Genomic DNA, 144,179 nt, shown 5'->3' on the forward strand with positions numbered 1-144,179 from the left:
GATGGAAAGGATTAATTTGGAAGTGAAGAAGAAGCGAAAATATTAGACTGATTATGAATCTATCTACCTGTTATACTTAAGTGAAGAGGAATAACGATTGTGTTGACTGAATCAGAAACTGGATCAGCTGTTTTCGAGAGACCGTATTTAACTGGGCAACCAAATCCGCTTCAGACATTAACATGTGTCACATGTAAATGTAGTGACTTATAACACATGAAATAAAAAAGATTATGCTACTCACACACCAATTGAAATTACATGCATGGACCCAATAGTATATGGGGACGAAAATATAGCAAATTAATAGAGAAAAACATATTGGGTATGGAGTCACAGGTTCTAAAATTAAGGCTACAGTAGATTCTATGTAAGAAGTGCTATTATTTGGTGGAGGAACTCATACAACATGATATAATTTGAGCAAGAGTTCCATGTCTGAACTACATCCCTTTGGTTCATTCTGAGACACCAGGACAATTCCCTTCCAGACACAAAGTAACAATGTGGACACGATCGAACTGCGTCACTGATCGTCTAGGCATGGTTGAACAACAAACAACATGAGCAGTGTACCTCCTTCCTGATGGAATGAATGGAACTGATCAGCTGTCGGATCCCGTCTGTCTAATAGGCGCTTCTCATGCATGGTTGTATAATCCACAGTCAACGTCTATCTTCAGGAGTTCTGGGAACTGGGGTGATGCAAAACTTTTTTGATATATATATATATATATATATATATATATATATATATATATATATATATATATATCTGTGTGTGTGTGTGTGTGTGTGCGTCTATGATTTTGAAGCCTAGTCACGTTGCTTCAAGTGTGACCTGACTAATATTTGTGCATGTACAAGGACAAAAACTATATATACAGTAAGAAAAAATATATGAAGAACAAATCTATTATAGCGTGACAGTGGCCGTGTGGTTCTGGCGCTGCAGTCCGGAACCGCGGGACTGCTACGGTCGCAGGTTCGAATCCTGCCTCGGGCATGGGTGTGTGTGATGTCCTTAGGTTAGTTAGGTTTAAGTAGTTCTAAGTTCTAGGGGACTTATGACCTAAGATGTTGAGTCCCATAGTGCTCAGAGCCATAGCGTGACAGGGGGAAAACAGATGGCGCTATAGACGGCCCACTAGATGGCACTGCCATAGGTCAAATTCATAGAAATCGCATTTTTGTTATATAAGTACCTCATTTTTATTACATATTTGTATAGTACAGGAATGTTTGATTTGGAACATTTGTTTCACTTTGTGATGGATGGCGCTGTAATATCCTCACAAACATAGCAACACACAAAATAGCACTGTGTGCAATTCATTAGTTAAATTAGGTATGATAATATGCTTGTCTAGTCATAATTATTACAATGAACACATAATCTTGTTAAAATGGAATGTTTAAAAGTCGAAGAAAAGGTAGATGTGGTGTTTATTTATGGCTTTTGTAAACAAAGTGCCCAACAAGCTTGTGCTATGTATGTTGATCGTTATCCTGACAGACAGCATTAAAGTGTCCGGACCTTTCGTCGGATAGTTAATGTATTTTAAGAAACCGGAGGTGTTGAGCAACAGACGAAGACGCAGCCAAGAACTGCAACGAATGAAGGTTTCCAAATAAGTGTTTTAGCTGCAGTTGAGATAATCTGCACATCAGTAGCAGACAAATGGAGCGGGAATCGAGAATTTCAAGATCGTCGGTTTCGAGAATTTACATCATCATACATTTCAATCTTATCATATTTCTGTGCACCAGGAATTGCATGGAGACGATTTTGAACGTCGTGTAAATTTTTGCAACTGGGCACAAAATAAATTACGAGATGATAACAGGTTGTTTCAAGATTTCTACTTAGTGACGAAGCGTCATTCACAAACAGAGGTAACGTAAACCAGCATTATATGCACTACTGGGCAATGGAAAATCCACGATCGTTGTGCCAAGTGGAATATCAGCGCCGCTGGTAGATTAATGTATAGTGTGGAATTATGGGAGGACATCTAATTGGCCCTTGTTTTATTGATGGCAATATAAATGGTGCATAGTATGCCGATTTCTTAATTAATGTTTCACTGATTCTACTACAAGATGTTTCACTTCATGACAGAATGGCGATGGACTTTCAACATGACGGATGTCCAGCACATAGCAAGCATTCAGTTGAAGCGGTATTAAATAGAATATTTAATGACAGGTAGTCCAATGCTCGTGTTCTTGTGATAGAGTTCTCGCTTCCCGAGCATGAGGTCCCAGGTTCGATTCCCTGCAGGGTCAGAGTTTTTCCCTGCCTCGAGATGACTGGATGTTGTGTCGTCTTCATCATCATCATTCATCACTGTTATGGTCAGAGGAAGGCAATGGTTAAAAAACTCCACTAGGACCTTGCCTAGTACGGCGGTGTGCGTCTCCTGCATCATTCTCCTATGCTCTGTCACGGAGTATGGGACTTCTTCATTATCATCTTCATCAATGACAGGTGGATTGGTTGTAGAAGCACCATACCATGACCTGCACATTCACCGGACCTCACGTCTCCAGACTTCTTTCTTTGGGAAAAATTGAAAGATATTTGTTATCGTGATCCACCGACAGCGACTGAAAACGTGTCAGCGTATTGTCAGTGCATGTGCGACAATTACTGAAGGCGATCTACTCAGTGTTGAGAGGAATTTCGTTACACGTATTGCCACATGCACTGAAGCTGAAGGACATAATTTTGAGCATTTATTACATTAATGAGGTTATTATGATTTCTCACGTAGTAACAGCATGTGTTCCCATAATTTATGATATGGTCACAAAAGTAAATGCATCACATTGGAACAAAAGAAATAAAGTTCAAACGTAACTACTTTTTGTGTTTTAATTTAAAAAACCACATTGTTACCAACTGTTCATCTAAATGGGTGAGCATATTAAAAGTGTCGGAATATTACAGTGCCATCCATCACAAAGTGAAACAAATGTTCCAAATCATTCATTCATGTTTGTATACGTACTATATGAATAAGTAATAAAAATGGGGGTACCTATTTTTAAAAAATGCAGTGACTAGCAATTTGGCCTATGGCAGCACCATGTAGTGGGCCATCCATAGCGCCATCTGTTTTCCCCCATCAGACTCGAACTGATTTGTTCTTACTTTTTTGTTTGATGCTAATATCATGAGATATTTGGTCTAGTCACTATCAGTGTGTATGTGTGTGTGTTGTGTGTGTGTGTGTGTGTGTGTGTGTGTGTGTGTGTGTGTGTGCGTGTGTGTGTGTGTGTAAAACAAGACTGTGTTATTATTAGGGTGCTGTTATTAACATCAGTTGTGCTATGTTTGTGGTGAAGTTTTAACACAATTTTGTATATGAATCAAATGGTTTAAGTGTGTATATTATGAGACTAACAAAAAGGGAGACTGGCAGTAATTATTAGCTTCTCATTTGTCACTTTTTGTACAGAGGATTAACGACTACTATTTTTAAGAATGAAGTGAAACAGTCATTACTAATTATCCAGTTAGTCAGAATATATAGTGGATGTACTATTTTTTCACAAAAAATAGGAGAGACTGTAAATCGGTAGCACTATTACTTGAATCGCAGTGATTAATGTAGAAAGTCGTCTGCAGTGATACCAGAATCAGAGGAAACAATTTTGGAATTCTTACTAATGTCTTCTGAGTATTTTACCATAACAATATTATCAGGAACATTCTTTAAGATATTTGCTTTTGGTATTAACAAACTTTGTCATTGCTAGTTCCTTAATTCTGATATGATATTCTTGCTTTTCATACTACTGACGATTTCTAGTAACCTTACGTACACTGTTCAGTAGACTCCACTGTGCTAAATTAAGCGACATTGAGTTGACATTCCTTCTGGTGGGGAATGTCTTGCGCAAGTAAAACGCCTGGCTGTGTTGACATTTCGGACCAGAAACTAGTGTCACGTGCCTGGCTTCTGTACATGATTGTATGCAATGGCAGATGAACAGCTGATGCAGAACTCTATGATCAAATGGAATATTATTGTATATTTGTAGCTATAAAATGCATGTATTTCTTGTCATTTTGATCCCTCTGTTATTCATATGCAACTGACAAATTACAGTGTATACTAAAATGGATGACTGCTATTAAGTGGAAAAATATTATGCTAATTACATTTCAGTTGTGCTTAAGAACTTTCACTTGACACAGAGAAAGCGTGTGATTGCTGTTCCTGCAACAGATGTGTGTGCCTTAGTTGTAGAAGTAGATTCAACAGTAGTCAACATTTGTTGCAATGTATGTGATCAAGTGAATTATTATTGTGTGTTAAATATTGAGAAATGTATTACAGTATTGAAACTTTTCTTACAAAATTAATACAAGACCATACCATACACTACTGACACATTGGGGAATAAATTAAATAAATTAAATAAACTTATACAGATATTTTAAATGTAATTATTACTCTATGCCCATATATTATTTTAATGGTTTTTCAATGTTTGTTGAAACCAAGTAAACAATTTTCTGATTTCATAATCACTTCTGTGTTAGCGCTTGGTGTATGACATGACACTCTCATATTTTTCTAGGCTAGTGTCACTACAAAGGTAGTTCATTGACATCTTCATCCCAGTGAATTGAAATCTGTTAAGTTTTTGTTCAGCACAAAATTGAAATATAAATTAGTGTCGTATGTAGGGTCATGTCTGTGAAAATCACATCTTTATGACAATCCCTCACCCAACTTTTGTTTTCTTATGGGACAAGTCATTTTTTAGCATATAATGGTAATACAATTAATGATGGAAATCACTGAGACGTTCGTTCTGTATGACTCACTCATATGTTAAATTTACCTTTGATAGCTGTCATCTGCCACAGGAATACTGTTAGTGCACGATATCATTTGCACAGAAACTAATACAGAGAAGAAAATTTTATCAGACCATAGTGTTGCATGTAAGTAATTGTTTTTCACTTATAGTGACAATGGTTCCTAATTTGTGGAAGATTTAACCAATTTTAACACTCTGCTGTATACCTGCTGAGTTGTGCCTACCATGTCGCTTTGAGATCTATGTGTATGACTAGCCGACTGACTGAGCATACTTACTGACACCTTCACTGAGTTCGTGATGGAAAATGTAATTAGTGTCAGCTTCAATGTATTTAAAATATAGGTGTCAGATGAAAAAAACCCTTAAGAGACCTATTATATGCACTTTCTGTCACACCTTAAATATTAAGTCATATTAACAGGTAATTTTGTAGCAGCTTAGCTAGTTTTCAGAAAACAAAAGGAAGCCATTAGAACTATAAAAGATGTAAACTTCTGTAAACCCCTGTTTAAGAGTTTACATATCCTATCTTTATTTTGTATTTACATTATGGAGATTCGTTTTTTTAACTAATATAATGGGCAAGGAATAGCAGACTGTTTCAAAAGTGACCATCATCAGCTTCTCAGTAATTTATTCCTTAATGAAATTTGTTGCAAGTAATATATTTCTGTTTCCAACCAATAACTGAATATACAGGATGGTCCATTGATAGTGACTGCGCCAAATATCTCACGGAGTAAGCGTCACACGAAAAAACTACAAAGAACAAAACTTGTCTAGCTTGAAGGGGGAAACCAGACGGGGCTATGGTTGGCCCACTAAATGGCGCTGCCATAGGTCAAACGGATATCAACTGCTTTTTTTAAAATAAGAACCCCCATTTTTTATTACATATTCATGTAGTACGTAAAGAAATATGGATGTTTTAGTTGGACCACTTTTTTTGCTTTGTGATAGATGGCGCTGTAATAGTCACAAACATATGGCTCACAATTCTAGAGGAACAGTCGGTAACAGGTAGGTTTTTTTAAATTAAAATACAGAACGTAGGTACATTTGAACATTTTATTTCGGTTGTTCCAACGTGATACATGTACCTTTGTGAACTAATCATTTCTGAGAACTCATGCTGTTACAGCATGATTATCTGTAAATACCACTTTAATGCAATAAATGCTCAAAATGATGTCCATCAACCTCAATGCATTTGGCAATACATATAACGACATTCCTCTCAACAGCGAGTAGTTCGCCTTCCGTAATGTTCGCACATGCATTGACAATGCGCTGATGCATGTTGTCAGGCGTTGTTGGTGGATCACGATAGCAAATATCCTTCAACTTTCCCCACAGAAAGAAATCCGGGGACGTCAGATCTGGTGAACGTGTGGGCCATGGTATGGTGCTTCGACGACCAATCCACCTGTCATGAAATGTGCTATTCAGTACCGCTTCAACCGCACGTGAGGTATGTGCCGGACATCCATCATGTTGGAAGTACATCGCCATTCTTTCATGCAGTGAAACATCTTGTAGTAACATCGGTAGAACATTACTTAGGAAATCAGCATACATTGCACCATTTAGATTGCCATCGATAAAATGGGGGCCAATTATCCTTCCTCCCATAATGTCGGACCATACATTAACCCGCCAAAGTAGCTGATGTTCCCCTTGTCGCAGCCAGTGTGGATTTTCCGTTGCCCAATAGTGCATTTTATGCCGGTTAACGTTACCGCTGATGGCGAATGACGCTTCGCCGCTAAATAGAACGCGTGGCAAAAATCTGTCATCGTCCCGTAATTTCTCTTGTGCCCAGTGGCAGAACTGTACACGATGTTCAAAGTCGTCGCCATGCAATTCCTGGTGCATAGAAATATGCAATAGATGTTGATGTAGCATTCTCAACACCGACGTTTTTGAGATTCCCGATTCTCGTACAATTTGTCTGCTCCTGATGTGCGGATTAGCCACGACAGCACCTAAAACACCTACTTGGGCATCATCATTTGTTGCAGGTTATTGGTTGACGTTTCACATGCGGCTGAATACTTCCTGTTTCCTTAAATAATGTAACTATCCGGCGAACGGTCCGGATACGTGGCTGATGTCGTTCAGGATATCGAGCAGCATACATAGCACACTTCCGTTGGGCATTTTGGTCACAATAACCATACATCAACACGATGTCGATCTTTTCCGCAGTTGGTAAACGGTCCATTTTAACACGGGTAACGTATCATGAAGCAAATGCCGTTCGCACTGGCGGAATGTTACGTGATACCACGTAAGTACGTTTGTGACTATTACAGCGCCATCTTACACAAAGCGGAAAAAGTGGTCCAACTAAAGCATTCGTATTTCTTTACGTGCTACACGAATATGTAATAAAAAATGGGGGTTCCTATTTAAGAAAACGCAGTTGATATCTGTTTGACCTATTACAGCGCCATCTAGCGGGCCAACCATAGCGCCATCTGGTTCCCCCCTTCAAGCTAGACGAGGTTCGTTATTTTTAGTTTTTTAGTGTGATGCTTATTTCGTGAGATATTTGGCACGGTCACTATCAATGGACCACCCTGTATAGTATCAATACTAGGAATAAGAGCAATCTACGTAAAGACCTAAAATCACTTACCTTAGTCCAAAAATGGGTTCAGTCTTCAGGGACACACATTTTCAGTAAGTGGCCAGCAAGCATTAAAAACATGGCTTCAGATAAAGCATGGTTTAAACATAGTTTGAAAGAATTTTTTGATAGGCAACACCTTCTACTCTGTGGATGAATATCTTAACAAGGACTGTTAGACAAGCCTAAGAAAAAAGGATGTTAGATTTCAGATTTGACAGCACTTGGTCAGAACAGTCAAGATTAGGTATTTTGTGTATGATAAATTTATTAAAAGTGCATAACAGTGTTTCATTCTGACTGTGTACTAATTCTGTAAATATTACCAGTTCCAGTTTACTGTAATGTATTCACCTATACTGGCAATCTTATGACAAATGATAAGGATAGCAAGTGTTATATTCAGATGTTTTGTGTTATAATTTCTGACATGTTGCATACCCACGAGAATCATCTAATTTTTGGGTCTATGGAACGAAAACTGAATGTAATATAATCTAACAATGTTGTTGTTGTTATCTTCAGTCCAAAGATAGATTTGATGCAGCTCTCCACACTACTCTATTCCGTGCAAGCCACTCTGTCTCCGAATATCTAGTGCAACCTACATCATTTTCTACCTGCTTACTGTCTTCATCTCTTTAATAGCATAAACTACATAAAAATTCTGTAAATTCCAGCAACATATATAAAACAACAAAGAAAGCAATTGAAATGAGAATAAGCAAGCGTTATGGGACTAGGAATGCAGAGCACATGTCTTAACAGCCACTTTCATAATGGTAGAATACACCAAGTATACGCACAGTGATGTTATCTGAAGCCGGGTGATCCACTTAATTTCATTGCTCCTCGAATCCACTCAAATGAAAACTCGTGTTTTTGCACACTGATTAGGAAGCATCATTACACTCTTACGGATGTTGGTTTCCATGTCACAGACATTAAGTTTTATTTGTAATGAATTTGACACCTGTAGATTTGTGGGGGGTAATTCTACGGCAAAGACTTTAGCTGTGTACACTTGGATTGAAACATATATCCGCGAAAGATCATAGATAATGTTGTTTGTTGACAATGTAGTAAGTTGTATGAGAATTATTTTGTTTTCGTTTGTGTAAGTGATTATTTGGAGCTCTTATGTTTTCTCACTTTAAACTAAATGACAACGTTTTCTTGAACTGATTAAAAAACATTGTGTATTTTTCATTTTTGTTGCCCATTATGTCCAGTCGAAGGCGGAGAGTGACGTTTTACCCGAAAGATTTAGTCGATGTATTCAAAATACTGAAACAGGTGAAAGAAAACTGTGTTACGGTGAAATGCTGTGGAGGAACGTATCCAGTTAGTGAAAACGGAGATGTGCTGATATCTCTAAACAATTTAAGACGTATCCTCTGGTACGACCCAGCGGAACAAATTTTGACTGTAGAAGCAGGAGTTACACTTAAGGAAATTTTGAAGTGCGTCGAATATTTCAACGCTACGCTAGAACTGTACGGAACATTGCCAGATATGGCTGTTATTGATGCTGTTTCTATAGGCCTAATAGGTGCCAATGGTACAATTGCACAATGTATTAAAGCGTGCAAAGTAGTGTCCTTACACGGCGATACCATTGATTGTATGTGGCCCTGTGCAGAACACGTTGTTGATCAGAGTGGAAAATGTGATGGAAACGGAACTGTGTGTCCAACATTGCAGCATGTTGTGTGTGGCCTTGGTTGTGTAGGTATTGTTGCATCTGTTACTTTGAAATGTGTACCAATACATCTAGCTCAACAGGTCACATATGTATGCACAGTGAAAGAAATACCAGGAATATCTGAGAGACTGTCAGCAGCTCTATACAGTGAGTTACTTTGGTACCCTCTTATAAACAGGATAGCTGTCACAAATCATTATCCAATACGTTTGCATCAAGGGTTTTACCAGCCATTGTGGAAGAAAGTTATAGAGACAGTATATATACTTATGCATCAGATAGTAACTCGTGTCAGCCCATACATGTCGTGGTATTTCCCTGATGCTTCAGCATACCTTTCACGTCAGCAGTTTGGACTGGTGATGAAAGCAGCATCGTGCAGAACTGGTTTTTGTTTTAAACCACAGAAATTTGTGTCTGTTGAGAGTTATTGCAAAGGGATAAAATGGTCAATTCCTAGAGAACATTTACCTACACTTATGCAGGAGATCAGGAGTTGGGCAGAAAAGCATAAACATTTCTGTTCAACCCCCATTGTGTTGTGTTTCCAGACAAACAAAGATCTAGATCTGCGCAAACCATTGCTTTGCCCATATACAGATGTTAGTACATGCACAATATGGACTGACTGGTTCTGCAACAAGAATTTGATGATATCTTATTCTGCAGAAATGGCAGAATTTGAATCATTGCTGCAGAAAAATTTTGGTCGTAGATGTTGGTCTGCTGGTCCAGTATTTATTTCACCACTTATTGGACAGATGTATCCAGGTTTCAAGCATTGGTGTTCTGCAAAGTCAGTGTTGGATCCTGATCTGATTTTTAGAAGTCCGTATGTAGAAGGCAATCTTATTATTGAAAATTGCTAGTGTATGTCCTCGATGTATGTTATTCTCTTCACTGCTTATGCAGGGTGTTATGTGCTTTGAGATGTATTATAGCATATCAAGAATCATCATTCTAATGACTTTGAAAACGCTTTGCATCACTATATCTGTGGAAGAGGCTTGGACACAGTGAAGTAATAATAAATAAATAAAATATAAAAAAGACCCACAAAGTGTGAATCAAATTCCAGACAATCTGAACAACTGTCTCCATTGTTGAGGTATTTGTAACTGGTTACATCTTAATGTTACTGTTTAGGAGTTGGGATTCATTGATAATCAGATGTGTTTTATGTTTGAACAGGACCATGGACTGATCACTACACAAATAATTAATTTCAGCTTTGATGCTGTTATAGCATGGAATAATTCCAAACAAGAAACTTATTGATGTCACGTTTATAAGCATTAACTGGCACAACAGTCATTAGATTCAGCAATATTTTTGTACAGTAAGTAAATGAAAATTGAGTTAGACATATTATGTTACTTGTGTCAGTCTTATTCATGGTAATGTATGGAAACCTAATAGAAACCTATTGGTGTCACAGATTTTCTCTGGTGTTGAAGTAGTATGGAAAGCTCAGAAGTGCTAGGAATGAGGTGCTTTTAGTTCAGCTGTCACGTGCAAATTTATTGCTTATGTAATATTGCTCTAGGGCATTAACCTGAGGAAAAACATGACTTGAATATCATCATGCTCAGTGACACATTTGTTAAGGCACTGGACATGCATTTGGGGGGACGGGGGGGGGGGGGGGTTGAAATTGGTGTCCAGTTATTAATATTTAGGTTATCTGTTATTTTCTGGAACATTTGGTGCTTTGCAGATTGGAAATGTGTAATTTATGTACATTTTATGTAAAGCACATCACCATTGATAGTATACAGTACCCTAAATTAATTTTGTAGAAAAATTCAGGTAGAACGTAAATACACAAAGGAATTAAAGACATTATCCGCCAGTCGGCATTGATTTAAATCAGTGCCCACTGGCATAATTCCTTTATATCTTGATTCATAGTGGCTGCAGGATCAAAAAGGTGTTTGTTCTTTATGACATGCCCAAAAGAACAGACACCAAATACACTGAATTTAGGTAAATACTTCATGAGTAAAGGAGACAGTTCGAGTTGTCAAATGAAATACAAATTAACAAGAAGGATTTGCACATGATCATACCAGATGTCATTCAGGTTTGGTGTGCAGGTTTACTAATCGACCAAAGGATCAGCTTCCAACTTTGTGAGCAGGGGCCTTTTATGTGAAAGTTACATGAGTGCTGTAGTGACATTTCAGAAATTTTTGCCAGTTTTGAAATCCTGTAATTTGGTGGATAATTGTGATAAAGCTACACAAACCCTGGAAAGATAGTTTAATAGTTTGAGTTGTGAACATTCTGTAAATTTTATATTGCATTTGTGTTCCAGGTAGCATTGAAAGTTGTTAATGCACCTTTATGCGGTTGGTTTAGAAATATATCTTTTTGTGAGATTATTGCTTACTAGCTTATTTCGAAACCTGTTAGTTTTATCTCTTCTGGGTTCATAGTTTTTAAGATATTCTATTGAAGATGTATGAAAACAAATTTGCTGGCAAAGTGATTTTTTAAACCTTGTGTCTCAGAAGGGACACTTGATCCAATCTTGTGTTAAAGAACATCTTTTCCTCTGTGACATTAAATTCCCATGAATGCTGTGTTTCTTTGAAGTTCTGCAATATCCAGTAAAGTTTTTTGTAAAAATGACTGTTGGTTTTTAAAGATGAAAAGTTAATTTTTATCAAACTTAGTCTTCTCTCACATCAAATATACTCTAAAAGTTTTACGTTTTATTTTTTAGATATTATTCTCTCGAAAACAAGAATTTTTAGGTAAAGTGCACTTGTGGTGCACTGAATCTAATGGTTGATTGTGAGGGAACATGCAGATGATTTGTTCCTCTTATAGATGTAAGGAAGAAAACGTGACTTGCTGGCAGGCTGACTTGTAGTGATTGCTAGCGGGCTGACTTGTACTGAGGCCCAAAGTCTAGATTAGTTTGGAATGTGAGTTTGACTGAAATTTGGCAAAGCCAGGGAAAATGAATGGTAGAAAACGAAATGTGCAGACAGATTGGCCTGTAAAGAAACCGAAGGCCAAGGTTAGCTTGCAATGTGACAATTTGGTTTTGAGTTTGCGAAGCCAGTGGATATCATCACGAAAATGGGATTGCCGTCATAGTTTGATGCATAACTTAGTCTGAGATGTAGGTATGTCATTGCAATGAGCTATTTCTATGTCTTATTTCCAATTTCACCAAAAATTCCAGCAGTGTAGTTAATTATAAATGAGCATTCTAATTAGCTACTGAATTACTATCCATCATGTTCACTTCTCATCATTCATCTGCTATCAGTTACCAAGAGCAACCAATGGAAAAGCCACGGTGCACCAGGAAGTCCACTTTTGCCATCGTTAGGTGTATTCTGTATGTTTTCAACTTTTTAGAATCATGTCACAAGAAAAAAGTAATCCACTTTAAAAATTAAATCGAAGTGTACTTTTGTAGGTTACTGATTTGTATACCTGATGGCTTCAGTAAGTGAAGATGTGCAGAACTATCATTTTTAAAAGAAGAGTTATCATCGGGAAATTTGAGGTTGGTTAATGCAACTCTGACAAGTCAGCTGAAAAATTTTGTCAAGTATTGTTCAATTGGGCGACAGTGGATCTCAAAAATAATTGCCCGCTGTTACAACTTTGACTTCCAGGGCTGCTTCAAGAATACTTTTCCACACTAGCAATGTATCATTTGGGTGCTGTTTCAACAAATCAAAGTGGATCTCAAAAATAATTGCCCGCTGTTACAACTTTGACTTCCAGGGCTGCTTCAAGAATACTTTTCCACACTAGCAATGTATCATTTGGGTGCTGTTTCAACAAATCAAAGTACAATATATCAAAAATGTGAGGCAAAATCTCAAGCCCAGTGAAGTAATTGCACTGCTTTATTTTGCAGAGAATTATGGCTTTGTTGTCCAGGATGCTGTAATATAATAGGCTGTGAGAGCTAGCCTACAGTCCCCAAAGGTCAACCAAATCCTCACACCTTTGGTTTTCACAGATTCTATGAGCAAAACTTGAATAAAACTTAATTTTTGTTGAGAAATCCCACATTGAATTTCAGAACTTGTCATGAAGAAAGGTTTTCTTTGGTTTGCTGGAACAAGAGAAAATCACCAGTGCATTCCAATTGATCTGAAAATACTGCCATGTGTTGCCGAAATAACAAACTGATGATGCCCCAGAATTTATGATTTCAACACTACAAACAGGGCAGTATATTGTATACATGTATGAAAACAGCTGGTGAGTTGGCAGTGTTTGTGAAATCTCATTACACACTTATCTATTTCTTGCATGCTTGTGGCCTGTTGAGATTGTTACGCTTGTCAGTTCAAAAAATACAAGCTGAATCAGCACATTATCAAAAGTCTACTGGAGCTATCTCCAACAACATTGGGTCAGCAGTACAGTTTCCGAGTACCAGTCATCACTATATTTGATGAAAAACATTCAAGAATGTAGTTATTTCTCCATGGCAGTCATAAAGATACCCAAACATCATGATTGGGAAATGCTGCGTACTTCCTCCAGAACCTTTACTATGCAGACCACTAGCAAGGTTGGAAACCTGGAAGAAGTCCCCCAACCATTGGGTCAACAGAAGCGTCCCATCCCACGTGTCGGCTTTGACCCGTGACGTAAGGGTGTTGTCGTGTGTGACATCATGACGGCGCGGAGTTTGGTTTGAGTGTGGCTGTCTCCAGTTCTGTTTTATCTTATTTTATTTACTTTTCTGATCTGTTCGTTCTATCTCGTGAGATTTTTTTAAATTTAAAAACACTTATTACTTATTTTAATTATCTGTTTCCTCGAATTTCTGTTTTAGTTTATTATATTTATCTTTCTGATCTGTTCGTTCTATCCCGTGAGATTTTTTTTTAAAAAAGACAAAAAACACTAATCAGCTACTGAAGCATCTTTATCTTCTATGGGTTGCAGGGGTTACGACCCCTGGGGAGGTGGGTGGGTATTCATGCATGGCTGTCTTCACTTACACGTTGTAGCTACGCAAGGCGTCTAAATTTGTTTATATTTAGTTTGCCCCCCACCCAAAACACCCCATTTCCCGCACTTGTCCCGTTAGTGTCATTAGGCTTCTTGTGGAAAGTGTGTGGGTTTGTTTTTGTTTCCGCTGTATTTGTGACATCATGGGTCAAAGCAGACGGGTGGGATCGGACGCTTCCGTATTTCCCAACCATTGGTGGCCTTGGATCTGGTTATTGGGTGTGATCCAGTGGCTATAGGGATGCTAATTTTTTATTAACTTATCATGGAAAAAGCCATAATGGATCAACACAAGCTTTTAATTATATTGTGACTTAACACTGCTTTAAAAAATCCTTAGTTTTTTGATACTCCAAAATATTGATTTGCATGTCAATTTAACAAGATAATTATAGACCTTCAAGGAAAAGAGCATTATTGGAAAGTAACACAAGTCTGGGACAGGTGCCTGTTCCGAGATATAAGGGTTCAAAATTCACTTACCTTGGCAGCAAATTTGGTTTTGGGTGACTTCAGCCACCTGTATCCTAAAAACCTATGAACCCAACCATGACAAAGCTTAAAAGATTTTCTAAACAAGCTGCTAGGCAGGTCACAAAAGGAGAGATTTCTAAATCAGCTGCATAACAAGATCAAGCCTCTTCAACTTGGGAGAAGTTTTGTTGCGACAAAATATACTAATTCACTGACAACTGTCAGTGACATTTGGGGCAAAATTAGTAAGTCTACTGTCAAAACTTACAGAATGTGCACAATCCAAACTGTTAAACTAACTTGCCAAGGTGTGCAGCTTTTTGTCAATTATCCACTGAATCATAGCACTTTGAACACTGCTGAAAGTTTTGAAATGTTGCCATGACGTTTCTTTACCCACCACTAAAGTGCCAACTACTTACAAAGTGTTAAAATTTGGAAGCTAGGAATTTGTAAATCATCCTTTGGTTGTTCAGCAAACTTGCTCACCAAATCTGAACAAAATCTGAGATGATCGAGTGAGAACTGTATCTAAAAATAGACCACTTGGTGTTGAATCACCCTAAAGCAATCTCTATTGGGCAGCTTATGTCTTTCTACATACTTTTGTTCACTGCCATACCAGTATTAAGTGAATATGCCTGTAATTAGTAGCATGTTGAACCTTCAGGAATATTGTAAAACACGTGAATCAACTGAAGCTTTCAATACCTATTCATCAACTCACAATCAGATTGTCACTTTTTAACCTGACCTACACATTGGGCTATGGAACAGGTCAGTTCATTCATAGTGTTTCATTGAGCCCATCAAGAAGGAGAACCTTTTTTTGCACATATACATCATCACGTGCCAAAAGAGCATTACATGTCATGTTAGTTAGAAATTCTCTGTTGGGTTCTACATGTACATATATACTCTGCAGTCTGCATTATGGTGTGTGGCGGAGGTTACATTGTGTACTAGGGTCGCTTCCCACTCTTCCTGTTCCAGTGGTGTACGGTTCATGGGAGAAACGATTGCCAATAGGCCTCCCGGGAGGCTCGAATCTCTCTTATTTTATGTTCGTGGTCTTTTCGTGATATATACATAGGAGGAAGCAATATGTTGGTTGACTCTTCTAGGAATGTGTGCCCTTGGAACTTTAATGGTGGACCATAATGTGATGCAGACTGCCTCTCTTGGAGCTTCTGCCACAGGAGTCGGCTGAGCATCTCTGTGACACGTTCGTTCTTACTAATTGAACCTGTAACAATGTGTACTGCTCTTATTTGAATCTTCTATATTTCCTCTATCAGTCCTATCTGGTACATATCCCATACTGACAAGCTGTGTGTGGATATTAGTTGAACAAGTGTTTTGTTTTTTGTGAGCTACATCCTTTGTTGATGGAGTACATTTACTGGAGATTCTTCCAATGAATCTCTGTCTGACATTTGCCTTTTATGTGGTGATTCCACTTCAAATCTGTTTGTATTTCTAGATATTTTGTGGAAGTAACTGCTTCCATTGATTGTTCTGCAATTTTATAATCATGTGGTAACTGTCTAGGTATTCACAACACAGTACATTTGTTTATGTTGAAGGTTAATTGCCACTCCCTACACCAAGTGTTGGTCCTCTATTGGCCTTCTTGCATTTTACTACAGTTCCCTATCACTGCAACTTCTCTGTATAAAACAGCACTATCTGTGAAAAGCCTCATGGAACTTATGATGTTACCTAATAGATCATTTATATGTACTGTGGAAAGTAATGGTCCTGCAACACTCCCCTGAGGTGTGTTCGAAGTTACATTTACATCTGAAGATTTCCCTCCATTCATAATGACATGCTGTGTTCTGTTAGCTAGAAACTCTTCAGTCTAGGCAGACAGTTGGTCTGATATTCCATACACATTTTATTCATCAGGTGGCAGCGTGGAACTGGAATGAAAGCCTTTCGGAAGTCAAGGAAAATGATATCTATATGGGTGTCTGTATCGACTGCACTCTGTGTCTAGTGTTCAAATAAAGTGAACTGGGTTACACACAAACATTGTTTTCAGAATCCATGTTTGTTCCTACAGAGGAGATTTTCTGTCTCTAGAAATGTCATAATACAAGAGCATAAAACATGATTCTAAAACAATCCACGTCAGAGATATAAGCCTATAATTTTGTGCATGTGTTGGACGACACTTCTTGAAAACGGAAATGATCTGTGCTTTTTTTCAATCATTAGTAATGCTTCGCTCCTCAAGAGACCTACTGTAAGTTGCTGCTAGAAGAGGGACAAGCTCTTTCGCATACTCTGTGTAGAATCTATTTGGTCTCCCATGAGGTCCAGTGGTCTTTCCTCTGTTGAGCAAATTCTGTTGCTTTTTATACCTTGGCACTTATTTCAATATCTGCTGTTTCGTTGTTTGTGCAACAAGCTAAAGGAGAAACTGTAGTGCAATCCTCTTCTGTGAAGCAGTTTTTGAGAAAGTTGTTTAGTATTTTGGCCCTTTCTGTGTCATTTCTGTTTCAGTGTCATTTTGGTCACGGAATGTCTGGACAGATTGCTTTGATGCATTTACTGATTTGACACAAGACTAGAACTTTTTAGGGTTTTATGTCAAGTTGGTAGCTTGTATTTGTTGTATTTGTTGAACATTTCACGCATAGCCCTCTTTATGCTAATTTAGGCTTCATTTAATTTTTGTTTATCTGTGAGACTTTGGTTACATTTAAATTTGCAGTAAAGATGTCTTTTGCTGTTGTAGCAGCTTCCTAACACGGTTGTCAAATCTTTGTGTTTTTTTTCCATCCCTCACAATTTTACTCAGGACATAATTGACTACAGTGTACCTATGTACTATTCTCGTAGACTTTTCCCATTTAAGCTCAACAGTGTCAGTGCTGGCGATGAAATTTCCATGATGACCTGTTAGGTAATGTGAAAGCTGTCTCTTGTTGCTCTCGCTAAACAGAAATATTTTCTTGCCCTTCTTTGTATTCCTATTGACAACCATATTCAGTGAAGCTGTAACAGCCTTATAATCACAGATTCCCCTGAGTTGAAAAGTTCGAGTCTCATTGTCATCAGTAGGTCTAAGATGTTATCTTCACGAATTGGTTCTCTGATAAACTGCTCAAGGTAATTTTTGAATAAGGTGCATGATTCTCTGTTCCTTGCACCAGGCGAACGGTCTACCCGACGGGAGGCCCTAGCCACACGACATTTCATTTCATTATCATAATCACTTGAGCTCCCAGGTCTATAGGTGGCAAGTTAAAATCTCCACCTGAAACTATAACATGACCAGGTAATTTACGTAAAATATTCTCTAAAATTCCACTCAATTGTTCTGCCACTACTATTGCTGAGGCAGGGGTTTGTAACCATGAAGGGTGACGTTTTAGAATTGAACGAGGAATTTGAAGCATAAACGTAGTTGTGATTATACAGTATTACACACTGCTGGTTTCTATCTGCTGTGTTGATATCATTCTTTTCTTCCGTCTGGACTCCTTTATAGCCATAACTGCTTCATTCTGTGCTTTGTCAATGCAAAGCTTGTCATCCATTGAAGTTCTCAGATGCAGTTTACTCTGGGATTAGTTCCCATATGCAGTAGCCCCTTCCATCTCACCAGTATTGTTGTAATTTAAAGCAATAACAGTAAAGCAAACAAACCCGCCTTACCTTTCCCTCGTCCCCCATACCCCCCGCCCCTCCCCCCCTCTCCTCAACCACGCTGCAATTTTAGTGTTTTCCTCCCAGCAAAGACATTGCTTTGGTGTGCAAGTCTATTTGAGATCATTGAAAGACTCATTTGGATTCTGAACCTCCCTATGTAGAAACATCAACAAGTCAGATGTAGTGTGCTGACTGTGGGGAAGAACACACTACGATTGAAGTGCCCAGGTAACAAAGAACAACTGTACATTCATTAAGTCTAAGCAACAGAATGCAATAACAGTTACCTTGGGATGTCAGTCTGTGCTAAAAGGCAGACACTGAATGTCAATCATTTCTGTTGCACTAGAATGTTCTTACACAAATGAAGTCCTTGAGGCCTTGATTGGTGGAGATTATTAGGCTGCTCGAGGATGGTTGAAAGGAGGTCCAGTGAGGTGGGAGCTTAAGGACAGTAGGAGCCCGTGGATACTGCAGTGAAATACACCTTATTAGACTGGTGATGTTAAGTCAATTTGGTGAGATGCTAGATGCAGCTGGCTTACGCCCAGACTGTGAACTGCCTGAAGAGTGGTCAGGTAGCTCCTTAAATATCTGGGCGCTGGAAGGCTACAAACTCGGCGCTCCAAGGGCATGTGACTCATGGAAGCGAGGTGATGCCATGGTGGCAGCATTGTTTAAGATGATGCTTACACCTCTGGTGACGAGGCTGGTGCCATGTGGTACTGTTGCAGCTTCTTCAGGTTCAGTTAAAAACAACACATTTTGTTTGTGTTGATGCTGGATTGTTTTCATTCAGTCTCCACAGATAGTGTCATTGGCAGGTCGGGACTTTGGCAGAGCTTGGCATATGACTGTGGTTGGTTGCTGTGTTACAGGTGTTAGCCTGAGAATCCATCATCAGGATTACCACATCTCTGTAAATGGGCTTTACGACTTCCATCACTGCTGCTAGGATGGATTGTTTATGACCAAATGAGGTATTTTGAGTATTGGACATTGTGATACTTGCACCACGAATCTAGTTCAGGAGGCCAAAGTTGACTGGTTTATCAGCTCTTACCAGTTTGTGGAAGAAGGTAGTCCATAATACTGCCTGGTTCATTCTGAACAAGTCACCAATGTTATTTTGTAATGGCTAGCCCAGGGCTTCCCAACCATATTAGCTGGCGGACCCCTTTTTCAGGAAAAAATTTGTGTCGGACCCCTTGTCAGTCAAGCATTCAGTAACTGGTGAAATTCAGCATGAAGCCCATGTGAATTGGAAACTTCTTAATGAAAGTGCCACTTTTCCACTATCCCCATAATAATCAAGATAATTTGGTTTAAAGATGAATGGAAACAACTTGAAACTAACAATGTTCCCATTCATCTGAATTCCCTCTGTATTCAGATACTTGCTGTTAGATTTACTCCCATTGTTCAATGCACTAGGCAGGCCATATTTCTAATTGAATGGGGGAGAATATATTGCCAAGAAAAGCAATGCTCATTGAATATCATTTTAATTTTCGGAACAGGTATATCAATACTAACAGAATTCAATTAAATATTAAGTAGTTGTGGAAAACATAAACAAAATACATACAAAAGTTATAGTCCGGGAATATTCACTGCTTGTTGATGAAGCAAAATGTGATTTTTTCCCTAGAGATGAGTCTGTAGGAATAATAATGGAATCTTAATGTGAAGGTTGGGGGTGCTTCGCCTGGACCCAAGTTTGAAAAGTCAGCTTCAGTACTTGACAAGTGGAGACGAACATCTGGTTCAGTGTGTAGACAGCTGCGGTACTTACTTTTATTGGTGGCTTAGATTTAGAATCCAGATATAGACTTGTATGTTGTGGCAATTGGAAATAGAATACTTTTGGTTTTTCAACAAAGGAATGCATTTTTTGTTTTCCAAATAGATCCAAAAGTGTGAGTGTCACTGTTGAAAATAGATGTTGAGGTTGAGTCTGTGGAAATTTCAATCAACAACTCATATTCATTCAATGATAGAGTGTTCGACTTTTTGACGACCCATTCGTATTCCCGCAGCGTCTCATCTTTAGCTGTTAGGAAATAATGCTACAGCTATGATGTCAAGCTTCAGAGAGATGTTTGAGGATTTCATGACATAAATTATTCCCAAGCTCCATTGTCTTGTCTTTCAAAAAATTGTTGATAAGAAGAAAACACTTGATCTCCCACTCCTCGACACTCTCTGCCCAAAAATTGATTTTCCTCTTGAACACTTGAACTTTGTTGTTGTTGGCAGTGACCGTTATAATGCTTTTTGCTTGCAGTGCAATATTCACTTCTTTCATTTTGGGGAAAATATCTGGCAAATAAGCATGTGTGTATTGCCAATTTTAGTCATTAATAAGAGCTGCTAATTTAGTAATATGGTCAAAAAGTAATGCTAGGACTCATAAACTAAATTCATGTAATCGAGGGAGTGTATTTCTGTGGGAGAGCCTCATCATTTCTGTACGGAGAAGTAGGGAATGATGAAGGTTTCCCATATTTTTAAGCACTATTGTGAAACTTCTTGAATTCAATGGCCATGATTTTATATAATTAATAATTTGGACAGGCTCATCTAAAACTTTTTTGAAGAAAGCAGGCATTTGTTTAGTAGCTAAAGCATGTCTCTGGCGAGCACAAAGACTATTGCCACAATCCTTTGAACTTTCTTTTATGTTATTTATCGTTCTGACTGTTGGACCTGCATTGGCTTTTGGACCATCTGTGTACACACCGATGCAATTAGACCATGAAATGTTGCTGGTCTTTAAAAAATTGTCCAACAATCAGAATATTTCAATACCTGTTGTATTGGCAGTAGTGGTTTGCATAATAAGAGGTCCTCCTTGAAACATCCCAAGAATTCTTAATGGACAAAAGCCAATAAAATTGCTAATCCCACTACAGACCTATGTCATTGACGTCGGTTTGCAGTACGGTTTTGAAGCATATACTGTATTCAAACATTATGAATCACCTCGAAGGGAACGCTCTATTGATGCATAATCAACATGGTTTCAGAAAACATCGTTCTTGTGCAACGCAGCTAGCTCTTTATTCGCATGAAGTAATGGCCGCTATCGACAGGGGATCTCAGGTTGATTCAGTATTTCTGGATTTCCGGAAGGCTTTTGACACCGTTCCTCACAAGCGACTTCTAATCAAGCTGCGACTGGATTCGTGATTTACTGTCAGGAAGCTCGTAGTTCGTAGTAATAGACGGCAAATCATCGAGTAAAACTGAAGTGATGTCAGGTGTTCCCCAGGGAAGCGTCCTGGGACCTCTGCTGTTCCTGATCTATATAAATGACCTGGGTGACAATCTGAGCAGTTCTCTTAGGTTGTTTGCAGATGATGCTGTAATTTACCGTCTAGTAAGGTCTTCCGAAGACCAGTATCAGTTGCAAAGCGATTTAGAAAAGATTGCTGTATGGTGTGGCAGGTGGCAGTTGACACTAAATAATGAAAAGTGTGAGGTGATCCACATGAGTTCCAAAAGAAATCCGTTGGAATTCGATTACTCGATAAATAGTACAATTCTCAAGGCTGTCAATTCATCTAAGTACCTGGGTGTAAAAATTACGAACAACTTCAATTGGAAAGACCACATAGATAATATTGTGGGGAAGGCGAGCCAAAGGTTGCGTTTCATTGGCAGGACACTTAGAAGATGCAACAAGTCCACTAAAGAGACAGCTTACACTACACTCGTTCGTCCTCTGTTAGAATATTGCTGCGCAGTGTGGGATCCTTACCAGGGGTGCAAAAAAGGGCAGCTCGTTTAGTATTATCACGTAATAGCGGAGAGAGTGTAGCAGATATGATACGCGAGTTGGGATGGAAGTCATTAAAGCAAAGACGTTTTTCGTCGCGGCGAGATCTATTTACGAAATTTCAGTCACCAACTTTCTCTTCCGAATGCGAAAATATTTTGTTGAGCCCAACCTACATAGGTAAGAATGATCATCAAAATAAAATAAGAGAAATCAGAGCTCGAACAGTAAGGTTTAGGTGCTCGTTTTTCCCGCGCTCTGTTCGGGAGTGGAATGGTAGGGAGATAGTATGATTGTGGTTCGATGAACCCTCTGCCAAGCTCTTAAATCTGAATTGCAGAGTAATCATGTAGATGTAGATGTACATCTGTAGATTCGTTTATTGGGAGAGAAAATGAATTGTGTTGGATGTAAGGAACCAGAGATTCTTTCACATTGTTTGATATGTCAACTATCCGTCTTGTTACAGTATTGTTTGGTATTGACTCTGAAGATACGAGTTTTACTGCTTTTTCATCTAGCATACAAGAAACAGTATCATGGGCACACTGTTTTATGAGGGTTTCCGCAATGGTGTGAGCTTTCCATGTCTTTGCCACTCGATAACTTACCAAGAAAGAGGCTTTTAAAGAGTTTTCATTAATTGTTTTTGCATGAATTTTCATGCACTGTTGAGAAGTAGGTAATTCAGTGTTCTTCAACTTGAAATAAATCAATCTCTTTAGTCTGGGTGAGCACCCTCAAAATGATGGTGCACTTTGACTGGAACTATCAACCGTTCAGAAGGACTTGCGCACAGGTACACGCTGAGCTTTACCCCCCTCTCTCTTGATAAAGTATACTTCTAAATAGCTTTCGTTATACTTTATGCTTTTTGTTATTCCACATCCACAGGGTATTGCAACTAATGGAGCACTTGCAGAATTTTTGCGTAATAAATCCGCTGTGGCACTTAGTATGATTGTTCTTCAGTAGGCTGTCCTCACTCCTCATTAATTTCAACAGGAAGCTTTTCTTGCTGTGAATGCGATGCAGAAACTGCTCACTTCTTCAGTGATCCCAACTTCAGCCATGAATCCATGTTGAAAGTAATAAACTGGTCAAAAAACGGATGATGAAACAGGTAGTGCACTCACAAAGGATGTTTAACATTGAATGATGTCTCAGACCACATACATTCCAGCGAGTGCTCTGATTGGTCGACTGAACTCAAGCCATTTCGGAATAACATGTGCAATATGTTTCTGCACTTCAAGTGCTGTGAGCCAGCCGACATGTGATCCCTGGAGTGTTTCAGAAACAATTGAGCAGAGAGGCCACATTCACCAGCACTAAACTACGAGTCCCCTATCGGGAAACACAGCCGCTGCATGGGAAGATGACCTAACATATTTATCAAATGAAAAAAATGTTATAATGATAAATTTGCTTTTTACCTTTTTTTAGTTAATAATTTTACTCATTTTTTTACAAGTTTTTGTCAAAGGTTGACCACTTACCCCTTAGAAAGAGCTGGTGGGCCCCAAAGGGGTCCATGGACTGCATGTAGGAAAGCTCTGGGCTATCCCATAGTATTGTTGTAGTTCATTATTAATTTTGTCCGTCAGCCTGTCCTTCTTGGACTTACATCAGAGAGTTTCTTGTTTCTCAAACTTTGTTTCAACTTTCTCAACCTGGTGCACATCCTCTTGTGGACGTGACCCACACACTCCATTTTTGTGCTAATCTTATCAATTGAAAATTTCAGTAGCTGCAGTGGCCTCCATACCATCACATGTTCCTCTGTAGTTCCTATCACAGATACGTTGTGCTTGGTTCCTTGATTTACAATTATAATAATGTTTTTTTTAGAATCTGTAAGTCGATTACCTTCGCAGTTTCCATACTTAGTTGGCACTTCTACATATAACATGTGTTTATATTATGAAAAGCTAGGATATTGCTTTTGACAATGCTGCCAGTAGAAACAATGTAATAGTGTAATCCACAGCCTTCTATATAAAAAGAAAAAAATACTTCCCATTTGAGTTTATATGTGATTTATATACCATTTTATGAAGAAAATGACAAATTTTACTCTAGGATAAAAATCCAAAATGTAGAAATTTTATTTCTGTTCTAATCCCCTTCTTAACTTCTAGTGGTGCATTACTTTGCATTCTTGTTTGATTATGTATTGTTATACTCATTCGCCATGTATTTCAGATCACTGTTCTTAGTTTTTGCTTCTTCCTCTGGATAGAATATCTTTAGCATCTTACATTTAACCTTTTTCGAGATTTCAAAATTATCCACCTCTTTGTATCTTGATTATACAGGGTGATTCAAAAAGAATACCACAACTTTAAAAATATGTATTTAATGAAAGAAACATAATATAACCTTCTGTTATACATCATTTCAAAGAGTATTTAAAAAGGTTTTTTTTCACTCAAAAACAAGTTCAGAGATGTTCAATATGGCCCCCTCGACACTCGAGCAATATCAACCCGATACTCCAACTCGTTCCACACTCTCTGTAGCATATCAGGCGTAACAGTTTGGATAGCTACTGTTATTTCTCGTTTCAAATCATCAATGGTGGCTGGGAGAGGTGGCCGAAACACCATATCCTTAACATACCCCCATAAGAAAAAATCGCAGGGGGTAAGATCAGGGCTTCTTGGAGGCCAGTGATGAAGTGCTCTGTCATGGGCTGCCTGGCGGCCGATCCATCGCCTCGGGTAGTTGACGTTCAGGTAGTTACGGACAGATAAGTGCCAATGTGGTGGCGCTCCATCCTGCTGAAATATGAATTGTTGTGCTTCTTGTTCGAGCTGAGGGAACAGCCAATTCTCTAACATCTCCAGATACTGTAGTCCAGTTACAGTAGCACCTTCAAAGAAAAAGGGACCAAAAACTTTATTGGCTGAAATGGCACAGAAAACGTTCACCTTAGGCGAGTCACGTTCATACTGAGTTGTTTCTCGCGGATTCTCAGTGGCCCATATACAGACATTGTGACGGTTGACTTTCCCGTTAGTGTGGAAAGTTGCTTCATCACTAAACACAATCTTTGAAACGAAAGATTCATCTGTTTCCATTTGAGCAAGGATAAAATCACAGAAATTGATTCTTTTAATCTTATCAGCTGCAGACAGTGCTTGAACCAATTTCAGACGATAAGGTTTCATAACTAATCTTTTTCGTAGGACTCTCCATACAGTTGATTGTGGAATTTGCAGCTCTCTGCTAGCTCTGCGAGTCGATTTTCCTGGGCTGCGAACAAATGCTTGCTGGATGCGTGCTAAATTTTCATCACTCGTTCTCGGCCATCCAGAACTTTTCCCTTTGCACAAACACCCATTCTCTGTAAACTGTTTATACCAACGTTTAATACGCCACCTATCAGGAGGTTTAACACCATACTTCGTTCGAAATGCACGCTGAACAACTGTCGTCAATTCACTTCTGCCGTACTCAATAACACAAAAAGCTTTCTGTTGAGCGATCGCCATCTTAGCATCAACTGACGCTGACGCCTAGTCAACAGCGCCTCAAGCGAACAGATGTACAACTAAATGAAACTTTATAGCTCCCTTAATTCGCCGACAGATAGTGCTTAGCTCTGCCTTTTGTCGTTGCAGAGTTTTAAATTCCTAAAGTTGTGGTATTCTTTTTGAATCACCCTGTATAAATTTTCAGAGCACCCAGTCTGAAGATAATCTTTCTGCTCTTTTGTTTCAGGGCTGTTTATATACTGTAATTCTCGTGGAGCTTTTTTTGGGTCTATAGTCTGATTCAGTGGTATTTTTTCTCTTAGTTTGCAGTTTTCCTCTTGCTGCATTTCTGAAAATTTGGGTATTTGCATCCTTTGTCTGTTTACACATCACCAAAATGTGATAGTCTGCAATTTCTCTTTCTTTCACAAACGTTTGTGAAACATTTGTGTTATTGGCAACTGCTTGAAGAAAATGTTTGGTTTCTTTTTCTGTTGTGTGTCTCCCAAGAGATATCACTCAGTAAGCATGAGTAGATTTACTTTCTAGATGACACATATTTAATTTCATTCCATTCATTTTCTCCTGTTCTGTCAGCAAAGCACTCTGACTGTATGTTGGTGTGGTTCTTCAAAAATACAACTTCCAACCAGTGTGAGCTTAAAATTATATCAGTAAATGTAGACATATTAGAATCGTATACACATTTACCTTTCACTAATATGCTCCATGTGTCAGTTATGAGGCCATGCACACACTAACAAAGTGGAACATTAATTTTCATTTTTGTAGTAGTATACTATTCATGCTTCGTCCTGTTTTAGTGTGTATGTGTCTTCTTTTTTGGGTGTATATGTTTAAAATTAGACTACCATATTTTTGCCCGTCCTTCTTGTGCCTCTTTGTCTGTCTGAAATGCATATAGCAAAATATTCCATGTTAGTTAATTAATAGTTTGAAGTTCTGTGGGTCACTTTACACATTATATTGTAATGACTTGGAATGAGTTAGCTCCAAAATATGTGAATATCACATTCTGTGTTTACTACTTTCTGTACTGCCAAGATATTTTCTAACCTGCATCTGTTAAATCAGTTTCTATTCTCTATATTATGGGTGGCTACAAACAGTGTCTGTTTCCCAGGTAAAAATTGCAGAAGGGAATAAGATACTGCTGCATTAACTTCCTACAAAAGCAGCTTTAATGAAGGAAAGTCGAGAAGGAGACACAGTTGCTGTTCATAGCCTTTGAAACTCAAGATTTAGCAGGAAAGGTAACACAGTAGCCATTAAGGTCTCTCAGATCACCAATTCATTATATCCTTGTTGCAGATGACTGAAGAATTTTATTGTTCAAAATTGCTACTTGGAATATACAGAATTGTTAAGAGTTGGTAAAAAAGAGGAGTTAAAAATGAAATGAAAGACAAATACAGTAATGTGTTAAAAGTTAATTAACTTGGGTGGAGGCAGTTGTGATTTCTCAGTGCATTTGAAGAAGTAGGAATGAATGGAGTTACTGTAGTAGTAAATTGCTAAATTAACTAGTGAAATGGTGAACACAATTTCAGTGGCAGATCATTAATCGCAAAGATGAGCAGTAAACAGAGAAACCTAGTTATTTTTCAAGCATATTTTCTAACTTAAGATCATCATAATGAAGAGGCTGAGGAAATGTATGAACTAATTGAAGATCACCTGATGATAAGAACAGCATAATGACAAATGTATGAACAAATTGAAGAATTCTTGATGCCAAGAATAACATAATGACAGATTTTAGTAGTAGGATAGATAGAGAAAGTGCATGCTGTGTACGAATGCAGGAGCTGGCAGCAGTTTGTGAACAGCTGAAGATGCCATTGGCTGTGCCAGCTGTTGCCTCATGGTTTGTAGGTGCAGAGAAACTGTTGGATTGCAAGGGGCTTTTCGGATGTCACTTGTTTTGCCCCTAGACACGGCTGCTAAGTCACCTTCCAGTCCAGCTTATCTGATTTGCAGAATAAGTGGAAAATTGTAATGTGTTTGGGTTGCTTGAGACCGGGGGGGGGGGGGGGGGGGGGGAATGTGGGGACTGGCTGTCTGACCTTATCCATTCACCTATTCACCTTACAAATGGACTAGTCACCACTCTTTCAGCAGAGTCCGAGCAGGTGCATGGTGTGTGTGTGGGGGGGGGGGGGGGGGGAGGGGGGGGGGGAAGGTTGCTAGTTAGTTGGAGCTTTGAGCTCCAATGTTAGGAGTGTTGTGGAACCTTTAAGGGAAACAAAGCACACTCAGTGTGTCTGTTGGGGAAGCCTCATCTGAGATGTGGAGAACAACCTGCCTGCAGCTATTGTGAGTGCGGTGCAGTCATCTGCAAGTTGCTGCTCATGTTGGCACGAGTGATGCCTGTCGCTAGGGATCGGAGTCTATCCTCAGTTTGTATCAGCAGCTAGTGGAAGTGGCGAAGACAGTGGCCTTGCTCGTGGGGTGCAAGCAATGCTTACAGTTTGCGTTGTTGTACACAGAAGTGATCGAGGTCTTTTGGTTCGGAGCCAGAGGCTCCAGTGATTCTGTATTTGTCTCAGCTGCAGATTTATGAACCTGCATTATAGGCGAAGAATTGTAGGATTTCCCTTGACAGATAAGTGTCACATGGCGTGGAGGAAGCAGAATACTTTCGGAGTGCATGTGCTTTTTTATTTTTTTTTAAGACTAAGTGTTAGATTGAGGTCCTCTGATAAACACCTGGCATTTGATTTGCAGAGACCAAGTTCATATAGTGTGCAAAGTAAAGACGCTTTGAAGTCAAAATTGTAACAACTATTTGTCGAAGCATTTGTAATGAAGTCCCTGAACTTACTGCCTTTCAGGAGACCCATTACGCTCAACGTATACTTAAAAAGGATAGCTGGATGAAAGCCAAAGTAGAAAACTGTGAAATATGTAGTGAGGCATGAAATGCATATCAAGAAGACAGATTAGATGCCATATGAGGGGAATTGACAAAAATGTTGTCTCTATCGAGGTTGAAATAGAGTGTGACTGCAAAGTAATCTGGACACAAGTAACCAGACTAGGTAACTTAAGTTAATCGTTTCATATTTTTATCGGCCACCCAGTTCTGATTAAACAGTTGTAGAATAATTCAAAGAAAGTCTGTGCTCAGTAATGCAGAATTACCACAATAAAGCAGTGTTAATTGGAGGTGATGTTAGCCCACTGAGTGTGAACTGCAATGCCTATGGATTCATTGCCTGTGGTGTGGGCAGACAATCTTGTGAAGTAGTGCAGAACACATTTTCTGTATACGGCCTCGAGCAGCTAGTTTGTCAACCCACATGCAATGGAAAGACTTTAAACCTTGTAGCTACAAACAGGCCTGACCTTACTGACAGTGTCTGTACAGAGGCAGGAACTAGTGATCATGTCATTATAGTTACAATTGTTACTAAGTTAATGAATCCATCCGAAGAGCTAATGCTGGAAAGAGCAGGTAAGCAGTTGGTAGCATCCTGCCTAGACTATGAATGGAAATCATTTACTTCTAATGTGATGGTCGCAGAGGAACTGTAGGCAAAGTTTGAACTGATTGTAAACTGCACTGTGGAGAAATATATGCCTAGTAAGGGATTAAAGGACAGAAGAGACGTGCTGGGGTTTAACGGAACTTGGAAAATGCTGAGGAAACAGAAATTGTTACACTCTATGGTCAAAAATGAATGCAAAAATTCATTCAACTATGAAAAGATTGCTGCACAAAGCATGCACCAACTTCCACTGTCATATGTTAGCAAAAGGTTTTGCAGAGGACTCAAGAAAATTTAAGTCCTATGTAGAATGACTAAGCCGGTCAAAGGCTTGTATTCAGTCACTTGTTGACCAGTCTGGTGCGACAATAGAAGACGGTGTAAGGAAAGCTAGAGTTTTAAATTTTATAATTAAAAAAGTCATTTGTTCTGTAGGATCATACAGACATGCCATCGTTTGACCATTGTATGATCTCCCATATGGAGGACATAGAGACAGATGTCCCTGTCATTGATAAACAACTGAAACAGTTGGAAACAGATAAATTTCCAGGTCAAGGCAGAAACACAGTAAGGTTTTTACAGAGAATACTATTCGGCATTGATCCCCTTACTTAGTTTTTATTTACTGCAAAGCTCTCACACAGCTTCAGGGCCTAAGCGAGTGGATAAAAATGCGTGTGACTGTCATGTATAATGAGAGTAAAAGAACAGACCCACAAAGCTAAAGACTCATATCCTTATCTTCGGTGCACTGGAGAGTTCTTGAGCGTACTTTAAGTTTGAATACAACAAATTTTATTAAGACAGAAAAGCTTCTGTCCACAGATCAGCTCAATTTTAGGAAGTATCACTCATGCAAAGCTCAGCTTGCCCTTTTCTTGCATAATGTCCTGTAAACCATGGATGAAGGGGAAACAGGTAGATTTCGTACTCCTAGATTTCTGGAAAGCATTGACATAGTGCCCCACTGCATGCCGTTAATGAAGGTCTGAACATATGGAATACATTCTCATATATGTGAATGGCTTGAAGACTTCTTAGAGAATAGAACCCAGTATGTTGAACTGGTCAGCAGGTGTTTATTGGAGACATGAATATTGTCAGGAGTGGCCCCGGGAAAGTGTGGTTGGGACCACTCTTTTTCTCTATGTACATAAACAATATGATGGGTAGAGTGAGCAGCAGACTGTGGCTGTTTACTGATGGTGCTGAAGTGTACGGAAAAGAGTCATCATTGAGTGACTGTAAGGGACCGCACCTACTTGTCTTCACCGATTTTGTCCAGATTTATGGTACATGCAAGGCTTGGCCAAAATGAAAGTGACAGAAGTGGGAGCTCCAGATGGAAAAGCATTCAGAAGAAATAGCATTTTTGGCATGGGCTCAGTGAGGCACAAGTCATTTATGTTAGTGTTGTTTCCAGATTGCAGTTTGTGCAGGGAAAAGTTTCAGAATGGTAACCTGACGGTAATGGAATTGACTCCCTATACACAAACATTTTTATTTTCTGTTTTTATGTTATTTATAATGTTGATAAACTGGAATAATGCTAATTACATTGTATATATTAATATTTTCATTAAAGGCATGAAAATCAATGATGAAGGAAAATTTGGAATTGCAAGTAAATTCCCGAGATGGGATTGTAGGGTGTACACCAGAACTTCATATATAAAATTAGTTTCTTTTATTATTTTGCACGTTGATGGTTAACATGTGTTGGGGTCATATTCATTGTAAAAACAGGGGAACATTTTGTTTACTTGCAGCTACAGAGGGCTGTTCGAAGGTCAAAATCTTTTTTGATGCAGTCCCCAACAACGTCTTTCCTTCTCATCCCATTCAATAGGTCTCCTCTGGCCCTGGGTTCTGAGAAACTTTTCCAAACTCTACTCCTTTACTGAAACCTTGCTAGTCCTTTTCTTTCACATCTCTTCTTTCCATTTCAACTCTTCTGTTAGAAGAAGGAGCCACTGGCTCCAAAAACTTGCAAATTTTGATCCTTTTATATGTGTATTCTCCTGCTACCACTTGGCAAGTAGTTTTTTTTATCTATCCAATTATATTTTCAAAATTTGATTATTTTTGCTAGTTAATGCAGATGAATAGGAAAACCAATCCTGTGATATTCAAATACGGTATTGATGGTGTGCTGTTTGACACAGTCACACTGATTAAATTTTTAGCTGTGATGTTGCAAAGTGATATGAAATGGAATGAGCATGTAAGGTTGCAGTGGGAGATGTGTCTATATGCCCTCAAATTCAGTTTGTTGGGGGATATCTCCTTTCTCTTCTTAATTGGACAAAAAGAACAGTGTGCTTTTTCTAACAGACAGCCATGGCAGGAATATATCAAGTATGTTTCGAGAAATAAATCGAGACATGGCAGTGACCAGTGTTGTTAAACCTGGAGCGGGAACTAAACACGTTTTAGACCCTTGCATTCAAACAGAATCCACGCAAGAAAATGACTTTGTCGTATGCATAACGGGATCAAATGATGTTGCGAAAAATGAAGCAGATCTCTGCATAAAAGTGCTTCAGAACTTTCTAGAAAAAAATAAATCAAGGAATACAGTTTTTGCTACAGTGCCTCATAGGCACGATCTAATCTATAGTTCGTGTGTTAATAAAGAAATTCGAAGAACGAATATTAAAATATAGAAACTGTCTTCTGCATACGCAAATTGTGCTGTGGTCGATATAAGTAAACTGCAGCGTAACCCTCACACCAGACATGGTGGGAAGGGAAAAGGTTTGTGTGCGAAAGTGTCAATGAAATAATTAAAGAAAGACTCATACGGAATAAAACAATCTACGAAAGTAGCGGTTTGAGTAATACCTGGATGTACGTCATTTTTTAGTATAAAAGTCTGTGAATCGGCGGGTAATAAACCTCCTGTACTTGAACTAGGTGCTAAAAGCGACATTCGAATGAGAGAGTGTTCACAGACAATAAACATAAATATGTTACTGTGATGCAAACGAACATTCGCTGCATTAGGAACAAAGTATTACAATTAGAACATTTTTGCAGTATTGAAAACGTTTATGTTGTTTGTATCTCAGAACATTGGCTGACAGAAGATCAAGTACAATATTTTGTTCCTCAAGGGTATGCTGTTGGAGACATTATGCATATAAGTGAAAGAAAGAATGGAGGTGTCCTAATATTTGTTAAAGATAGTATAATGTTTACCAAAATAGATGTTAGCTCTTACTGTGCAGAACTAGATGGAGAATTTAGCTGTATAAGACTAAACGCAGAGAATACTATAATTGTTAGCTTATATAGGTCACCAGGAGGAGATGTAAATACATTTTTCGAAAGATTTGAGCTGCTTATGAGAAAAATACTAAAATCTAACATAAAACTAATTTTCTGTGGCGATTTCAACATTGAAATGGCCAGCAGTGATGAACATGTTACCAGAACATTTTTTAATATCTTAAGATCACTAAATTTACAATGTACATATTACACACCAACACAGGATAATGCGTGCTTAGATAATATTATAGTAAATTTTTCTAGAGATATGTATGACGTCAGACTTGCCAATGGAGCCCTAGCTGATCATGAACCATTGATTTTAACATTCTGCTGTGATCAGTTGCCTAAATCAGACAAATCAGTCAGAATCAAGTCTAATGCCACCTGGCTAAGAGGGCAGAAAGATGAATATATTAATTTATTTATTGACAGAATATCTTATGTTAACCGGGACTTTGTATACAACACACAACCTGAGAAGGGTGCTGGTGAAATGATGTTTAACATCTTCCTGGAAATACTCACAGAGCTATGGTGCTCCTGCTCACCATTAATCGAAAGTAGCCCTAAGCATAAACAGAAAAACAAACGTCTAAAATGGTATACAGATGAGCTAACTCTCACTAGGGAGGAGATGCTCAGACTGTACAGAATATATAAAAATTCTTGTAAACAAGGACCTGAGCTAGATAATACTTCTTATAGAGCTTATCTAAAATATAAAAAAATCTACAAAGACAAACTGTCCTTGGCCAAAAAACAGGCCTGTAAACATTACATTGAAAGTGCTCCCATCAAATGTAAAGCAGCATGGGATATCATCAACCAATATAATTCACAAACCCATACACAAGATGCAATGCTGGTCCCAGAAGAAGTAAATAATTACTTCCTAACCTCAGTGAGTGAGCTGAAAAACAAAATCAAGCAAAATGGCACTTGTGCACGAGATCATCTTGGTGCCGTGCCCCATAGGAGGTATACTTTCCACTGGAATGTTGTCACCCCAGAGGATATTGTAAAAGCTGTGGCAATGTTCACCAACTCCAAAAGTATGGACTGTTATTGGTTTTTTAACTATATAATGAAAAAAAATAATACACCTCATCTGTCAACCTCTTTCTTTCATTTTTAATGTGTGTTTAGAATCTGGAGTTTTCCCAGATGCACTCAAAACTGCTAAAGTGATACCAGTCTTCAAAAAGGGAGATAAGCATCTGCCCCAAAACTATCGACCAGTTTCTATTGTCCCAATTTTCTCTAAAGTTTTTCAATATGTAATGTACAGTCAACTAAATAACTATTTTGATAAGCATGATATCCTCTCCAACAGACAGTTTGCATATCAATGTGGTAAAAATACCACTACTGCTGTCACTGAAGTTGTTAACCAGGTGTTAACTGCATTCGAAAATAAGGATCGAGTATCAGCCGTACTTTGTGATCTTAGCAAAGCCTTCGACTACATACCATCTAACACCCTACTTGCAAAACTGGAATTTTATGGCATACACAAACCATCTTTCGATGTAATCAAATCATACTTAAGTAACAGGAGACAGTTTGAATCAATTAAAAATAGATACTCCTCGCTGAAGGAAGTTCAGACTGGAGTGCCTCAGGGCTCGGTCCTAGGTCCTTTTCTGTTCATTATTGCAATTAATGACTTACCTTACCATATAGGAGCAAATTCAATTGGGTGTTATGCAAATGATACAACATTGCTCAATACACACCATGACACAACAGAACTGCATCAGGCAACACAGGAAAAACTAGAACTAGTAATGAATTGTTTTTATTCTAATGAACTCCTATGTAATCCTGATAAAACACAAGAACTAATTCTGGGTTTAACTACAGCTGTTGAAAGCAAATCAATAAAATTGTTAGGATTCCACATTGATTCAAAATTAAACTGGGAGGAACACATTAGCCATATCTGCAAGAGAATAGCAAGAATGTGTTATTTCATGTGGAGACTGACAGATGTAGTTACTGATGAGTATCTAAAGGTGGTATATTTTGGCCTCTTTCAGTCACACATTTCCTACAGCATATTGTTATGGGGACATTCTTGCTTTGTCAGTGAAATTCTGAAAATTAAAAAAAAAAAGTAATCAGAATAATGAGCAAAGTTAAGCCCAAGGAACACTGCTGCCCCCTCTTTATCGAGCACATGATATTAACTGTTGTGAATCTATACATCTACACAGCACTGCTTTATGTCAGAAGCAACTTAAATGAGTTCAAGACCAGAGAGAACATACATCCCCACAACACCAGAGGCTAACTGGACTTCGACATACCAAGACACAGACTCACAAAGACTGCAAACTCACACAAAATAATGAGTTTAAAACTCTTAAATAAACTTCCAGCATCTGCTTGGTCACTGACCAGTTATATTTTCAAACATAAGATTTATGACTGGTTACTCAAACACCCATTTTATAAGATAACAGAATATTTTGAAATAATCATTGACATTAGTATATAAGAATATTCCTAAAAGAAAAGGAATTAAATTTTAAAAACTTTACTGTAAAGTTATTGTTAATTGTATATTTAATGTTAAGACCTATTCTGCTGTAAGTGGTCAATGGTGAATAAACTGAATACTGAAGTGCAGTTTGCAAGCCTCATGAAGGGTGTAGCCATTTTCATGTTTGATCAGCTGTTTGCTTACACAAATCCTGAAAAATTCTGTAGTGACACTGCCCCAGAAGTTAAGTGTGTGTGTGTCAGGAATATAGTATGGTCATAATCCATCCTGTGTTATTCCGATAGGCAGTTTTCCTTGACTGCCAGATTGTTAGGTACTGCAATCTGTTGTGCCATTGGTGTTCACAGCAGTGATTCTCAACAGTACATACTGTATTACCTATGTATGTCATTCAACATTGGAACATTATCTAACAGACTCTGGAAATCTTTTGTCTGAGCTCATCCTTATATTAACAAGCAGTGCTTGTGTTTTAGCTTGTTGGTGGGAAACAGTCCTCACTTGTTATTTGTGGATAAGTTGTCCTACTTATAAGGATAATGCACCTCCAAATAGAATAAATGCAGTGTCCACATCATCCTGAGTTTCCTCTATTTTTCCTGCTAGTTGTACAGTTGGTATAGGACTTCCGGACTTTGCTCTCCAAGTTTGCTACCTTTTGTAGCCATTCTCCTGGAACCCCATCCTCAGATGTTCTAGTTCTTGGTTGAGATTGCTTGGTGGACAGGTTCAAAACCTATGTACCAATGTTTTGAGCAGCCTGTTCCTCTGCACCAGATGTTAGCAGCGGGTTATGGTATGGAACAAGGCAAAATTTCTGTCTGTAGCATTCCTGGGAGGCAAATAAGGTCTTAGAAGCATGCGCCACAGGACTTTCTGGGCCATTTGGGTAGTCATGGGAGTGGATGACACCTATACCAGGGTCATACAATGTAGGCTTTCACAGCTGGTATTGTCTTCACTTAAAACTTCCAGATTGATGGGCGTGGTTGATGTATAAAACTCTCCCCTTTACATACATTGTCCATGGCCCATCAGCCTGGAAGTTTTAAGTGAAGCCTGTACCATGGGTTTATGCATTGGTCATTACTATTCAGAGACAGGCCAGGGGTGTATGTTGACTAACATGGTGCTTGCTTATGGAAGTATTTCAAAGTATGGAAAGCCTGAATGAGGCGACCATTCAGTACATGAAACTTGGAATCATAGCTGGTTCAGTGAGGAGAGATTTCAGCTATATTTGCAACAAAGCTGCCATAATAGTTGATCTTACGAGGAAACACTTGTAGGTCTTTGACAGTTGTAGGTGGCTATATGTTGTGGATCACTCGACGTAATCTTCCATTGGTTCAAGTCGATTAGCTCAAAGTTTGAACCCCGATATGTCAAGGATGACTGCATGAAAGAACACTTTTGCTGGTTGCGTTTTAGTCCTTTTGTTGCCAGCCTCTGGAGCAAGTGTTTGAGGTTGTGAAGGTGTGGTCCTCAGGAGTGAAACCTGTAATTAAGATTTCATTGAGGTACGCGGTACAGTTTGAAATTCTGTGCAGAAACTGATCCATAACACACTGGAATATCACAGGGGCTGATTGGGTTCTGAAAGGTAACCAGTTATAACAGTAGAGGCTGTATGGTGTATTGAGCACTAGGTAAACTCGTGACACTGCATTCAAGGGAATTTAAAAATATTTCTCTGTGAGGATGATTTTACTGGATAAAGTGCTGTGGCCTAATTTGGTAAGTAGTTCACCAGTGGTTGGTAGAGGTAAGTTTCCATTTCAACTCATTTGTGTTTAACATCACTTGAAGGAAACCACAAAGACTCAAAGTGCCGTTTAAGTGGAGTGACTCATTGACCGTGAGGAATACGCCTTAACACATCCTCATGAGTGAGTCTGCCCAGTCACTTTGAGGGCATCCTTCTGAGTCAGGGTCACCAGGTGAGCTTTGAAGAAGTATGGAGTAGCCATCACTTAAAAGTAATGTGAGCTTCAAAATCAGTCACCTTCCCTATCTCAGGTGAGAAGATTTGAGGATATCTGTCACAGAGAATCTTAAGGTTGGTGGAAAATCCTTCAGACTTCATAGTGTGTACTGTTTAAAGAATTGTAAACCCAAAAGCATGAAAAGGGTCCACTCCATAAACACTGTCCACCTTGGGAACCTCTACCACTGGAAAATTTACTGGGTGGTGGACTTAATTATACGTAAGTAAAATTGAAAGTTTTCCTAACAAGGACACATGATGGTGTCCATAAGCCCAAAAGTTCAGGCAGCAACCTCAAATTTAAGTAAGTGCCTTGGTTTAGCAAGGACACAGAAGCACCAGTGTGAAAGAATAACTTCACTGAGTGCTTGCTGCTTGTAGATGCATCTAAGTACTTTTGTTGGGGCTGCATACTGAGAAGTCTGCTCTTCCACAGATCTATTACTCATGTGGTTTACTTCCACAAGTAGGGGCATGTTTGTGGTAGAACTGCTGAAAGATACCTCTTGCAAGTATCCCTTTTTGCCACACCTGTGGCATGTTAACACCGAAGAGGGCAATCTTTGTGTATGTGGTTTACAGCCCGACAGTGATGCTGTTACTGGCATGGCCTGTCACCATTGTTGTGGTTGTTGATGGGATCATCTGAGTCATGGAGAAGGTGAGGGCGCTGCTAGAGGTAGCTTGACATCCCACATGACCAGTGCTGGAAAGCTGACTGCCGTGATGTCTTCTTCCATTGTAAACAAACTCTGGGCTGCAAAGGCAGTTTCATAGGCTTGAGCGGTTCACATTACCTCCATTAGAGAAGGATCTGATTTCACTTCTATTAGAGAAGGAGCTGATTTCCTCAGCGCATGATTCCAAACTTCTGAGTTGGGTGTAAGTTGCACTTAACATCAATGATTAGAGAATAGTTCTGTGCACAAACATTCAGAATTGCTATTCCTGCTTAGTCTTCATAGGTCGGCGGTCCAGTACGTATGAGATTGACGGGGGCCATTTTTGTGCTGCCAAAATTCAGTCCTGGCTGTAATAATGTGTTTCATTGTCTTGTAAGCACTGGATTTGTTAGTGGCTATAGTTTCTGTATTAGGTAATACAATTTAAGATTTCCTAACAAGAATGTCACCTTTCATCTTTCTGTGTCAGAAATTTGGCAGTCATAGAATGTAACTGCAATTATTGGCTCTAAGCATCCCACTCTTCACTTTGTTCATTACATTGTAGAGAAGCCATAAACATGGGTGGCACGAAGATGTACTTGTTACATTTCCTAACACTTAAGAGGGCTACAATGTTGCTGCTGTTAGCACTTGGTGATCAGGCGCGGTTTGCATTAGTAATTGCAGAAGTTGCTGCATGGTAAGAAACTTACACTTTCACCTAATCATGGAATGTTCAAAGACTGATTTGCAAGCGTCACAGGTCCCGAGTTCTCACTACTTTTGTAAAGGCTGTCTACACTCAAAACTAATGTAGTGTCACCCCAGCTTAAAAAAAGAAATTATTACAGAACACTCCCCAGAGCATTAGGCTATGTTTAAGCAAGAAATCCAACCAAATTCCAGTTTGCACATGTCAACCAAAGTCCAGCTCACACAGTGTCAAGATGTCAGCCAGTCACTAAGAGTCCAAAGAGTAAACACCTGTAAACCAAGTCCACAGCATGAACCAAACCAGTAGGTTTCCAGCAAACACTTCCACTGCATCAATACTGCAACAGAATTACACCTGGCTCAAACCAGCCCTAGAATGGCTTATATGAAGGATTCTGGTATGCGTGGCCTCGTTAGAGGGCACTCCTAATGACAAGTGCCATGGCAGTTGATAGTGATGCTGTGCCAGCTACTTGGTTTCCATAGTGACATTGGTGCCACCATAAAGGGCTTTGAAAGAGGATAGATTGAAGAATTAAGGACTAAAAAGTTGTATGGAGGGAAAAGACAAGTGAAATTACAGACTTGAATGAAAATGACTCAGAATAGAAAATGCATAAGAATGGAATTAAGAAAATTGTGGATAAGTTTATAGGCAATAAAAAATTATAGCTAAGAACACATTTAATTATAGAGCAGATATTGCATCTATGGAGTGCAGAGAATCATCTGAAAGATTACAGAAACCAAACTAAACTCTGCCTGAACAGGCCATGAAGACCAGCCGTTGTGTCATCCTCAACCCACAGGCATCACTGGATGTGGATATGGAGGGACAAGTAGTCAGGACACTGCCCTCCTGGCAGCATATGAGACTGGAGCTGCTACTTCTCAATCACGTAGCTCGTCAGTTTGCCTCACAAGGGCTGAGTGCAGCCCACTTGCCAACAATGCTCAGCAGACCGGATGAAAGTTTACAAGAGAACTAATAATCTTATTATTTGCAAGTACAAAGGAGCAAAAGAAAAAGCAAACAACTGATATTGAAAAAGATACTGAAAAGGACACAAAAATAGGAAGTGTGATGCAACATTCTTCAGTGCAACGGGAAAGAAAACTACAAATGTAAAAGTAGAAAATGTGAACAAAAAGATGGTGAAGATGTGTGAACACTGACAAGTACCACAGCCAGAATTGAACATGCTCTGAAGAATCTGAAGGATATAAAAGCAGTAGATTTCAATGATATATCAGCAGATTTTTGTGAAAAGGTGAAGAATTTCTTGTTTAAGATAATTATAGACAGCCACTAGAAAGAGGAAATTGGGGATCTGTAAAACAATTGCTTTGTTTTAAAAAAGGAAATGTTATTGCATAATGTGATAACTGGACAATGTCTGTGTATCATATATACATGTAATGAAGATACTAAAAAAGTGAGATGGAGCTTAGCTTAAAAGATCAGTTTAATTTTAATAGTGGAACCAATTTAGCAGTGCATATGATATCGGAAAGAAGACCTTTAAAAATCAAGAAAGGAAACAGACAAAGCATCCCCCTTTCACCATACTTGTTCAACAAATACTGCCTGAGAAGAAAAAGTGAACTACCCAGAAGGGGAGGAGAAAATGAAATGAAATTTCATGGGTTGAGGCGGTATCTGATGTTACTTCAGTTATCGCAAACTCAAGTGAAATTTATGAACTTGGCAGTATCTGTATGAAGCTGTACCCCCTCTGATGTGGGTGCATGCACTAATTCTGTCATTAAGCCATCATATTGTCTTCTGAGACAACCTGGCCCATGACTTGTAACAGGTCCACAATATCCAGGACACTGACACTGAGCCGGAGTTGGCACCTGAGCTGGTCTCACACATGTCCTGTCAGGGACAGATCTGGGGGTCTTTAATGGCCACAGGAGTAGCTCAACATCACACAGACAGTTCATAGAAACATTTGCCATGTATGGGCGGGCATTGTCATGCTTTAAAATGGCAGCACAATACTATCACATGAGAAGTGACATATGAGAACACAGGATGTCCGTGACATACCACTGTACGATCAAGAGTTCCCTGATCACTACCAGCAACTATGTGAAGTAATAGCTGATGGCTCCATGCACCATGATGCCAGTAATAACACCACTGTGCCATTCCAAAACTTTTGTAGAATGGAATGTCTCCTCAGCTCACCTTTGCATGCGCTGTCGATCGTCATCCAGGGTAGTGCAGAACCATAATTGTGCCTACACGTAGGACAGTAATTCCCTAGTCTGCTGCTAGTCTCCCACTCATGGTGTGGGATGACACAGAATGTTGCCGGGAGTCAATACTTGTTCCCAGGCAGCAGGTGCTGATGTCTAGGGAGTAACAGTGTTCTTTATGCACAATACGGCAGTCCTCCCTTGGGGTGGTCAGACATGGCTGACAAGAACCTTGATGGTGAATATGGCTGCTCTCATGGTCCTATGAAGTGCAGCATTACACCACTCTCATATCCAAATGCCCCACAAATCTGGATATGCAATTCGACCAGCAGTCTAAATGATGACACACAGTGAAAGTCCTTTTAAATTCTGTCAGGTGCTGTCTTACAGGAGTATGCAGAATCTGCATGTTCTTCACAGTGATCACTCAACATTTGATACTGTTCCCACCCCTTATATACCCTACCAGCCTGGTAACATTAGTAAACACAAACAACGGTAATACTTTGGTGGTCTGTCTACCTGTCACAGAGAATTGCAACTGTCTTCGTTTACATGCCATCCAGTGTTCCACGAGTTCAAAGTTACTTTGGCATCTGTCCATATCTTCTGGGTTCTTCACTTTTTTTGTCAGGCATTATACAGAGTGTACATAAAGTCCGGGAACACTTTCAGTTATTTATTACTCAAGAACCAAACACTTATGTCATTTTGAAGAGAAAGCCTGAAAGTTTTTTTTTGTGTATACCACCACAGCATAGTTTGGTAATTTGCCAATTGTCAGCACTAGTCGCAAACATGGCGAGTTCAGGAGCGAGAGCACTTCACCGAGAGCACTATCACTGGATATTCCTACAAGACCATGTTGCAGCAATGGCTGGTGCCTCAAATGCAGTCGGACTCTCCGCTCATCTTTCAGCAGGATGGGGCTCCACCCCATTTTCATCGTGAAGTTCGTGGGTACCTGAACACGGAGCTGCTGCATCAATGGATCAGCCGTGTTACAGGTGGGGACAGCTGTTTCATGAAATGGCCTCCCCGGTCACCAGATCTCACTCCGCGTGACTTTTTTCTGTGGGGACACATTAAAGATCTGGTGTATGTACCGCCTCTACCACGTGATGTAGCAGAGCTCAGGGAGAGAATACAGGAAGCGACTGCCACAGTCGACAATGCCATGTTTGGATTGGTATGGCAAGTATTTGTGGCAAGTATTTGATTACCATATTGACGTCTGCCGGGTCACTCATGGTTTGCTTACTGAATCTTTGTTAAAAAAAAAAAAAAAAAAAAAAACTTTTGGAATTTCTCTTCAAAATGCAATATGTATGACATCTGTACAATGTTTAGTTCTTGCGCAATAAATATTGAAAGTGTTCCCAGACTTTATGTATATCCTGTACTGATTGAAGATTAGATTAGCATCTTGAAAGAGAGAACAAAGAGAATTGTAATTCACAGACAAGAAGTCATGGCATACGATTTTCGTATAATGTGCTTTAGTGGAAGATTTAGTCAAGAATGTCAACAAAAATCTGAACAGACTGACAGTTCGTTTAAAGGAGTATAAACTGAAGATAAATATTGATAAGGCAAAGCTGTTGGTAGTAAGCAACAAATGTGACAATCAGGATGTCCAAAATTGAATAAGGAAAGCTATTTAGTTATTAAGGGAGGTTTTTTTTTTCTTTTTTTTTACAAGAGATAAATTAGAATGTGGGGTTACCTTCACTAAACATGCACCACAGGAAAAGAGACGTCTTTTAATGAGCAAATATATGGACATCAAATGTTGAAGGAATTCACTAAAAACTGGAGAGGAATAACACCTCATGCAAGACACATTTGCAGTTTTGTTTTCACACAGACATGATTCAACATGGGTATGACGTAGACACCAAGTCCCAATTGTGCCAATTGAAACAGTCTTGAAGAGCCAAGACCAAAAAAAAATCGATAAATTGGATCACATGTGAATGTTCTTCTCACTGTTTTCTTTGATTACAATGGATATTGGATCATGAATTCCAGCCTTGTGTAGCCAATACGAAATACTACTTTGAAGTTGTGTGCCATTTATGTGAAACAATCCAAAGGAAAAGACCAGAATTGTGGCAAAACCACTCTAGGGAAATTGCACCACGATAATGCTCCCACTCAAACCTCAGTACTCCTTCTTGATTTTGTGTCAAAAAGTAAAACTGTTCCCCCTGCATCTTCTTTCCATTTCTGAGGCTGAAGAGAACCATGGAATGACGTCATTTTGCCACCATTGATGAGATAAAACAGAATCGCTGAAGAACTTGACTTGATGATGAAAAGTGACTTTCAGAAGTGCTTCCAAGATTGGAAAAATCACTAGCACAAGTGTATTATATCTGAGAGGGTTGCTTTGAAGGGGGCAATGTTGATGTTGATGTATAAACCATGATTATTTAAGGAAAACAAAAATTTCCATTCCATTTTGATCACATCTCAAATTTGACAATAACTGCTCATTTTACAAATGTAAATATTTTGTACCTAAAGTTTCTTTGTAAGTTAACATGTAACAACAATTTTGCACAAGGAAAATAAACAAATCCACTAAAAAATAAATAAATAAAATAAAATAAAAGGATGGGAAGTGTCTGAGTGAAAATGAAGCTACAAAGGTGCCTTGCATAAGGTGGAATTCCACTCCAGTTTTCTTCTTAAGATAATCATTTGTTAAATCTCCTATGTGCAGTGTGCCTCTCTATAGGAGTGAGAGTTGGACAATGGTTTAAAGTAGAGAAACAGTAGGTGAAACAACAGACAAATGAAACCGAAATTGTCACCTGAATTAGCTAGGCCAAGAGATAAACACATCTTTTGTACCAGTAAAAATAAAAGAAGGCAACTACTCAAGGATATAGAAATCATAATGATAAATGTTTTTCACTATGTACTGAGACATAATAAATGAGTGACAAACATTTTTGAAAGCAAAATACTGCACTGAATAACAACTGTTTATTAACAATATAAGAACACAACGCAAATACAGTGTCATGGACGAATGTCCATGCAACTGAACTACAGACAGAAATGTCTGCCTGAGATGCATCTACATGATGAAGTCCAAGATTTGTTGTAGGCAGTGAACAGGGAGGAACTGAGGATTATCGATGGTAGGACCCAACCTGGAACTCAGAATGTATCCTAGAGGATGACGGTACTTCTGGGACATTGGGCATTGGCATGTGTTGGAGGCTGCTAATGTGATGATGTGTGGCGAGACATGGCACCTGGGAAGGCTTGATGGCAGTCCTGCATAGTGTCAGTGACAAGTTGTCATGACGAGTGCAATAACCCTGTTTAGTGAGCTGCTGTTGTGGTCTGCATGAATCGCAGAGACGTAACTCATTGTGCCACAGTCAGGTGGTGACCTAAGTAGTCTCTAGCAGAGCAAAATTAATGTGGTGCTGTATGGCTACGATATGCTTGTAAACAGCATGGTAACTTGTGTTTGCATTCTCCTGCAGAGGCGGCAGCCCACCATACTCACGTGAGACGTGGAACAATGAAGTTCCAAATGGATACCATATCCGACCCCCCCCAAAAGACATGACTCAGCCAGATCAAAGGCGAAGTGGCTGTTGTCGGGAGCAGGCAATCTGGGATTGGGAAGCCGATGATGGCAGGGCAGGTGTCGGCAGTCAATGGTCAATGAGAGTGTTGTTTGATCAATGGCAGCCAGTTATGAGGTGACAATGCTGGTGAGACATCTGATCCTGCGGACAAGAGGCCACCTCAAACAGGGACCTGACCTGTACAAACTAAAGATGAACAAGATTAGCGTAATGAGAGACTGCATGGTTGCCAGGCGGGGGGGGGGGGGGGGGTGACAGGACATAGGCCTGGCACTGCTCAAGATTTGTAGCAAAATTTCCATAATGCCAGAACCAGATCACAGGGACAGACAAGAGCTACCCGTGGTCAATGCATCCGAAGGAGGGAGCAACACGGAATGGAAGGAGAAAGCCCCTGGAGCGAGCACGCGCATTGGATCCAGGAGGCACAGAAAACCGGTTGTGAGAGGAAGCCTATGGCACCTGACTAATGAGTGATTTGACGGGTATGCTGAGACTGGTTGCAGGGTCAGCAGTGGCAGTGGTAAAGGCAGCAGGGCTGTCTGCTGCTGTGGTGGGGACTGTGGCAATGAAGTTGTGGTGGTGGCTATAAGGCCAGCTGTAATACAGCAAGTGGCAACCATGTTGACAGCGGAAGGGCTGGTGTCTGCGGAGATAGGGCTGGTCATAACAGGGCCAGCAATGAGAGGGCTGGTGACCTTGCAGGCGGTTGTCGCAGTGCTGAACAGCAAGAACAGGATCGGTCACATTGACGCCAGTGGGGATGACTCCGATGGCTTCAGGAGCAGCAGAGGCAGCTACTGGGCCAGCTGTGGCAGGGCCAGTGCTGACACACTGACAAGACAACTGGCATCAGCATTGCCAGGGCTGGTGATAGCAGGATGGCTGACTGGAACAGGGCCAGTGATGACAGGACTGACAAGAAGACTGGCACTGTTATCGACAGGACGAGGGACCAGAAGACCAATGACTAGGATGATGTTTTCGCTGACAGGCTTGGCAATCCTAGGAGTTATGCCAAGAGCAGGGCTGGCTGTGACTTGGCCGGCTGTTGCAGCGCCAGCAGAAGCAATGATGGTGTCATCAAAGAGAGGGCTGGCTGTGAGAGGAACGGCGTGGCAGCACAGATGGAGGCGCAGTGTTGTTGAGGAGAGGAGCAGTCATCAGAGGGACAACTGTGGCAGCATCGGGGGAGGCGTTATCACAGAGAGGGCCAGCCACAGAGAAGGCACCATTGACAGCGGTCATTGTGGTCTGGGTGTCAATGAAAGGTCCACAGAGGGAGAGGACACAACAAAAGAACCAGAGTCTGAAGGCACAGACAAATATGTGAAAGTTGCAGTATGACAACAACACGGAAGGGAATGCATATAGGAAGAACATAGAAATGAACCACCCAAGTTACTTGGAGGAGAGAACAGTGCCAAGAATGTGCAACACTGAGAGGAAATATGAAATATAAAGGAATGCCTATCAAAAAAGAAGTGAACACAGGTGCAAAAAGCAGTGTCGATGTGGTTGAAAAACACACAGACAGTTGAAAAAGAACGAAACTTTGTTCCAGCAAAACAAAGGAAGAGACATCCGGAAACATGGAAATGCATGTGAAGAGTGGCCTCGTTGTCCACATCCTGTTGGGCACCAACATCCTTGGTAAGAGGGTTGACCATGGTCAGAGCAGATGGCGGATGAACTGGCACTGCCAGAATAGGTGTTGCTGGAGCAGAAACCGGCAGGGTTCGAGATGCAGGAATCGGCGGGAACTGTGGCGCAGGAGCCAGTTGGGCACGTGATGCAGGAATGAGGAGAAATGTCTGGGCCAGAGACATGAGGGATGGCCACATGGGGGGCCAATAGAGGCAAGTCAGTGGCATATGGATGTGCAGGCCGGCCGGCAGTGTGCAAGCCAGCAATGCGCTGGCTGATAATGCATGTCCCAGTGGCTGGCTGGCCATTGGAGTAAAAGCCAGCATTGTGCTGGGCAGTGACGAGGGCACCAGCAGAGCAGGAGGAGCCTGAGCCAGAGGCACTGCAGTGGAAGGTGTTGCGGAACAAGGCCAGGTGGGGGGGGGGGGGGGGGGGCAGCGGAGGAAGAGGCTCTCCACAAGTGCCTCACTCGACACTAAAGTGGCATGAAAATCCACAGTCCACCTGCACAACATCTGTAGCAGCTCCTGCTGTGAGATGCACAGTTATTCCCAGTGTTGGAGAAAGCAGAATCCATGATGGTCATGGAGAACAGCAATGCACTGAGAACCCACACAATACATTTATCGTTGCTGTTAGCTGAGTGGAGTGACTGGCAGGAGTGTTTATTATAGATATAAGAACAGAACCTCAAATACAGTTTCCATGCTTGAATTTCCCACAGCCAAAGTACAAACAGAAATGTCCCTCTGAGACATTGCCTGAACAATAAAGTCCATGAGTTGTGGTAGGCGGTAGAGCAGGAGGAGCTGGGGTCGATTGACAGTAGGATTCAACCTGGAACACTGAGTGTATCCTTGAAGATGACCATACTTCTGGGACCTTGGGCATTGGCATGTGTCGGAGGCATAGCTTGATGACATTTGGCTGCATGTGGCATAACATGCGGCAAGACATGCCACCTGGGAGCGATGGACAGAAGTCTGGCTTAGTGTCGGCGACAGGACATGGCACCATGAACAGTGGACAGTGGTCTGGTTTAGAGTCAGTAACAGGTGCTGACGGTGAGGATGACGACTCCATTTAGCGAGCAGCTGTTGTGGCTGGCATGAAGCCCGGAGCTGTAACTGGTCACAGCATTGTCTGGTGGTGACGTAAGTAGTCTCCAGTAGAAGATTGTAAATGTGGTACTGAGTGGGCACGTGATGTGATGTAAGGAAGTAATAGCCTGAGTAAAGCATTGTCTGCCATGATTGGTACTGAGTGGGCACGTGATGTGATGTAAGGGAGTAATAGCCTGAGTAAAGCATTGTCTGCCATGATAGGCATGCTGCATATTGGTGATGTTGGTTCTGCTGGACACCATGGAGACTGTGCGAAGCTACCGAGGTAAACAACCTGAGCTCTGTGAGGTTTGATGAACCTATGCTAATTAACAACTCAGTGACTTGTGTTGATGTGAGCCATTTATTTGCATCCTCTTGGAGAGGCAGATACTAACTCCAGGAATGAATTTTTTGAAGATCTGAAGAGAACACTTAGATATTGGAACTGCCAATTAGGGAAGAAGGAAACAGAAAATCAAACAAACTGGTTTGGTGACAATGCTTAGGCTTCAGAATACAAAGATTAAAGTGTTAAGTTTTTCTACAAAAGGAACTTAAGAAGCAAAATGACCACACGTGTGTAGATTACACAAGTTATGTCTGACTGATCCCTTTTTTGACATTAAAAAGTGAAATTTTAGAACTAAACTCTTGAAATGTGGAGGCGAAAAGACAGTAGAATATTTGTGTATAGTTTCTAACAAAGTTGAACAAGAGGAGGATATACATAGAGAGTGGAACGGGTTTTATTAGTAACATCTATAAAAAATGGGGGACAAGAAGTCTTGCTCATATTACAGGGGAATTAATGGGAATTAGTGAAATAGCCTTAGCAAAACTGTACTCTAGTATCCATAAGGAAAAGACTGAACAGAATATAAGAAAGTTCTCAGAGGAACAAAGTGGCTTTAGGGCTGGTGGCTGATGTTTGGATACATTCACACACTTACATTAGTAGTTGAACAGAACAGAGCTAGTAACAGGGCAATGGATGTGAGTTTTGTAGATTTGTAAAAAGCATATGACTATCCCAAGAACTGAGATTACACCTGGCATGAAGAAACTGAAAGTACAGGGTAAATGGATAACTATAGTTATAAGAAGTACAAAGAGACAGAAGGAAAAGAGAAACAGAATAAGAAAACTTTAAAACCACCAAAGGCCTTAAGTAATGTTGCAGTCTATCCTAATTATTTTTTAACATACATACACCAATAGCTTCAGCCATGATATAAAAATTGTTCAGGGATGGATATGTGAATTGGACAGGAAAGAATGCATTCATTACTTTTTGCAGATTACCAAATAATTTTTGCAAACCGCAGATAAGAAATGGAACAGATACTGGATAAATTGCAGAAGGAGTACGCAAGGTGGAGTCTAAAAATTAACAACAATGTAGGAAAAGATAGATTGCTAATTATTGTAAAGATAACACGCCAAGTTGCAGACAGGTACTATTAAAAGAGACACATAAGCTTTCAGACACAGCCTTCATCAGAAAAAGAGCAACACACACCATTCATTCACACAAGCAAGCACAGCTGAGGCACACCTGACCACCTACTCAGGCAACTTGAGCCTGAGCAGCCGGAGTTTGGCGGTCGTGTGCGTGAGGTGTGCTTGCTTGTCTGAATGAATGGCATGTGTTTCTCTTTTTCCGATGAAGATTGTGGCCGAAAGCTAATGTGTGTCTATTACTTGTGCCTGTCTGCAACTTAGCATGTTATCTTTACAGTAAGTAGCAGTCTACAGTTTCCTAAATGGCAGTTATTCCTGCTTGCGGTCAAAAAATTAATTTTGATAAGACCAAGTACATATGTCTTTTGTGAACAAGGAATCAATTTAGTTCTTGAAGATGAAAGAATTATAAAATTGAAAAATTAAATATTTAGGTTTTGTTATATGCAACAACAGCACCTGTGACAAAGATATTGCAGACCAAAGTAGTGATGAGTAACTGAGTGATGAAGTCCCTACATGGACTCATTTGAACCATAGTATTACTCAACAGACTAAAAAAAGCATATTCTGTAGTATTATTGAGAATATAGTTACTTATAGCCAAAAATGTGGCCTTTTACGAATAAAAGGAGTGACAAGGTTGGAATAATGCAATTAGATTTTATGAGAGGTTGCTTGCAGGTTGCCCACATAAATGAGATCAAAACATCTAAAATATGGGAAAAAAATGTAAGTGACAGAGTCCATAACGAACAGACTGGAGAAGGGAAGTCTTCAGTTGTTTCAGAATTTGAAAGAATTAGCCATGACAGGTGGCCCAAGGTGGTAGTGATGTGGGCCCTGAGGAGAACTGCAAGGGTCAGACACATTTGTCATGAAAGTTATATAATGATCAAGCGATGGATGAGAAGGGGTTAACAGTTTATGACTGAAGTAACCAAGACTACTGGAAGAAGAAAATGACTAACCTCTAGTAGGAAAAGTCAAAGAAGAAGAAGAGGAAGAAAAGGGAAATTAAAACTGCGAAGTATAGTAATATTGTATCAACACAGCTAAAAGGGTAATTTAATCCTTTTTGTGTCATTATTCAATAATTTACTCTCATAGTTCTGAAAGAATGAAGGGTTATATTGTTGTTTGCTGTATATTTTAAGCCCTACTCTGTCTTCTAATCTGTAGTGAATAAAATTTTCATTTTTCGTAAAAAATTGTTGTTAGTTATACATTTCACTCATTTTATTCATCTCCTACATGAAAATAGTTTTTTGTACCTCACTTACTGTACCTCACTTACCCCTCGCATCTTCTTTATTGTAGGAACCATAAGAAAGTTACACTAGATCTATTTGAAAAGTGAAGAACTTTTCGAAAGCAAGGAGATTGAACCAGTAAGTAGAATTAATTTTGTAGATTAATTAGATTAGTAGGCATTTAAGGCACTGGAATTTGTGGGCCTGGCAACAGTATGGCTGGTTATTTCACTATTGAGGATAATGGTTCATTGTGGATTTAGTATAAGTATGGTATCTGCAAGTACTTGCATGTAATTAAAAATTGGAAATTAATGCCCTAAATTAAAAGATCAGACTACATTAAAGTTTAATTAAATGATTGTATTTAACAGATTAAGTAACATAACAGATTATGACAACAGAAAAGTAAAAAAATAGTCAGTCTTTTGCTGTCATTGGGCCGAGGAAGTACAAAGTTAACTTTGGTTTACAGTTTCTGCTTGACAAGCTGAAGATTGCTCCACCTTTCTAGTCTGTCACTAGTTTGATGACATCTTGTTTCCTGTGTATATACTTCTTTGTGTATTGAATGATATCTATGTTGTATACAGTTTCTACCACATAATTTACCAGGTGTAGAAGTATGAAACTGGAATTTCCGTATAGATGGTGCTAGCCATCAGTGTAGGCTCTGTGAGACCGTGCCTGTAGCACCATCTTATTCCTGTAATGGCTGATGACGAATGTCAGCACACAGTAACCCAAGTTCAGTACATTGGTATCTGTTTAAAACCCGTAAGCATGTTGAGTTTTATGTCTATGAACTATGATTTGCAGACAGCATTGGTTTTCTGTTATAATTTGAAGAAAACTGCTGAGGAATCACATTGAATGCTTGTCAAAGCTTTCGACGAACATGCTCTTGGGAAAACACAGTGTTTCAAAAAATTTAAAAGTGGCGATTTTGATCTGAGAAACGAAGAGTGCAGGAAACCACCGAAAAAGCTCGAAGACAATGAATTGTGGGCATTATTGGATGAAGATGATACTCAAACTCAACAGGAACTCATGGAACAATTGAATGTGATGCAGAAAGCCATTTCTCTTCAGTTGAAAGCTATGGGAAAGGTGCAGAAAGTGAGAAAATGTGTTCTGCATGAACTGAATAGTAAAAAGCAAGCAAATCAAAAGACCACTTGTGAAATGCTGCTCGCCAGATACAAAAGAAAGTCATTTCTCCTTTGAATAGTGACAGGTGATGAAAATTGGATATATTTTGAGAATCCTAAGCATTGTAAGTCATGGGTAAATACAGGCAAACCATCGATCTCCGCTGTGAGACCAAATCGCTTTGGAAGAAAGACAGTGCTCTGTGTTTGGTGGGATCAGAATGGTGTCCTCTATCATGAGCTGCTAAAAGCTGGTGAAACTGTTAACACTGATTGCTGCCAACAGCAAATGATCAATTTAAATTGGGCATTACGTGAAAAACTACTGGAATATGAAAAAAGCAACACAATGTCATATGCTCCATGATAACGCCCCATCACACACAGCAAAATGGGTCAGGGAAACGATCGAGGTGTTCAGTTGGGAAATACTAGGCATGCGACTTATTCTTCAGACTTGCTCCATCCTATTATCATCTGTTCACATCACAGGGACACACTCTCGCTGAACAATGCTTCAATTCATATGAAAATATATGAAAGTGAAAGTAGCTCTCTGTCTGGTTTTCTTCAAAAGAAGAAATGTTTTTTTGCAATGGGAGAAATGTATAAATAGCAATGGAGATTATTTTAAATAAAATATTGTTTATCAGTTTCAAACAACAGATGTGTAATTATTGCAACCAAATTCCGGTTGCATACTTCCATGAGGGCTGCTCAATAAAGAATGGTCATAATTTTTCACACTAAAATTTATTCTTATGATATTCATTTAGCTTAATATGCAACAAATGTGCCATAGTATTTCATTGTTGGGACTCCTGGTTCCCGCCTGGGAGAGGCAGGCAAGGTCAGACATGTTCAGTATCACCTACCGTTGCAATGAAGGTAACACGCGAGGAATAATATGCGGCTTTGAAATTCTGCTTTTGGCTCAACAAATCTTCAGCTGAGACCTATAAAATGTTACAGGAGGCCTGTGGAGAGTCTTTTCTTCCCTACAGCACAGCTTGAAGGTGGTTTAAAATATTTAAAGAGGGGAGACAATCGATTTCAAAGGAAGGTGGACCCAGTGCTCCAGTTACTGCTCTTACAGAAGAAAACATCAACACTGCTGCGGTCATTGTGAGAGAGATTTGACGAATTACCTTAAGATCATTTTCTGAAATACTGAACATTTCATTGGGTGCCACCCACATGTTGGTGACAGAAAAATTACACATGACACGTCTTTGTGTGCGATGGGTTCCAAGACTGTTGATTCCCGAACGAAAGGACATTTGTAAGCAGGTCTGCATGCAGTTAAAGTTGATGTTAGAGGAAGATTTGGAGTTTCTTTCAAATGTAATCACTGCTGATGAAACTTGGTTACATCATTTTGATCCTGAGAGCAAACAGCAAAGCTCAGTGTGGAGAACTCCTTATCACCAACCCCAAAAAAGCAAAAGTCGTTACTTCTGCTGGGGAAGTTATGGTCATCTCATTCTTTGATATTCAGGGAATTGTTTGTCAGCATGTTGTACCTGCACACACATCAGTAACTGGACAACACTACAGGGATGTCCTGAAAACATTTCAAGTCCATATCAGGCACAAAAGATCACATTTCTGTGAAGCAGGCTGGATGCTGCACCATGATAATGCATGGCAGCATATTGCCAATGTTGTTGCTGAATATAATGCAAAAATCAACGTGAAGTGCATCCCTCACCCTCCCCATAGTCCTGATTTAGCGCCATGTGACTTTTTTCTATTTCCTAACACGAAGAAATGCCTTCATGGACGGCATTATCAATCATCAGAAGCAGCAGTGAAGGCTGTGGAGGCAATTTTGAAGGACCTATCAAAAAATGGTTTCCAGCATTTATTTGAAGACTCTTGTACACCTAGTATAAGAGGAAAGACTAGTTTGAGGAAATGGAAGGTGTGTCCAACCACAGCAACCATATGTTAGAGCATGCACCATCATAAACTTCCAAGCATAATGACAATTATAGTCTCATGCTCATATGCAAAGCTGAAGTGTAATGTCACTGCCTGAACATTGTATTAGTATTAAAGCAGGAGTTCAGTGAACCTGGAAATCATGAAAACCTGCCAGAAGATGGGAATTTTCAAAATTATTTTATTTAAAAACTTTGATTTGTTAAAAAAATTTTATGGTACCATACCCAAATGGATATGTTATCAGTTTAAACCATCTGTGATAATTCAAATAGCAATCTATGTGTTATACACATAATACCCATTGGTGATCCAGGGTTTACACAATGATTTGTAACTGATTTATAATCATCGATCTGTTGCATGGAATGGGGATCTGAGGAAGCTGAGTGGTGCTACCGTGTGAGAGGTGGGGAGAGACGGGTGAATTCATTGCTTTGAAGTCTGGAATAAAGTATAGATGAGCTACTATGGTAGAAAAACACAGAAGTAATAAGTTTTGTTAAAGCGTTTTATAGAGACGTTCATATTCAGTTTAGTGCAATATCTGAAATTACGTTAAGCCTTTTGTAACAACTGTTGTATTAACTGTTAAATTGTAGTAGTTGGCAGCAGTCAAAAACAAGATGTCATAATCACGGAGAGTAATGACTTCTACCGATATGTATCAAACAGATCTATGGGGCTGGAAGAGTGCTTGACGCTGACAGAATGGCATAATATTATGAATGAACAAGTTAAAGCTAGCCATCAGTTTTACCGTGGGGTAATCTGCAGTATTCCATTGATAAATCTGTAGCTTGTGAATGCTTGCTTGGCCATTTCTTTGAGCAGAGTGGCAATAACATTGAGTAGTTATTAAATTAAATTATGGCTGTTGTAACACAATTATTCAAATAGGAGAAGGTGAATGGCATTTTAGACATTTGTAATTGTGTCTTGCTTTGCAGCATTTATACAATTATTATTACTGTTTGGCCACAATAAGTTGACGATTTTGCTAGTGTTGCCAGAAGCATAGAAAATCAGTACTAGCTGAGAGATATTCATTTGTCTCCAAGTGCTGCCAACGTCAATCTGCCCACAGATAGACATGAAATATTACTGAACGCGTTGGAAGACTTGTGTCCACTAGCAAGTAACTTTTGCAAGCACTTGCTAAGGTGTTTTCATTAGAACAAAACTTACTCAAGTTTACTTCTTCAAGTCGCTGGGGCAAGTTAATTTCAGAAACTTGCTTCAAGAACTTGCAGGAATGCTATCATGCTTAAAAACAAGAACTGTAGCCACTCTTGTTGCATTATTATTATTATTATTATTATTATTATTATTATTATTAATGAATAAAAATTTTGACAAAATGCAAAAATAAAGAAAGAGGAAGAAAGAAATGTTCAAACTTCTCTTGTCTATTGTATAATGAAATACTCGATAGAAGGAAACAAAAATGTGGTGAGCTGTCCCACCAAAAGACTGCCTTTTAATTACTGTTCGATTTTTGCAAGCAATATTGATTACTTTTATTACAAACATAATGCATTTATGTTGATAGTATTGGTAGTAACATTAAAAACAGCAAAAAATTAAATACACCTATATTGTCAGTGTACTTTCCCTTCTGGTGAGCCAAATTCACTGGTAAACTCATTTCACACTTGCTTGGCTGATGGTGCCAGTTATATGTTTTTAAGGGTCCCAAAAGCACATTTGTTTTGGTCCATCTGGCTTTGTGCTATTCTCCTTGTGGACACTAGTATATTCGCACTAGTACTGAACACACACAACCTCTACAAGTTTGACAAAAAAACTTACAAGAACTGAAAATTTGTCAAGTACTTGCAGCAAGATGCAAAAAAACTAGAATGAATTTTCATCCTGCAGGAGAATGGGCACTGATTTCAAACTTCCTGGCAGGTTAATATTGTGTGCTGGACAGGTGACTCAGAACCTCGAACCTGGTCTGGCATATAGTTTTAATCTACCAGGATGTTTCATGCAAGAAACTGTTTTCACTAACTTGCGGCGACGATGATGATGGCCTCGAATTAGATATATGATTTTGACAATTGTTTTGGCAGAGTCATTTGTACTTTGTTAACATTACTGCTGGAATGTGTTTCATTAATGCCATCTGCAGAACAGATTCCAAAAATCAGTTTTTGACTGACAGTTCAAAGTGTTGTAAGTTTTACGTTCATCAACTTTCATTTTTCATAATTTTTGATAAATAAATAATACATAAGTTGTGGGTAAAACTCCCGTGCATGGATATGTCAGCATAGTGAGTGATTTACAATCCATTTCAGGTCTCATTTAAGGGGAAATATTTTCGCGAGTGCCACCGCTGATTTAGTGTTAAGCACAAAATACGAGTAATGGTATCAGCACTGCCGCAAGCAGTCGACGCTGCCTTCCCCTCACCACTCCTCTATCCCCGGCAGTCCTAATGCGGGGTCAAGGCTGTTCCCAACAGCCACCACGCCAGCCGTCAACTTAAAGCGGCCAAACAGTATAAAGTAATTATTCACCTTTCTTTTAATATACTCTCCTGTTTGCATTTTCTTCCGTTCGCAACACTGTGCAGCATTTATAATAATTTTTCTCGCTTCACCCTGTGTTGATGTCTTAATAGAAATGGATGGGTCAGAAGTAGCTTCTTCATTCATCATTTCTCAGCTCACGCACCTGCACGGATCAGGTTGAAACAAGTGACTGTTAACTCAGTAATGGCTATTTACTACAATGCCATACACTGTTGGAGCACGTTGGTGTGCAGTAGTTCCGAGCGGAATGAAGTACAGGGGCTAAAATAAAATAAAATAAAATAAACACTTTCCTTCAAATGCCTTTGTGTGCTTGGTAGTACTTTCACTTTTAAGCAATTGAATGGAGGTAGAGAGCTCCTTCGCAACATAATTAAAGAAAGTCTGTAAAGCCCATATTACATGACACACCTAACAAATACAAGTCTGCACCAGCACCCCAAGCAAACACATTCGGAACCACAGGCTTGTTTATATCAGTTGCGTCATTGAGTGTGAAAGCTGATATTTTTGTAACGTTGCTATTTACTCATGTTGAAACTTTTCAGAGATCTAACTTTGTATTTATTAAGCAGTTACTCTTATCTTGTGCAGCTATAATGAAATTACATTATGATTATGCAGAATTACGTACACTGTGTTCACTTTATGTCATATTGATATAAGTGAATGATTATCACAGCATTTAAGACACGGAGAATGTAGTTATCTATGCAGCATTTACTATCATAGTGGTTGCTGTACTCGTTGCGTGAATTACAGAACAACAACATAATGCCAGGTGCAGGAATTGGGTTCGACACGCGCTGGAAAGAATGGGTGAAGGTAGGGCATATACCCTCCAGTTGACAGAGGAGTTAAAGTTCAAAGATCAACAGGAGTGTAGGAACTTCATCAGAATGGATGTGGCTTGTCAATGGTACATGACGGGATGTGCACAAGTGACAGAGTAATGAGGGACACTGTTTCATAACAGTGCGACTGCGAAGATGCAAAACGACGTTTACAGCCCTCTCTGGTCGTAGCTGGCACAGCTGCTCTGACTTGTGGCTATTCTCACAACACTGCCCTTCTTGGCATGCTGAAGTAATACAAAAGATGCAATCAAATCAAATAAATGTGGTCCTTTCACCAATTAAGGCGATACATACACATCTAAAGTAAAATTAGATGCACGTTTATGTAAAACATAAACTCAGAATTAATCATGTGTAGACTTTCTGTATTATGGTACAGCATATCTAGTGGACCACATAGACACCTTTCCTTGCTGTATGCCTCTGTAAACAAGCTTATAATTCTTTGTTTCGTTCCGTTTTTACAATAAAGAGCTATCATTATATGAACAGCTTTTGTCAACAACAACAAAAAAAGAGAATACTCATTTGTTTTATTACTGTATTAATAAAAAATTGCTCAATGAAGAATGTGTAGAATATTTTGCGCAATAGCCAAAGAGTCCTCAAGAGCTCATCTATTTCTCATCTACCAAACACACATGAAAGCAATAACAAGCAGAAAGCCTGCTCGAAATGCTGTGTTTTGCATATGTGTGCATACTCTTCTTCCACTATACATGTGCAGATTCGTGGCAGAATAGAAATGTTCCTATTTTTCCCCAGTGGATAAACCATCTGCTCAAATCGTAGCTTCACCCAATTTGCTGCTATGTGGCAGGCCGTCTACACCTGACTTGTACACATTAGGTGTGTTGTGTAATATCGCTTAACTGTGCAGACCATCAAGTAAAACAATGCAAGCTTGATAACCACAGTTGATAGCATTGTATACCCAACAGTAATTGAAAAGAGAATGAATGGGGCAAAACAGTAGTATGGCTTTGAACAAACTCGCACCAGCAATTTTTTTTAAATAATGTTTTGCTTTGGGGATGTTGAAATCTCAAAAATGTCAAAATCACATACAAGTGCAACACAGTATCAAAAGTCTTATGAGCTGCTTCTGTTTCCATGGGTTACTCCTGATCCCAAAAACAGAACGTTGTGTTCAAAGGCAGTCCTTGTCAGACTTGAATTTGTGGAGATAGGGAGAGAAAAAAGAATTGAATAAAGGATGAAATGTTACAAGAGAAGTGAAAATTGTCTTGATAAATTCTTGATTAATATAATCAAATTATCTTGAAAGCCATGACAAAATTTCAGTGGTGTGGGCCCATGGTGTGGACAAAGATAGTACTTATTTGCTAGGGACTGAGGTGAGAAATCTTTTTGGCTGTGATATTGTGTGTTACTGAGAGTTAGTGGTCCAGACATTGGCTGACTGGGGTTCATAGGCAGCAGTGATGGTAGTCTACCATGATTACTTATGCTCTGCCATGGTGATTATTCTACATCTGAGCTCTGTAACTGATTTAGTACATCTGAAATTACTTCCTTCATGGAAACTGGCATTGGGCTATCTGGAAAAACTAAAAAAACTAGAATTTCCATTGTTTAAAAAATTACATTAAGCTTCATAGAAATGCAATCTCTAATTAAATTCAGATTAATCAGCTTATCAGTGTGATGCCTCCACTTTAGTGAATCCAAGTCACTAAATGGAATACTGTAGAAAGTAACATGAATTGAAATATAGTTTCTGTAAAACAAGTGCAGTAAAAGTGTCCAACACATAAATGTTAGATGCTACTAGCGAAAGAACTACGAAAAATGTTGTTGGTCTCCCTTCGTCTTTGTAGCTTTCTTAAACTATGGTTTTGTTTTTACAGCAAGTACAGTTATTTTACAGTTCTGCAAATCATTTGGTGGTCTCTTAAGATGAGTTGATATATGAATATGTAGATTGTGGACCGGGATGCTCTATTATCCACTTAGAAATCCATTTCAGCCAGTAGGTTCCAGTTGTCTTGTTTTGTTTGCAGCCGTTTGTGCTTGTCTAATGCTGTGAAGTATGTTGGCCGCACCGAGGTGATGGACGAACTAGCAGCTATATGACCAGGCCTATTACAAGCGTAGCATGTGACACTGTGGTATGGGTAGCTGTTGTGGCTGTGACTGCAGAACTAATCTTGTATTTGATTTTAAAATTTTCACTTCGCTTTGCACGCCACACAAATTTATGTGTGCATATCTTGTGGAGGCACAGCTTTTTTATGCTGCATAGTTTGATGACACATGAGTTTGCACTTTAGTTTTAGTCAGTGGTGAAGAGGAATTACTAATGCATTCCTAATTAAGCTACACACACCTCTACATGATGGTGGTGGTGGTGATGATGATGATGTTGAAGCACTCTGGGAGAAATGATTTAGGTACATGTAGAAATTAAGAGATGGATACTGGCAGAAGTGAAGTGATGAAGGTGGGTTATGAGCTTTGGCTGCATAGCCATCCAGTAAGAGCAGTTCCTGTGAAATACAAGTTTCTGTCTTGAGTCTTGGTCTGGCACACATTTTAATCTGCTAGGATGTTTCAAAAAAGCACACATTTCTTTACAGAGTTAAAGATTCATTTTGGAAACACCTGCTAGGTTGTGGCTAATCCAAATGCCTGCAATAACATTTCTTCTAGGAGGGTTAGTCCTGCAATATATGCAGAAGACCTTTTGTGGAGTGTGAAAAGTACGAGAGGGGTAGTAGCTGAACTGAAGCTGGCTATAGGGGGGAGGGAGTGGGGTTGGGGGAATGTTATTGGAATAGGCAGCATCAGTGTTTTCTTGTGCATATTTTAGCCCTAAAAGAAGTAAATCCATGCATATTGCTTATTTTGATTTGTTATACTTAATATGAGATATTTTACGTTTTAATCCTGTGAATTAATCACTTTTCTCTGCCTTTAGTGCACAATATTACACTATTGTGCATGATATAGTGGATTTTCTCACTTTTGCTCCATAAAATATGGAATTTCCATAAAGAACGATAAACCATTTTGTTTGACAATGATCTCGGACGATTCACCAAGCAGATACAATTATAATCTTGTGGTTTAGGAATGCTGTATTTTGGCAAACCACTAAGAAGAAGTCATGCACTAATCTCCTTTGAAGGTCGTTTTACGCCTCTTTCAAACGGGATTTGAGCTGAGGAAGTGTTTAGGAATGAACAAATGAGAATTTGTGGGACACTGATTATTAAACGACAGGGTTGTTGGAACAAACAGATGTGACATTGTTTTCAACAGAGAAGCTAGAACAATTTTTAGTGGAGAAAATGCAAAGGATCTGGAATTCTTCAACTTTACACTTCCCCAAATTTCCTCATTTCTTGAAATGTAGAAAGATAGTTTTCTGCATTAAAGAATGTCCCGACAGATAAATGAATCGGCATAAATGAGGAGAATTTGGAGTATTATTTATTTATGGTGTGACTTTTAGTGCTGGGAGTCTCTGAAGAGCTAGTATGCTTGCCTTTGATGCAGCTCTTTTCATTTAAGTAGAGGGGCTGTATCTTTAAGGGAATTGGAATCTGTCATGAAAGAAAGGAATTCGGAAGGAATTGTCTGTGGGCTATAGTAAGGGACCAACCTTGGCTTCTGCTGTATTAAAAATGGGAAACCACAGAGACCCAATTTCAAGGTTGCTGCCAGATAGATTCAAACACCTGCCCCCCCCCCCCCCCCCAAATCCAGATATTGCTAGCTAAGTGGCTCAAAACACAGAGCTACCCCAGTGGTGGAGAATTTGGAAAAACTGGTTGCACACTGTTATAAAATAAAATAAAATGCATCACTACAAAAGAAGGAATCCTCATATTGTATGTTTTTCCTTTAGTTGTGCATGTCTGCTCATTCAATAGTGTTGAATGCATGCATGTTTTTACATTTACTTACACATGGCATTCGTGGCTTCAGGTATTATAGCATTACAAGAGTGTAAATAGATTCTGGACAAAAAGGGGGAGGGGATGTATGGCGCATTTGCCTTGGATGAATTGAAGCAGCCCGCTGATAAAATCATTTAGAAATGAACTAGCTATAGAAGATGCTATCATCACATATCCCTTCCGCTCTCCACAACTTCCTCCGCCGTCGTTTGTACCTGAACAGGTGTTTATAACTGAGTACCATCCAGGTCACCAGGGGCAATATGTTGGCATTTAGACCACTAATCGTAGAATTTTGAGTAAATTTTTCGAAGAAATGCAACCATCAATGTTTGAGTGACATTTTTGTTGATCAGTGTGATTTTTCGGTGATGCAGGCAAATGCTGTTTAATGTTTATGCACTGATTTTAATATAATGTTATTTGTCATATTGTTTACCAATCTGCAGCATTATGAAATACTAAAAAATGGCAACCCCAAAGTTCTTCCATCCAAATAACTCCAGTGCTAACAATTAACAGCTGTAGATAGATAATTACACTTTTATAGTAGTGTGCACATATTTTTAACTTATCATAATGCGAATGGATGATTCAAACTCAGTTTTCCTTTTTTTCATGTTACAAACATACCCAAAATTAGAAACTAACGTAGCACAAAAACAACAAATAGCAGCACTTACATTAAATTCAATTGCAAGTGAGAACTGAACTCATTAACAAAACAGCAACTGAGCTCAAATAACGCTAACAGTATACAGTAGTTTATCTTGGCTAAAGTAGGGATGCGCAATAGCCAATAGTGCTATTAATATTTCAATAACTGAAATCTGTTGATGGCCTTGTTGACTATCAATAGTGCATATCCCATTTTTCGTCATATGATTGAAAATCAATATATCTTTCAGTTTCACTATACAGCAACTATGTCATGTTCTATTTTATTTAGATGATTTAGAGGGGGGGGGGGGGGGGGAGTCTCTGGACCCTTCCCTCAGCTGTGACTCAGACAGTTATGCAGTATCATTTTCTCCAGGAATTCAGTGGAATATGACAGGCAGGAAAGCTTCAAAGTACGAGAGACATATTGACAGAAGTTAAGGTTTGAGGACTTTCTGTGAGTTGTGGCGTGGATAGAATAACTGGGTAAAGCACTGCCCATGAGAAAGCAAGGTTCCCAGTTCAAGTCTCAGTCCGGCACACAGTTTAACTTACAAGGATGTCCTAATGTGCATCCTGTGCTATAGAGTGAAAGATATGTTTTGGAGTGAATACTATGCTAATTCTCACAACCTGAGATGTAATGGTCGTGCAATGTGTCTGATATGAGTTTAACAACTTCTTATTTTTATATAGGAGACTCAGTTTAAAGAACTTAGAGATGGTATCTTTTGCACTATATAAAGAACATAACATTACTTGAATCACCTGTACAGTTTATAACTTGTTTCAGCTCCATGTTGAAGTCACCCACTATAATGTTAATTGCAGCTCTATAAGTCCAAGCAATAGACATAAGTACAAACATCTGTGCTCCATGTGTTTATGCAAATGTCCATGGTATCTTTGCTATTGTCCCTCAGCTGAGATGTTTGATTGCAAATGCTACTTCTGCTCTGATGCCTCAGATAACATCTCTGGATCTGAAGGTTCTCAGCAGTGGGTACAATCCTGCATCAGAGACCCCTTTTTGTGCTCCACAAACAATGTAGGAAAAAACAGCAACATAAGTAACTTACCCACAGTAACCAAACATAAATGAAAAGTGTGTTCCGAAGATGGTGAACCATGTAAAGAACTGTAAAAGTGCTCATTTTAAGCAACTGGTCTACTAGATTACTGTTTCTTCTTCATTTTCTCATTTCAAAAGAAGAAAAGGTAACGAAAAATCCATAAGTGACTTACTTATTTGTAGAGTATTAATGTCTTTTGGATTAATGTGAATGAATTAAAGTGCCAGCACAAGTGAAACTTTTGGGGTAGATATCATGCAAAACATCTTACACTGTTTGATCAAAAATAGTTTCAGTAGAAATTATTTCCTGATTGGTGACAGGGAAATGTAATGTTAATTATAACACACACTGTTCTTCCTCTGTGACTGCTTCAACTATTTGCAATTATTGAACATGTACACAGAAAACAAGAAGAGTGATCAATTTGATTCCCATAAAAGGCCACTGTTTTGACTCTCTACCTATCGTAAAAGGGCTACGCTAAGAGTGAGGTACTCAAACACCTTCTAATGCTTCTTCCTTAAAGGGGGAGAGAGAGGGGGGCGGGGGGGGGGGGGGGTGATATTGATATCAGCTGCAGACACTAGTGATAGTAATATGCCAGGTTGCAGTGCTGCAAAAAGCAGGCACATGACATCACACTCATAGACCATTCTCTATCTCCTCTTTTCTTTTTAAGAGATTGTAGGAGAGAAAGAACAAGAGTAAATACATATAATTTAATGTTTTTTCAATTTGTAAATTTGTATGTCAAGTTGACCATGTTTTTGTTGAAATGTTTTATGAAAATGCATATAAATTTTTAGCTAATAAATTGTTTTTGTGTAGATGAACAAATAGAGAATACATTTTAAAGAAGAAGGTGGGCAGAAGCTACAGTTGCTTCAGATGGACACATACAGTTTGAAGTTGATCTAAAAGACACTTAGCCACAATCAAGTGTCTTATTGAATGTCAAATCAAGTTTGTGTACTAAATCATTCTTGTACAATGTGTAAATATCATTTCTATTCTATGCAAGAGCAAATGTAACGGTTTGCTTACTGTGTGGTTGCAAAGTTCTCAACATTTGTGTTTTATTCAGCTGTAACCAAAAGTGACCATTTATTCATTTTTGTTTATTACATTCAAAGCTGCATTGTTACTAATAAAGCATCTTTTACACAAGCCTTATTGAAATTTGGCATTTTTTGTAACATAGCTTTTTAAAGTATCCTCCTACCTTCAACCTGTTAAACGTCCATAACATGTACAGAATAAGAGAGAAATGCAGATTGAGTTGCAGTGAATGCAGAAGCTATAGCAACACTCCGAACTGGCTGAGTCCTCAAACAAGCAAATGCTAGAAATGACATCATGGCGACAGAAGATGCTCTTATACTGGTGACTGCACAAGGTGTGTCACAAGAAATCCAGATCTATCATAAGATTAACTATTCAGTTACAGAGAGATTAGAAAAAGAGCATCTGAAAGCCAAAGCTGACAAATCCTGAAGTGTCCAAGAGATCTGTCCAAATGAGTAAACCAGGACACATGATGTCATTGCTGCCTCACCGTATCGGAGCACACAAGTGCACCCATCATAAATACTACCTTCTGTTCTGATGGATTTCTACTCAGTTGCAGCAGCCCTGTCATGAGGCTTATGTTGGTTGACCCTCTTCTTGTCTAGTTGCCTTCGAACTTCCGTGGTGCACCTAGTCCTGTTGGAGGGCCATAGCTGCTGTGAGCTGCAGCGCCTACAACCCAGCCAAGACTGATTTGGTGCTGTGACTGTCTCCATCCAGCCGGCATTCTGGAAGCCTAATTAACAGGCCCTACGAGCATATCGTCATCCGACATTGTGGAGGTGAGCCACTGCTGCCATTCGTTGGACCCTGATGCTGCCAGCCTCTCTCTCCTAAAGGGAGGCTGCAACGTTCCTCTGCATAGATACATGCACTCTAAGTGGCTCTGGAGGATGCCTCTCCTCGGCGTTGAGCTTTGATGTTAACAAGAGTGATCTGGCGACTGTTAGCAGAGCTGCAGACTACTGGGCCATGCTGGCTGTGTTGGCGGTGCAGGGTCATCGTCCACCCATGACATAGCAGTCTGCTATGTGAGCCACTGCTGCTGCTCCGATACTGTGAGGCATGCATGCTTCTGCATCCTCTCTCCTGACATGCACTCCAGCAGCACACCAAAGCTACTGGTGTCCTGGGGAAGACTACTGTGTTCTTGTAATTAATAAATATACAACTGGCAGTAATGTTTTCTTAACCTTTTCAAACATCTGACAGATCCGCAACACCGCATCTCACAGAGCACAGTCCTGATTGTTGTGATTATTCATTATTTGTTTTGCAGCGAATATCCTGGATTTTCTTTTTGGCAATTTTATATGTGATCAGTCTGATTGATCGTATATACAATCAATCAGATTGATCATATGCTTATAGATGAGAGGTAGAAGACGCAGGTGTTAGGTCTGTCAGGGGGCTATATGGACACAGACCATTATCTAGTAACCGACACACTACAACTACATTTGTGTTACAAAAGAAAGAGGAATGACATGGTCAAGAGACAGTTTGATGTTCAGAAGCTTAAGGATCTAGAGTTGTGCCATCAATCACAGTGCCAAAAAAATGTGCTAACAATCAGTGGGAAGATATAAAGAAACTTTAATAGAAGTGCCAAGGAAATTCCAGGAGAAGCAAAGCCAGTAATCAAGAATAAATGTAAACAAGCTCTGAAGGCCAGGAAGAGAGTTAGGGAAACATTCATGGTGGATAGAAATTGTGCAGCAAAGTAAGAAGAATTCAATAACATGAAAAGAGAAATAAACAGGTTTCTGAGGGCAGAGAAAAGAAAATTCATGATTAACATGATTAATGCAATGGGGAAGGCAAATACAATATTTGACAGCAGAAAGATGTTTCAGTTATTATTGATAAGGATGGAAATATGCTAACGAACAAGCAAAGAATTCTGGATGGATGGAGGGAATGTTTTGAGCAGTTACTGACTGTAGAAGATACTAAAAATATCCAGAAGCAATAATTGGAGAAGCTGTAGAGGAAGATGTGATCAAACAGGATGTATATAGAGCAATTTAGAAACTGAAGAATAAATAATAAGGTCCCACCACATGAAAAGAATAGTAAAAGGAATTGTTGTAATTATAAAGATATTTCTCTTCTAAGTGTATCATAAAAGTGCTATCATTAATAATTCAAAAGCTGAAACCTTTTGCTGAAAATATTGTTGGAGAGTTTCAGGCAGGAAGATCAACCATGGATCAAATTTTCACCATGAGACAAATCTGGGAGAGTGCTAGAAATTCAGCCATTGGTTCCTGGTGACATTTGTAGATTTCTCAAAGGTGTATTATAGTATACACAGATTAAGTATGTACAATATTCTGAGGGACCTTGGCATACCAAGGAAGGTAATTAACTTGGTGAAGGTTTGTAGAGCAGAGACAAAAGTGAAGATGAAATACCAGGGGGAGCTATCAAAGAAATTCATCACAATGGGTGTGTGAGACAAGTTATGCCATTTTACAATTGCTTTTTAATTTGGTCCTGCAGAAAGTAATTCAGGAAATGAAAAGAGAAGGTAAAAGGGTGAATCTAAGTGGAAGAATACAGGTATTGGGATATGCTGACAACACTGCAGTCAGAGGAAAAGAGGACTTAGAAGAGAATGCCAGTAAGGTCAGACTGAGAATTGGTATGGAAAAGACTGAAATGAGAGAAGTACCCAGAGAAGCCATTGCAGGATGAAATTTGGAATATAACCAGAGTGGAAAATTTTAACAGGCAACAGGCATAACAACCTAAATCAAGAAATTAATCAGTGTGTTGTCAGTGGGTCTAAAATGTATTTCGGTCTGAAGCACATATTGTCATCAAAAAATCTGTCAGTTAAGGCTAAACTTAAAGCCTATAATGCAGTATTGTCATGTGGGACAGAAATGCTAAAACACCACAAAAAAGATGAAGAGAACCTGCTGATCCTTGAGCAGAAAATCATGGGTTCTTGGACAGAAAATCATGGGAAAGACCTTCGGACCAGCGTGCAAAGAGAACAAATGAAGGAATAGAAAGAACTCGCAACTGTATGACCTCATGAAACAATCAAACTTTGTGCAGAAAATGAAAGAATAAGCCTGACAGCGTGTATTGCTAGAAGCCCAGAAATGTGCTGGGCTAAAACTGTGCTTACGGGAAACCTGATGGAACTCATCCAATTGGAAGAACAAAGAAGTGATGGGAGGATGAACCGCTAAAGGATCTTCAGCAGTTGGGTGTCCATGAGAACTGAACTGAAAGTGCACATCATCACCATCTCTGCAGGAACATTGTAACGGTACATTCTTCTTCAGTGCCCTCGATCACTGTATGTTTGAAAGTAATTTTATACACATGAAGTTGAACATGTTTTATATTTTTTAAATAAATTTTGAGATCCAAGTTTTGTAATTTCCCCGAGATCGAAGCTTTGTAATTTCCTTGGTTATTACCTGTTTTCACTTCTATCATTCCCACTATTTTGCAACAACTGCATAACAACAGCTAAACTACTGTTGCATAACACCAGCCCTTGTGTAAGATTCTGACAATATCTCATACTTTTAGCATTATTACAATTAATGTTTTATTTGAATTACAGTGAAAAAAATAATATAATGAAAAGATTGATTGCTACTAACTGTAAAGGTGACACGTTAAGGTGCAGACAAGCACAGCAAAAAGAAAATTACACATTTAACTTTCGACCAAAGCTTTATTCTGAAAAGGAAATGCACACACACTTCACTCACACAAGCAAGCACATTTCACGCATAAATGACCAGCAGCTCAGAAAGTCGGAGCTGCCAGAGAAGGGTGTCATGCATGCGTGAGGTGTGCTTGCTTCTGTGAATGAATGTGTGTGTGGTTTCTTTTCTGAAGAAGGCTTTGGCTGAAAGCTAAATGTGTAACAGTGTTTTCATTGTGCCTGTCTGTGACACAGTGTGCATCTCTACAGTGAGTGGAAATTTATCTTTCCCTTATATTGTAATATTCCAACCTGGAGTTCCCACTATTTGATTTTACAGTCATGAAAGGTTAATATAAATAATTTCACATGTGATACCTAGGTCAAGAAGAAATGGAAATATGTATGTTTTTCTGTGCTAAATTTCATAAGATAAACCGCTTTAACAATTAATAATACACTATGCAGGTTTCATCAGAAACAAGTTATTATCTAATTGCATACAATAATGTTAACTATAATGTAAAATCTTTATTCTTCTACTAGCCCCCACATGTGTGTGTCACTTCTCTTCTCCCCTCCCCCCCCCCCCCTCCCCCATTGCCCCTTTGTCCTTTTCTTCCTAAGATGCATAAGACTATATCACACTTAAAACTTAAATTACACAGAAGAAATACAGTACACACTAACCAACAGGGCGTACTGTAATGATGCCTTGTGCCAAATAATGCACTAACTTACTACCTTCTTCCATGCGTGCGGACATGTCATCCAATCTTATAAATAGCATCAGATGGTAAGCTTATAACAAGTCCTTAGCACAGTCAAATATCAATCTGGAAGGGTACTGCAATACCGAACTCAAAAATAAGACAACTTAAGAAATAATGTTTTGAGAGTACAATTGTGAAGCTACCCCAAGGCATTCACATAGCAAGTTGCAATGAGATAACAAGGTAAGTAGGATCACTGTGTGACAACTACAGTGCATCTTCAATCGCCTGTCAGTAGATAATGGGCAATGTTTGCAGAGGCGCACAACTAAATAAGGCCATCAAGGTACCTCACTGAATCCGGAACAAGTTCAAAGCTGTCTATTGCACCTTACTTGGGTAGTGCAGTGTACGTGACACACAGTACTAGTCATAGTGGCATCCCTGCACTCCAGACACAAGTTTTCCTGGAAACCACCAAAACACCATTTTGCTACTATTCTCTCTGTGTGTGGCACCTCTCACTCGGTGTTTGTGGGTGCCATCTGACACTGAGCTCTGCGGGTATACATTTCCAGATTTGGCCGTGTTGCAGCCTTGCAACCGAACATCAAATGGCTCATCCACTATATGTTTGCTGTAAGCCAGCAACCAGCCATGGCCTTGGCTCCAAGCTCTGGCTATTCCACTGCTCACAGTATGCCTCCAGGAACAGACCTTCTGTGATCCAAGACAGTACTGGGTGGTGCATTAATTGCTGCTGTCGTGTTGTGAGTCAGCAGCCATTCATCCTTTTTCCAGGTGTTGTCTTCAAGTTCCATCTGCCTCCTGCATGATACAAGATCTGGAACCAGCCACGCTGGAATGAAGACTACACTTGATGGTACTTCCCAGATGCACTCACCACCACGTACGATGTATCAATCGGTTGCTGCCCATGGCCGCAGAGCAGGCTTCAAGATGCAGCTGGTCCACTGTCGCAAATGAGACTCTGTAACAATGTCATATTTGCTCTCTCATCAACTCCAGTGGTGCTGTGCTTTGATACTCTGTGCGCCCTCTACAGTGACGGGACAAGACCTGCAGCCTTGGTACCAACTGCTGACCGGGGCGGGACTGTAATTGTGCCGCATAATCGTAGGACACAAACAGATCTTTTCCCAAAACAAAGCCCAAAGAATGAACAAACTCAGCAACAGGTACAATAAATCCAAATGGTACCTGATACTCTGTTGTAACACGTATCCCCATACAAGGAAGTAATATATTTTCTAAAATCAAGCTGAAGTGGAATTTGGTGAAGCCCAGAATAAGATCTAAACTAGTCATGGATTTAATATGCTTAAATTAGTGTAATAATTCATCAGTATTCATAGGGTGATCAGTTTCTCTCTATAAAAATTTATTAAGAGTCTAGAACAAGTCTTATGGCCCCGTCATTTTTAGAGGCAGCAATAAGTGGGTTGTTTTACTCTCTACTCCTACACACTATTATCCTCCAGCTTTACATTTTTTGCAATTCTCTTTCTACTACTTCTGTTTTTGAAAGAGGAATACAATATGTTTTTATAAAGAATAGGTGATGAGGCCTTAGCTTTAACATGCACTCATAGTTTCTAACTTTTTCCGGTTTTTCATCAAATACATCATAATACTCCCAACGCAATTCTCTCAGTTCTGTATTCTGCCCCAAATGTAAACTTTCTGATCCTTCTAATTTGACTTCTACAGTACATGATAGAACCAAAATCATCAAAATGTCTGCTTTCATTAGCATGTGACTCCCTGATCTGACTATTCCTTTTTGAACAATTGTTTTTGTCTTTGAAGAAATTCTGTTCATAGGGTGTTCAAAAACTGTTTGTTAGAGCAATTGAAATCTACATCAGCCTTCAAAATCTAATCCATTCCCAAAATAATGTCTTCAAGTAGATAATTTATTATTTACTTGTCCCCTGAATAATTCTTGTAAGACATACCAAGGTGATGCACAAAGCATGCAGGGGTTGGATAAAAATACGGAAACATCGTGAGAAATGCATGTTTGAACATAAATGCAGATGCTAGCCAAGCCTCCACTGCTGCATTTTTCTATACTTACCCTTTACGTGTTGTGCATGGTCTCCTTCAAAATACTCTCCTCCACAATTGATACACTGCTCCCAATGCCGTTTCCACTTCCAGAGGCAGTTTTGGTAATCCTTTTGCTGGATCGCATGAAGCCCCATCTGCAAATTTTCTTTTATCTCGCCTATCATTGCAAATCTTCATCCCTTCAACATGGTTTTCCACTTTGGAAATAAAAAAAGTCCCCAGTGGCCAGGTTTGGAGAGTACGGAGGATGAAGAAGCACAGTGATTTAGTTTTTTGTGCAGTTGTCATGTACCAACAGGGGTGAATGTGCAGGTGTGTTATCATGATGCAAGAACCATGATTTGTCTCACCACATTTCAGGCTGTTTCCTTCTCACATCGTCCAGCAGGAATCGCGACACATCCCGATAGTAGCATCGATCAACACTTTGCCCCTGTGGCGTGAATTCATGATGAACTAATCCTTCAAAGTCAGAGAAAACTATCAACATGGCTGTGACATCTGATCTGACTGACGAGCTTTTTTTGTCTCGGAGAACCTTTTCTAACTCATTGTGAAGGTTGAACCCTGGTCACATCATCTCACAACATGTCTCATCACCAGTTATGATTCTCTTAATGAACACCTCATTCTCATTTGCATGATCCAAAAGCTCTTCCTGTGAGGCAAAGGTCTTTCTGGTCTTGACTCATAATCTGTGGGATGAACTTGGTGGCAACATGATGCTTCCAAGCTGCTGTGTCGGGATTTCATGACATGATCCAACTGAACAGTTCCATTTTTCTGCAGTTAGCATGCCCAATTTCATTTATATTCCTGACGTGAGCTTCATTGGTAGACATCGAAGGGCATCCTGAACAAAGGCCATCTTTAACTTCCATCCGCCATTTTAAAACTGTGTGAACCATTCGTAACACCAAGTACGGCTTAAGCACTCATCACCGTAGGCTTCCTGCTTTATTTGGTGTGTCCCTGTAAAAGTTTTTGTGAGTTTCAAACAAAATTTAACAGACGCATTGCTTCTCTAACTCTGCGATCTCGAAATTCGCAAACCGTGTGACACAATGCTTTACTCAATATACCACTGAAAATAACTAACAGACATACAAGAATAAAACTTTGGGCAGTTACACATTAAACACAGGTGCGTGCAGTGATGCCAACCACATTTCGCTTCAACACACCATTGACGCAGAATTACGAATGTTCTGGAATGTTTTGAACAGGCCTCATGCATTGCAAGTGTCGATCGTGGTCAGTGTACTTGTGAGGTCATTACGTTGGAGCTAAGAGAACTCAAACATGGGCAAATTGTTGGTGCTCTTATGGTGGGTGCTTGCATAACAAAGCAATCCAAAATGTTTGGTGTTTCAAAAGGCATCATAGTGAATATTTATACTGCATATTAGGAAAGTGGTAAAACTTCACCTGCTAAGTCGCAGTGTGGACAAAAGTGTGTGTTGAGTGATAATGATAAATGGCCGCTGAAGAGGAATGTGATGACTGACAGCTGAAAAAGTCATTGCAGAATTGAATGTCACATTTGCAAATCCTGTCAGCACCAAAACGATATGAGAGGATCTCCATAAGAAGGAACTGGAGGGTGAGTTGGAATTCCAAAACCTCTCACCAGTGATGCAGTTGCCCCAAACACGAAAACGTGGTGCCAAAGGCATAAGAACTGGACTATGGAGCAATGGAAGAAAGTCATTTCGTCACGTAAGTCTTGTTTCACATGGCTTCAAACTTCTGACCGAGTTCACATCCCAAGAATGAAACATGGCAGAGGTTCAGTGATGATTTGACCAGCCATAGTGTAGTACTCCTTGGGTCCCATGATTACTCTGAAAAGACACATACTGGCAAGGATTATGTGACCATTTTGGATGATCAGGTTCATCCCATTGTACAGTGTTTGTTCTCCAGTAGTGATACTGTGTTCCAAGACGACAGGGCTCCAGTTCACACAACCCGCATCATCCAGGATTGGTTTTGTGAGCATTAGGATGAATTGTCACATCTGCCCGTGTCATCATAGTAACCTGATATCAATATTATGGATCCTTTGTGGTCTGCTTTGGAGACAAGGGTGCATAATTACTATCCACCTCCACCTTCGGTACCTGAACTTCCAACTAACTTTCAGGAAGAATGGTAAAAGGTTCCCTTCGAAAACCGTACAGGGCCTGTATTTATCCATTCTGAGATGACTTAGAAGCTGTTTTGGATGCCAACGGTTTTCCTCCACCATATTACACATGATAATGTGATATTTTTTGGTGTTTCCATATTTTTGTTTATCACCTGTACATTATGATGTTGGACAAGTCATGATCAATGACATGAGGTGATGTGGTGAGAAATTACAAAACATGATCTTACATTATTTATTACAACATTATTTTATTTCATGTCCCACTCATATAAAACAACTACCTATTAGGCATAGCTGTAGATTACAACGTCTTAGAAGAATATTACAGTTTCACACACACATATCTAAAAAGAAAGATGATGAAACTTACCAAACAAAAGCGCTGGCAGGTCGATAGACACACAAACAAACACAAACATACACACAAAATTCTAGCTTTCGCAACCAATGGTTGCCTCGTCAGGAAAGAGGGAAGGAGAAGGAAAGACAAAAGGATATGGGTTTTAAGGGAGAGGGTAAGGAGTCATTCCAATCCCGGGAGCGGAAAGACTTACCTTAGGGGGAAAAAGGACAGGTATACACTCGCGCACACACACACATATCCATCCACACATACACAGACACAAGCAGACATATATATATATATATATATATATATCCCCCCTTCCTTGATCACTTTCCTCCCTCACTCCCTTTGTAGTAAGGCACATAATTGGAGCAGTTTGGAATGTGCCTACCTATGATTTCTAGTGTGCCCTCTGTATCTCATTGATGGAAGTTCATTCAATTGCTGTAAATAATTTATTCCACATTTTTGTTGCTCCTGCCAATACAATGACCAGTTTGAGCCTGTATGCAAAATGTTGTTCACAAGTAGACACTTACAACATCCAATTATTCAGCATGACAGTGTCAAACTATTCAAAGAGCACATTCATAAACATGTTCTGACAGTAACATACTCAACATTGGTTTCAGTTTACACTGGCAATCAACAAGTCAATTTCTCAATATAATACACAAATATGCAAAAATTTGTGTTGTTAATAAAATCTTCTCAGACCTACAGCCATGTCAGGTCATTAAAATCCCACGAGCTTTCAACCAAGCTCTCCTCGGCCATTGTCAAGTGATAAATGACTGCCGTGTCCTTGCTGTTATTTAACTGCACTGCTGACTGTGATGTCACTGATGCTCTCTTCCTCACCATGGTTCTGTCGCACATCCATTGCACCCACTTCAACCTCGCAATGGCTGGGTCTCAGGATGTGCTTAGCTGCAAACCATCATCATTGTTAATGGTATTTTTAGCTATTTTTATTTCTACCACTTCTTTTATGTGCTATCCCAAATCTCTTCGTCCTTGTAATGACAAATGTTTCATTGAATAAAATTCAGTGTTGATTTTTTAAAGCATGTTGTGTGACAGCTGATTCTTCACGATTGTATAGGTGTAAGTACCCCTAATATTCTATCCAGTGTTCCTCCACAGTGCGTACTGTTTGGCCAACATAATAGCAGCCGCACTGACATGGTATTTTGTATACTACAGGCATTCTAAGCCCTGGATCGTCCTCTACAGGCCTCACGAGCTATTGTATTTTTGCTGGGTGCCTGAACACTGATGATATATTGCCTCTCTTCAGGAGCTGGCTAATCTTTCCCTACACTATGTCACATTAAGGCAAAAATGCAAGTTTCTTGTTCTCTTCTTCAGTTGAGTTCACCCTGTGTGCCTCACCAGTGTCTGTGATACCCGGCGGTGATTGTAGCTGTTTTCTGGATGACTTTACGGAGGTGGCGTAGCTCTAATGACAGATTTTCAGCGTCTGAGATGGCTAGCACGATGGGCAAGAGTGTTCAGAGTGCCACATTTTTGTGCCAGATGGCTGGGGCTAAGAGTGTGCAGATACCGATCTGTGTGTATAGGTTTCCTGCACATGCTGTGGCTGAGTTGTCCATTGTTTTTCCAGTGAATGAGGACGTAAAGGTAGGGGGCAATGCATCATCTATCTGTACTGTCATCGATAGTACAGTTATGGGGTTGTTTAAGCACACATTGACATCATCGTATTTCCCATGTGGCGACCAGTTTTTCGACCAAATTAAATGATGTGGCAATGGAAAGTCCATTAGCTTCATTGATAGCCAACTTTTTTTATAGAGAAATCTGGAGACATCACTTTGGACACAGTTTCAGATAAGCCAAGTTGCTTTTATCTTTATGCTGATGACACTTTCTAACGCCGTGCGACGATAAGAAGCGGTGTGACTGTGGATTGCAAGCAAAATCCACACCTCTCTCACAGCAGTTGACTTACTTGATACGCACAGCTAATCTTCTCTGGATAGCCGGCTGCGTCAATCTCCAAAATCTCCTTCTCCAAAGAATAATGCTGGTTACGGAAATTCCTCTCTCTCTCTCTCTCTCTCTCTCTCTCTCTCTCTACTCTTGAAATAAGTGGATACTCGCAGAATACTTTTGGTTTTAGCCTTGGTATATTTCAACTTCCAGAAAGAATAAACTCACCACTTCTCACTGAAATATTTGAATGTTTGCAAGTCAACTGATTCGTTTAGCATTAGATTCGATTAAATACATTTTTAACGTAGTTTTTGCAACCACATAATTATGAACATGTCTTACTTCTAGAAAGTCCAACACATGAAGTACAATTTAATGTCTATTTTAGTTGTTCATTTTTCTTTAACAATAATCACAGACACTAAAATAGCAAGGAATTCTACATGGTTACTTCTTGCTCTTCCAATGTGACTTCCATGGTGCGAGCGGCAAACACTTGTCGGTGCCGTTGACGCTCATGACTCTTTTCCAGCCTGCACACACAAACTTGTCGCGCAGTATGTACGTTCTCTCACACTTATTTTTAAAATATCATGTGCTCAAGATGGTAGAAGGTCGAGTGGTTCTGGAATTTACGCTGAAATTCTCGATGCACAACAACTTTTATCATCTACAGACATGGAAGCACTCCGTCTTCAGGCCACAAGTGGCCCACTGGGACCATCCGACCGCCGTGTCATCCTCAGTTGAGGATGCGGATAGGAGGGGCGTGTGGTCAGCACACCGCTCTCCCGGTCGTTATGATGGTTTTCTTTGACCGGAGCCGCTACTATTCGGTCGAGTAGCTCCTCAATTGGCATCACGAGGTTGAGTGCACCCCGAAAAATGGCAGCAGTGCATGGTGGCGGGATGGTCACTCGTCCAAGTGCCGGCCACGCCCGACAGCTCTTAACTTCGGTGATCTCACGTGAACCGGTGTATCCACTGCGGCAAGGCATGGAAGAAAAAAAAAAAGAAAAAAAAAAAACTGGGAGAATTCTTACTACTGTTACTGTGGTCTTCAGTCCTGAGACTGGTTTGATGCAGCTTTCCATGCTACTCTATCCTGTGCAAGCTTCTTCATCTCCCAGTACCTACTGCAACCTACATCCTTCTGAATCTGCTTAGTGTATTCATCTCTTGGTCTCCCTCTACGATTTTTGCCCTCCACACTGCCCTCCAATGCTAAATTTGTGATCCCTTGATGCCTCGTAACATGTCCTACCAACCGATCCCTTCTTCTAGCCAAGTTGTGCCACAAACTTCTCTTCTCCCCAATCCTGTTCAATACCTCCTCATTAGTTACGTGATCTACCCACCTTATCTTCAGCATTTTTCTGTAGCACCACATTTCGAAAGCTTCTATTCTCTTCTTGTCCAAACTAGTTATTGTCCATGTTTCACTTCCATACATGGCTACATTCCATACAAATACTTTCAGAAACGACTTCCTGACACTTAAATCTATACTCAACGTTAACAAATTTATCTTCTTCAGAAACGCTTTCCTTGCCATTGCCAGTCTACATTTTATATCCTCTCTACTTCGACCATCATCAGTTATTTTACTCCCTAAATAGCAAAACTCCTTTACTACTTTAAGTGTCTCATTTCCTAATTTAATTCCCTCAGCATCAGCCGATTTAATTTGACTACATTCCATTATCCTCGTTTTGCTTTTGTTGATGTTCATCTTATATCCTCCTTTCAAGACACTGTCCATTCCGTTCAACTGCTCTTCCAAGTCCTTTGCTGTCTCTGACAGAATTACAATGTCATCGGCGAACCTCAAAGTTTTTATTTCTTCTCCCTGGATTTTAATACCTACTCCGAATTTTTATTTTGTTTCCTTCACTGCTTGCTCAGTACACAGATTGAATAACATCGGGGAGAGGCTACAACCCTGTCTCACTCCCTTCCCAACCACTGCTTCCCTTTCATGCCCCTCGACTCATAACTGCCACCTGGTTTCTGTACAAATTGTAAAGAGCCTTTCGCTCCCTGTATTTTACCCCTGCCACCTTCAGAATTTGAAAGAGAGTATTTCAGTTAACATTGTCAAAAGCTTTCTCTAAGTCTACAAATGCTAGAAACGTAGGTTTGCCTTTTCTTAATCTTTCTTCTAAGATAAGTCGTAACGTTAGTATTGCCTCACGTGTTCCAACATTTCTACGGAATCCAAACTGATCTTCCCCGAGGTCCGCTTCTACCAGTTTTTCCATTTATCTGTAAAGAATTCGCGTTAGTATTTTGCAGCTGTGACATATTAAACTGATAGTTCGGTAATTTTCACATCTGTCAACACCTGCTTTCTTTGGGATTGGAATTATTATATTCTTCTTGAAGTCTGAGGGTATTTCGCCTGTCTCATACATCTTGCTCACCAGATGGTAGAGCTTTGTCATGACTGGCTCTCCCAAGGCCATCAGTAGTTCTAATGGAATGTTGTCTACTCCCGGGGCCTTGTTTCGACTCAGGTCTTTCAGTGCTCTGTCAAACTCTTCACGCAGTATCTTGTCTCCCATTTCGTCTTCATCTATATCCTCTTCCATTTCCATAATATTGTTCTCAAGTACATCGCCCTTGTGTAAACCCTCTATATACTCCTTCCACCTTTCTGCCTTCCCTTCTTTGCTTAGAACTGGGTTGCCATCTGAGCTCTTGATATTCATACAAGTGGTTCTCTTCTCTCCAAAGGTCTCTTTAATTTTCCTGTAGGCAGTATCTATCTTACCCCTAGTGAGACAAGCCTCTATACATCCTTACATTTGTCCTCTAGCCATCCCTGCTTAGCCATTTTGCACTTCCTGTCAATCTCATTTTTGAGACGTTTGTATTCCTTTTTGCCTGCTTCATTTACTGCATTTTTATATTTTCTCTTTTCATCAATTAAATTCAATATTTCTTCTGTTACCCAAGGATTTCTATTAGCCCTCGTCTTTTTACCTACTTGATCGTCTGCTGCCTTCACTACTTCATCCCTCAGAGCTACCCATTCTTCTTCTACTGTATTTCTTTCCCCCATTCCTGTCAATTCTTGCCTTATGCTCTCCCTGAAACTCTCTACAACCTCTGGTTCTTTCAGTTTATCCAGGTCCCATCTCCTTAAATTCCCACCTTTTTGCAGTTTCTTCAGTTTCAATCTGCAGTTCATAACCAATAGATTGTGGTCAGAGTCCACATCTGCCCATGGAAATGTCTTACAATTTAAAACCTGGTTCCTAAGTCTCTGTCTTACTATTATATAATCTATCTGATACCTTTTAGTATCTCCAGGATTCTTCCAGGTATACAACCTTCTTTTATGATTCTTGAACCAAGTGATAGCTATGATTAAGTCATGCTCTGTGCAAAATTCTACAAGGCGGCTTCCTCTTTCATTTCTTCCCCCCAATCCATATTCACCTACTATGTTTCCTTCTATCCCTTTTCCTACTGATGAATTCCAGTCACCCATGACTATTAAATTTTCGTCTCCCTTCACTACCTGAATAATTTCTTTTATCTCGTCATACACTTCATCTATTTCTTCATCATCTGCAGAGCTAGTTGGCATATAAACTTGTACTACTGTAGTAGGCATGGGCTTTGTGTCTGTCTTGGCCACAATAATGCGTTCACTATGCTGTTTGTAGCAGCTAACATGCACTCCTATTTTTTTATTCATTATTAAACCTACTCCTGCATTACCCCTATTTGATTTTGTATTTATAACCCTGTATTCACCTGACCAAAAGTCTTGTTCCTCCTGCCACCGAACTTCACTAATTCCCACTATATCTAACTTTAACCTATCCATTTCCCTTTTTAAATTTTCTAACCTACCTGCCCGATTAAGGGATCTGACATTCCACGCTCTGATCCGTAGAACACCAGTTTTCTTTCTCCTGATAACGACGTCCTCTTGAGTAGTCCCCGCCCAGAGATCCGAATGGGGGACTATTTTACCTCCGGAATATTTTACCCAAGAGGACGCCATCATCATTTAATCATACAGTAAAGCTGCATGTCCTCGGGAAAAATTACAGCTGTAGTTTCCCCTTGCTTTCAGCCGTTCGCAGTACCAGCACAGCAAGGCCATTTTGGTTAATGTTACAAGGCCAGATCAGTCAATCATCCAGACTGTTGCCCCTGCAACTACTGAAAAGGCTGCTGCCCCTCTTCAGGAACCACATGTTTGTCTGACCTCTCAACAGATACCCCTCCGTTGTGGTTGCACCTACGGTACGGCCATCTGTATCGCTGAGGCACGCAAGCCTCCCCACGAACGGCAAGGTCCATGGTTCATGGAGGGAAGGGGAGAATTCTTAGAACACCAGAACAGCATTCAGGACACCGTAAGGTTTGCGATGGAAGTAGAGATACATGGTGGGTTGCCTTCCTTGACGTCCTCATTCGTTGGAGAACCAATGGACACCTCAGCCACAGTGTACAGGTACAGGACATCTAAACACATGGATCGGTATCTGCACGCCGTTAGCCACCACCATCCAGCACAAAAACGTGGTGTTCTGAAGACCCTAGTTCACTGTGCTAAAGTCATCTCAGATGCCGAAAGTCTACCACTTGAACTAAGCTGCCTCCAAAAAGTCTTGTGGAAAATCAGCTAAAATCACTGCCAGGTATCACAGGCTATTTGTGGTGAGCCACATAGGAAAAACACCTCCAAAGAAGAGAACAATAAACTTGTGTTCTTGCCTTTCTGTTACACAGTGTCAGGAAAGATTAGCTGGCTCTGAAGAGAGGCAACATCCCATCAGTGTTGAGGCCCCCAGCAAAGATACGACAGCCCATGAGGCCTGTGAAAGATGATCTAGGGCTCCGAACAAAGTATACAAAATACCGTGTCTGCGTCTACATCAGGCAAATGGTACGCACTATGGAGCAAGGCCAGTCAGAACGAGAGGTGCTTACGCCAGCGCTATCCTAATAAATCAGCCATGGCAGAACATGCTTTAGAAAATCAACACTGAATTCTGTTCGATGAAAGATCTACCATTATGAGGATGAAGGGATTTTGGGATAGCATCATAAAAGTAGCAGAAGAAATAAAAATATCTGAAAATACCATCATCTAGGAAGACGCTTTGCAGCTCAGCAGAGCCTGAGACCCATCCATCACGAGGCTGAAGTGGACACAACGGATTTGGGATGAAAACATTACCACATTTTGTGACGAAGAGAGCACCCATGACATCACAGTCAGCAGTGTGGCTATATAATGGCAAGGCCACAGTGACACAACAGTCATTTACCATTTGACAAAAGCTGAGGATAGCTTGGTCGAAAGCTCATAGTTTTTTAACTTCCAGATGTGGCTGGAAGCCCCCAGCAGATTTTATTAATTCAATCACCACGAGACCATGCGTTCATACTTCAATGTCGTTGACTCTAAAGTATCAAGGTGAACCAGAATGGAAGTTACTCACATAGTGACTCAAAGAAGTTAATGAAAGATAAGACAAATTACTCACATAGTGACTCAAAGAAGCTAATGAAAGGTAAGTCAAATTACAAAGATATTGTTTGTATAATTGCTAACTTCAGACATTTTAATTCATAGATGTTGCTCATACTACTGCTGGTGACGGACTGAGGATTTTTGGGTGGGGGTGGGTATTTATAAACTGGGATTAAGGTATTTTGCTTGCTACATATTAGTTTATAAAACTGCTAAGCTGAAGTTTACTAGTATACAGTATATATATATATATATATATATATAAAACAAAGATGATGTGACTTACCAAATGAAAGTGCTGGCAGGTCGACAGACACACAAACATACACACAAAATTCAAATATATATATATATATAAACAAAGATGATGAGACTTACCAAACAAAAGTGCTGGCAGGTCGATAGACACACAAACAAACACATACATACACACGAAATTCAAGCTTTCGCAACAAACTGTTGCCTCATCAGGAAAGAGGGAAGGAGAGGGAAAGACGAAAGGATGTCGGTTTTGAGGGAGAGGGTAAGGAGTCATTCCAATCCCGGGAGCGGAAAGACTTACCTTAGGGGGAAAAAAGGACAGGTATACACTCGCACACACACACATATCCATCCGCACATACACAGACACAAGCAGACATTTGTAAAGGCAAAGAGTTTGGGCAGAGATGTCAGTCAAGGCGGAAGTACATAGGCAAAGATGTTGTTGAAAGACAGGTGAGGTATGAGCAACGGCAAATTGAAATTAGCGGAGATTGAGGCCTGGCGGATAACGAGAAGAGAGGATATACTGAAGGGCAAGTTCCCATCTCCGGAGTTCTGACAGGTTGGTGTTAGTGGGAAGTATCCAGATAACCCGGACGGTGTAACACTGTGCCAAGATGTGCTGGCCGTGCACCAAGGCATGTTTAGCCACAGGGTGATCCTCATTACCAACAAACACTGTCTGCCTGTGTCCATTCATGCGAATGGACAGTTTGTTGCTGGTCATTCCCACATAGAAAGCTTCACAGTGTAGGCAGGTCAGTTGGTAAATCATGTGGGTGCTTTCACACGTGGCTCTGCCTTTGATCGTGTACACCTTCCGGGTTACAGGACTGGAGTAGGTGGTGGTGGGAGGGTGCATGGGACAGGTTTTACACTGGAGGCAGTTACAAGGGTAGGAGCCAGAGGGTAGGGAAGGTGGTTTGGGGATTTCATAGGGATGAACTAAGAGGTTACGAAGGTTAGGTGGACGGCAGAAAGACACTCTTGGTGGAGTGGGGAGGATTTCATGAAGGATGGATCTCATTTCAGGGCAGGATTTGAGGAAGTCGTATCCCTGCTGGAGAGCCACATTCAGAGTCTGATCCAGTCCCAGAAAGTATCCTGTGACAAGTGGGGCACTTTTGGGGTTCTTCTGTGGGAGGTTCTCGGTTTGAGGAGATGAGGAAGTGGCTCTGGTTATTTGCTTCTGTACCAGATCGGGAGGGTAGTTGCAGGATGCGAAAGCTGTTTTCAGGTTGTTGGTGTAATGGTTCAGGGATTCCGGACTGGAGCAGATTCATTTGCCACGAAGACCTAGGCTGTAGGGAAGGGACCGTTTGATGTGGAATGGGTGGCAGCTGTCATAATGGAGGTACTGTTGCTTGTTGGTGGGTTTGATGTGGACGGAAGTGTGAAGCTGGCCATTGGACAGGTGGAGGTCAACGTCAAGGAAAGTGGCATGGGATTTGGAGTAGGAGCAGGTGAATCTGATGGAACCAAAGGAGTTGAGGTTGGAGAGGAAATTCTGGAGTTCTTCTTCACTGTGAGTCCAGATCATGAAGATGTCATCAATAAATCTGTAACAAACTTTGGATTGGCAGGCCTGGGTAACCAAGAAGGCTTCCTCTAAGTGACCCATGAATAGGTTGGAGTACGAGGGGGCCATCCTGGTGCCCATGGCTGTTCCCTTTAATTGTTGGTATGTCTGGCCTTCGAAAGTGAAGAAGTTGTGGGCCAGGATGAAGCTGGCTAAGGTAATGAGGAAAGAGGTTTTTGGTAGGGTGGCAGGTGATCGGCGTGAAAGGAAGTGCTCCATCGCAGCGAGGCCCTGGATGTGCGGAATATTTGTGTATAAGGAAGTGGCATCAGTGGTTACAAGGATGGTTTCCGGGGGTAACAGACTGGGTAGGGATTCCAGGCGTTTGAGAAAGTGGTTGGTGTCTTTGATGAAGGATGGGAGACTGCATGTAATGGGTTGAAGGTGTTGATCTACGTAGGCAGAGATACGTTCTGTGGGGGCTTGGTAACCAGCTACCATGGGACGGCCGGGATGATTGGGTTTGTGAATTTTAGGAAGAAGGTAGAAGGTAGGGGTGCGGGGTGTTGGTGGGGTCAGGAGGTTGATGGAGTCAGGTGAAAGGTTTTGTAGGGGGCCTAAGGTTCTGAGGATTCCTTGAAGCTCCGCCTGGACATCAGGAATGGGATTACCTTGGCAAACTTTGTATGTAGTGTTGTCTGAAAGCTGACGCAGTCCCTCAGCCACATACTCCCGACGATCAAGTACCACGGTTGTGGAATCCTTGTCCGCCGGAAGAATGACGATGGATCGGTCAGCCTTCAGATCACGGATAGCCTGGGCTTCAGCAGTGGTGATGTTCGGAGTAGGATTAAGGTTTTTTAAGAAGGATTGAGAGGCAAGGCTGGAAGTCAGAAATTCCTGGAAAGTTTGGAGAGGGTGATTTTGAGGAAGAGGAGGTGGGTCCCACTGTGACGGAGGACGGAACTGTTCCAGGGAGGGTTCAATTTTGATAGTGTCTTGGGGAGTTGGACCATTAGGAGTAGGATTAGGATCATTTTTCTTCGTGGCAAAGTGATATTTCCAGCAGAGAGTACGGGTGTAGGACAGTAAATCTTTGACAAGGGCTGTTTGGTTGAATCTGGGAGTGGGGCTGAAGGTGAGGCCTTTGGATAGGACAGAGGTTTCGGATTGGGTGAGAGGTTTGGAGGAAAGGTTAACTACTGAATTAGGGTGTTGTGGTTCCAGATCGTGTTGATTGGAATTTTGAGGTTTTGGGGGGAGTGGAGCTGGAAGTGGGAGATTGAGTAGATGGGAGAGACTGGGTCTGTGTGCAATGAGAGGAGGTTGAGGTTTGCTGGAAAGGTTGTGAAGGGTGAGTGAGTTGCCTTTCCGGAGGTGGGAAACCAGGAGATTGGATAGTTTTTTGAGGTGGTGGGTGGCATGCTGTTCTAATTTGCGATTGGCCTGTAGGAGGATGCTCTGAACAGCCGGTGTGGATGTGGGAGAGGAAAGATTGAGGACTCAGGAATTAAAAAGGTGTAATGACACAAAAGGCATTTGTACTTTTGTCTGTATCCAGACTTCAATACTGATTATGTTCTGAATTAATTAGTTCTGGAAAAATAAAAATATTTACCGGAAAGTCTGATGTTATAGCTTTCTAATTGTATGGGTCAATACTTCCAAAACAAATGATTAACACACACTAAATTGGTCATTACACATTATGATCATTTCAACTTCCCTAAATTATTTTTATATAATAGGGTTCTAGGAAAACTAAATATATTACTGTAACTGGCATATTGGCAATTAATGCCTCAGTAATGACGTTACCTGAGATATGGTCTGAGTAACATATGGATATATACTACCTACATAAACACAATGTGGATAACTAGGTTTGGATGGAAATTAAAGGGTATTAGTATAAACAAAAACATTTTTTAAACATATTGTATGTTAATGTTTCTTTCTTTTGCAAAAATCATTCCTGCAGTTGATTTTATATTTCTTTGTACGCATATGGATGAAAGGTTCAGATACAGTGTAAAGGCAATGACTGTGCAAGAAGGCTTTCAGATTTCTTTTAAACAAAGACAGAGAAGTTGAATACCTTGGTTAAACGGCGATTTTTTAAAGGCAGGGGTACAGATTCTTTGAACATGAAATTTCATTTTCTATCTTGTACCTTTGTCATTGACATTCACATTCTTGCTGACTTTTGCAATGTTGCTTTTTGCAAAATTAAACAAATCCAACAGGTAAAGAAGGCCAAAAGATAAAATGAGTTTTTTGGAATCGAGGTCTGCAACTGTCAGCTGGTTTGCACTGTTCACTGCTCTCAGATATGTCTTTTGAGTGAGGATAATGTCTAAGCTATGTGGGGATTTCCCAAAACATGATGCCACACTGTATTATACTATGAAATTGTGCACAGTAAACAATGCGAACAGTCTATGGGCTTATGCGATAAATAACGATGCTTAAGGCATAGCACACTATTCATCTTACTATTAGTTTTGCTGATGTGTGTTTGCCATTGTAAATTGTCCTGGATCCATAGAACTAAAAAACCTTGTTTAAATGCGGGGACTATGTTTTCTATCAGGGAATAAATTTCTCGGTCATCAGATGAAAGTTCAAGAAGGTGGTTTTCTTTGTGTTGAATATTAGGTTATACCTGTCTCACCTGTACCATTGGTTATGGCCTCTTTGAGCTTGTCATCATTTTTCCTGTTAAGGACGATACTGGTATCATCTGCAAAGATTTTATTGGTAGTGCCACTGATGTTTAACAGTAAATCATTTACGGTACATGAAGGAGGAACAGAATTGCTCGAAGTATTGAATCTTTGGGTACACTTGTGCAGTTTCCCAAGTAAGAATAAATATGTCCTTGATCTTTGTGCATTGTTGCTATTTTCTGCTTCTTGTGTGCCAGATATGAGCTGGAATGCGTTCAGAGCTATGCACCTGATGTCATATGACTGTCTACTAGAATTTTGGGGTATATCACATCACCTGACTTTGACAAATCTAGGAAAAGCCCAACAGCTTTTGCTTTTTGTCTAGAGTAGTGTGTATGCAGTCATGTGTAATAGTGGTTGTGGATTTATTCTTCCTGAAGCCTTATTGAGGATCTGAGCTGGTCTGGTCCCATTGCAGAAAATTAATTCATCTTTGATAAATTAATGTCTCCAGAAGTATACCAAAAACAGGTAACAATGAAATGGGCCTATAACTTTCCAAATTATTTTTCTCACCTTTCTTGAAGATTGGGACAACTTTTGCGACTTTCGTACAATCAGGAAATGGAGGGGAGAGTTGGACAAAACCAGGTAGGCGGGTCAAACCGAGTACCTCACAAATTTTGTGATAGGTGCTTCTATCTAGCAGTTGAACACTGGAACTTTTAGCGGTAGCCATTTAATGCAGTTGGAGAGAACAGCAGCAGAGAAGCACGTTTTCTTATTTTGATGTACTTTTCATATGCCTACAGCAACAAAGTGTGGGGCAAAACAGGGTACCCGGTTTTACTGGCTATGTGGTACCAGTTTTGCCCCACACCTCAGAAGTAATGTAACATTATTGTTTTGATTGCAAAATAGTAGTTGAACACGTTGAATGAAAAAAATAACACTTAGCTAAAGGATTGTTGTTATTACTGGTCATGATAATATAAATATAAAAAACCATAAGAATAAAAATATAGGTCCATCATTCATTTCCATAAATACACGATAGGTACGTATGGCCTATTTGGTTAAATAGGCCTTATGTAGGCTACCTTAATAATTTAAGTGCATATTAACCGTATTTACTCGAATCTAAGCCGCACTTTTTTTCCGGTTTTTGTCATCCAAAAAACCGGCTGCGGCTTAGAATCGAGTGCAAAGCAAGCGGAAGTTCTGAAAAATGTTGGTAGGTGCCGCCACAACTAACTTCTGCCGTCGAATATATGTAGCGCTACACAGGCATGCTTTGTAGGCACAAAGATAAATACTGCCACCAAATCCTCTGCGTCAGTAAATAAATTAAAAAAAAAGGTGGAAGACGAGCTTTTGTTCTCCGCCCCGAGTTTCGACCACTGCATTTTCTTACATTATCCAACGAAGTAAATACAAATTCCGTATTGTTCATCTTCGAATGTAGCAGCATTTCAATGTACTACGAAAATCCGACCGGCAAGACTGTTTGGGATGTTTGTCAATATGGCCAACTCTACGTTCTGAAATAAAATAAATAAAAACTTCTATGAATTGTGAATCACATGCAGTATTCTCTTCACAATAAGAATAATACGAATACAAACATTTTGCCATGTTTTGTTTCGTGTTTGCTGCTATCTCATTTAAATCGTGTCTGCCTAATAAACTACGAAACTAGAGTGAGACAACAGCAAACGCGGAAGAATATACATATCATGTCATGTTTATATTCGTATTATTCTTATGCCTAATAGTGATACAGTCATAAATGAAGCACAGCAATTGACTAGATTTTTAAATCTAAGATGACTCTAATTTCTGTGCAGAATGCAATGTACTAAAGAGGCGCCTGCAAAGATTTTCAAACGGAGAAAAATTTTCGCTAAACTCTCGTTCAGAACTTCTTCTATCATACGCAGTGTATTATTTGGTTCTTGTTGATCATTATCAAAGAAAGCAGCAGTGTAAGTAACAACAAATAGCAGTCTCTTGCCATTGTTTCGCTAATGAGACGATTCCTCTCTTTTTTTTATTGTAAGCGGCGGTAGCGCGCACAAAAGCAAGCCATGCCGCGAGCGGCGACAGGCGGTAAACACGCACAATCAGAATGCGACAAACAACGCATGACACAGTACAGTAATGCATTTTCAGCTTAGAATGATGTAAACACCTATAACAAAGAAAACGGCGCTTACCAGGTCAAAGAAAAATAAGCAATCAGTTCAAACCAGACGAAGCACGTGAAAAAGGAAGGGTACCCGTATAAATACGGACGGAGCGCCTGACGCATAGCAATGGCTACCTGGTAAAGCTTAACTGCTAAGGTTATGACTCGAACCAAACTACTGTAACTGTATCGTCATTCATTCGACCTAAATTGTGTCTCATATTACAATGGACCAACTTTGTTTCGATTTGGTGATGCGGCCTAAAACTTTTTTCTCCCCTTGAATTTCGAGTCTCAAATTTCAGGTGCGGCTTAGATTCGGGAAAATTCTTTTCCTTGATTTTGAGTCTCATTTTTCAGGTGCGGCTTAGATTCGAGTGCGACTTAGATTCGAGTAAATACGGTAAATTGAAGTAATACGTAATTGAAGTGTTATGTAATTTAAGTGCATTCATTTGACTCTTTAAATTAGGTTATTATTTCTTTCCAGCTTTTTAACATTATTTCTTGAACAAATAAGCGTAATGTTTCGACAAGCCGTCATCTGTAGGCCTACAGGTTCTCGAAACATATTCGAAATCTTAAAGAAACCTTGAAAAACTGCTTGACAGAGGCAGTCTGGCCTACCTAATCTAAACAATACCCTTGTATTCCTCAACTGGTTTTAAAAAAAATTGTTTTGTTTGTCAGTCAGCAATGCCTAGGAAGTATCAGAGGAAGACACAGAGACAGAGCTGGAGCTTGGAATCCATGACTGCAGCAATTGAGGAGGTTTTAACCTAAAGAATGGATTACAAGAAAGCTGTTAGAACATCTGCTGCTCCACAGTCATCACTAGAGGATAAGGTCAAGAAAGCTCGTCTTCAACATCTGTCTTCGGAGGAAGCAGCGGCAAAAGCACTGGGCAGGTACAAAACTGTTTTTTTCCAAGAACGCGAAAGAGAATAGGTTAACCACATACTTTTTCTTGAAGAAAGATATTTTGGAATCATCCTACATGACGTTTGTAGACCTGCATTTGAGATTGTGGAAAAAAGTCAGATACCTAACAATTTTAACCAGTTGAGAAAAATAGCTGGAAAACAGTGGATTTATAGTTTCCTGAAAAGACATCCACAACTGCCTTTGAGGACTCCAGAAAAAACTTCTTTGGCTAGAGTGCAGGGATTCAATCGGGTGGTTGTCAACTCTTTCTTTGATCTATTGGAATCAGTTCTTACTCAGCATAAAATGAAACCAACAGAGATATACAATGTTGACGGAATGGGTATTTTGACAGTGCCCAACAAACTGTCCAAAGTTTTAGCCCTTAAGGGTAAAAGACAAGTTGGCTCGATCTCTTCAGCTGAGGGTGGTGTTTTAGTCACAGCTGAGATATGCATGAGTGTGTTCAGAAACTTCATGGCACCGATGATTGTATTCCCCACAAAAAGGGAAAACCCCTTCTGATAGACAAAGCTCCACCTGGAGCTTCCGCAGCTTACCATGAGAGTGGCTGGATAAACAAAGATTGGTATTGATATGGTTTCAGCGGTTTGTAGATTTTGCGAATCCCTCAAAAGAAAAACATGTCCTCCTACTATTGGATGGTCACAGCTCTCATGCTAAGAGTATCAATTTAATTGAATTAACAAGGCAACATAACGTAATTATTTTGTGTGTGTGTGTGTGTGTGTGTGTGTGTGTGTGTGTGTGTGTGTGTGCGTGCGTGTGTGTGTGTGTGTGTCCATACACACACACAACCCACTATCTTCAACCCCTCGATGTTCTTTTCATGGCCCCCTTGATCACCTGCTATGAGCAAGAGGTCAGACAGTGGATGATTTCAAACCCTGGTTGACCGGTAACTATTTACCAAATAGAAAAACATTCAAAGGTGCTTTTACACGTGCAGCTGTAATGCAAACCGGTCAGAAAGGCTTTGAAAAGACTGGTATTCAGCCCTTTAACAGGCATGTTTTCCCAGATCATCTTTTTGCGCCGGCAGATACAACTGATCGGCCTATGCCTCTTCAGATGTGCCTCACCAACTTTCGCAAATGTCTGTAGAAGCTGGGGAAAGTGAGGTAGAAACGCCGAAAGCACCTCAATCCCTAGAAGCAGAAGAAATTCCAGACGAAGCACCCACTGAACAGCTCACTGTAGCAGAGGCTGATGGCGGCCAACTACATATTCCCCAGCAAAACCCAAGGGATATTCAAGTTGCTGGACCTTCAGGAGTGTCATCGTTTCCATCCACCTATCCTAAGCTGTTAATCCCTCTTCCAAAGATAAATTTGGAGGCGAGACTCAACAGAATGCAATACGAAAAAAAAGATAAAACAGCGATAGTCACTTCTCCACCATATAAAAATGAGTTGCAAGAAACAAGAACGAGAAGAAAATTTTTTTGGAAAGAACACTTTTCAAGCCTAGTAGGCCTACATCTATTAGTAGACCTAAAACAAAGTTCCAGAAAGACAAATGTTCCAAAATGATAAAATTTGTGGAGAAGCAATCAAGCTGAACAACATGTAGCCTGGCGAAAAAATCAAAGATGATGTTTGATGAGAGTTCTAGCTCTTCAGACGAAGACAACCCTAAGGAAGCTTGCATATTTTGCAACGAGTTGTATGCACAGTCTCGTTCGAAAGAAGGATGGATTCGGTGCATTTCCTGTCATGGTCAGGCACAAGGTGTGTCCCAACGCCAAAGAAGAGGATGACACATTTGTTTGTGACTTCTGTTCTTAGTTGATTAAGGCTAAGTTTTGTTTGCAAAATTTGTTCAGTTCTTCAAAGTTAATAATTAAATTTAAAATTTTTTTAAATATGCTATTTATGTTTATTTTATAATATTTAAACTGGTAATTTACCTTATAAAGTAAAATTGGCCTAAAACATTGATTTTTTTTAAGTATTTTAGGCCGAAATATTTAGTAAAGGAACTTGTGGGAGTCTAAAATATTACATTTATTCACAATTTCGAAGTTTGTATTGAGTTAAAATGTTTTCAATAAAAGTTTTACAATAATATACTTTGTTTTGTATTGATTTAAATATGTACCCGCCGTTACCCAACCGATGGGGTAAAACAGGATGTTTGCACCTGCTGAACAAAAAAATTGTAAAAAATTAAGTGTTAATTTTAAAGTAAAAACATAATATGTTGATAACAAATAAGTCAGAAACCTAAAAAACTATGGTTTGTTGATCTATTGCTAATAGACATATTTTTATAACAATTTTAATTTATGAAAACCGGTTTTGTCCAGCTCTCCCCTACCTATCAACAGAGGTGAATTGTACACAATAGAGGCTAGTGAACCCAGCAGTGCTTCACAATTACTCAATATGCATGTGAAATCGATATACATCGTAAACTTCTTCCCCCTTTTCATCTGTCGATACACTCTCCCAACCCCCCCCCCCCCCTCCCCCACCACCCACATTGTCCTCTACCTCATCTCCAGCCTTGTTTATTGTTACTGCAAACAAAACATTTATTCAGAATTGAAACTGCTTAAAATGAATCGGTAAATCGTTTGGAATCATTGGTATTTGGGGTATGAGTGAAACCTATCCAGCTTCTGGTTCTGTGAATATAGTAGTTTCAAAGACAGCATTATGCATAGTTTTAATCTGCAAATGGGTAGTATTATAAAGTTATGGGCAATTCAGGTTCTGTAACCGCGTAGTATCACATTTTTATCTAGTAGGACAAATGTTCATGTATAACCGAGCAAGTGAGTTATAAGGCTCAAAGAATCCTTACAATTGCGAGAGACGCATTATCTCTGACTCGTGATATTAAGAATCTGTGGATAGAAAGTGGAACATTACAGGTACACACAGACCATATGTCAGATATGGTCTGTGTGGGTTCAATGTACTTACCTACTTCTGATTGAGATTTGCGAAGAGTAGGCTCGTAGTGGAATTGTAAGTAGCGACATTGTTGTAAGCTGCCATCTTAAATACCGAATGTAATTTAGTGAATTGTGACAACATTTCATCCCATACGAGAGGATGATGTATACTGGAATGCAGCTAGGAAAATGGTTTATGGAAAATTATAATTTAATGAATGGAAAAGGTACGTTCAGTTCTCCGGTTAGTTTGTTCTCCCTTGTTTGTGGCTCGGAACATTTTTTGGTGTGTCGTAACTCGTAGTGAACTTTGTATTCTGGGAAATCAATACAGCCTGCACCACTGTCATTTATGCTCTATTTTAAGAGATTAAATTCTGGATGTTATTGAAACTGATACACAACTTGGACACTGATTCACATGCTGAAGAGTGAGTAAGTAAGTATGTCATAGCACCCAAGACGACTTCCCCTCTGCGTACTATTTTGCCCCTGATTATTTCAACAATTTTCAGAGTCGACGATCGCTGGAATTCTGTAGAGCCACAGAGATTTTATTCCAGGTGGAGTAATTAATTTTGTACCTGGAAGAGTGGGAGATAATGGTGTAAAAATATTGGGGAAGCGACTTCTCTCATTCAAAAGCTTCCATTCAAGTAGCTGCATAATACAGTCATAATAATTTAACTTAAAAATTTCAGAGGGAGACAGAAGTTAAATTGACAATCGTTTAGGCCAGGACTCTGTGTATAATATTTGTGTGTATCTGTTTCATGCCACGAGTACTGCTGCTATGGCATTGGGTGCAGACCAGTGGCGGATACAGAAAAACCTCAAGGAGGGGGCGTTAAAGATATCTTGAGCTACCTTTACTTTTACCGTAATAAAAAATAATCAAGTCACATGCAAAGTTTAAGATAGTTTTTATTTAAACTGGTTATACAAATATATAAGGCAATGCCATCTTATGATATAAAAAAGTTCTCTTCCTTAAATGATGAATTCTATGCGCCAATTCTTCCTGACAAATTGGTCAATTACATTGTCAATAGGACAACGCCTATTCTTCCTGGCAAAATGGTCAATTACATCGTCAACAGAACAATCAATATCAGGTTAAATAGAGGCAAAATCCCCAAGATTGGCGCTCATTTACAGAAGCTCGAAATTTAACATGGTCTTCAATGCGAGATGCTTATAATAGTTTCCACAACGAAACTTTGTCTCAAAACCTGGCAGAAAATCCAAAGAGATTCTGGTCGTATGTGAAGTATGATAGCGGCAACAAACAATCAACGCCTTCTCTGTGTGATGGAAATGGAGATACTATCGAAGACAGTGCTGCCAAAGCAGATTTACCAAACACAGCCTTCCGAAATGCCTTCACAAAAGAAGACGAAGTAAATATGCCAGAATTCGAACCAAGAATAGCTGCCAACATGAGTAATGTAGAAGTAAATATCTTCGGAGTAGTGAAACAACTTAAATCACTTAATAAAAGCAAGTCTTCTGGTCCAGACTGTATACCAATTAGGTTCCTTTCAGAGTATTTTGATGCATTAGCTCCATACCTAACAATCCTATACAACCGTTCGCTCGACGAAAGGTCCGTACCCAAAGACTGGAAAGTTGTACAGGTCACATCAATATTCAAGAAAGGTAGTAGGAGTAATCAATTAAATTACAGACCCATATCATTAATGCCTATATGCAGCAGGATTTTGGAACATATATTGTGTTCGAACATTATGAATTACCTCGAAGAAAACGGTCTATTGACACACAGTCAACATGGGTTTAGAAAACATCGTTCTTATGAAACACACCTAACTCTTTATTCTCATGAAGTGTTGAGTGCGACTGACAAGGAATTTCAGACTGATTCCGTATTTCTGGGATTTCCAGAAGACTTTTGACACTGTTCTACACAAGCCGCCTGTAGTGAAATTGCATGCTTACGGAATATTGTCTCAGTCATGTGACTGGATTTGTGATTTCCTGTCAGAGAAGTCACAGTTCGTAGTAATTGACGGGAAGTCATTGCGTAAAACAGAAGTGATTTCTGGCGTTCCCCAAAGGTAGTGTTATAGACAATCTGAGCAGCCGTCTTAGGTTGTTTGCAGATGGCGCTGTCGTTTATCGACAAATGAAGTCATCAGAAGATCAAAACAAATTGCAAAACGATTTAGAAAAGATATCTGAATGGTGCAAAAATTGGCAGTTGACCCTAAATAACGAAAAGTTTGAGGTCATCCACATGAGTGCAAAAAGGAATCCGTTAAACTTCGGTTATACGATAAATCAGTCAAATCTAAAGGCCTGTCCGTCCTCTTTTAGAATACTGCTGTGCAGTGTGGCATCCTTACCAGATAGGATTAACGGAGTACATCGAAAAAGTTCAAAGAAGGACAGCACGTTTTGTATTATCGCGAAATATGGGGGAAAGTGTCACCAAAATGATACAATATTTGGGCTGGACATAATTAAAATAAAGGCGTTTTTCGTTGCGACGGAATCAAACACCAACTTTCTCCTCCGAATGTGAAAATATTTTGTTGACACCGACCTACACAGGGAGGAACGATCACCACGATAAAATAAGGGAGATCAGAGAATTGTGGAGGTGGTTCGATGAACCCTCTGCCAGGCACTTAAATGTGATTTGCAGAGTATCCATGTAGATGTAGGGTGAGTGTTCAACAGAGCTAAGCCATTTAATCGATCCTCCTCCATTGTCGCCCTCAGCCAAGTCTTTGTAGACCGCAATGTTGAGAAACTGCACTAGTACACTTAGCGCTAAATCACTCACGGTCACACTCCGCATATTTCTAATATCGCTAAGCACAATACCGACTGAAGTCTGTGGTAATAGCCAATAATTGCAATTGTTCACTTTTTATCACTTCCAAATTATCGCAACGATTGTAGCTTTCAAACTAACTGGCAGACTCGGCTCCCCTTGTATATGTGGCTCAGTTGTTTCGAGAACATTCGCTGCCGCTATGTTCGATTTGTAACACCCCAGTTACAGAAACTCATAGAATGGTGCCGATGTGTAGAATGTTGTACTTGCGCGTAGACTGATAGTGCACGTGTGAAGTGACGATAGACTAGTCATACTTACCACGAACATTATTAACTAAATGCAGAGACAATGTGCAGAATGAGCATGATGAACTGCGATAGTAATGTTTAAACTCATGTTAAGTACCGAAAAGAGAAGTGATTTAATTGTTGCAGCATATAGAAAAGTGGTGATGCGGACATTCTTAGGGCAGATTGTGCTGAGGTGTTAGTGCAGTCTACCGCGAGAGCAGCCACTGGACATCGAGAGTAACCAGACCAGCACGAGTAATCGGATCATACTCGCCGCCATATACGATCCGATTCCGTGGCAGCTTCGCCATGGTTGATAGAGGAGAAGAAACTGGCTTCGAACCAGGTCATGTTTGCAGCATGCATGCTCTGGTGCAGGTGCAGCGTCAGTGATGCGATGGGCCGAAAATAAAATGAAAAATGAATTCATAAGACATGAATCTTAAGTTCATATTATTGTACAAAAAAAAAAACATCGTAGTGATTTAAATTTTGTATGTATATGTGTATGTGTGTGAATGTTAGTGTGCCAACAATAAAAACAAGGACCTTACCTGGTTAGGGAAGTTGAAGCGGGAAGTCACGTACCCACTTTATCGTTAGGGGGGCATGTGTAACACCCCAATTACAGGACGACAAATTTTACACTTGTGATAATTTGATCAACAGGAATGTCATGTGAACAATAATATTTGTCATGAAATAGAGACTGAATGAATGAAAGAATCTGATAAGATACGCCTCAAAAACATCAAAGAAAGAATTGCAAAATAATTAATAACGAAGGTTAAAGCCCAGATGATAGATTGGCCGAAGATAACATTTACCATAGAAGAGAGTTGTAGCCGCATCAAAAAGGATGTTCGAAGTGACTACAGCGTAGCTCGGAAATGGAAATGTTAGCTTCAGTTGCTATCTAGTCGCTCTCTAGTACTATTGCGATCGTAGCATGCATGTAAGCGCTACTAGATAGTTTTAAGCTAATCGAAATTTTGAAAGTTTTGCGAGACATATTGAAGCATTATTCAGAAGTCATGCTAAAGCAAAGTCATCTTCACCATTAGCAAGATAACGGGAGATTCGAGACGAAGTTAAATAATGTGAGATTTGTGATGGGACTTAGCCTTCGTGATACTGAAAAAGCACTAACATTCAAGGGCATTGAAAAAGAAAGATCGCCGACAGAAAACAATTATTAGTCTCATTAGTCTCGAGTAAGTAACATACTACGCCAGCACGAAAAACGCACAATTGCGCTGAGTTGTCAGAAGCTGTCGTCAACGATAGGATTACTGATGCAAACGGAAGCAATTCCCAGAGTGAGAAATCGGTGTGCGTGCTCAGTGTAGGGACAAGGAACAATAAAACTGGATTCAAACTTTAATTCTTCATGTCGCCTACATAATTGAATAGACATTATCAGGTGTATTAGTGAAAATTAATTGACTATTAGAAAATTAGGAAGTGAAAAGTGAATTCATGATAATTTAACAGTGAACAGTCATCGATTTGTCGCAAGATTGCGACGCATTCTGAACATTGCTTAAGTATATGTTATCTCTGGAATTATGTCGTGTAGTTATCGAACACGCGACGTAGCGACGTCTTGACAACGGAATTCAACATCCTCGCAATTCCATAATGTGACAACGACTTGGGTGGTGGATTGAATATTCAAGACTTTATATTATTAATATTCAACATCCATTACCTAAATGGGCATAATAAAAGGAAGAACTACAGTTAGCCAGTTCGCGCAAGCCGAAAAGTCTGTCGCGGACTCTCAACAGAAGAAAACTGATGGTCATGATTTCAGGTCAAGCCAGTCATCGCGTCATCGAGGGGTGCAACTGCCGCGTTTATCAGTGAAGCAGCAAAAGCGGCTACACATTCTGACGCGCTGCTCTATCAAAAATTGACATTAATCACGAAAGATGGTATCTGAAATATGACCAAACCACGCGAGGAGTTTCTGTTTTTCTTTTATATTAGTTGCAGGGTGGCGTTGTGAGCGATGGACGCCGTTCCACGTCATACCGACTGGGACAACCATCACCTCCGAGTCGTGTCAAGTCTAAGGAGACCCCGACGCCACAGCTTCCAGACTTTTATGGAGGGTGAACAAATACCTACGGTGAAAGCGACAAACCAATATGTACCTTACGACGTATAATATAAGGGCGAGTTTCCGATGATGACGTCATCCGGCAATTTATGCGCGTGGAGCTATTATTCTCGATTCCGTTCCTTTCTAGTGAATTCAGTAGGGGGCCAATATAGTAACAATGCGTTTTTAGGAATCTTCTCGAAAGTCACTATTACCGGAGGCATAGGCGTCAATAGTTTCCCATACCTAACTCGTATTACGAGTTAGATATGGGAAGCTATTGTTACGTTATTAGTAAAAATATTGTTACGAGTCTCTATTACTATGAATTACCATTATTACTACTTCACAATCAACTGATCACTCTCACTTTTGACTAATCTTCACACTTGCGCTTGCTAAAACTAGGTCTTTCTACTTATTTATTCTTCAATCTTAATATTTCTGCTTCTGAATGTAAACTAGCTTCCTATTCGGCGAATAGCCCGTATTTATAACGCCACGTAATAAGGTTCTCTGTATAAGAAAACAGTAGAATATTCACGTCTTTTCTCGAACAAATGCCAGACAGAATAACGTATCGAGAACACTAGAATGGCCGTGACTTTTCTCGTACGTATGTGTTAGCTATCTGTATGCCAGGCAGAAACATATAAAATACGATGACGCGGACGCGTGTGCTGCATAGGAAAGTACAACTACTCAATAACTAGATTCAGTCGAGTCGACTGACGAGAGAAACGAACGCATAGCGTGCGGGCTGACTGGCGGGGGCGGCGCGGGTGGCAATGCGGTCGACACAGCAAGGGGTGGGGGATATGTATCCGCCACTGGTGCAGACTACTCAGGTCCATCACATGCGAATTTCAGACCAGAATCTCGACGGAAGAAAACACATAAAGACAGGGCCTCTAACCAATTATCTTTCAACATCTTTTGTGCCACCAACTTGGTTCTTGCAGTAAGCAGAAGTGGCAAGGACTCTGTTGCTGTTCTGTGTAAAGGATAGTTTTCCATTTTTGCTATCATTCTAGATACAAACTTCTGTAGCGGTAGTTTGTGAAGTGCTACGATATTTTAATTACGTGTGAAATAGTGACTCAATTTATTGTGTCGTTAATCAGAAAAGTAGAATTTTCGGAACTGTTGGCAGCATTTCATGGTTTTAACTCGCGTGCTTTTTAAAATGTAATCGGAACAAGAAGGAGAAATGCAGTCAGCTAACGTAATGGACGCTATAGACGACTCCCCACAGCTGCTGTGCAGGATATAGCTAGCTCCTCAGCGCCCGCGATTGACCCCGTCACCACAATTATGCAAAAGCTTAATTTGCTATCTGATAACATGGCTCATATCATGCAAGTGCAGTCAGCCATGGCGATTGGAGTACTGATTTGATGAGATCTGTGCACAACCTGAAGTGAGTACAATCATCCAACGCTTTGTGGATGAGAACAGGGTGTTCACCATGGCACTAAGCAGGCAGGCAATGGATCTTGGCTATGTAGTCTCGGATATGTTGTATCATCCACTGTAGATGGCAGTGGTGTGGGTGTGAGGTAGTCTGCCAGAATGCATAATGGCTCCCCATGCGCCATTTCTGCTAATGATGTTCTGATGCCCGGCCTGTGTGCTGTGAGAAAGCTTAAAAGGACCAAGGGAAGGGCCTGTGACTGTTTTTAACAGTGGCACATGAAAGCTGCCTTTAGGGTCAGATGTCATCTTTCTACCATCCTGTTGCTGATAGGCTGCTCATGATGCTGGATGCTGCACAACTTGGTCAACTCTTGGAATTCGAATTTTCTGCTCTGATCTGTAGTGATGTGAAGGAGGAAACTGAATCGTACTACCTACATAACAATGAAGGCCTTTACTGTTAACATCTCTGCAGTGGGTGTAGCTTCTGCCCATTGACTGTATCCTTCAACTTCTGTGAAAAGATATCTGTAGCTGTCTGCAAGTGGAAAAGAGCCTACGAGATTAATGTGATTGTGCCAGAAACTGCTCGATGTTGGTGAGTTCATGTCATCTCACTTTTCATTGCTGGGGCATTGAACACACGAACATACTCATGTATGGACATCTAATCAGTGGCCACGCAAAATGTTAGGTCAGTAACTTCATGGATATGTTTGGGTGTGGGGTGTTACGGATTATGAACACTGTCAAAAGCAGCTTTATGGAGCTTTGGCGAAATTTAGGGCCTTGGCTTCTGCTGCAAGACGTTGTACCGCAGTGTTAACTTGGTGCCTAGCACTGAGATTTGGGCGAGCTGAGTCCTGTAGAATGATTGGCCAATAAATGCTGTAATTGTGGGCCTGCCATCTGAGTGATGGCCTGTTTTTTGTAGTTAATGATATTTGCCAAACCACATATGAGTGAAAAATAATCAGCTGCGATGTTTTTTGTTGTTTTTCTTTAAGACACATATCAGTTGTAAACTGGCTGACGAACTCTATGTGTCTGACTGTGGGCTGTGGGAGGGAGGGAGGGGGGGGGGGGGGGGGGGAGAGTGGGACACTTTTCACTTGCGTTCTGGAAAGTGGAGATTATTGATATGTGGTTGATCTGAATAGTCAATTTGTAGTGGGAAATATTTACCAGCTTCATAAATTGCGAGCAATTCTCTGCCATAGGCGCTCCACTCCTGCTGCACTGGTTGTAACGCTTTGGAAAAACAGTGTAATGATTGCCAATCTTTTTCACTTTGTTGGCATAAGACTGCACCTGTTGCTGTTTGGCTATGGTCTGCAACTATTGCCAAGGGCGCAGATGGCATTGGGTGGGCGAGAAGCACTGCACAATATAGTCTCACCTGCAATAGAAAGCTTTCTCCATCTCTAGGGTCCACTTGAGAGGCGATAAAAGTTGGCTGTTCCTAAGAAACACAGCAACTGCTGATAGTGTGTCGGCTTTTGAAGTGTAGAGGGAAAGCCAAAAGAAAATAACGTACGGTACCCTGAGAAAAAATACAATTTTCGAGGAATGATACATCACATTTTGTTACCTTACATCCCCGACACTTCTGAAACAGAAATGGCCAGGATCCGCTGACGATACTCACTGATTGCGTCTGGACTTCATTATCAAAAACATTTGTGGAACAGGCATTATGCTCATGCAACAATGGATCATTGCGTCATGCGATTTTGAGACCAGCAAACGTGGACTACTGATGCTCACTTTTAACAATAAAAATATTTTTTTTTTCGAGTGCGTCTAATTCCAATGCCCTTCACATCATTCTACCCCTCATTTTCTCCCAAGAGGTACAAACACATACATAACCTGTAGCAACCACAAGTGTCAAATAACATTACATAAAGCTATTGCGAAATACAAACAGAACATATTGGTAGGGAACACGTGACTGAATAAACCAAACCATATAATTAATACAAGGTACAACAATAAATACAATGTTCGTAAAGTGTCAATGTGTTCGGATTTGAGAAGTGTTGTGTCCCAATTACTTTCTTCATCGGCAACATGTGTAGGTTGGCTGCATTTGCAAAGACCAGGCATTTTATCCAGATTGGCCACATGTACAGGGAGAACAGCCTCTGTGATTTATTTTTCACCTTGCAGAAGCGATGCTGGTTCCTCACCAACACATTCTGTCTCATGTAAAAGAAATGTTGCTTCACATTCTTCGCATCCCTCCTGTGACGTTGCAGTGCTGCTTTCCTGATATTTGCAGATGCTTCTGCAATCACCTGTTTATGCGTGCGACCACTTCTCTGATTCTGTTCTCTGTTTCCTGATTCATGAGAACTTTGACTGGCGACAACTTGGTTGACACCTCGGAGCTGATTCATCATTAACTCGAAATTCTGGACCTACCCTCCCCTAGTCTTTTGTTGCAATAGATTCAACAAAGCTTTCCCAGCTCTCTCATGATACACCCTGCTGAAATGGCTTGTGGGTGGTAAATGGCGCTGTAAATTCTTCTTTCACCCTTCTCCAAAGCATTCCCCTCCATGTCTTCAAGACGAGTTGTTTCCCATGGTCTGAAAGTATGTCTTTCTCATGCCCAATCACACCCAGGAAGTTTTTGATGAACGTCTTTGTGACAGAGCTTCCGGTGGCTGTTTCTATTGGTAGAAGTGTGAATTATTCCGATACTAACTCGACGGCTACAAGGATCTGGTGGTGACTGATTTTTGCCCTCACAATCGGACTCCACAGAGTGACGGGCGTGTAATCAAGTAATTTCCTAGTGAAAATAGGGGAAAAGGGAACGGCTTGCCTTGCGGAAGAAGCTTTTGCCTTACGGCGCTTCACACAAACTGCCAGCACCTTCCTCACTCGCCAATCCATGCTGTTAAAATATACCGATTCTTTCAGTTTGCTAATGCACTTACCTGGACCAAAATGTGCGTAGCTCAAATGGGTGTAGCAGATCAGCTTGTTAATCAGCTACTCTGGCACACATACCACCCATTCTGATCTCTTTGGATTCATACAGCAGAATAATCGATTGTTTCTCAGCAGATAAAACTGCCTCAACGCCAGGAGATCCTTATTATTCATCTTCTATTTTACTTCATATATCGCCGCATCTCTATCTTGTTCTTTTCCTATATTTTTGCAGGGCATCGTGAATGAAGGTATCGTATGTCACGCCTTCCAAGAACGTTGAATCAAACCTGTTCTCGTTGATTTCCTCCTCTGTGCCACAAGTTAAACCAAATGGCGAGCATGACACTGCATAGGTAACGACGCTGTTTTTTCCAGGAATGTGCTTAATTTTAAACGAGAATCCCTGTAAGTTAAGTGCCCGGCGAGATAGCCGTCTGTGCGCGAATTTTGTGAACATCTGAAACTGCAGGACCATGAGGTCCGTGTACGTGGTTGTAGTTCTTCCATACAAATGATACCAGAATTTATGGATCGGTTATGCAATGGCTAAGGTCTCTAGTTCTGTAAAGGCATAGTTTGTTCACCCTGTTTAGGACATAGCTGTCGAATGTGATTGTTTTCCTACATCCACCTCCTGAAACACATCCCCAGTCCTGATTTTCATGCTATATGACATAACACAAAATGGAAGGCTCTCATCAATTTGGGCTCGAAGGTATGTTCATTCTTGTAATTGTGCAAAGTCTGGGTGCCCCAAGATCTCACTCCCCAGAACTCTTCGGTAGAAATTTATTAAGCCAAGGAAGTTCCTTACCTGCATCTTGGCCGTTAGTGGTGGGAACTCTTGTAAAACCTTTAATCGAGACAGATTACGTGTCAAGAATTACATGTTCCTGAAACGCAGTCTTCTTCCTTCTGAACCCAGACTTCTCACTCCAGCCGCCTACAGCACCTGCAACTTTAGCGCATAATAATTGTGTTCTTCTCAGAACTCCACGGTAAACATTATGTCATCAGTATACAAAACTCTCCACTTCCTCATGGAGTGCCATGTCTTAGGCCCGTATTACACTATCAAATTTCTTTGTCAAATATTTTTGTCCAGTATCTTTGTCAAAGATATTTGATGGTGTAATAGGGCATTTTGTCAAATGTCGTCCAATATTCGATCAAATCTAGGGCCTCGCTGTAGATTTGATCAAAGAAGTCGCTTGTCTTCTATTCACTGCAATGTGACATGTTACCACATGGAGCGCTAGCATCGCTGCATTCTGTCGTCTGTAGTGTTTTTATAAACATTCCGAGTAAATACAGTTGGTGTGTGCCGACAACTACAAAATTAATAGAGATGTATGAGGCTGATGAGGCACTTCACAACGTGAGGCACGCTGAATACAAAAATAGATCACGAAGATTGGAGACATGACCTGACCAAACCTAACCTAACCCTCTCCTGTAGCAAGGAATCGGAGTGTTACAGTGAGCCTGTCTTCTGCAGATGTAGCCGTTCTTAAGTGAATATTGTGCTTTGTGATATGAGGATACACTTCATTGGGCACATACAGAAATGTATGCTTATCCATTCTTAAGTAATTGATGTACGACTTGACGTCCTTCACTATAAGCTCACGTAACAAGTTTTGTTGAATGCTTATTTTCGTGTCGTCGTAAAACCCACGGCTTCACCCAGCTGCCGGCCGCTGTGGCCGAGCGGTTCTAGGCGCTTCAGTCTGGAACCGCGCTGCTGGTACGGTCGCAGGTTCGAATCCTGCCTCGGGCATGGATGTGTGATGTCCTTAGGTTAGTTAGGTTTAAGTAGTTCTAAGTTCTAGGAGACTGATGGCTCAGCTGTTGAGTCCCATAGTGCTCAGAGCCATTTCACCCAGCTATGTTTCCTTTTTTTTCCCCGCTTCTCTTCCGCATGTGCACACAGTGCAATCGTGGTATATGCAACTGCTGCGGTTAATAACAAGTTGTTGTTGTCAGCCATCTTGAACTTTGATGAAAAATATGACGACAGTGTAATACCCCTTCTAACGCTACGTCAAAGATCTTTGCTCACATCGTTGATCAAATCTTTGACAAAGAAATTTGATAGTGTAATACCGGTCTTAGGCCTGAACAAACATACATGAAGATGTCGATGGTCCAAAGGGTAGCTACTTAAATTGGTAACATTCACCATAACATAAAAATGCAATGTAGTGCCGACAGCTAGGGTTTAGTTCGACCTGCCAAAAACTATGGCGCAAATTGATCATCAAGAAGATACTTTTAACATGAAATTTTTGCAACAGCTCTTCTATAGTTTTGGGGTGGCCTGTTTCAGGCACAATGATGGTGTTGGTTGTAGCTACAGCTTGCGTTTTCAGTAATCTCTTATTCCAAGATTCTTTGATTTGTTGTTCCACTTGAATACTATATCATTTTATGAGAAACTTATTATGCTCCCTAATTGTAAATCTGTATCAGCTGTACGTACACTACTGCATTAATAAAACTGTGAAACTGTCATGCCTGTCTGTCTGTCGGTTGGTCACGCTAATCTAGAAACCTACGAGACGAACTTTCGCAGGTAACTTGACTGGAGCTTAGGGCAGCGTACAGCCTTCATTTCATCAAAATCGGATCACAAAAAAAAAAAAGTTATTGTGACTGAAAGTTTTTTGAGCGTCGCTCGGGGAAACGTATAGGCTTTATTTCGCCAAAATCGAAACACGATATTATAATTTAAAGTTGTATATCAAATCGGCTGCTCAGCTAGTAGTTCGGATGTTTAATCTTCACAGCGTAGCACACGAAACAACTAATAGCTGGCGCTGTCTTTTTTTTAAATAAGTGAAAAATATATTTTCGGAAGTTTATAAGTCAGTTGCAGAGTTAAGTGGCACAATCTTATCTTTACAAAGACAAAGGAACACTGAATTTATTTGGCTATAGTACAGGGATACATTGACTTCGCTTTGTGTATTTAAAACTTACTGACATTGCTTTGCTTCTTTCGATAGATATTATGTATATTTTTGACTAGGAAAAACAATTTATTAAGTTTGTATTGTGATTCGACTGCCTACTCATCACATTTTGATTTTTTTTTTCGAATAAAAATGCGTAGAAAACGTTTGAGATTTTCTGAATACACCAGAGCTGCTAAAAGACTGAGGACTATACAGTTCCAAGATTCCAACGAAGATCGTTAGGTGAGACTTGCTGCGGCTCGAGAACATTAGGCTTAACTCACTCTTTAGAAACTTCTTCCGAAAGTGACTGATCGAGGGTGCCGTGCATTGTCTTGCTCTTCAAACCTTGACTCACAGCGGCTTAAAGTTACTTCTCTCCAACATAACATCATAGAAAAGGAAATTTTGAAGGGAATTGGCGCAGGTGAGCAAGTTTTTATACCTTGAATCTCACTTATCGCTAATAATTTAGGATTTCCTCTTAAACGTGTACAATTACTGGTGAGTTTATTGTACGCCATGATCGTATACATGGCACAAGGCCAGACGCTGCGTGTTGTGGGTGTGGAACTTAATGTCAGCTGCTTAATGTTAGTGAAGCAAACAAGCTCTTCATTCATGTCCCTAGTCATACCACTTCGAACGTTGTACGCAGAGAAGCTTTGTAAGTCAAAAATAAATTCCACTCGTACGAAGTCTCGGCACAGCTATAAATAAACACCTGTGCAACTCCGGGTTTCTCAGCTAGTTTATATCCAAAATTCTTGTAGGTACCAATCTTAACATTTAAAACTTCCGCTTGATCTGTAAATATACTTCTGAGTTCGTCTCAGCTCTCATGTGAGATTCTTCTATCTCAGAAACCTAGCTCTCAATTACGTAGAGAATTTCAGCAAGCTCCATCACAACGCTTTTCATGCTTTCATGGAGGAAAGACGTTTACTTCCTAATTAGCTACCCTTGCTAAGAATGTCGTGGTTTCTAAGCAGTGTCTGAAAGCATCACTGGTAAGCTCCATCCTATTGAATCTGAGTGCGGTGCCTTGCTCTCTTATGCCTAGGGAAATTTTTCCTCTGCCTGTGTCAACTATTCCGGCACGATGTCACATACATTCTACCCCCCCCCCCCCCTCCCCCCCCCCCCCAGTATCACTTCCGTCATCAGATATGAGATTATTAGGCCATCCGTGACGAACGCTACGCCTGGCACAAGGTTGAAAACCTTACCTGCTTACCTGTAACAGTCTTGTCCGTAATTGCTTCCTTCACGTGCATTCTTTGCAGCGGGAAGCTGCCAAATTTTCTGCCCACGCACGGGCTAAACGTAGTTTCTGGGATCCTATTTGTGAGACTAGCCGTTTCCACCGTAGTGGAAAGTTCTTAAATATCCATTCTATTAGATATGACGAGGCACACTGCTTCTTCAGCATTGCTCCATTCAGTCAAAAGGTCGTCCGTGATCTCATTATATTTTGTCATGCTCATTGCATGGACTTAATCTCTATCTCCCTCGTTTCTGCATAATGTTGAGTGGCCTTTTGTGACTCCGGTCCATTTTCCAGATCTCTACTATTTCCACTGTTTCATTTTCTTGCTCCCTTGGCAGTCGTATTGTACCATTTCCCAGCTGACGTCTTTCGTCGTAGTGTCCAGCTGCTGTTGCTGCTTTCCTCTGACTTACTGTTCATGTACTCGGGCTCCCATGAGTACCTGTACTGATCCCCTTCCATTACATCACCCACTCTCTCATCTTCCCACACATACACTTCAAGAGCTTTAAGTATCAACATGAATGCCTTCAGATTATTCTTTTCAACATAGAGCTTGGATCTATTGTGCTCTGCTATCACAGTGTTAATGAATAAATGAATCAGCTCACCACTAAAATATGGGTGGCCAAGATGCTGATTCCATTTCAGAATCTCATTGAAATACACTGAATAGGTTTGAAAACGTGTTGCTGCCGTCGGAAGAGCTCTTACGATGCTTAGACACAGCCTAGTTTGTTCAGCAGTGGACCAGTATAGCTTCATGATTTCCATCTCAAATTCCACAAAGGCTGTGCAGTGTCATGTGACTGGTATTCAAGAACTCCAGGTTCCTCCGAATTGGCCAGAAGTTCAGAAGGCTGTCATTAAACTGCCCGATTCACGTTTCAATATGCAGGTCTCTGCTTGCGCTATAAGTAATGAATTTCCTCAGTGGGAAGAAATGCTTGATGCTTGTCATCAAAGTCTTGTTTGTTGATGGACGAAGAACCTGACGGTGCACACGATTCTCTCACATTTGTCCTGTATTGCACTGATGCATGCGGCAAATTTTCATAACTGCCGCGCTCATTATTGGCTATCTGCCGTGACTCGCAGTCGCTCATTCTCCATCCTTAACAGTTCAACATCACGTCTGAGCAAAGTAAACTTCTCAGATTTTGAAAGCTGATCTGGTTGTGTAGCTTCTCAAAAGCCTGCATTCTTTAAGTTTAAATTGAAAATATGAGCTTGATAATTCAAAATGGTGGTCAGGTCACGGGTGAAGAGTAAATGTGGAACAGTGAAATTATGTCTGAAGGAGAGTAAGCTAGCGTCAGTACTAACTGCATAATTTACAGGTTTGTCTCTTACTTTACTATGCCTTATGAGTGATTTTGCATTAACATCAGCTGTTGTCTTTTGGCATTATTCTGCAGCGGAATAATCAGCTTCTGTAAGCATCTCAGTGTATGGATAAATCTGACGAGGGTATTGAAAATACTGATTTTCCAATTCTCAGAACAGTCTCGTCGGTGGTCAAAATGTACCCTCTCATAAGATATAGCTTTCTCTATGTCTGTCATTTGTGCATGACACTATTGAATCTAAATTAATTCCAGATTAACATTCTTCAATTCTACCAATTACTTGTGTCTGAAATAATGTCGCGTTTTATTGATGGGACTCTATATAGTATATACATTTTCTTACAAATACTGCAAGACATCCCACTGGACATAAAGCCATCCATGTGGTACCACCGAGTGAGGTGGCTCAGTGGTTAGCACGTTGGATTCGAATTCGGGAGGTTGAAAGTTCAAGTCTGTCTGGCATTCCAGATTTAAGTTTTCCGTGATTTCCCAAAATCGCTCCAGGCAAATGCCAGGATGGTACCGTTGATAAGTGCACAGCTAATGTTCCTCCCCATCCTTTTGTAAAATAAGCCTGTGTTACGTTTCTAATGACCGCACTGTTGAAGGGAGGTTAAAATCTACTCTTCCTTCTTTCTTTCCATGTAGTAACATCGTGAAGGATGTCTCGCCCATTCCACATAGATATTGGAAGATCGTTTGATCGGATAGCGAGAAAACACAAAATAGCCTGCACAGTCACCAGGCTTAGCGCTAAAAGGTTTTTATGTGTGAGGAAAATTGAAACAAAAGGTCTAAAAAGAAATAATGACGATTCCCATAGACATGAAATGCCGTATAGCATGGGACTCTGCTGCAATAAGTGCATGAAATAGCTTGCAATACTGTCTGCCTGGAATCGTTTTGTAGCTTATAAATGCTGAGGGTCAATAATTGAGCACTTTAGAAGGCAGTCACAGTAATAAACACACACAATGTATCTGAGTCAGTTATCTGCTTATGAGTACATTTATTATTAGGGCAGACAATTTGTGGGGCCTCTTCTCCTGACAGAGCGACAGTGGTTTTGCGGCATTCCTCATGTTTAAGAGAATGAATAGCACAAGTACACCAGGAATTGATAACTGTAGTATAGCGACGTGCTTTCGAAGTTGCCTGGGTGTGCCGCTAAGGCAATGCTGAATACCACAGTAGGTATTTCAGTTGAGGAGGGATGAGTAAACCTAAAAACAGTAATAGCAGAAGTTGGGCACACAAATGTAGGTATAAGAAAGCCAATAGCGAAAAAATGTGGTAGTATGAGAAATAATTCAGTTGGTCGACAGACTAAGAAAATATAAGAGCTGAGAGTTACAATGTCTGTGTTTATGCAGTATCTGTATCTTCACATTGCAATGTCCTTCAGACATGTATACCTGTATGACACTGTTCTAACGATCACGGGTGTGGTAAATTTTACGAAATGATTCAGTATTTGGCGAATTCGGATTGAATTCAGCTGTTTGTGACATAAAATTTGCACCAGACCAGGACTCAAACCCAGATTCCTTGCTTATTGCGAGCGATCAGCTTAACCACCTCAGCTATCTGTGCAAGCCTCCAGGACCAATCCCAAATTCCAAGTGTCACAGAGCGTAAGAGTTGTGGACTCCGTGACACATGAAAGTTTAGATCGGTCCTAGAGATGTGCTAAGGTAGCTGAAATGGTTAACGCAACTGCTTGCAAAAAGTAGAAAATCCAGGTTTGAGTCACAGTCTGCCCAATTTTCATTTGTATAAATGGCTGACATTAATCCAGAATTGCCAAATGTGAAACCATTTTGTAAATATAAAAATATTCAGAAAAGAAAGGCATACTGCAATGTTGCACAGTAGTGGAACAAAGCCAGAGCTGGGCTACTTTGATTAACAGGTCCCTCTTCCCTCTCCCTACTAAGGTCACCGTCAAAGTCAAGGTCAAGGTCAAGGTCACCTCCACACCAAACCTCTGAAGGTAAATGTCAAGCTCACAAGATAGCATAACCAAGATGGTACACTGTGACAAGACAGTGGCAGACTATGACATCAGATAGTCGGTGGCACTGCAGTCACATACCACAAGGCACTATAGGCTTCTGTTCACCATAGTGGCAGGATTATGAAGTGTCAAAATACATCATCTCATTAGAGCAACAAGAAGAAGAATGTAGCTGAATGTAAATATTACTAACCACCACCTCTTATTGTTCATTGTATGTGTGTACAAGTACTTATTCTTTTTTCTTCTTTTTAGCAACCTAGCACCAGCAGCAGCCTCCTGATGTGGCACTAGCAGCCACATTGGAACAGGACACACATCTGTTTGGGAATCTATTGGCCAAACCGCCACTCATCAAGCTACAGTTGAGAGTACTGCACACATATGTGCTACCAGATATATGTGATTAGGACACACAATCATTTATTGAGCCACAGACAAGTGGTTTACTAATGTTTGCCATAAGATATAATTTGACTGCAAATCAAAGCGTGTAAATATAGGCATAAAAGCAGACAGTGAATTCCAAATAGTAATGGAGATTGAGAATGTCAAACACAGTGTTAAAATGCAGTTTGGTCACATGGGATGGAATGAGTTATGTCGAGCAATGCCATTCATTGATACTCAAATGATGACAGAGTATTACTCATCGCAATCTCCTCCAGATATCCACTGCTTTGGTTTGGAGTTGCCTATCATAGAGATTTATGGGGATGTGGCACTCAAGATGGCATCTGAGGACTCATCTATTCTTCTATGTCATTCAGGTATTATGAACTTCTGTGATATAGCAGGTGCATTAGGCGATGTGTTAGGCAGACTGAGTGGATGTCAGCTGTATGTTAAAGCCGCATTCAAAGATGCTGTGTTACCTGTATGAGCACAGTGTACATGTGAATGTCTTAGAGCCATGTATAAGATTTTGTGTCTGTGCAGTGCCGAAATCTGATATTCTTAGTGCCATAAGTATTAACTCCATACAAGTTGAATTTTTGATGGAATGCGAAAGCTTCCTATTTATCTGCAAGCCATACAGACCGATTTTACAGCGTATAAGAAAGAGTTATTTTGAAACTATTGAGATAATGGTCTGCACCCTATGTATGTTGTATAGCAATAAAATAATATTTCACGCAAAATTGTTTTTATTTCAAATAATATTTTTCAAGTTTATAAAGCTGAACAGCCATTGTAAGTTAACCGTATTGGTAGTGATTCTACTTCTTTTTGCTACCTTACTCACTGATCTACAATGGCTGTACATCTTTATAAACTTAAAACTCATATTTGAAATAAAAACAGTTTTGTGGTGTAATGTTATTTTATTATCATAGAACATATGTGAATTGCTTATTTTTGAATGGCCTCTTCTCAAAAAATCCAAATTGTCGGTAATGAAAGAAAAACTGTATGTTTTGTGAAGAAAAACTCTTTATTTTGTAAACATTTTAAACAAAACAAAATTTCAATGTTTACTACGATTTTGGATATTCTCAGAACACTCAGTAATTTTTTTGAAATTTCTTACTAACATTTGAATGTTTTTTCATTGTTTTGAAAGTCACTGACATGAAGCATTTCATAAACAGAGGTGAAAAAAAATAATACATTTGATTTTCTCATAGTATAAGTTAAAAAAGAACACATTTTATTTATACTATTTGTTATCAAAATGAACTATATTTAATATATAATACATTTTTTATCAGCAAAATAGCAATACAATATTTTTTGTCTCTGATTCTTTAGTGTTCCGTCTTGGAACTGAAACAAATCTGATTTACTGCAACTAAAGTAAATCATTTAAATTAGTATGTCTCGGTTTATTTTTTGAAAAATAAAAACTTTAACAGTATGTAACAAGAAAGATAAAAGTAAACTTCTTATGGTTCTTAAATTTTCTTTCATCCCTTCTTTATAGCTGGCCATTATAATAACTCATTGTAAAACTAGCTATGTTCACTTAGTACATAATGCAACGTCTTTTTCAAGTCATTGATCTTTTCTTCACAGATTGGCCTTTTTGCGTTGTATGCTCGTTCGTTGGTGAACTGACTAAAACTGATTTGCAGGAAGTACGCTGGAACGTTTTCCTCACGATTCCATCACTGAAGTCAGATACTGAGATTTCTCCTTCCCTTGGCGTTTCAAAGATAAATTCGTGGTATACTGATACAGTAAAAAATTCCCATTTTTCTTTAATTTCTTTCTTACTTTCTTCAGAAGCTATAACGTTTTGTGAAATTGAAGCCAGAGCTTTACGAAATCCAAAATATCTTCTTTTCGAACAAGATCAACCATAAATTTCCTTTGTTTTGTTGAGAACATAATCATAGAAGAAACTTCTTTTACAGTGTAGCAACCGTCTTATACCTCAACTTCCTTTTAACCGGCCCAAAATTCCTGTCATAAGGCCTCTGATTGGTCGCCTGAAAACTACTTTAAAAAAATCCACCACTGTCAGTAAGAGATATTAAGGATCTCATTACAGCACGATCATTGTTTTGCCTGGTACAGTCGTCACTTTATAGGTGGAGTTCTTCGGCAGTAGAGTGAACATTTCATTGATATATCTCAATAATATGGTGCATACTTCATTGCTTCCCTTTTGTGCAGCCCCCTCGTGATACAAATAGAAAGTTGACTTCTCTATTTTGGCACTATGCACATCAAAAGAGAGAACGGCTAGTTATGCATCCTTTTTGTGGTGTCACCGCCAGACACCACACTTGCTAGGTGGTAGCCTTTTAAATCGGCCGCGGTCCGCTAGTATAAGACGGACCCGCGTGTCGCCACTGTCAGTAATTGCAGACCGAGCGCCGCCACACGGCAGGTCTAGAGAGACTTCCTAGGACTCGCCCCAGTTGTACAGACGACTTTGCCAGAAGGGGATCACTGACAATTACGCTCTCAATTGCCGAGACGATAGTTAGCCTAGCCTTCAGCTACATTTGCTACGACCTAGCAAGGCGCCGTATTCAATTGCTAATTAATATTATGAAGCATGTATCATCAAGAGCGATGTTCTACAATTATGGATTAAAGTTAAGTATTCCAGAAGCTACGTACTTTTCTTTATAGCATTCATTACGTATCCTGTTTCAGACCTGACGCCAGCCTGCGTGAGTTTAAGCGCGTGCCTTTCGGCTTCCTCTCATTGTGTCTAGGCTGTCTTGCCTAGACACAACACTTTTAATGTCAAGCTTTTCGTCCAAGTACTTGATTTCCTTGGGAGGATAGTGACTAGTCTTAACCGGAATGATCCTTAGTCATGTCTGTAAAGTCGTTTTGGAAATGTCTTGCTACTGTTTTGCTGAGATCTGTATGGCTCTTACACATCAATAATAGTTTTTAACCTCCACTCTTTTTTTTCAGTACACCAAGAAGACTTAAAAACGCTCTTTTACCTAACTCAGTTCTTGACTGTGAAACCATTACAAAAGAAAATTACAGCAACTAGCATCACCCACAGAGTGATTGGTCATAGCCTGCATTTCAGCTTTCTCATTGCCTTCTGTAGCTCTAAGCCTGGAGCATTTGGTCTTCACAGGAAGTGCTTCTCTTAAGGACTGAAAAAACTGATCTTGTTCGCCTTGCTGTTAAAATCTCCATTTTTGTGTAGGATTTAAATTTGGTTATACTCAGTTCTTTTATTGAAACATTTCAGTCCCTACCTAAAAAAAGACAACAAAAAACTAAAATTAGCTACAGAAGGCAATGTGAAAGCTGAAATGTAAACTATGAATAGCCACCTGTCAAACACAGACTATTTAAGCAGAGTATTAATTTGTTTATGTGTAAGGCAGTCCTGTTTTCTGGGCTTCCACAATATTTCCTTTATAGCTGACATACTAAAATCCATGAATTCTTGCTTTTTTTATTCACTTGTCTTCGTAGCTCATAGGCCTATGAGCACCTTTCTTACACTTTTTACATACTTCTGAATCAGCTTCATTAGCACTTTAACCTTCCCTGTTCACATTATTAAAACAACAGAACACTTTAAAAGAGTGTTTCTCATAAAATTAAAATGATCCTTGCTTTGCACAGCCACACTGTAAACGAGAAGAAAATGCTCAGGAAACTGTGACAGAAAACAATTGCGACCAACACAACAAAACTAAATAACAAAAAACAGCTGGTTCCCAGTGCAGCCACAACACATTCAGTTATGAAAAGAGTCTTATCTCTGACAAGAAGCCTTTCTTAAATAAACACACATTTCATGTGGTCTTCCCTCTCAGTAGTGCCACTTGACCGGCCAGAGCCCGGTCTTTATGTGACCGTACATTCTCGTGACCACAGTACCCCAGAAGGAACATACAGGTTCCTGTAGCCCTATAACACGACCTCATTCAAACTCAGTAACGTGCTGATAATGGCGTCTTTTTCGCCTTAGCGGCATTCATGGCTAACATCAACTCAGCACGTCCAGCTTGAAAAGTAATTAACGCTTACGACCATTACAGTGTGTCTATAAAGCAAACGTGATTTGCACCCTCACAGCGGCGTTTCTAGCGCCTCACTTATGCGACTGGTGTGAAATTTGAATAATGTCATCACACAGATGTAGATACACGCGTACCAACTTCCGTTTATGTCGCACAATTCCTTCCTGGTACTGCGATTTTTTTTCCAACAGTGCATTTCGATTATGCAGTGATACACCTTTGAGGCTTCGTGTGGCAGTCAATAAAAAGTCTCCTTTCAAGGGGGTCGTATGATTAACGTTTTGATGATGTTTCAGTTAAAGGTCCGTTTGTAGAGGAGAAAGGAACAAATTCTTTTTTCTGTACCTATGTGACACAAAATGTGATCCTGATGCTAGTACGTTTTTACATTTCAGTCGGGATTCAAATAGTTCATCCGATTCCTTCGACAAATTCAGCTCTCGTACTAGCTCATTAAGTGCGCCCTGAGAGAATATTGCGGAGCAAACTCGTGTTTGGGCTTTTAGGAAAGATCATTATTTTGCTTGCAGGTTTCACTTTCAACGTCATCTCCTGCCACATTTTCTAAACGAGCTAGGGGAAAAAGGAACAGGCAGATCTTCTTCGAGTGGAACTGGCCTAATGGCTGAGGAATACTTGGATGCACAATTTGCTTGTTATTTTTCGAATTGTTTCCTTGTACAATAATACTGAGAGAAGAATTAGGTCTACAACTTTGCTTCTGCCACTTTTTATCGCACTTCGAGGCTTTATTGTGAAAAACTTACAAAAAATTTACGTTTCAATGTACTGGCCATCGGTGGCCACTACTTTCTCCAACCTTTCGGACAGCACACGAATCCCGCGGCGGAAGATGTGGGCCTCTTGTGAGGAGATCCATGAACTGATCCACTTTCACACTTGTTCGTATGACCGAAGTGCTGGTCAGCCAGGCTGTGCACCTTTGGCCGGAAACTGTGGTAGTCAGAGGGAGCGATGTCTAGAGGATAAGGCGAGTGGGGCGGGAATTCCCATTTCAACGGAAAAAATTGGAAATTTGTGGTAAGGTCTTATGGGACAAAATAGCTGAGGTCGTCAGTCCCTAAGCTTATGCACTACTTAAACTAACTTACGCTAAGGACAACACGCACACCCACGCCCGAGGGAGGACTCGAACCTCCGACGGGGTAGCCGCACGAACTGTGACAAGACGCCCCAGACGGCGCGGCTACCCCGCGCAGCCCCATTTCAGCGTTTCCAGCTTTGTTTTGACGGGTTTTTGCAACATGGGATCGAGCAGTCATGCTACACAATCACCTTTTTGTGTCTATCGCTGTATTAGGGCCGTTTGTCTTCCAGTGCCCAAATCAAACGCATCAGCTGCTTTTGATAACGATCTTTGATTGTTTCTGTTAGTTTCAGTAGCTTCGAAAACCTTCTCTCTTCTGCCGCCATGCTGGTCTTCAATGTAAAAATTCGCCGTTCTTGAAGCGTTCAAACCATTCACTGAATGTTCTTTCGCCAATAGGTGCCTCACCACATGCCTTACCCAGAATTTTATGAGCCTCAGCCCGAGATTTACTCATGTTAAGGCAGAAAATTAAAACTTCCCGCAAATGAGAATTGGGCTCGTAAGTTGACATATTCAGTCGAGAATAACTTTAGAATACAATCACGGATCGACGAATATTTTGATGGCGTTATTTTCAAAAAATGCCTAAGCTTGTTGTGTGACTCTTGCGACCTACCACCTTCACCACCACTTACCGCTACTACCATGAATTGCAAAACGGGGGAAGCAAAGATGTAGACCTAATGACAATCGTTAGTGTGATTTTTACCCTCTCTCATTCCAAACGGATTGAAGAACACAGTCAAGTTATCTTGCCGATTGTCCTTAACATTAATCTCTCTATACAGCAGCGGCGAACTTTCTGAGGTACCAATGCCTTGTCCGGTTCTCCAAGTTTTACTTTAAAATAGGCACAGTAAGCTTTATTCACAAAGTCTGTTACGTCGATTCTTTCCTTAAGCATTGAATGCTGTCCACAAATGCAGCAAAATACATGAGGATTGTTTACCCACTTATGTGTAGACAATAGAACACTGCAATTATCACGACATAGATACAGACTGAGAAAAGTTTGGTCGAGAATCAAAAAGGAACAACAGTTACATAAGCCTAAAACCAATACGATAAAAGCATATACACTCCTGGAAATTGAAATAAGAACACCGTGAATTCATTGTCCCAGCAAGGGGAAACTTTATTGACACATTCCTGGGGTCAGATACATCACATGATCACACTGACAGAACCACAGGCACATAGACACAGGCAACAGAGCATGCACAATGTCGGCACTAGCACAGTGTATATCCACCTTTCGCAGCAATGCAGGCTGCTATTCTCCCATGGAGATGATCGTAGAGTTGCTGGATGTAGTCCTGTGGAACGGCTTGCCATGCCATTTCCACCTGGCGCCTCAGTTGGACCAGCGTTCGTGCTGGACGTGCAGACCGCGTGAGACGACGCTTCATCCAGTCCCAAACATGCTCAATGGGGGACAGATCCGGAGATCTTGCTGGCCAGGGTAGTTGACTTACACCTTCTAGAGCACGTTGGGTGGCACGGGATACATGCGGACGTGCATTGTCCTGTTGGAACAGCAAGTTCCCTTGCCGGTCTAGGAATGGTAGAACGATGGGTTTGATGACGGTTTGGATGTACCGTGCACTATTCAGTGTCCCCTCGACGATCACCAGTGGTGTACAGCCAGTGTAGGAGATCGCTCCCCACACCATGATGCCGGGTGTTGGCCCTGTGTGCCTCGGTCGTATGCAGTCCTGATTGTGGCGCTCACCTGCACGGCGCCAAACATGCATACGACCATCATTGGCACCAAGGCAGAAGCGACTCTCATCGCTGAAGACGACACATCTCCATTTGTCCCTCCATTCACGCCTGTCGCGACACCACTGGAGGCGGGCTGCACGATGTTGGGGCGTGAGCGGAAGACGGCCTAACGGTGTGCGGGACCGTAGCCCAGCTTCATGGAGACGGTTGCGAATGGTCCTCGCCGATACCCCAGGAGCAACAGTGTCCCTAATTTGCTGGGAAGTGGCGGTGCGGTCCCCTACGGCACTGCGTAGGATCCTATGGTCTTGGCGTGCATCCGTGCGTCGCTGCGGTCCGGTTCCAGGTCGACGGGCACGTGCACCTTCCGCCGACCACTGGCGACAACATCGATGTACTGTGGAGACCTCACGCCCCACGTGTTGAGCAATTCGGCGGTACGTCCACCCGGCCTCCCGCATGCCCACTATACGCCCTCGCTCAACGTCCGTCAACTGCACATACGGTTCACGTCCACGCTGTCGCGGCATGCTACCAGTGTTAAAGACTGCGATGGAGCTCCGTATGCCACGGCAAACTGGCTGACACTGACGGCGGCGGTGCACAAATGCTGCGCAGCTAGCGCCATTCGACGGCCAACACCGCGGTTCCTGGTGTGTCCGCTGTGCCGTGCGTGTGATCATTGCTTGTACAGCCCTCTCGCAGTGTCCGGAGCAAGTATGGTGGGTCTGACACACCGGTGTCAATGTGTTCTTTTTTCCATTTCCAGGAGTGTATTAGTTCTCTATTGTGAAACATTCCACAAACATTGCTTTTACAAGATCTTAAGAACGATTTTTTTAACATTATCGAAAGTAATACGAAATAAAATTAAAAGTAAAATAAGCTTTATTCCGTTTAAAAATTACGTTATAGACGAAATCTAACATTTGAAATCACGTCAAAAGTTAGTTAAGGAAGCATACATATTTTGAATCATCTGATATGCAGACGGATGTAATGGATGAGACTGACGCAAGAGAGTAATTACTGGTGGTCTGATTAGTCAGAAGACTGATGCTGCGAAAAACGTCTTTTCAAATAATACTCGACTTGCTATAAACTTCGTTCATCAAATATTACGTAGCTGGACTGGCAACTAATAGCCTCTGCATATGGTGTAACAATGGTTGTGACTGAATGATTAGGAGAATTCACAATAGGTTTTGAGCTGATAATTACATAAAAAATATATAATGTAGACTTTCGTAGAAGATAAACTACTGGAAAAGACAGATTCGAAGTTTATTCAATAGAATACGTAACGAAAGTTTCTTAATTACAAATTTGTCGTATCTAATTGACAACGGCAGTATAGTTAGTATAATGATCATGATGCCATTATAGCAACTATGGTTGCGAAAGTTAATAAAGCAGTCAAGAAGGCTAGGAGAGTGTTTCTGCTAGGAACAGCACATAAGCAGTTGTTAGGATCTCACTTAGACTGTGAACTGACGTCACTTAGTTCCAGTACGATGGACGAGGAGGAATTATGAGCAAAGTTTAAGCAGATTATAAATCGTGGTCCTGAGAAACCGTCCCGAAACATATGTGCTACAAAACGCCACTGCTTCCTGCGCATGTACCCCGACATCAATATAGGATATGATCATTATGCACACGTACACAGGCCGCACAACGGGTTAGCATACTCTGGACCAGATGGTCGACCAGCTGCTGGGGTATAGTCCCCCATTCTTGCACCAGTGCCTGTCGGAGCTCCTGAAGTGCCCTAGGGGTTTGAAGACATGCAGCGACACGTCGACCGAGAGCATCCCAGATGTGGCCGATGGGGTTTAGGTCTGGAGAACAGGCAGGCCACTCCATTCACCTGATATCTTCTGTTTCAAAGCACGCCCCCACGATGGCAGCTCGGTGGGGCCTTGCGTTATCATTCACCAGAAGGAAGGTGGGACCCACTGCACCCCTGAAAAAGCGGACATGTGCAAAATGACGTCCCGATACACCTGACCTGTTACAGTTCCTCTGTCAAAGACATGCAGGGGTGTACGTGCACCAATCATAATCCCACCCCACACCATCAAACCACGACCTCCATACAGGTCCCTTTCAAGGACATTAAGAAGGGGTTGGTATCTGGTTCCTGGTTCACTCCAGGTGAAAACCCGGCGAGAATCACTGTTCAGACAATACCTGGTCTCAGCCGTGAACATAACTGGGACCACTGTTCCAATGACCAAGTACTGTGTTCTTGACACCAGGCTTTACGGGCTCTCCTGTGACCAGGGGTCCGTGGAATGCACCTTGCAAGTCTCCGGGCTAATAAACTATATCTGTTCAGTTGTCGGTAGAGTGTGTGTCTGGAGACAACTGTTCCAGTGGCTGCGGTAAGCTCTTGAGCAAGACTACCTGCAGTACTCCGTGGCCGTCTGCGAGCACTGATGGTGAGATATCGGTCTTCTTGTGGTGTTGTACACTGTGGACGTCCCGTACTGTAGCGCCTGGACACGTTTCCTGTCTGGTGGAACCGTTGCCGTAATCTTGAGATCACACTTTGTGCTATGACCTGCTGTGTTTGACCAGCCTCCAGTCGCCCTAGTATTCTGCCCCTCATAACGTCATCAATAAGTGTTCTTTGAACCATTTTCCACACACAGTCACCATTAGCACGTCTGAAAACGTCTGCACACTTACTCGCTGCACCATACTCTGACATGCGCCATTGTCTGCATATGTAGACTGCTGCCAGCGCCATCGTGCGACGACCGCAGGTCAAATGCTCCGCATGGTCATACCCCGAAGTGATTTAAACCCGCAAACCGCCCACCAGAGCGTTGTTTCACAGAGCGTTGTTTCACCGTGTATCAGCATTATCCTTAATTTATGAGCATGAGTGTAGCTGTCTTTGCAGAAGATATATTCTAAATGTCCACCTCCTGCTTCAATATAGGCCTCACATCGATGTTTACGGTCTTGCGAACATGGTCCCTAATTCCAGGAGTATTCCGAATTTCCTCACAACCTGTCACAGTTCAATTGCGAAGGGTATCTATGTCACGGTACCTATGTCACGCACGGAGACGAAAATACTAATGATTTTAAACGGTCCCACAAGTAGAAATCAATAGGGTGCAAATCAAGTGAGTGTAAAGGTCAAGCAATTGAGCCACCTCTGCCTACCCCTCGATCAGGAAACATTAGATCAAAGTACTGGCGAGTCGCCCGACTGAAGTGTGCAGAAGCGCCATGTCACAAGAAGTGATCTTGTTGAAGAATGACCAGGGGAGTATCTTCAAAAATAGGAGGTATCGTTTCTCCCAGGAAGTTTGTGTATACCTTCCCCGTAATTCTGCTTACAAGTACATGGGGTCCAACTAAACGATCACCAGTGATACCAGCCCACGTAGGAAGAGAGAATTGCAGTTAGCGATGAGATGAACAACTACCCAGGGAGGAGGAGGGGGGGGGGGGGTTCATATATCTGTACATACTGATTGTAGTAGCTTTTAATGCCAACTCTTATGAACGGTGCTTCATCTGTGAATAATCCTGAGGCAGCAAAGTTCGGACTTGTAACACGCTGCTACAAGAACCACTGACTGAACACAACTCGTTCTATGTTATCTGGTAGTGAGGGGGCCTGTGCACTCACCATCACAGGATACTACTGTTGCTCTCGCGACAGTCTCCAGGCAGTCGTATGAGTCGTGCTAATAGAAGGAGTCGTGTGCACGGAATGTACGATCTCCTGTTCCACATCCGAAGCTGATATATATATTCTTTCGCATTTAGTTTGAGGAATGCAGCCCCATTCTCAGAGCTGATTCTTGCATAAAGCCAAACTCTCGAGCAAGAATCTGGCACCCAATTACGATTCCAAATTCGACATCAAAAAATGGCTCTGAGCGCTATGGGACTCAACATCTGAGGTCATCAGTCCCCTAGAACTTAGATCTACTTAAACCTAACTAACCTAAGGACATCACACACATCCATGCCGGAGGCAGGATTCGAACCTGCGACCGTAGCAGTCACGCGGTTCCGGACTGAAGTGCCTAGAACCGCACGTCCACCGCGGCCGGCAATTCGATATCGACAGCTGACTTTGTACATGAATGAACACTTGGAAATGGAGCTGCGCTCCTGAAATTAGTCGCGGAAAAAATGAAATATAAATAAATAAAATGAAAACAAAGCGATGCTGTGGAACTTCTGTTTCCAAAATAAAAACGCCACCAGATATTGACCCGCAAATAGAAGTTTCCTTCGAAAATGCTGTAGAAGATCAGCTGCTGTAGTGTACTCTTCAGAGTTCTAACACATACTTTAGAAGTCGCGCATGGTACTCTTATTGGATTGTAGTTTCCAAAGCAGCTGTGATAATCCTTTTTAAATAATGATATTGCCTTTGTCCTTTGCGATCCATCTATAATGACACAATTTTCCCAACCTGTACTAAACAAAGGCAGCGGTCTATGGTTCAGTAAAATATCTCTGTACTGAGAGAATTCGCTGCGTAGGACCATCGGCAACTGGTGCTTTTGCATTTTTGAAGGTATTATAAAATATTAATAAATTAATAAAAAGGTTGTGGACGACATTGCGAAGAGAAAATTATATATAAAAGGAAATAATGTATTATTGATTGATTTTTTTACGTAATACTATGAGACTATACTGAGTCATCGATCCTGAGAAGCTCTATATATTAATTAGTTCGCTGACACACTCACACAGTCCAGAGTCCGTAAATATTTTAAAGTTCGATTTTTTACCTTTTAGATCCTTGCGATCCTTGTAAGGTCTATTACGTCGCCACTCCTTTCAGTAGTTGCTTCCGTGTTAGCAACAACACAGGCGAATCGGATATTACTAAGTCTTTTTGGTTCAGAACTGACTTGGACTGATATAGTCGACGATTAACCACAGTCAGTTCCACAAGACAGTGTACGCCACAATTTTAAATGTAAAGTTTGCAGTGACATCTCTGGTAGCGGTCTCGAATCTGTAATAAACGCGCTGTTGCACAGTGTATAAATAAACAGTGTGAGAGCTTAATGTTTTGTTTTGTGGGTTCCTGTTTAAAATGAGTGCAGAATATCTGCAGAGCCACTTATTTATATTTTATATTTGTCAAAATGCCTTCTGAGGTCTGTTAAAAAGCTGTTTGGTTCGAACCGAGTGCTTCAAGAGGACAATGATCAGCAACATCGTAGACAGCTCTGTACAGCGTGGAAACAAGGCAGTGTCCACGATGGATTGGCCTGCAATGTCTCCGGATGCAAATCCGGAAATGTTTGGTCGTTTATTAAGATGAAGCTTAAAGGAAAGCCAATATATACCGGGTGATCAAAAAGTCAGTATAAATTTGAAACCTGAATAAATCACGGAATAATGTAGATAGAGAGGCAAAAATTGCCACACTTGCTTGGAATGACATGGGGTTTTATTAGAACAAAAAAAACAAAGTTCACAAAATGTCCGACAGATGGCGCCGCTGGACAGCAAAACGTCAGTGACTGCGCATGACAATCGTGTATAAAAGGAGCTGTAATGAGAGAGAGAGAGAGAGAATCAGATGCGCCAGCAGTCGCGGCATGTTGATGTTACCTGAAAAGACGCTTTTAGTGAAGCTGTATTATCAGAATGGGGAATGTGCTAGTTCAGCGTTACGATCCTATCGCCGTAAGAAGAGGATTCGAACGGATAAAGGTCCGTTGACAAATGCAGCTGTGGCGAGAATGATTTCGAAGTTCGAAGCCACGGGTTGTTTAGACGATAGACCCCGTAGTGGCCGACCGAGCACAAGGCGTAATGCTTCTGAGACAGTGCAGGAAGAAATGGTGACTGTAGCGGGTTCGTCTATGCACGGGGAAGTCAGCGCTCGTGCAGTCGCACGTCGCACCGGCATTCTATACACTACTGTTTGGTTGGCACTTAGGCGTACCCTCCGAAGCTATCCGTACAAAATCCATCGTCATCATGAACTGTTACCTGGCGATTTAGTGAAGCGGAGGGCATTTGCGGTGTGGGCGTTTCAAAAGATGGCGGAAGATGACGATTGGTTGAGTAACTTGTTGTGGACCGATGAAGCTCATTTCACGCTCCGAGGATCTGTCAACGCCCACAACTGCAGAATTTGGGCTACCGAAAATTCTAGAACTGTCGTGGAAACTCCATTTCACGACGAGAAAGTCACGGTATGGGTTGGATTTACCACATCTACCGTTATCGGGCCTTTTTTCTTCGAGGAAATGCGTGATTCTGGTTTTGTAACTGCTACCGTGACGGGTGAGGGGTACGCTGATATGTTACAGAATCGCATCATCCCCAGCCTGGCTGATAAACACCTGCTGGAATGTACAATGTTTATGCAGGATGGCGCTCCACCGCATTTGTTAGACGCGTGAAAGATCTCTTGCGCGCGTCGTTTGGTGATGATCGTGTGCTCAGCCGCCACTTTCGTCATGCTTGGCCTCCCAGGTCCCCAGACCTCGGTCCGTGCGATTATTAGCTTTGGGGTTACCTGAAGTCGCAAGTGTATCGTGATCGACCGATATCTCTAGGGATGCTGAAAGACAACATCCGACGCCAATGCCTCACCATAACTCCGGACATGCTTTACAGTGCTGTTCACAACATTATTCCTCGACTACAGCTATTGTTGAGGAATGATGGTGGACATGTTGATCATTTTCTGTAAAGAACATCACCTTTGCTTTGTCTTACTTTGTTATGCTAATTATTGCTATTCTGATCAGATGAAGCTCCATCTGTCGGACATTTTTTTTTTGTTCTAATAAAACCCCATGTCATTCCAAGATGTGGGTCAATTTGTACCTCTCTACCTACATTATTCCGTGATTTATTCAGTTTTCAAATTTATACTGACTTTTTGATCACCCGGTACTTTGAAGCAGCTGTCGTATCATATCAGGACGATATGGAGATCGTTACTGAGAGAATATGCAGACAGTGTCGTGGAAAGCATGCCAAAAAAGGCGCCAATCGATAATGATGGAGAATGGAATAACTATTAGGTAATTTTGCAATTAGTAATAACACGTATTTTGATGTAAACATATATTTATAATAGTGTCTTTTATTTCATACAGATAACGGCGCACACTGTCTTGTGGAGTTGACTGCAACTCAAACAACACTTGTACGTTTTATATCGTATATTTTTCACGTAAACTATACAAAATACTATTCTATTTTGTCACACAAATCAAGAAATTTATACAGCTCACACCCGTTTCCTCAGAAAAAGAATGTAAAAATTCACATCTTCTTTTGCAGTTATGATTCTCTGATACTTACAGTGATTATCTGTGTTTCTTACACATAACGTCGCAGATATGTTTGTCTAATAAATTTTTCCTTCTCAAAAATTTTTAGAATGACTGTTTTCATAAAATTTTTATCATCTACTAAGCAATATCACAATATTAATAGACGTTGACTTAAGTCCCGTAAGTGTTGTCTGTCTACTTTTTTTCTATTGCAGTACATGTTGAAACTGAAGAAATGAGTTACGGAATGCAGGAGTCTACGAAGGAAGACGCAAAGAGAAAAGCTTTTCCGCGCCATTGCGTTAATCGTTTTGCTTACGATACCAGACTTCGATAACAAGTCCAATCTACTCGGTAGCCCGGGACGCGGCCGGAGGGCGATCGATGCAGCTTGCTGCGTAAATGAAAACGAATCCTAGAGCAGCAGTCGGCAGTGAGAACAATTCCACAGGAAGCTTCGCCTGACCTCCCTGTTTACTGAAATATTTTTGCCGCGTCGAACACGCAAAGATCGTGGGAAAGCTATGATCCTTTCGCGTAAATTGTACAGTCTTTTGTCACTTTCACGTAAGTTCGATGCAACAGAGCCCCAGGCTACGTATTTACTATAAGGCGTTCGATGAAATACAGTAAGCATTTGACGAGGTGGTAGCACGGGCAATTTCTAGCAAGAAATATCCTACAGAAACATACGTTCAGTTTTTAGTAGGGTTATATCTGTAACTACTTAACTGATACACATGGGCTTTTAAATTGATTACTAAAACATACGACTCAACGATTCACTTATTGCCTCAAACGGTATTGAAAACCCCGGGCTAGCAGGACAGAGCGGATGCGGTTATATTTGTGGAAAGGGGCCAAACTAAGTTATTGTCAGTTGCACTCAACATATAAACTTTATTTCTTAAAACACACGCAATCACACTACCAAGAATCAAAAACTCTCAAGGTTTTAATGAAAGACCTCTTTTGATTTAATTTAGATCGCCTGAAGGCTACATCGAAAATCGAAGGCACAAGGCCTAAGCAAGGAATTGAGTACAGGAGCTCTTCTGGAGGTTTCACTTCATTAGAATTTTTTTTTTTTATCTTCAGTATAAATGGCTGAAGGTCTTAGCTTAAATCTTTCCCATAGAACTCGGCTGAAGGCCACACATTAATCAAGAACAGTGTTACGGCTTAAGACCGAGACAAAGATTTTCAATGTTTAATCTAAATAGGCTGAAAACTCGGCTGAATGCCGCAGATCAACCAAACAATTTAACGGCTTAAGGCCTAGGAAGAAGAGCTTTCAATATGAAAAGGCTGAAGGTCTTATCTTAAAATATTTCGTGCAAAACTCGGCTGAAGGCCTCATACAAAAGAATAACAATCTTATGACTTAAGGGCAAAACAAGGATTTTGAATTTTTAATTTAAGAGAGAGTAAAACTCGGATGAAGGCCATAACCATGCAGAAAACAATTTTACGGCTTAAGGCCTAAAGGGAAGAGCTTCTAAATTTCAACTAAAATAGGCTAAAGGCTTTATCCTAAAATGCCTTATATAAAGCTCGGCTGAAGGCTACATACGAAACCCAAACAATCTCAAGGCTTAAAGCCCAGACAAAGAAATTTCCAATTTTTAATTTAAGCTTGAAAACTCAGCTGAAGGCCACATTCAAACTAAAAAATATTTCTTATGGCTTAAGGCCTAGGCAAAATTTTCAATTTTAATTTTGAAAGGCCGAAACGCGACTGAAGGCCATATACCAAACAAGAAAAATTTTTTTTTCTTTTTTACGGCTTAAGGCCTAAGATGAAAAGCCTTGTGATTTTAATAAGCTAAAACTCGGCTGAATGCCACACAGGGTACTTAAGACTAAAAAGGAAATCACTATGTAAAACACAAGGAACGGCTCTCAGAAGGTTACCTGGGAAGGTAACACTAACGCACTTTTAGATGAGACAGGCAGCCAGACTGACAACCTCTTGATCGGAAGGCAACCCAACGGAAAACCCAGCCAACGTACCAACTAACAAGATCAGTTCTGCTCCACCTGAATGGCAAAACGACAACAAGAAGTCAATAGCACAACATTCTGGATAATGGTGCCCAATCCAGCCAAGTCAGAATAAATGCCCAAAACTACCAACACACCTCAGCTGCCGAACTATACGCCATGCTGGACAGCACCAACATGACGAGGAAAATACACTGCCAAAAATTATGTCAACGCCCAGGGCAGGTAACTGGAACGTCAACGGCCACAAGGCAGAAGATACCGCTGGTACACTTCATTAATAAAGGAATCAATTAAATTAAGTTAAACACCAGACAGGAAAACGGCTGCAACTCTAGCCGACTTCAATGCACGCACATTGTTGCTTGCTGGAACCTCCCAGAAAGCGAAAACCAGGATCAAACGAAGTGATGTGATAGCAGTTGAGGCTTGATAATAGGTTGAGTGAGCACTCAACTTTAGTGTCCAGGATTGGTGGGCGACGAACTTCGTAACCCTCTCTAGAAGCGCCTCACAACTCCAACCGCGCGTGCACGCCGCCAGTGGCTCCGGCCTGACCACGCGCCACGGAGACTTCCTCGTTGCTCTGCCCCAACCGACCGACCGCTTACACCCGGAAACGGTCAAAAGACCAAATACACGTCGGCCGATGAGACGTCCGACCGAATGACCAACCAATGGTCCAGAATGAGATTTTCACTCTGCAGCAGAGTGTATGCTGATATGAAATTTCCTGGCAGATTAAAACTGTGTGCCGGACCGAGACTCGAACTCGGGACCTTTGCCTTTCGCAGGCAAGTGCTCTACCATCTTAGCTACCCAAACACGACTCACGCCCCGCCCTCACAGCTTTACTTTTGCCAGATGGACTACAGTAGGAGACGAGATACTGGCAGAAGTAAAGCTGCGAGGACGGGGCGTGAGTCGTGCTTGGGCAGCTCAGATGGTAGAACACTTGCCCGTGAAAGGCAAAGGTGCCGAGTTCGAGTCTCGGTCCGGCACACAGTTTTAGTCTGCCAGGAAGTTTCAACCAATGGTCGTTCCCACTCCAGTCTCCTTCCTTCGGACAGTGCATGTGTGTCGCCAGCGGACGGCAAGTACTGGCTGTCCGTACCTCATAAGTGCTGCGTCCCCGACTGCTGCGTTCCGACTGAGCTCCCAACTAAACTCCAGACAGACGGCGGCCTGGAAATAATATCGGTCGCTCCAAAGATAGTATGACAGTGCACTTATCGATAAGCGCTGCTGCTGCCACTCACAGGCAGGTATGGCAGGATGTTAGTGACGCCAGTAAATGGAATAAGAAAACAAGGCGGCAGTACGGTAAGAGAAGATGGCAAACAATAAACGGGATAAACACGAGCATCGCACGGCTCAGGTATGATTTTTTTTAGTTTAGGTCTCATTTTCCACACTCTACACTGATTCTGAAGATCTGTTCAGTTCTCTCCACAAACATACGAGAACCGTAATGACATGTAATTTCAGTGTTGATGTTTGGTGAAACATTTTTGTACGGAAAAAACACACACACATGGATTACAGTAAATAATACACTGCTGAGTCACAACATTAAGACCACCACCCATCGCGTGACTGAATGTCTTCTGATGGCGTTGCGGCCATGTGACCCTGTTAAGGCAAATATACAAGCGGAGAAGAGACGAGTGGGGAATCATTCTGGCAACCATACGGGCCGAAAATTGAGAAATACACTGACATAAGCCACTTTGACAAAGGATAGAGTGTTATGGCCGGGTGCCTGGGAACGAACATCATGGGAAAGGCAAAGCTAGTCGGCTGTTTGCGTGAATCTGCGGAAAGTGCTTGAAGGACGGTGAAATCACGACTGTGAGTCATTGGACGTCCACACCTCATCACGGAACATAGAAGTCTGGTGCTTGTCCGACCTGTAAAGCAGGATGGACGGCAATCTGTGGATGAAGTACAATCCTAGTGTAGGCAGAAGCGTTTCGGAACGTATCGTTCAGCGCACGTTGTTGAACATGGGGCTCCATGGCAGGACGACCCCTTCGAGTTCCAATGCTGAAGTAACGACATCGCCAATTACGATTGCAGTGGGAGGTGCCGGCCGCGGTGGCCGTGCGGTTCTAGGCGCTGCAGTCTGGAACCGCGGGACTGCTACGGTCGCAGGTTCGATTCCTGCCTCGGGCATGTATGTGTGTGATGTCCTTAGGTTAGTTAGGTTTAAGTAGTTCCAAGGTCTAGGGGACTGATGACCTAAGATGTTAAGTCCCATAGTGCTCAGAGCCATTTGAACCATTTTTTTGCAGTGGGAGGGGGATCATCGTGACTGGACCATGGATCAATAGAAACGTATCGTTTAGTCGAATAGCTCACGTTTCTTATTACACCACATCGAAGGTTGTGTTCGGATACTCTGTCATCCAGGCGAACGACTGCTCGAAACTTGGACTGTGCCACGGACGCAAGCCTGTCGGGGGAAATACACTCCTGGAAATTGAAATAAGAACACCGTGAATTCATTGTCCCAGGAAGGGGAAACTTTATTGACACATTCCTGGGGTCAGATACATCACATGATCACACTGACAGAACCACAGGCACATAGACACAGGCAACAGAGCATGCACAATGTCGGCACTAGTACAGTGTATATCCACCTTTCGCAGCAATGCAGGCTGCTATTCTCCCATGGAGACGATCGTAAAGATGCTGGATGTAGTCCTGTGGAACGGCTTGCCATGCCATTTCCACCTGGCACCTCAGTTGGACCAGCGTTCGTGCTGGACGTGCAGACCGCGTGAGACGACGCTTCATCCAGTCCCAAACATGCTCAATGGGGGACAGATCCGGGGATCTTTCTGGCCAGGGTAGTTGACTTACACCTTCTAGAGCACGTTGGGTGGCACGGGATACATGCGGACGTGCATTGTCCTGTTGGAACAGCAAGTTCCCTTGCCGGTCTAGGAATGGTAGAACGATGGGTTCGATGACGGTTTGGATGTACCGTGCACTATTCAGTGTCCCCTCGACGATCACCAGTGGTGTACGGCCAGTGTAGGAGATCGCTCCCCACACCATGATGCAAGGTGTTGGCCCTGTGTGCCTCGGTCGTATGCAGTCCTGATTGTGGCGCTCACCTGCACGGCGCCAAACATGCATACGACCATCATTGGCACCAAGGCAGAAGCGACTCTCATCGCTGAAGACGACACGTCTCCATTCGTCCCTCCATTCACGCCTGTCGCGACACCACTGGAGGCGGGCTGCACGATGTTGGGGCGTGAGCGGAAGACGGCCTAACGGTGTGCGGGACCGTAGCCCAGCTTCATGGAGACGGTTGCGAATGGTCCTCGCCGATACCCCAGGAGCAACAGTGTCCCTAATTTGCTGGGAAGTGGCGGTGCGGTCCCCTACGGCACTGCGTAGGATCCTACGGTCTTGGCGTGCATCCGTGCGTCGCTGCGGTCCGGTCCCAGGTCGACGGGCACGTGCACCTTCCGCCGACCACTGGCGACAACATCGATGTACTGTGGAGACCTCACGCCCCACGTGTTGAGCAATTCGGCGGTACGTCCACCCGGCCTCTTGCATGCCCACTATACGCCCTCGCTCAAAGTCCGTCAACTGCACATACGGTTCACGTCCACGCTGTCGCGGCATGCTACCAGTGTTAAAGACTGCGATGGAGCTCCGTATGCCACGGCAAACTGGCTGACACTGACGGCGGCGGTGCACAAATACTGCGCAGCTAGCGCCATTCGACGGCCAACACCGCGGTTCCTGGTGTGTCCGCTGTGCCGTGCGTGTGATCATTGCTTGTACAGCCCTCTCGCAGTGTCCGGAGCAAGTATGGTGGGTCTGGCACACCGGTGTCAATGTGTTCTTTTTTCCATTTCCAGGAGTGTATTTCGCTGTGGGGGCGTTCACTTGGACATCCATGAAACCTGTGGTAGTAATCGAAGCCACCATGACAGCTGTGGACTGAGTAACATTATTGTGTACCACCTGCAGTCCTCCATGTTTATTGTTATTCCCGACGACGATGGCATCTTATAGCAGGATTACTGTCCATCTCATGTGGACAAATGGCTCTGAGCACTATGGGACTCAACTGCTGAGGTCATTAGTCCCCTAGAACTTAGAACTAATTAAACCTAACTAACCTAAGGACATCACAAACATCCATGCCCGAGGCAGGATTCGAACCTGCGACCGTAGCGGTCTTGCGGTTCCAGACTGCAGCGCCTTTAACCGCACGGCCACTTCGGCCGCCTCATGTGGACAGAATCGTGCCCTTCGCAGGGAGTTCGTGACATGTGAGTAGACATCTGGTACTACGTACCTTCGGAAACCTACCAAGGACTTTTCGAGTGCGTGCCACGTAGAATCGCTGGTGTATTGCTTCCCATAGGTGGACTGGCACCATATTAAACATGCCGTCATGTTTGGACTCATCAACGTGTATCTGGCACTTATTTTACCAGTTATTTACCCTTGCGACCTAGTTTTGGGTTACTTGCCAAATCCAACCTCTACAGAAATTTTTCTGCATACCTCGCGGGATTAACACTGATGGAAGGAAGGATATTGCGTAGAAATGACTTGGCCACAGCTTAGAGGATTTGGGAATTAGGGCCGGCCGGTGTGACCGTGTGGTTCTAGGCGCTTCAGTCTGGAACCGGGCGACCGCTACGGTCGCAAGTTCGAATCCTGCGTCGGGCATGGATATGTGTGATGTCCTTAGGTTAGTTAGGTTTAAGTAGGTCTAAGTTCTAGGGGACTGATGACCTCAGCTGTTGAGCCCATAGTGCTCAGAGCCATTTGAACCATTTGGGAATTAGGAGTAGAGGTGCTGGCGGAAGTAGAACTCTGAGGACTGCTACTGAGTCGTGCTTGGACAGCCCAGGCGGTGGAGCATTTCCCGAGAAACACAAATCCCCAGATTCTAGGCCCGGTATGGTCCGAAAATTTTAATCATCCAGGAAGTTTCATAGCAACGTGCACCCCACTGGAGAGTGAAAACTGGTGCTGGAAACAATTCACTAGTCTTTGGTCATGGGTGGCCGCAGGTTTTAATGTTAGTAGGAGCAAAACTTTTTCCACTTACATGTGTTCTGGACATTTTGACGACATTGTGAACTGCTCATTCTGATCACCATTATAAAACGCTCCATTTTTCCAATTTTACGTATTCCCGCCATTTACGTTGTTCTCTGTTGGTCTTATCAAATGCTGTATTCCCCCAGTAAACTGTGTTCTAGCCATTAAAATTTGTTTGAGCACATATAAACAAATTTAAATGTTTATTTTGCGTAATATTCACCTATCATGCAGTGAATGCAGTTGGATATAAATTAGTAACTCGAAAAAATGAAAAACGGATCTTGACATTCAACTGTGTAAAGTTGGACAAATTTATTTTCATTAAAGCCTCGTCGAGCGCACCTAACAACAATTTTCTACAATACGTTTGTAGTGACTGCGAATGATTGTTTCAAGTAACATCGTCCCAATTTGGAGGACGCGTGTCCCGAGGGGGCTTACGCTGCTTCAGGCAAGATGCAGAAGCTGCCGGGTGCTGCAGATCAGTCTTGCGGCGAGCGTTACACGGCCTGTGCTTCATTAGGGTTGCTGAGTTGCACCGCGAAGCTGACATCCCACCCCTCCTCAGCGATACAACACGCTGGCAACGAGTTTTTATCTTTCCCGTCGTGTCTCGAAACCAGCACACCCAGAACCTCCGTACATATGACAGGAGCGTAACCTGGAATCACAGGCAGCTCTTGTGGCTGCTAAGCTTTTGAGACACTCATTTCTAAGTCATTTCATTTCAGCCTTACACATCTAAGTCATCTTTCATTCGCTAATCAACAATCACTAATCAACCGCCGCCATGTCGTACTGATCAACGCCTGAATAGTTAACCTCATACCCTAACGTGCAGTATGGTCACAAATTGTTATTCATACAGGTATCGACGGAAAATGCGGAACTGTATGCTCTGGCTGCTGATGAATCAATGTGTGACGCTGCAGAGCAACTTCACCACGCAGCTGGCAACGATAGTTAAGAGGGGACGCGTTGATGCCAGGGCATAAAGTCTATGCGAATTTCATTCCGTCTACTTGAGCAGTAACTATGCCCCGCAGATAGATGCGTAACAATATACGCAGATGTCAGCATTTGACGGCTGACGAGTAGTTGAGCTGAAAGAAGCCGGTTGGAGTAAACGGCGAATTGCTCGATTTTTGAGTAGGGGCGATGTCTGTATCACCATTTATGGAAGCGGTCGACCTAGAGAAACGACAGAACGGGAGGACCTACCAATCGTCAGAGAGGCACTCGAGCCCCGGATTCACCATGATCATCGATCATGACGCTTTAGTGACCACAAGGACCATTAATACGAGGCTGACAGAAAGAGGGCTGAGCTCACGACGCCCCTTGCGCCGACTTCCTCTGTACATTAACAAGCCCGTTTGCAGTCGTGTCGAGGACATTCGACCTGGAATATAATTCAATGAAGTAGGTAAGTCCAGCTTCGAACTGAGTCCCGATGACCAATGAAGACGTGTCTGAAGACGCCCTTGCGTGGAAGAGTGACATGACTATCGCCCGCCAGGCCACCCGACAACCAGAGGTGATGGTTAGCGTGCCACTTCATTTCGTAGCTGGATCCCATTGGTTGTCATCAGCAGCACCCGTAACAGCACAGCCATACGTCGACGATATTCTATGCCGTTTTGTTTTTCCTTCATGGCAAGCCATCCTGTGCTTACGTTTCAGTAACACGACAAGGGTTTCTTCGTGCTTGCCAAACCCTACCTTGGCCAGCAGGGTCCCTTGACCTCTCCACGACTGAGAAACTTTGGAGAATTACGGGTAGGCCCATCCAACGAACTTGGGATTTTGACGAACAAACGCGCCAATTAGACGGAATTTGACACGATGTCCATAAGGACATCTAACAACTCTTATCAATCAATGCCAAGCGCAATAACTACTTGCATAAGGGACAAAAGTGGACCAACGCGTTGCGAACTCTGTAAGTAGGCTGTTTAGGTTCTTATATTGGTAACGCCACGTAGCGCTCTGTATGAAAATCACTGGCTGTGCTGTGTGCAGTCTGTGACTGGTTTGCGTTGTTGTTGGCTATTGTAGTGGTGGGCAATTGGCTGTTAACAGCGCGTAGCGTTGCGCAGTTGGAGGTGAGCCGCCAGCAGTGGTGGATGTGGGGAGAGAGATGGCGGAGTTTTGAAATTTGTAAGACTGGATGTCATGAACTGCTATATACATTATGACTTTTGAACACTGTTGAGGTAAATACATTGTTTGTCCTCTATCAAAATCTTTCATTTGCTAACTATGCCTATTAGTAGTTAGTGCCTTCAGTAGTTTGAATCTTTTATTTAGCTGGCAGTAGTGGCGCTCGCTGTATTGCAGTAGTTCGAATAACGAAGATTTTTGGTGAGGTAAGTGATTTGTGAAAGGTATAGGTTAATGTTAGTCAGGGCCATTCTTTTGTAGGGATTTTTGAAAGTCAGATTGCGTTGCGCTAAAAATATTGTGTGTAAGTTTAAGGACAGTCCTGTATAATTGTTCAAAGGGGACGTTTCATATGTCGACCCTTAGCTGAGGATACCTCACTGGAATCTTCTGATTTTTTCTTGTAGTTTGTGTAATTAGTGTAGATTTTGTTTATTGCTAGCGCGTAATTGTAGAGAGAATCTCATTTGTAGTTGCAGTCTTTCATTGTTGTACAGTAAAACAGGTGTGGCATGCATGTAGATTTGCACCAAGTATTTTGCAGCTGCGCTTGCAATTAACTAGATATCATTTTCAGTGCTATGTTAATGTGTTTTCTTATTTTGCTCTTCAAATTGTGCTTTTCTGTGTTGTCGTGTGAAATATTGTGACAATAATGGCGTGTGAAAAACGTAACACTAGGCTCCAAAGTAAACTGAGAAATAATAGTGGCGACGAGCGTAGCTTATCAGCGCCGCCGAGTAATGAATTAACTAATGTTCAAAGTAGTAATTTGGTAATTGTGCATAGGGAAATGTAGCGGGCTGCAAATAATGCTGTAGGCAGTGAAACAATTAGTGAACAGGGAAGCATTATCGATCGATCGGTCGGCAAGAGCTCGCCTCCGAAATGACAGGACACAATCTTGCAAATACTGTAGATTCAGGTTTTGCGTCGTCACCGTTTTCTCAAATAAGTCAAGACACATTTTCTGCTTGTCAAAATGTGAATGTTGCCGGTGCAAATTCTCTGCCAAAAAGCATAGAGGAACCGATTCCAGACACTAATATATTATTATTGCAATTAATGCAACAAATGGAGCAAAATCAGAGACAAACACAGCAAAAGCTTCAAAAGTTAGACACAATGGAACAAAATCAGAGACAAACACAGCAAAAGCTTCAAAAGTTAGACACAATGGAACAAAATCTTCGGAAGTTAGACACCACACTTGAACAAACACGTGAAGATTTAACTACTGAGTTACATAACATTGAATCGAAATGTCAAAAAGTCTGTAATGACGTAAAAACACAAATTTGTGAACATTTTCAACCTATTTTTTCGCGGAATGAAAATGCATTACAGAATCACGAAGCAGCCATAAAAGAACTGCAAACCTTTGTTCATGAAAATCATGAGACTTTGTGGGCTAAAATTGACTCAGTTGCATCTACCGATTCGGTTACGCAACTTGCAAAAACTCAGGAAAACTTAAAGGACACAGCAGATTCGATTTCAACACAAATGGACACTCTGAAACTTGGTTCAGAAAGACACACTGAGGAAATGTGTTCACTATCGGAGAAAGTAGCCGAACTTTCGGATCAGTTCACTAACTTATCTATGAAGGTAGATGATAATCTGAATGACACAAAACCAGTAGTCTTTAATGACACAGAAGAGTGCGAACAAATTAGGAAATTCAAACAAAACAGAATCAAATTAATACCCAACACCAAAGAGAAATCCGGGAAGTGCAAGATCAGCTGACTCAGGTAATACAAGAATTACGTATTTCAGAGGCCACTCGCGCTCCAATACGGGAAGAGGGACATAGAAATACGGAACAGCCACAAAATAATAACTCAGGGCACTTCGGAAATTATGAAAGAAATTGGCAAGGTACACCGAATTTTGAGATGGAACCGCCGAAACTACGTAACGATGACCGACATGCGACTCGCCGACATGATGATTTTGACTATAAGCTGTTCATTACTACACGTAAATTCAAAACATTTAAGAATTCTGGCAACGACATTCATCCACAAGCATGGCTCCATCAATTGTCTCATTGTTTTCCTCCCAACTGGTCATTAGAGCACAGATTATAATTTATGTGTGGCTACTTAGAGAATGAACCAGCTGTAAGAATGCGATCGGTCATTCACGACTGTCACAGTGAATTGTGCGGTTCCCCCTAGGTTATATGGCCTTCCAAAGGTTCATAAGGAAGGGGTTCCTTTCCGTCCTATAGTGAGTAACATCGGCGCCCCGACATATCGTGTATCCAAGCATCTTGCATCTCTGTTGAGTCCACAAGTAGGACGGTGTGAACATCATATCAGGAACTCAGCTGATTTTTTACGTCGTTTGGAGGGCCTGAGGCTGAATGACTCTGATATTTTAGTGAGTTTCGATGTGGTCTCTCTCTTCACTCGTGTTCCTCTGTCTGATTCGTTGCGGTTAATTGAAGCCAGGTTTGGTGCTGATTTAACTAATCTCTTTAGGCATGTGTTGACATCCACTTATTTTTTATTTAATGACCAGTATTACGAGCAGACAGATGGAGTTGCGATGGGTAGTCCGTTGTCTCCTGTGATCGCAAATTTGTTTATGGAAGACTTCGAGGAACGTGCATTGGAGTCGGCGCCTTTAAAACCCGCCTGTTTCTATAGATACGTTGACGATACCTTCGTTGTTTGGCCTCACGGTAGGGAGAATTTGAATGTCTTTCTAGAACATCTGAACTCGATCCACCCGAACATTCGTTTTACGATGGAGGTGAAAAGGATGGTTGCCTTCCCTTTCTCGACGTGTTGGTTAGGAGGAGGGATGATGGATCATTGGGACATGCAGTCTACAGGAAACGTACTCACACCGACTTGTACTTACAAGCAAATAGTTGTCACCATTCGGCTCAGCGTGAAGGGGTACTTCGTACCTTGGTACACAGGGCACATATCGTTTCTGACGCTGAGACTTTGCCAGCTGAGCTGTCCCATCTTGAAGTTACATTTCGTCAAAATGGTTACAGTGATAGACAGATTGAACGTGCGTTGCGCTATCGACCAACTGTACATCAGGTGATTGATGATAATTCTGAGTCAACACCTAAGTTTACAGCCTTCTTGCCTTACGTAGGAAACACGTCCAATAAGATCGGTCGTATTTTACGGAAATACGATGTGAAATGTGTTTTCCGACCTCCATCTAAAATTAGAGCACTTTTGAGTTCCGTTAAGGATGATCTTGGACTGCGTAAGGCGGGTGTATATCGTGTCCCTTGTAGCTGCGGCATGGCATATATTGGTCAAACTATCAGGACCGTGGAGGACAGATGTACTGAGCATGAACGGCACACACGATTACAGCAGCCAAATAGATCTGCTATTGCCGAACATTGCTTGGATACTGGTCACTCCATGTTATATAATAACACCGAGATATTGGCATGCACGTCCAGCTATTGGGACAGTGTGATTCGGGAGGCAGTTGAGATTAAATTAGCGAGCAACCTTGTTAACAGGGATGGAGGTTTCTGTTTAAACTCTGTTTGGAATCCGGCTCTCTCCCTTGTCAAGAAACAGAGGGACAGACTCAATGCTACCTCACCTGCGAATTCATAGTCTCACTATCGATAGCTCTGACTTTGGCCATCTTTGGTGGCACTAGTGTTCAGTGTGTGTGTGTTATCTTTCCTGCTTGGGTCCGAGAACCGAGGTATTAAATTTGCATGTACGTCGCCTGTCCGTTGCAGTTTGCCTTGAAAATGGCGGGGTGTTCTCCCGCCGAAATATCGGCGGTCGCTGAAAGTGTTACCTGGCTGAATTCCCGGAAGTTATTTGAAAATATAAGAAAATGGTTTGGCCAAAAAAGTATTTTGAAAGAGGATATGAACCAAAAAAGTAGGGTTTCAGGACAACAGGTTTAGGTAGGATTTTCTTGGAAATAAATGATGAGGTAAGATAATGGAAAATAAATAATGAGGTAAGAAATGTGTGAACATATAAATACAGAAACCAAGCTTGGATAGAACTTTTTTGGTGGAAACAAATGTTGAAATAAGAGGAAAGGTATATGGAATGAAGTTTTGGGGTGGACTGCAGTACCAAATGTTACACTGAAAACAAACCCTGCCATTTCCTCTTGTGTTATTCTGCTATGTGTTTGTGTACTCTTGTATATTTGTGTTTTTCCTGTCTGTTTATTTCTATTCTTTTGTAAAGCTTGTTTTACTACAAATGTTATCTGTACTATTATGTTCTTTAATGATGTATTTTGTACCTTTGTAATTGTATTCTTATGTTATAAAATTGTAATTGACACCAGTTCATCAAATTAAGTAACTTATAAGTTCCATTTCACTGCACACGTTTCTGTTGGTCATAGTATATGGACAATATGTGAGAAATAGGGACTGTTAGTGTTTGCACGTGTGTTAAAAATTCAGCAAGGGACTGGATAACAGCACTGCTGGTTCTAAGGACAATTCCAAAAACTTTGTGAGTGCACAAGTGGTGGTTATGGACTTGCTATATTGTCTGCAGGACTCTTCGATGGTGATTGTGCACCTGCACAGTCGCAGCAGATGGCTGCTGGCCATCTCTACAAGGACTACAGTTGGTCTACACCTTTGCTGACTCACCAGTACCATTATTTCTACAAGGACTGCAGTGGGTCTGCACCTCTGGTGGCCCACCAATACCGTAATCTCTACAAGGACCGCAGTGGGTCTGCACCTCTGGTGGCCCACCAATACCATACTCTCTACCAGGACTACAGTGGTTCTACTCTGTGATGACCTACCTACCAATATTCTTCAAAACTTCGACTGACTCTGCGGTGGGTTTGCTCTGTTGTGGCCCATTACCTGTCTGCATGTCAAGAGTCAGCACTGCCTTTTTGGAAGGACAACACTACCTCTTCAATACTGCATGGAAATCCACTACTTCTGTGTGCATTTTCTTCTACTGCTTAGACTTCGAGAAAAACACTGCTATTTTACTGTGATGAACGATCAGGACTGTCTTTATGGACTGTGAGAAAATTTTAGCTTTTGACCAACATTGTATCAATAAGTGTGTGCATTTGATTTCTTTGTTATTGTAATTATGAAAAATTTTATCAAATCATTATTGGCCACTGCCCAAAACAATTTGTAAAATTTTTTGTGGGGAGCATGGGGGCTATGTAAGTAGGCTGTTTAGGTTCTTATATTGGTAACGCCACGTAGCGCTCTGTATGAAAATCACTGGCTGTGTTGTGTGCAGTCTGTGACTGGTTTGCATTGTTGTTGGCTATTGTAGTGGTGGGCAATTGGCTGTTAACAGCGCGTAGCGTTGCGCAGTTGGAGGTGAGCCGCCAGCAGTGGTGGATGTGGGGAGAGAGATGGCGGAGTTTTGAAATTTGTAAGACTGGATGTCATGAACTGCTATATACATTATGACTTTTGAACACTATTGAGGTAAATACATTGTTTGTCCTCAATCAAAATCTTTCATTTGCTAACTATGCCTATTAGTAGTTAGTGCCTTCAGTAGTTTGAATCTTTTATTTAGCTGGCAGTAGTGGCGCTCGCTGTATTGCAGTAGTTCGAATAACGAAGATTTTTGGTGAGGTAAGTGATTTGTGAAAGGTATAGGTTAATGTTAGTCAGGGCCATTCTTTTGTAGGGATTTTTGAAAGTCAGATTGCGTTGCGCTAAAAATATTGTGTGTCAGTTTAAGCACAGTCCTGTATAATTGTTCAAAGGGGACGTTTCAACTGTCTATTTGTGAAGCTCTTCTTCTTGCATAAATCATTCAATTTTTCCGACATTGTGATTATTTGTTTTTCTGTACATATACAGCACATCTATTAATCTCCATCCCATTTGGATAATTCCTTGGTGGTGCGTCTTTTTTTGTCTTAGAGTGTAAATGCCGACTGGCAATAGCCGTTTGAAGTTTATGACAATGTGCGCACGTAATAACGTGGGAACTGGAAGGCAGCAGTTTCGTGATGGAATTCTCACCATCGCTATTTGTTTTAATGGGACCTCATACACATGTAGTAATTACGCCACTCTGTCGATTGGTAACTTAACTTCATTTTAATATAACCTATTAATAATACCAGGGCTTTGCTGAGATGTAATGTTTCTTTCGTTGTGAGATATGCATTGTTCACAAGTAACAAAATCCCGAATATTCTGGTTCTGGAAACATAAATTTAATTTTGCTTTTTTCGTCTTATAAGTACTGCACTGTACGCACCTTTTCAAGGTAGTGACATTTTAAAAATTTTACTTCCTTTTCTACGTATTTGTATCTAACGACCATTTATAACACGACAGTTCTTTCTTTTGCCGTTGGCAAGAACGAATAGTGCGCGTGCTTCTAGGAAAAATGCAAATACATTGCTCCAGAATAATGACAGTAACTAAAATATCCTCTGCAAAGATATGACGTGAAGTGTCGAAATCGATCTTGGAATAAAAAAGTTATGAAATCACCTTTGCAGGTGTAGATATACAGGCTGTTACAAAAAGGTACGGCCAAACTTTCAGGAAACATTCCTCACACACAAATAAAGAAAAGATGTTATGTGGACATGTGTCCGGAAACGCTTAATTTCCATGTTAGAGCTCATTTTAGTTTCGTCAGTATGTACTGACTCTGACCACCAGTTGGCCCAATTGAAGGAAGGTAAAGTTGACTTCGGTGCTTGTGTTGACATGGGACTCATTGCTCTACAGTACTAGCATCAAGCACATCAGTACGTAGCATCAACAGATTAGTGTTCATCACGAACGTGGTTTTACAGTCAGTGCAATGTTTACAAATGCGGAGTTGGCAGATGCCCATTTGATGTATGGATTAGGACGGGGCAATAGCCGTGGCGCGGTACGTTTGTATCGAGACAGATTTCCAGAACGAAGGTGTCCCGACAGGAAGACGTTCGAAGCAATTGATCGGCGCATTAGGGAGCACGGAACATTACAGCCTATGACTCGCGACTGGGGAAGACCTAGAACGACGAGGACACCTGCAATGGACGAGGCAATTCTTCGTGCAGTTGACGATAACCTTAACGTCAGCGTCAGAGAAGTTGCTGCTGTACAAGGTAACGTTGACCACGTCACTGTATGGAGAGTGCTACGGGAGAACCAGTTGTTTCCGTACCATGTACAGCGCGTGCAGGCACTATCAGCAGCTGATTGGCCTCCTCGGGTACACTTCTGCGAATGGTTCATCCAACAATGTGTCAATCCTCATTTCAGTGCAAATGTTCTCTTTACGGATGAGGCTTCATTCCAACGTGATCAAATTGTAAATTTTCATAATCAACATGTGTGGGCTGACGAGAATCCGCACGCAATTGTGCAATCACGTCATAAACACAGATTTTCTGTGAACGTTTGGGCAGGCATTGTTGGTGATGTCTTGATTGGACCCCATGTTCTTCCACCTACGCTCAATGGAGCACGTTATCATGATTTCATACGGGATACTCTACCTGTGCTGCTAGAACATGTACCTTTACAAGTACGACACAACATGTAGTTCATGCGCGATGGAGCTCCTGCACATTTCAGTCGAAGTGTTCGTACGCTTCTCAACAACAGATTCGGTGACCGATGGACTGGTAGAGGCGGACCAATTCCATGGCCTCCACGGTCTCCTGACCTCAACCCTCTTGACTTTCATTTATGGGGGCATTTGAAAGATCATGTGTACGCAACCCCGGTACCAAATGTAGAGACTCTTTGTGCTCGTATTGCGGACGGCTGTGATACAATATGCCATTCTCCAGGGCTGCATCAGCGATTCCATGCGACGGAGGGGTGGATGCATGTATCCTCGCTAACGGAGGACATTTTGAACATTTCCTGTAACAAAGCGTTTGAAGTCACGCTGGTACGTTCTGTTGCTGTGTGTTTCCATTCCATGATTAATGTGATTTGAAGAGAAGTAAGAAAATGAGCTCTAACATGGAAAGTAAGCGTTTCCAGACACATGTCCACATAACATATTTTCTTTCTTTGTGTGTGAGGAATGTTTCCTGAAAGTTTGGCCGTACCTTTTTGTAACACCCTGTATATATAACACCCCATATTAAAATGTGCCTGTGCCCAGTTCCAATTTCTTGGCGTAGAATATATATATATATATATATATATATATATATATATATATATATATATATATATATATATATATATCCTAGTGTTAAATGTTAACTCAGCTTTCGGTGTAGAACAACAAAACCCACAAGTGCCTAAGAAGACCTTTGTCAATTATTAAAAGAACACCATAGCTATACATTTATAAACGAAAAAGAAAAGGAAAACACAGACAGTACATATGTACAAAGTCAAAACCACTACTTAACTTAATGGTGTACGCTCCACCTCACACTGGCCTATGTTCGATGGGCCATGACCCGCCATAAACTGCAGCTACAAACGGTCACTCACTTACAAGCCTGACCCGCTATCTGTGCACATGCTCAAGACAAGGGAAGTTACTTGAATGAAGATGATTTTAGCCCGTTGAACACCTCACGTTTTATCCCTATATCTTTATTACAACGACGTCTTTAGATTACGTCCCCTCAGCCCCCCCCCCCCCCCCCAGCTAACTACTGGCTTTAGGTATAGTTTTTAAGAGATCCTTCTGTTGTCATAGGTAGCTTCATCTACAAGTTTCTTTTCTAGCATAAGCAACCGTGTGCCGTTATTTTTAGGTTTCATCTCCTATTTAGCTCGTCTCTTCTTCTATCCATTTCATTTTTTGATATACGTTGATCCACGGTTGGGAATATATGGGCTATTTAGCCCCGACCTACGTATAAACTTTCTCGTATTCGTATGCGCATGCGCATTCAAGTAACTTCCCTTGTCTTGCGCATGTGCATAGGTAGCGGGTCAGGCTTATAAGTGAGCGACCGTTTATAGCTGCAGTTTATGGCGGGTCATGCCTCATCGAACATAGGCCGGTGTAAGGTGGAGCGTACACCATTAAGTTAAGTAGTGGTTTTGACTTTGTACATACGTACTGTTTGTGTTTTCCTTTTCTTCTTCGTTTATAAATGTATAGCTATGGTGCTCCTTTAATCACTGCCAAAGTCTTCTTAGGCACTTGTGGGTTTTCTTGTTCTGAAGAATGTGTAGTTATCTACGCCGAACCTGGGTTAACATTTAACACTAAGTGCTTTTTTCGCAATCGAGGCGGGTTTTAAGTTTTTTAATATATACAGGGTGAGTCACCTAACGTTACCGCTGGATATATTTCGTAAACCACATCAAATACTGACGAACAGATTCCACAGACCGAACGTGAGGAGAGGGGCTAGTGTAATTGTTTAATACAAACCATACAAAAATGCACGGAAGTATGTTTTAAACACAAACCTACGTTTTTTAAATGGAACCACGTTAGTTTTGTTAGCACATCTGAACATATAAACAAATACGTAATCAGTGCCGTTTGTTGCATTGTAAAATGTTAATTACATCCGGAGATATTGTAACCTAAAGTTGACGCTTGAAACCTCCGACGTTCAGTTGCACGTTGTAACAAACACGGGACACGGTCGGCGAGCAGCATCTGCAGGGACATGTTTACGATGACGACCGTGTTTACGAGTGTGGCTGTAGTGCACTGTTGTGGTTTGGTCTAGCTGTCGCAGTGTCCGCATGTAGCGCTTGCTGCTATTCTTATTCTGCATTCATCTCCGCACGCACACCAACTGCAGTACACCGTGTTACCAGACGTCTGTGATAGTGTAGTGTAGTAGGAACTGTGACCATGGTGTATTCGAACTCTGAAAAGGTGGAGATGATACTCATCTATGGCGAGTGTCGACGAAATGCAGCTGAAGCCTGCAGGGTGTATGCATTACGGTACCCGGACAGAGAGCATCCAACGTGCCGCACATTGCAAAACATCTACCGCCAACTGTATGCAACAGGTATGGTCGTAGCACGCAAACGGGTCCGTAACAGGCCCGTCACAGGAGAAGCGGGTGCAGTTGGTGTGTTAGCTGCTGTTACCATGAACCCACACATGAGTACACGGGACATTGCGAGAGCCGGTGGACTGAGTCAAAGTAGTGTCATGCGCATACTGCATCGTCACCGCTTTCACCCGTTTCATGTGTCGCTACATCAGCAATTACATGGTGATGACTTTAATCATCGAGTGCAATTCTGTCAATGGGCATTAACAGAGAATGCGTTGCAGCTCTACCTGTTTACCGATGAAGCGGGTTTCACAAACCACGGGGCAGTGAATCTACGGAACATGCATTACTGGTCCGTGGACAATCCTCGCTGGCTCAGACAGGTAGAGCGACAGCGACCGTGGACTGTAAATGTATGGTGCGGAATCATTGGCGACCACCTCATTGGTCCTCACTTCATTGCAGGGGCCCAAACAGCTGCAACATAAATCGCGTTTCTACAGAATGATCTGCCAACGTTGCTCGAAAATGTCCCACTGGAAACGCGTCGACGTATGTGGTATCAGCATGATGGTGCACCTGTACATTCCGCAATTAACACTAGGCTGACCCTTGACAGGATGTTCAACGGACGTTTCATAGGACGTGGAGGACGCATAAATTGGCCAGCCCGTTCTCCTGACCTTACACCTCTGGACTTCTTTCTGTGGGGTACGTTAAAGGAGAATGTGTACCGTGATGTGCCTACAACCCCAGAGGATATGAAACAACGTATTGTGGCAGCCTGCGGCGACATTACACCAGATGTACTGCGGCGTGTACGACATTCATTACGCCAGAGATTGCAATTGTGCGCAGCAAATGACGGCCACCACATTGAACATCTATTGGCCTGACGTGTCGGGGCACACTCTATTCGACTCCGTAATTGAAAACGGAAACCACGTGTGTACGTGTACCTCACCCCTCATGGTAATGTACATGTGCGTCAGTGAAAAAGACCAATAAAAAGGTGTTAGCATGTGGACGTAATGTGCTGTTTCAGTCTCTTCTGTACCTAAGGTCCATCACCGTTCCCTTTGGATCCCTACGTAATTCGGTGCTCTCCGATACACACGATCGAACAGCGGAGGAGTGGTACTCAAGCGTCAACTTTAGGTTACAATATCTCCGGATGTAATTAACATTTTACAATGCAACAAACGGCACTGATTACGTATTTGTTTATATGTTCAGATGTGCTAACAAAACAAACGCGGTTCCATTTAAAAGAACGTAGGTTTGTGTTAAAAAAACATACTTCTGTGCATTTTGTAATGGTTTGTATTAACCAATTACACAACTATTGCATTTCATTCTCAGATTTCAATATTTACCTCAAGAAGCATACAACTTTCAGCTGGCCGAGTACAGCAATGTCCGCTTAACTTGCCGCGATCATTTGACCAAAGATGTATCTGTACACCAGCTGTATTTCGAACTGATTATGAACACAGAAATATAAACTGTGTATTTATTTTATACAATAAAAATACAACTCTTGTATCAATGTGTGATGCACAGTTATTTTAATTCGTGATTTTATTTACTTTTATTTAAATTAAGCGTAAAAATATCAGCGTGATTAATTTTCCGAAGTTTTCATATTCTTGCGTGGAATGTAGGTACGAAATATTCTTAGTAGCTTCAAAAAGGCTAAAGAAATTGCAGCACATAAAAAGTGCGCTAAAATTCAAAGCTCCTCTGTAGAAACGGAGACTCGCGCAAATTCAACCAAAAGTGGCATTGGAATATCCATATGAAAAGATAGCATCAATACATTCAATTTTGATAAGATAGTTTCGACCTAGGATCATTACGGGTTACAGATTCCCATAAAGTTTTCATTCCTCTAGTTCATTGTATAACTCACATTACGTATGTTTTCATCATTTTGCCATGATTTCATGTCATTTTAGATCTTTTGAATGATAACTTTTCAAATATTTTAGGTATTAAAAATCTGGGCTCTGCGGTTACAGATCTTTTTTCATGTATTCGTAAAGTAAACGAACTCTCATTATGGGCTCTTGCCCCCACTGGTGCCTCTCTGTAGGCACCCCTGGCTGTGGCAAAGTGTGATTTCCAGACAATGCTGCGCTAAGGTGGAGTCTGTTTACTTAAGTTTCCAGCTTCTTCGGTGTACTTCAAGTACTTTAGTCTCATGTAATATGAGCCACACTGTTTGGAACTGATCTTATAGGCGCTTTTGTTCATTGGGAACTGCTTGTTTTTGTGGTTAAATAAAATTTTTGCTACTCTCGCTGTTGTGTATATCACCTTGATTTTTTACAGAGATTCTTCTGTCTCTTCTGTTTTTGTTATTTTCTGGATGTCACTGTCTCTAAACGCAAACAAAATTATTTCACTCAGTTACAGGAACCTTGAAGGCTAACGAATGTTGCCTTCACACCCCCTCCGACTCTTAAGGAATGTTACAAAAATAAGCACCAGCATATTCCTAATGGACAGTAAATGCGGAAGAAATGTACACAGTTTACTACGGCCTGATCTACTCTCTCTCTTGTCATACTGCATAAAAAGATGGAAATGGAACCCACCTACACGCGCGCAGAAATTCGTGAAACCACAAAGGAAGATTATTGGATGAGTTATACCTAGGTTATCATACTTTAATGTTCAAAGACTGGGAGGCTTAAGGTAATGTGGTTTATACTGTATTTCACAAGTTTTTCATTTTCAGGGACCTTTTTTCAGGTAATCTTATTTAGAGATAATGCTGTCATAATACTGAACACATGTTACAATCAACAACAGCTTTACATATCCTGCAGTGTGCCAAGATGGTTGGATACCTTGTTTACAATAACTGATAAACAAGACGTCAAAATAGCGACAGTGTAAGTTAATAAGGATGGTGTTATATCAATCAAAGTGAGAAAAAATTCATAACTAATAATAGGACAATAGTGTTTGTGTGAAGATATCCGTATACGTTATAATATTTACATTGTAAAGTGTATAATCGAACAAACACATAAGTAACAATACTATTATAAAAATAAATTACTCACTTCCATTGTGTGTGCATTCTGCTACTACGCCTGCTCTACCCTGGTGCACGAAAGGATATTCAGTTTTTCACTAAACTTTAAACTTCCACTTACAATAACTTATAGTACTTTTTGGTATCTTGATTCCTATAACGATATATTGTATATCTTCTAAACCGTTAATCGGCACAGGCGCCAGAATACGTAGGTCCACTGAAAACATTACTGAGAAGCTTCTCTTTTTTTACCGCGTCTTCACAAAAGCGAAGAGGAAATAAAGACCAAAGAGAGGCGGTATTGTAAACTTTAAGCAGAATTCAGGAAAGACCCGCTAGAGAACAAACAAATAATACCGAAATACATTTACAAAACAGTTGCTAAAAGTGCAACAAATTATCTGAATGATTGCAGGTAGAGGTAAGATTCACAATAAACTGAAGTGATAAATAAATAATATATTATATTTTTATACTAAAAGTCGCGTGGCTTTGCAAAAAATTTCAAA

The 144,179-nt window shown here is 40.9% G+C and overlaps 1 protein-coding gene across 8 annotated transcripts; it reads left to right on the top strand.

The window, feature by feature from the left end:
- Positions 1 to 8,560: 8,560 nt before the first annotated feature.
- LOC124595536 (L-gulonolactone oxidase-like) lies at positions 8,561 to 107,226 on the top strand. Of its 8 annotated transcripts, none has more exons than XR_006978221.1 (5): positions 8,561 to 8,591; positions 10,371 to 10,518; positions 26,719 to 26,848; positions 49,597 to 49,667; positions 62,515 to 62,853. XR_006978221.1 is itself a non-coding variant. In XM_047134309.1 (5 exons), the coding sequence occupies exon 1, from the start codon at positions 8,699 to 8,701 to the stop codon at positions 10,046 to 10,048; it is 1,350 nt and encodes a 449-aa protein (XP_046990265.1). In that variant the 5' UTR covers positions 8,598 to 8,698; the 3' UTR covers positions 10,049 to 10,287; positions 10,371 to 10,518; positions 26,719 to 26,848; positions 49,597 to 49,667; positions 107,104 to 107,226. The 8 variants fall into 8 exon arrangements, 7 of the variants coding, with proteins under 7 accessions (XP_046990265.1, XP_046990262.1, XP_046990261.1 ...); XM_047134309.1 differs by lacking the exons at positions 8,561 to 8,591; positions 62,515 to 62,853 and adding exons at positions 8,598 to 10,287; positions 107,104 to 107,226; XM_047134306.1 differs by lacking the exon at positions 8,561 to 8,591 and adding an exon at positions 8,598 to 10,287 and having other exon boundaries at positions 26,705 to 26,848.
- Positions 107,227 to 144,179: the final 36,953 nt, after the last annotated feature.

The sequence above is a fragment of the Schistocerca americana genome, chromosome 2 (genome assembly GCF_021461395.2).
Source record: "Schistocerca americana isolate TAMUIC-IGC-003095 chromosome 2, iqSchAmer2.1, whole genome shotgun sequence".
Taxonomy (NCBI): Eukaryota; Metazoa; Arthropoda; class Insecta; order Orthoptera; family Acrididae; genus Schistocerca; species Schistocerca americana.

Excerpts from the sequence above, each read along its gene's own strand:
- LOC124595536 (XM_047134309.1), top strand. The coding sequence starts at position 8,699 with ATGTCCAGTCGAAGGCGGAGAGTGACGTTTTACCCGAAAGATTTAGTC.